The following is a 144,179-nucleotide window of genomic DNA, read 5'->3' as shown; positions in this document are numbered from 1 at the left end:
TTGTAAACATCATAAGTTTCATCAAACTCAATGGATCTTGGGTGTTGATGGGGTGAAAACTCTAATCCACCAAAATGGATGATTGATCTTGATGATAACTTGATCAAAGCTTTGATCTAATATAGGATTTACTTCCTTCATGTTTTGATGTTTACAAATTAATAACTTGAATTCCTTGAAAATCAAATAAATAAAAAAACAAAAAAAACAGCAATTGCATCATTTGCATACATACATCCAGGTTGTCCAGAAAACTTATCCTTGTTTGTCTCCATCTTCAGAGTTGTTGTCTACTGTCAAGCTGATTCCTCGACACATTGAACTAGAAGCATGTATCTGAAAAGTATGGAAGAACTTCAACAAGACCAAGAGTTTCTAAGAGCAGAGGTCAACGAGTTGAAAATTCAGATGAATCAAATTATGGAAATCCAGCAAGTCTTGTTGAAGAAAGAATGCAACATTCCTCCGATTTTCCTAAAGCCAAGTGTTTCAGACAAGATAGCTCATCTTGGTTGCTGATTAGTCACTAGGCCTTGTTTCTGTCCTGTTTGTATTTCCTTTATTGTGCTGTTTACTTTTAGACTTTGTTTGTTTCTGAATGGTGATTTTAATGAAATGAGCAGTGCATATTTTGAATTCATTTTCATCTACTATGTTTATGTTTATACCTTCTTTTACAAAACTTTTTCTTCCATTTTCTTTCTCTATCAAACTTGTGTTTTATGCAAAGATTGGAGGGAGGATGATGACAACGAGATACCCAAGTTGTTGAACTGTATGCTTTCAAATAAAACTCTGCTGATGATGTACAGGCATTGTTTCATTTCCCAAACACTGGAGAAATAAGGAAGTTAATCCCTTGTCAACCCCTCTGAGCCTTCGAAGTTGGTGTTTCTTTCTGTATGAAAAAACCCGCATTTTTAAACCTGGGGCAGGGTAGTTCTCAGTTAATTTGGCCGTGCATTCTATTTTAAGAGAATCATTCAGTACACCTTTCAAAAAAGATTTCAATCACAAGCGTTCCTCCGCATACATCAAGGAAGTGTTGGAGATGCCAATCAAAAGCCAATGATAGTTCATCAATCATTAAGCAAGGCAGTCACTATCATTCAAAAAAAATGTATAAAAAATATATATATATATATATACAAAGAAAAGCCTGCTAAGTCAAAACCATAAAATGACTTAGGCAAAAATTAAGGCATCCCGCTAACTGTAAGTTCAAAAATAAACAGTTCAGGCAAAAGTTAGGGATATATAAAAAGGAAAGATGAAAACGAGAAGTCAACAATTCCTCAAACAACAAAATGTTGTGATATCAAAAGGAAGAAGTGACTGCCATCTCAAAAGTTCTCTTTGCTTGTGAGCTATCATCGTTACAAAGGTGCAATTCCAAAAGCCTCTTGGAACCTGAATGCATAAGCTGAATTAACTGAGTTTTAGGACTGGAGATCATCACGAAGATGGGGTGGGTTACAAAAATTTTGAGCCTTATATCCTTTGTTTCTAAAACCGTGAACCAGGCCACGTTACAACCTTTAAAAGACCTAATTGAGGCAAGGTTTGTTTGAAAGCATACTACAACAAGGTTGCGTAAGCTGACTCCCATGAGATTTGCCAATCATTTGTTTGATACCATATCTTTGCTTTATCTTTCACTTTGAATGTCTTAACCTTTATGTTTTGACCTGTGATTCCATTTTCTTTACATTAATAACATCATTCCAATAATGACTTTGATTTCAAAAATATGCTTTGAGCATTGCATTAAAATTACCATTCTTGAATGAACATTTTATTTGCAAGTAAGCACTCATCTTTCAGGAAGTTCAAACAGTCGAGAAACTTGACCAGTGATCCTATCAGGGGCACGTTATTTCAAGATCCTGTTGTTCAGATGTTCAGTCAAGATTTGCTGATCAGAATATCCTTTCAAGACTAATACTGGGGCAAGCCATCCCAACATGCATTTCAAGAACTGAAGCCATGATCAGTTCATCCCCAATACAGTTCGACTGAAGCCATGATCGGTTAACTTGCAACAATCAGTCAATCAGGGGCAATCTTCTTCAGCAATCCCCAAGCAGTTTTATCAGTCCTTCTTAAAGGATCACTAGTCTGATACAGTTACCAATGTGACAAGAAGTATGTCCAAGCATCTTCTTCCCAAGCAGAATTGGCAAAGTTCCCGTGTTGAGTAATCGAGTTCCTATCGTGCCTCACAAAAGAGTCTCCCTCAGTTATAACAAACAATTGCATTGCATTGATCATATATCATGCATAGAAAAATTCAACATCATGCATTGAAACAAATTTCATACTCATTTGCATTTTTTCGAGGTTTTGTTGCTATCAACATCTTCACCTAGAGATCAAAGTCCAACATACTTGGCACCTATCCAAAACAGATATTTGTTTGTCTTGTCCTTCTATTGTTGTTCCTTGATGTATCCTTTCTTCATTTAGTGCCATTACTGGATGTTACGATTTCTCTCTCTTCTTTCAGTGTCATTCCGGAAAGATTTCAATCATGTTTTATCTTGATTGTCCTTATCATGCTTTATCCTGATCATTTACACCATGTTTTATCTTGTTTCCCTTCAATCATGTTTTATCTTGATTGTCTCTGATCATGCTTTATCCTGATCACTGACACCATGTTTTATCTTGTTTCCCTTCAATCATGTTTTATCTTGAGTGTCTCTGATCATGCTTTACCCTGATCGCTTACAATCATGTTTTATCTTGGTTCCCTTCAATCATGTTTTATCTTGATTGTCTCTAATCATGCTTTATCCTGATCGCTTTCGACCATGTTTTATCTTGGTTATCTAATCATGTTTTACCTTGATTGTCATTTGGTATTTTTCAATCATGTTTTACCTTGATTGTCATTTGATGTTATCCAATCATGTTTTACCTTGATTATCCCTTAATGACATCCAATCATGTTTTACCTTGATGGACTTGTGATGATTATCTAATCATGTTTTACCTTGATGGACCTGTGATGGTTATCTAATCATGTTTTACCTTGATTGTCCGTTGATGATTATCCAATCATGTTTTACCTTGATTATCCATTGACGATATCCAATCATGTTTTACCTTGATTGTCATTCGATGTTGCCCAATCACGTTTTACCTTGGTTGTCATTTGATGTTGTCCAATCATGTTTTACCTTGATATTCATTTCATGTAGCCACATTCATGTAGGCCTCAGATATTCTCTTCTCGAAGTTCAATCATGTTTAATCTTGAAAGCTTCTGTCGAGGGTTTCTTTCTTTTGTGAAATCCAAGTTTTATTCCTGGATGACACATACCTTTTCCCCAGCGGAATCCTTTCTTATCTCCCCAGTGGTGTTATACTTCTCTCTATTCCATAATCATACTTGATGCATCCATTAGCATCACATCATACCTTAGGTTCAAAAATTGTGTGTTTTATATTTAAGTCTCTTCAATTACGTCGAGCTGAGGATTTTAACCCTCACATCTCCAGATAGAAGAAACTTAAATAGGGGCATCTGTCATACCCCAATTTTTGACCCTAAGATCATACATCATTTGCATATCAATCATCAATCAAGAGTTTCATCTTAAAGCTCTGCTCTCGGTGTTATGCTCACTTCATCTGTAAGAGGGATCATCAAACACCAATGTTTTTCTACTTGTATATGTTTTACTAACCAAAATACCAAAAATATTGCCTTGTGCTTTTGTATGTTTGTGTTTTGTAGGTACCAAGTCAAAGTATCCTTCAAAAAGGGCATTTTTCAACATTTTCACTGTGCAAATCGATTTGCATAAGGTGTAAATCGATTTACACAACTGATTTTGCACCAGATTTGCTTCTGCCATCAGTGCAAATCGATTTGCATAAGGGGCAAAGCGATTTACATAACTGTTTTTTCCCCAGATTTTGCCTTTTTCAGCTATGTAAATAGATTTGCATAAAGTGTAAATCGATTGCACCAGCACGAATTTGGAAAAATGAAGGCAAAATTCAGCTTTTGAAAGTGTTGACATCATTTGCAAGCATGGGAAGCATGACTTAGTTCTCACATTGGATTATCTACATCATTTAATCATAAACCCTCATGTGATTGCATCAAGACCATTGGATCTCATTTTTGGCTCCAAATGACTTTTCCAAGCCTAATTCTATTTTCCAATCCTAACTCCAAACCACAAAAACTCCCAAGCCTAAGTGCTATAAATTGAGGCACTCCCCTCCTCATTTTTTAAGCTTTGATAGCCAAGAAACTTATTGCAAATTCTCTCCTCACCTCTTCCAAACCCATCACTCAAAGCTCTTTCTCTTCCACACAAATTAGTGAGTCACATCTTGAACCTCACTAATCTAGAGCTAAACCTCCACATAAACACTAGTTTCTTCATCAATTGTGAGAGATCAAGGCTTGTGGTTGTGTGTTCTTGAAGAAGATTCAAAGTTTGTGAAAGATTTGGTAAAATTCTAGATCCTTTTCATGATCCAAGATGTGATCCTTTGTTGTTTATGCTTGATGCACCTTTGGTGCTACATTGATGAGATTTGCTTGCTTACTTGATACATTTTCATGCACAAATTGATCCAAGATCACAAGGTGTTTGGTTTTATGTTTAAACAAGTTTTCTTCTCTTTATTTGCTGTTTTTTTTGAAAATTGTATTTTGCAAATCGATTTACATCTGGTGCAAATCGATTTACACAACTGAAAACTGCGCAGATTTTGAAAACAGAGTTATGCAAATCGATTTCCACTCTGTGCAAATCGATTTACACTGGGCAGAATGCTTATTTTTGTGGTTTTTGACTTGTTTTTGGTTCTAACTCATCTTCTACTCCTTTCTTTTCATATTTTCTTTGAATCACAAGTTAGAGGCCTAATTTCTCTCTAATTTCAATGGACTTAGGGCGTCGATAGGATGAGAATCCAAATCCGCAATATTAAGTGATTGAAATTATGGATGAAAGGAGCTTTTAATGTGGTTCCATCTTTTACTTCTTTTTATTTTGATCGATGAAAGTCTTAATGCCTTGAGAATTCTTATGGATTCTTGGTGAAGACTAGATCACTCACCATTTTTCTTTTCGTGCGGTATTGCTTTCGGAAAACGATCTACATATCGTTCTTCTCGCATGCATTAGCACATAAAGTTTTGACCGGCCTCGTTGTAGGGTGATTTCTATATAAATCACTTGGCGATCTGCTTAACATAGCGCAATATTTCGTGTCCCGGATAAAAAGATCCAACATGGAAGAGAATTGTATGCGGTTGATTTATGACTTATGGAAATTTATCGTGTAGTCGCTATGATTTTATCAAGCTTCTGATAAGTTTCTATTGAATTTAAATCCGAGACATCCTTCACTCACCATAGATCTTCATACTAACTTTGATAACATACTTGACAAGTTTCAAGATGGTTATCTTTAACATTTAACAACTAACTTTAATTTTCGCACCTTTATTATATTGCTCTTTATATTTCTCGCTTTATCGCTTTATTTTATCATTTCATCATATTTACATTCCGCTATTTTCTCTTTGTCCATTTGGACATATGTTTATGCTTCCACTATTTTTCTTTTGTCCACTTGGACCATACTTTACTTTTATGCTAAAACACTAATAAACAACCTGTAGCAACCTGCCTAAAAATTATAACTTAGAGTCGCCGCCTATTCTGAAGGGCGAATAGGAAACCCTACGCAGATACGAGATTCAGGGTAAGATACTATATTCAGGTCGAGGGAAGGTGTTAGGCACCCTCAACCCTTTCCTATTGGCTTTGAATCTAAGGGTCAAGTTTTATGGCTAAAAGTTAAGGTTTTATAACTAAAGAATTGAATAAGGGGAAAATTGAGATTTTAGGGAAGGGGACTCGCCTTGTTGCCAAATGCCTACGTACCTCCTTATGGAGGATCAGAGTCTACGTAGTTCGGGCACAGGATTGTACGCCTTAGAATTGATTATAGAGATTGTGTGAAGTTGTTTTGAAATTGTTTTGAGGCTCTTCGAATTGCCTATCCCTGTTTGAATTTTATTTGAAAGGGCATTTTGAGTTGCCCAGGATAAAAATCCTGTAGTATCGTGGTTTAGTGTATTTTAGATGTTTCGGGCGTACAACCCTGATTTGGCACAATTAACCGCAATGATCAATAGGTTTGATCACCATAGTTAAAAGATTGGGGTTTTGCACCATTACCAATTCAAATCGATTGATTTGATTATCACTAATAATTAATTAACGTATTTTATTATTTTATGAATTTGTATTTTTATACTGTTACCTCTCATAACCGATTAATACGATTACAAATAATAACAAATTGATATTTTATGAATTTGTATTTTTATACTGTTACCTCTCATAACCGATTAATACGATTACAAATAATAACAAATTGATAAGGTATGCTAATCATCATAACCAATAAGATGGTTAAAACCATTTAGCAAAATAATGTTTATTTTAATTTATAGGATTTGATTAATTAAATTAATCGATTATTAACCATCGCGACCAATAAATTTAGTCGAAACGAATAATAAATTGAATCCTAATATTTTGGCCACGTAGCCACATGGGATTGGGCAAACCCTAATATTTTGGTTACACAACTCCTAGGGTTTTTATAATTTAATACTTAAAACTAATTATATAAATTAAATCGATATAAATCAAAATAATCGGGGAAAAATCCTAAATAATTCTAAACCCTAACCCCTAATTTATATGCTAATCCTAATTAAAACAAATTAATTTAATTAAACATAATTATTTAATACTTAATTCAAATAGTTAAACAAAAAAATAGAATTAAACAAGAAAATAGAAAATATCTAATAAAACATGGGTTGTGATCCCGTGTTGTGGCTATGCAAGGGTCTATGGTGGGTCTTCAGTCCTGGCGCGTTTGATCTGCATTTGTACGCATCTGATGGTCGACAGATGAGGTACACCGAAAGGATGCGCGTGGGAGGAGACACCGGATCCATATATGACTGAAACCACATAATTTGTAAAAAATTCATGTCTGATGCTGGGTTCGAACTGACGCCGTCAACATTACAAGCTCCTTCGCCAAGCCAACTGTACTACCGCGTTTTTGTGATATTGGTACGCCTCGCAACGGTTATATACAAAAATCAGAAGGATGTTCAAAACGAAAAAATGCATTTCGCGCCCAGGTACTGTAGCTTCCTCTTCACCATTTTTCTGAACTTTGGAAACTTTTGGCAACGCTTTTTTGTGTGTTGCTATAGTCCCTGCAAATATGAATCCAACAATAGACGACAAATAAATTAATTCCAAGGCCATAGATCGATTGTAAATCTCCCTCTGAATCCATTGGTGGCCACGGTTTAGGCCAATTTTCCCTAATTAAAGAATCCCCAATTCGAAGCTCCAAAACCTAACAATGGTGAATCCCTCTATCTGCAACCAAACCTCAATTAAAACATCCAGAAAGCTTCAAATAAACGATACAAACTTAACCATATCATTAAAACTCCTTTAAAGTGCGTAATTTAGCATACTCGAATCAATTAAAAATTTGTCAAACCGTGATGAATAATGGCGTGTTCTTGATGCCCCAATCCCGGAAATTGATCTGAATTACTTCACTCTTCCCCAAGGATGACTTTGTGATGCTCTAATGCCTTGGGACGACCCTGCAATTGCCGAATCAATTTTGGATTTTTTTTTTCTTCTTTTCCTTTGAATTCGGCCGTGACCCTTCAAGATGCAGCTTTTTCCGGCCAATCCCCTTCTTACAGCATCGTCTCTCTTTTTTTATATTAATCTATTTTAGTTAGTTTTTTTAACCTAATGGGCCTACCAAGACTAAACCTATTAATCCTAGAGATAATCCTATAATAATAATTAGTGATAATAATATTTACTAATAATACTAACTAATGTTAATTACTAATAATGATAATAATAATAATATAAACTAATGATAATTAATAAAACCTAAAAATAAAAAGCTAATAAAAACAATAATAATATTAATAAAAGCTAATTAAAAAATCCTAATATTAACAACAATTAACAATGTTAACTATAAATAGTTAGTCATGTTAAAATAAATAATAACCAAAATGTTAGTAAAACCCTGAAATACCCCCAAAAATGATAAAACCCTTGTGTTAATTGTGCCCAAGCGCTTGGGTCCCAAAATACCTGTTATCCACACCTCTATTCCAAGTTATAGGAGAATGCTGCTTTGAATAGTCCCTTGAACCTTGAATTATTGAGGATGAAATGCGGAGGGCAAGTTTTGGGGTATGACACAACCAAAATCTAAAAAACACATAAGGCTCTCTTTTGGACTATCGGTTACTATCCCTAGCATTCTGGAGATTCGGACTTATGGACTTAGGAACTCTGGACCCTCATTCTATTATTACTCTGCTGTTATTTTGTCTGTCTGGCATTGGATTGTTGTCTGTTTATGTGTGCAGGTATTTCCTTGAAAGCCCTTGATGGTTAATTCCAAGGCATTGAGATAAGGATTTTACCCGAAAACAGCCGTTACTCTGCCCGATTTTCGTCAGAACCTTAATGTGCTTAATGCAAAGTGGTGCTAAGACAATAAGTTCATCTGGATCCCCAATTGTTAATGTGTTGGTATTGATAATTCCAAAGGATGGGAAATCTACCTTGACTCTTAATGTCAAGTGTTGGCTTCTTATTTGGTTAGACCGTTTCTTTCCTTAGCTTTTATTTTACGCAATAGGGTAGCCTCTTCATCTCCTCCCCTTCTTTAATTTTCAAAATCTTCTCCCTTTTTCCAAAACATTCTTATGTTTGCAACCTTTTCAAAACCTTTTCTTTAAAAATATCTTTTGCCTTAGTGGCTTTTTCTTCAAAAGTTTAGAAACTGTTTATTGTCGAAACGAGTGGTTATACCCCACGATTTTGAAATTGATTGAAAATAACGAGATCTTTTCCGCGTGAGAAAGCTAGTGGCATACTCGTTGATTTTATCCGAGTTGGAGCCCTTCTTTCATTTGCAATGCAAAGAACTTGTTTGTTCTCATGCTCAAGATCAATGGCTGAGTATTTCTCTCCGACGACGATGAAGTGTTTATTCGTTATAAAAACTGTTTTCCCAAAAGCGAAACTACATTAGCTCTGACTTCTCCATTGCACCGAGGAGGTATGTAGGCACAAAGCTTAACGCTTTGCCGAGCTTATTTTAAAAATAAAACAAACCGTTTTTTAGCACACGCGACACAGATTTTCAAAAAGGTTCCTGTGGAGTACCACAGATATGAGGGGTGCTTAAAACCTTCCCCTTGTATAAGCAACACCCGTACCTAAGATCTCTTCTTTTTGTTTTAAAAACAAACTTTGGGTTTTTTTTCGTTCTTTTCCCTTTTCCTTTGGAAATAATAAAGCGCGGTGGCGACTTTCACTGAAATATTGATTCGAGTCAATCCTATGGCTTCGATATCAGATTTTCCCCGCTACAGAAAATTGGCGACTTCACTTGGGATCCAGTTTTAAGTGTGTTAAGCCTATTTTTGTTTATCTGTGTGTTTTATCTGTATATATTATTGTGTGATTTGTTTGTTTATTTTCTTTTTCTTTTTTGTGCTCGATGGTTCCTCTATGATGAGATAAAGTTCTAACCCGGACTTTTGTGAGTAACTTGAGATAGGAGGCGGTAAGACCAATAGTCGCATGTCAGGAGCAATCCTTAGCATGAGCGTCATATGGTGGAACCCCAATCAGTGGAGGCCTCATGGAAGGTAGTAGATGTTGTTAGGAACCATCGTGATAACGCTATTACTTTCAATAGTGAGTGTCCGTAGAAGCTGAATGACCTAGAACCTTTTAACCCATCTAAGCCTTTTAGGATGTAGTGCAGAAACAAGGTCAAGTACCAATTTAAGCTTGTTGTCATGCGATGCTACACTCAGACGAGGTCTTTTTAGGCATATTATTGGCGCCCATGAGCAATTGTGCGAGCCGGTAGTATCCGATAGAAGATTGAAAACTCTGGGAACCTTTGTAGAACCTGACTGGCAGGTACAAAATTCCCTAGTACATACCTTTGTGGGTGGTTCTTAACTTTGACTCCATGCTCGTGACGTCGAACCTTTGAACCCTGTTTGTGCGACCATGTGTGATCTTGATTGTGATTGATGCATAAACCATGCATCCATGCATTCATTTGATTTCCAAGGAACTCATAGGTCTTTCTTTGTAAACATCATAAGTTTCATCAAACTCAATGGATCTTGGGTGTTGATGGGGTGAAAACTCTAATCCACCAAAATGGATGATTGATCTTGATGATAACATGATCAAAGCTTTGATCTAATATAGGATTTACTTCCTTCATGTTTTGATGTTTACAAATTAATAACTTGAATTCCTTGAAAATCAAATAAATAAAAAAACAAAAAAAAACAGCAATTGCATCATTTGCATACATACATCCAGGTTGTCCAGAAAACTTATCCTTGTTTGTCTCCATCTTCAGAGTTGTTGTCTACTGTCAAGCTGATTCCTCGACACATTGAACTAGAAGCATGTATCTGGAAAGTATGGAAGAACTTCAACAAGACCAAGAGTTTCTAAGAGCAGAGGTCAACGAGTTGAAAATTCAGATGAATCAAATTATGGAAATCCAGCAAGTCTTGTTGAAGAAAGAATGCAACATTCCTCCGATTTTCCTAAAGCCAAGTGTTTCAGACAAGATAGCTCATCTTGGTTGCTGATTAGTCACTAGGCCTTGTTTTTGTACTGTTTGTATTTCCTTTATTGTGATGTTTACTTTTAGACTTTGTTTGTTTCTGAATGGTGATTTTAATGAAATGAGCATTGCATATTTTGAATTCATTTTCATCTACTATGTTTATGTTTATACCTTCTTTTACAAAACTTTTTCTTCCATTTTCTTTCTCTATCAAACTTGTGTTTTATGCAAAGATTGGAGGGAGGCTGATGACAACGAGATACCCAAGTTGTTGAACTGTATGCTTTCAAATAAAACTCTGCTGATGATGTACAGGCATTGTTTCAATTCCCAAACAGTGGAGAAATAAGGAATTTAATCCCTTGTCAACCCCTCTGAGCCTTCGAAGTTGGTGTTTCTTTCTGTATGAAAAAACCCGCATTTTTAAACCTGGGGCAGGGTAGTTCTCAGTTAATTTGGCCGTGCATTCTATTTTAAGAGAATCATTCAGTACACCTTTCAAAAAAGATTTCAATCACAAGCGTTCCTCCGCATACATCAAGGAAGTGTTGGAGATGCCAATCAAAAGCCAATGATAGTTCATCAATCATTAAGCAATGCAGTCACTATCTTTCAAAAAAAAATGTATAAAAAAAAATATATATACAAAGAAAAGCCTGCTAAGTCAAAACCATAAAATGACTTAGGCAAAAATTAAGGCATCCCGCTAACTGTAACTTCAAAAATAAACAGTTCAGGCAAAAGTTAGGGATATATAAAAAGGAAAGATGAAAAAGAGAAGTCAACAATTCCTCAAACAACAAAATGTTGTGATATCAAAAGGAAGAAGTGACTGCCATCTCAAAAGTTCTCTTTGCTTGTGAGCTATCATCGTTACAAAGGTGCAATTCCAGAAGCCTCTTGGAACCTGAATGCATAAGCTGAATTAACTGAGTTTTAGGACTGGAGATCATCACGAAGATGGGGTGGGTTACAAAAATTTTGAGCCTTATATCCTTTGTTTCTAAAACCGTGAACCAGGCCACGTTACAACCTTTAAAAGACCTAATTGAGGCAAGGTTTGTTTGAAAGCATACTACAACAAGGTTGCGTAAGCTGACTCCCATGAGATTTGCCAATCATTTGTTTGATACCATATCTTTGCTTTATCTTTCACTTTGAATGTCTTAACCTTTATGTTTTGACCTGTGATTCCATTTTCTTTACATTAATAACATCATTCCAATAATGACTTTGATTTCAAAAATATGCTTTGAGCATTGCATTAAAATTACCATTCTTGAATGAACATTTTATTTGCAAGTAAGCACTCATCTTTCAGGAAGTTCAAACAGTCGAGAAACTTGACCAGTGATCCTATCAGGGGCACGTTATTTCAAGATCCTGTTGTTCAGATGTTCAGGCAAGATTTGCTGATCAGAATATCCTTTCAAGACTAATACTGGGGCAAGCCATCCCAACATGCATTTCAAGAACTGAAGCCATGATCAGTTCATCCCCAATACAGTTCGACTGAAGCCATGATCGGTTAACTTGCAACAATCGGTCAATCAGGGGCAATCTTCTTCAGCAATCCCCAAGCAGTTTTATCAGTCCTTCTTAAAGGATCACTAGTCTGATACAGTTACCAATGTGACAAGAAGTATGTCCAAGCATCTTCTTCCCAAGCAGAATTGGCAGAGTTCCCGTGTTGAGGAATCGAGTTCCTATCGTGCCTCACAAAAGAGTCTCCCTCAGTTATAACAAACAATTGCATTGCATTGATCATATATCATGCATAGAAAAATTCAACATCATGCATTGAAACAAATTTCATACTCATTTGCATTTTTCGAGGTTTTGTTGCTATCAACATCTTCACCTTGAGATCAAAGTCCAACTTACTTGGCACCTATCCAAAACAGATATTTGTTTGTCTTGTCCTTCTATTGTTGTTCCTTGATGTATCCTTTCTTCATTTAGTGCCATTACTGGATGTTACGATTTCTCTCTCTTCTTTCAGTGTCATTCCGGAAAGATTTCAATCATGTTTTATCTTGATTGTCTCTGATCATGCTTTATCCTGATCATTTACACCATGTTTTATCTTGTTTCCCTTCAATCATGTTTTATCTTGATTGTCTCTGATCATGCTTTATCCTGATCACTGACACCATGTTTTATCTTGTTTCCCTTCAATCATGTTTTATCTTTATTGTCTCTGATCATGCTTTACCCTGATCGCTTACAATCATGTTTTATCTTGGTTCCCTTCAATCATGTTTTATCTTGATTGTCTCTAATCATGCTTTATCCTGATCGCTTTCGACCATGTTTTATCTTGGTTATCTAATCATGTTTTACCTTGATTGTCATTTGGTATTTTTCAATCATGTTTTACCTTGATTGTCATTTGATGTTATCCAATCATGTTTTACCTTGATTATCCCTTAATGACATCCAATCATGTTCTACCTTGATGGACTTGTGATGATTATCTAATCATGTTTTACCTTGATGGACCTGTGATGGTTATCTAATCATGTTTTACCTTGATTGTCCGTTGATGATTATCCAATCATGTTTTACCTTGATTATCCTTTGACGATATCCAATCATGTTTTACCTTGATTGTCATTCGATGTTGCCCAATCACGTTTTACCTTGGTTGTCATTTGATGTTGTCCAATCATGTTTTACCTTGATATTCATTTGATGTAGCCACATTCATGTAGGCCTCAGATATTCTCTTCTCGAAGTTCAATCATGTTTAATCTTGAAAGCTTCTGTCGAGAGTTTCTTTCTTTTGTGAAATCCAAGTTTTATTCCTGGATGACACATACCTTTTCCCCAGCGGAATCCTTTCTTATCTCCCCAGTGGTGTTATACTTCTCTCTATTCCATAATAAGACTTGATGCATCCATTAGCATCACATCATACCTTAGGTTCAAAAATTGTGTGTTTTATATTTAAGTCTCTTCAATTACGTCGAGCTGAGGATTTTAACCCTCACATCTCCGGATAGAAGAAACTTAAATAGGGGCATCTGTCATACCCCAATTTTTGACCCTAAGATCATACATCATTTGCATATCAATCATCAATCAAGAGTTTCATCTTAAAGCTCTGCTCTCGGTGTTATGCTCACTTCATCTGTAAGAGGGATCATCAAACACCAATGTTTTTCTACTTGTATATGTTTTACTAACCAAAATACCAAAAATATTGCCTTGTGCTTTTGTATGTTTGTGTTTTGTAGGTACCAAATCAAAGTATCCTTCAAAAAGGGCATTTTTCAACATTTTCACTGTGCAAATCGATTTGCATAAGGTGTAAATCGATTTACACAACTGATTTTGCACCAGATTTGCTTCTGCCATCAGTGCAAATCGATTTGCATAAGGGGCAAATCGATTTACATAAATGTTTTTTCCCCAGATTTTGCCTTTTTCAGCTATGTAAATAGATTTGCATAAAGTGTAAATCGATTGCACCAGCACGAATTTGGAAAAATGAAGGCAAAATTCAGCTTTTGAAAATGTTGACATCATTTGCAAGCATGGGAAGCATGACTTAGTTCTCACATTGGATTATCTACATCATTTAATCATAAACCCTCATGTGATTGCATCAAGACCATTGGATCTCATTTTTGGCTCCAAATCACTTTTCCAAGCCTAATTCTATTTTCCAATCCTAACTCCAAACCACAAAAATTCCCAAGCCTAAGTGCTATAAATTGAGGCACTCCCCTCCTCATTTTTCAAGCTTTGATAGCCAAGAAACTTATTGCAAATTCTCTCCTCACCTCTTCCAAACCCATCACTCAAAGCTCTTTCTCTTCCACACAAATTAGTGAGTCACATCTTGAACCTCACTAATCTAGAACTAAACCTCCACATAAACACTAGTTTCTTCATCAATTGTGAGAGATCAAGGCTTGTGGTTGTGTGTTCTTGAAGAAGATTCAAAGTTTGTGAAAGATTTGGTAAAATTCTAGATCCTTTTCATGATCCAAGATGTGATCCTTTGTTGTTTATGCTTGATGCACCTTTGGTGCTACATTGATGAGATTTGCTTGCTTACTTGATACATTTTCATGCACAAATTGATCCAAGATCACAAGGTGTTTGGTTTTATGTTTAAACAAGTTTTCTTCTCTTTATTTGCTGTTTTTTTTGAAAATTCTGTTGTGCAAATCGATTTACATCTGGTGCAAATCGATTTACACAACTGAAAACTGCGCAGATTTTGAAAACAGAGTTATGCAAATCGATTTACACTCTGTGCAAATCGATTTACACTCGGCAGAATGCTTATTTTTGTGGTTTTTGACTTGTTTTTGGTTCTAACTCATCCTCTACTCCTTTCTTTTGATATTTTCTTTGAATCACAAGTTAGAGGCCTAATTTCTCTCTAATTTCAATGGACTTAGGGCGTCGATAGGATGAGAATCCAAATCCGCAATATTAAGTGATTGAAATTATGGATGAAAGGAGCTTTTAATGTGGTTCCATCTTTTACTTCTTTTTATTTTAATCGATGAAAGTATTAATGCCTTGAGAATTCTTATGGATTCTTGGTGAAGACTAGATCACTCACCATTTTTCTTTTCGTGCGGTATTGCTTTCGGAAAACGATCTACATATCGTTCTTCTCGCATGCATTAGCACATAAAGTTTTGACCGGCCTCGTTGTAGGATGATTTCTATATAAATCACTTGGCGATCTGCTTAACATAGCGCAATATTTCGTGTCCCGGATAAAAAGATCCAACATGGAAGAGAATTGTATGCGGTTGATTTATGACTTATGGAAATTTATCGTGTAGTCGCTATGATTTTATCAAGCTTCTGATAAGTTTCTATTGAATTTAAATCCGAGACATCCTTCACTCACCATAGATCTTCCTACTAACTTTGATAACATACTTGACAAGTTTCAAGATGGTTATCTTTAACATTTAACAACTAACTTTAATTTTCGCACCTTTATTATATTGCTCTTTATATTTCTCGCTTTATCGCTTTATTTTTTCATTTCATCATATTTACATTCCGCTATTTTCTCTTTGTCCATTTGGACATATGTTTATGCTTCCGCTATTTTTCTTTTGTCCACTTGGACCATACTTTACTTTTATGCTAAAACACTAATAAACAACCAAAATCTAATAAACACATAAGGCTCTCTTTTGGACTATCGGTTACTATCCCTAGCATTCTGGAGATTCGGACTTATGGACTTAGGAACTCTGGACCCTCATTCTATTATTACTCTGTTGTTATTCTGTCTGTCTGGCATTGGATTGTTGTCTGTTTATGTGTGCAGGTATTTCCTTGAAGTTCTTGGTCTTGTTGAAGTTCTTGGCATTGGATTGTTGTCTGTTTATGTGGTGCTAAGACTATAAGTTCATCTGGATCCCCAATTGTTAATGTGTTGGTATTGATAATTCCAAAGGATGGGAAATCTACCTTGACTCTTAATGTCAAGTGTTGGCTTCTTATTTGGTTAGACCGTTTCTTTCCTTAGCTTTTATTTTACGCAATAGGGTAGCCTCTTCATCTCCTCCCCTTCTTTAATTTTCAAAATCTTCTCCCTTTTTCCAAAACATTCTTATGTTTGCAACCTTTTCAAAACCTTTTCTTTAAAAATATCTTTTGCCTTAGTGGCTTTTTCTTCAAAAGTTTAGACACTGTTTATTGTCGAAACGAGTGGTTATACCCCACGATTTTGAAATTGATTGATAATAACGAGATCTTTTCCGCGTGAGAGAGCTAGTGGCATACTCGTTGATTTTATCCGAGTTGGAGCCCTTCTTTCATTTGCAATGCAAAGAACTTGTTTGTTCTCATGCTCAAGATCAATGGCTGAGTATTTCTCTCCGACGACGATGAAGTGTTTATTCGTTTTAAAAACCGTTTTCCCAAAAGCGGAACTACATTAGCTCTGACTTCTCCATTGCACCGAGGAGGTATGTAGGCACAAAGCTTAACGCTTTGTCGAGCTTATTTTAAAAATAAAACAAACCGTTTTTTAGCACACACGACACAGATTTTCAAAAAGGTTCCTGTGGAGTACCACAGATATGAGGGGTGCTTAAAACCTTCCCCTTGTATAAGCAACACCCGTATCTAAGATCTCTTCTTTTTGTTTTAAAAAATAACTTTGGGTTTTTTCGTTCTTTTCCCTTTTCCTTTGGAAATAATAAAGCGCGGTGGCGACTTTCACTGAAATATTGATTCGATTCAATTCTATGGCTTCGATATCAGATTTTCCCCGCTACACCACCCTTCAAGAAAAGTTGGAAAGTCTCACTACTCTGGTTGACTCCTTAATGGCCGCACAGAACCAGCCGCCGCCACCCAACAGTCAAGCAACGGTAACATCTGAAGTCACTACTCCAGTTCCTACAGTTGCGTTCAGCATTCCATCTTTCTCCATGCCAGAAGGTTAGGGCACGCCTTTCAGCTTTGGTGAAGGTTTCTGCCATAATTTCTCTGGGGTTCAAACAACTACAACGGAAGCGCCTGTTACTCAAGGTTCAGCATTTATTCCACATTCAGGGGTAACTTTTTCCCAAATCACTATGGCACTTTCTCAACCCACTATGATAGTTCCGACCCCTACGGTTCACACAGTTCCTTATGGTGGCAATGAGATTTATCATGATCAAGGTGATAGCACAAATCAGCGTAATCTTGTGGAAGATCTCCAAGAACAGTTTAACAAGATGCAGCTGGAAGTCAAGGCTATTCGTGGGAAAGATTTGTTTGGAAAGAATGCCCAGGAGCTATGTTTGGTTCCCAGTGTACAAATACCAGCTAAATTCAAGGTCCCTGACTTTGAGAAGTACAAAGGTAGTTCTTGTCCACAAAGTCATCTCGTGATGTATGCCAGAAAGATGTCTACTTATGCAGATAATCATCAGTTGCTTATCCATTACTTTCAAGACAGTTTGACTGGTGCCGCACTGAAGTGGTACACAGGTTTGGATAGCACCAATATTTGGACTTTCAACGACCTAGGTGAGGCCTTTGTCCGACAATACAAATACAACTCGGATATGGCTCCAGACAGAGATCAGCTCCGATCCATGGCTCAGAAAGATCATGAAGCTTTCAAAGAATATGCCCAACGATGGAGAGAAACTGCTGCTCAGATTAATCCACCGTTAAAAGAGAAAGAGATGACAAAGATCTTCTTGAATACTCTTGGCCCGTTTTATTATGAACGCATGATTGCTAGTGCTCCAAGTGATTTCACCGAAATGGTAAACATGGGGATGCGTCTAGAAGAAGGAGTCCGAACCGGACGTCTAACTAAAGAAGGTGGATCTTCAAGCGGAACCAAAGAGTTCGGAAGTGGTTTCCCAAAGAAGAAGGAACAAAGTGTTGACATGGTATCCCAAGGGAGGCCAAGAGGAAACGTCAATCGTCAACAACAGATTGCTGCTATCGCGCCAGTCGTTAATACAGCACCAAATCCGGGGTTTACCCCGTAGTTTCTGTTAGAACAAGATTTGTTCTGATCAATTATCTTAGTTTTGATGATAACAATAATATGAATTTTGCTTAAGATAATATGATACTCTAATCCAATGCAATTTCCTTTTCAGGAAATATATAAAGAGTATGCATAATTCAGCGCTCAGAAGATGTGTCTCAAAGGGTTCAGCATACAACATCAGAACATGGTCTGGCAAGACATCAGAAGATGGTCGAAGCAGAATCAGAACATGGGTCTATGGAAGCATCAGAAGAACATGAGATCAGAAGCACTGAAGCTCAGAAGATGGTATCACGCAACAGAAGCACTTCAAGGTCAGAAGATCAGAAGATGCTATGCACCAAGCTGTTTGACTCTGATGATATTCAAACGTTGTATTCACAAACATCAGATCAGAAGGAAGTACAAGTGGCAGGCTACGCTGACTGACAAAAGGAACGTTAAAGCTATTAAAGGCAACGTCAGTAGACACAGCGTGAACAAGGCTCGAGGTAGTTGACAAAAGCGTATAACATTAAATGCAAAGCTGTACGGAACACGCAAAGCATTAAATGCACTCAACGGTCATCTTCTCAACGCCTATAAATATGAAGTTCTGATGAGAAGCAAGGTTAACGATTCTGCACCAAAAACAACTCATATCAACTTGCTGAAACTCTGTTCAAATCTAAACTCAGAATCTTCATCTTCATCAAAGCTCACTACATTGCTGTTGTAATATCTTAGTGAGATTAAGCTTAAACGATAAGAGAAATATCACAGTTTGTGATTATAGCTTTTAAGAAGCATTTGTAAACTCTTGAATTGAATACATTAAGTTGTAAGGAACTAGAGTGATCGTGTGATCTGTATACTCTAGGAACTCTTAGAAGTTTTCTAAGCAGGTTGTAACTAGAGTGATCGTGTTGATCTGTATACTTTAGAAAGTCTTAGAGGGTATCTAAGCAGTTGTTCCTGGAGTGATCAAGTTGTGATCTGTAGACTCTGGAAGACTTAGTTGCTGACTAAGTGGAGAACCATTGTAATCCGTGCGATTAGTGGATTAAATCCTCAGTTGAGGTAAATCATCTCTGCGGGGGTGGATTGGAGTAGCTTAGTTAACAGCGAACCAGGATAAAAATAACTGTGCAATTTATTTTTATCTGCTAAGTTTTAAAGCTACACTTATTCAAACCCCCCCTTTCTAAGTGTTTTTCTATCCTTCAATTGGCATCAGAGCGCCGGTTCTAAGGTGCAAGCACTTAACCGTGTTTAGAAAAGATTCAGGAAGAGAAAAACGCTTCATTTAAAAGATGGTTGATGAAAGTGAAAAGTCTACACCTGCATCTACATCTGGCTCTGCTGAGCAATACAACGGTAACAATGGTTATACTAGACCGCCGGTATTTGATGGTGAAAACTTTGAATACTGGAAAGATAAACTGGAAAGTTACTTTCTTGGTCTAGATGGTGATCTATGGGATCTTCTGATGGATGGTTACAAACATCCTGTAAATGCCAGTGGCGTAAAGCTGACAAGGCAAGAAATGAGTGATGATCAAAAGAAGCTTTTCAGGAATCACCATAAATGCAGAACTGTTTTGCTGAATGCTATTTCTCATGCTGAGTATGAGAAAATATCTAACAGGGAAACAGCCTATGATATATATGAGTCCTTGAAAATGACTCATGAAGGAAATGCTCAAGTCAAGGAGACCAAAGCTCTTGCCTTAATTCAGAAGTATGAAGCCTTCAAGATGGAGGATGATGAAGACATTGAAAAGATGTTTTCAAGATTTCAAACTCTTACTGCTGGATTGAGAGTTCTTGACAAGGGATACACCAAGGCTGATCATGTAAAGAAGATCATCAGAAGCTTACCCAGAAGATGGGTTCCTATGGTGACTGCATTCAAGATTGCAAAGAATCTGAATGAAGTATCTCTGGAAGAGCTGATCAGCGCCCTGAGAAGTCATGAAATAGAGCTGGATGCAAATGAGCCTCAAAAGAAAGGTAAGTCTATTGCATTAAAATCTAATATCAAGAAATGCACTAACGCTTTTCAGGCTAGAGAAGAAGATCCTGAAGAATCAGAATCTGAAGAAGAAGATGAACTATCCATGATCTCCAGAAGAGTAAACCAACTCTGGAAGAGCAAGCAAAGGAAGTTCAGAGGCTTCAGAAGTTCAAAGAAATTTGAACATGGAGAATCTTCTGATGACAGAAGATCTGACAAGAAGAAGGTCATGTGCTATGAATGCAATGAGCCAGGACACTTCAGGAATGAATGTCCAAAACTTCAGAAGGAAAATCCCAAGAAGAAGTTTCATAAGAAGAAAGGTCTTATGGCAACCTGGGATGAGTCAGAAGATGATTCAGACTCTGAAGATGAGCAGGCTAACTGTGCGCTGATGGCGACAGAAGATGATGGATCAGAATCTACATCAGAATCAGATTCTGAAGAGGTATTTTCTGAACTTACTAGAGATGAGTTAGTTTCCGGATTAACTGAACTTCTGGAATCCAAGTCTCAGATTTGTATCAAATACAAAAAGCTGAAAAAGCTATTTGAATTTGAAACAAAGAAGCTTGAGTTGGAGAATTCTGAATTAAAAGAAAAACTTTTAAAATTATCCAATAATGTTGGATCTCCTTGTGATTCAGAAAAATCCACTCCTAGTCTAAACCATATTCTGAAAGAATATGATTTAAGTTTCAGGAAGTTCTTATCTAGAAGTATTGGCAGAAGTCAGCTAGCTTCTATGATATATGCCGTGTCTGGAAACAAAAGAGTTGGCATTGGTTATGAGGGTGAAACCCCATACAAACTTGAACCTGTTGATAAAATGAAATTCACATACAAACCATTGTATGATCAGTTCAAGTATGGCCACTCCCATGATATTAGGCACACTTCACATGCTCAAAGTTTTCACACAACACACACCAAAAAGCATGTGACACAACCTAGGAAATATCATGAAACTCACATTAAAAATTATCATGATGTTCCTCCTATTGCTTATAATGTCAAACCCAAGTTCAATCAGAACTTGAGGAGAACTAACAAGAAAGGACCCAAGAAGATGTGGGTACCTAAGGATAAGATTATTCCTATTGCAGATATCCTTGGCTGCAAAAAGGACAAAGCACAACATGTCATGGTACCTGGACTCTGGATGCTCTCGACACATGACGGGAAGAAGGTCTATGTTCCTAGACCTGGTGCTTAAGTCTGGAGGAGAAGTCAAGTTTGGAGGAGATCAGAAGGGCAAGATAATTGGCTCTGGAACTATAAAGTCTGGTAACTCTCCTTCCATTTCTAATGTACTTCTTGTAGAAGGATTAACTCATAACCTGATATCTATCAGTCAATTAAGTGACAATGGTTATGATATAATCTTTAATCAAAAGTCTTGCAAGGCTGTAAATCAGAAGGATGGCTCAATCCTATTTACAGGCAAGAGGAAGAATAACATTTATAAGACAGATCTGCAAGATCTTATGAGTCAGAAGGTGACTTGTCTTATGTCTGTTTCTGAAGAGCAGTGGGTCTGGCACAGGAGATTAGGTCATGCTAGTTTGAGAAAGATTTCTCAGATTAACAAACTGAATCTTGTCAGAGGACTCCCTAATCTGAAATTCAAATCAGATGCTCTTTGTGAAGCATGTCAGAAGGGCAAGTTCTCCAAACCTGCATTCAAGTCCAAGAATGTTGTTTCTACCTCAAGGCCACTAGAACTCTTGCACATTGATCTGTTTGGCCCAGTCAAAACAGCATCTGTCAGAGGAAAGAAATATGGATTAGTCATCGTAGATGATTATAGTCGCTGGACGTGGGTAAAATTCTTGAAACACAAGGATGAGACTCATTCAGTGTTCTTTGATTTCTGCATTCAGATCCAATCTGAAAAAGAGTGCAAAATCATAAAGGTCAGAAGTGATCATGGTGGTGAATTTGAGAACAGATCCTTTGAAGAATTCTTCAAAGAGAATGGTATTGCCCATGATTTCTCTTGTCCTAGAACTCCACAGCAAAATGGAGTTGTAGAGCGAAAGAATAGGACTCTGCAAGAAATGGCCAGAACCATGATCAATGAAACCAATATGGCTAAGCATTTCTGGGCAGAAGCAATAAACACTGCATGCTATATTCTGAATAGAATCTCTATCAGACCTATTCTAAATAAGACTCCCTATGAATTGTGGAAGAATAAAAAGCCCAACATTTCATATTTCCATCCTTTTGGGTGTGTATGTTTTATTCTGAACACTAAAGATCATCTTGGTAAGTTTGATTCCAAAGCTCAAAAATGTTTCCTTCTTGGATATTCTGAACGCTCAAAAGGCTACAGAGTATACAATACTGAAACATTGATTGTGGAAGAATCAATCAATATCAGGTTTGATGATAAGCTTGGTTCTGAAAAACCAAAGCAGTTTGATAATTTTGCAGATTATGATATTGACATATCAGAAGTTGTTGAGCCAAGAAGCAACGCATCAGAAGCAGAGCTTCTCAGAAGCAAAGAATCTGAAGATCAAGTATCAGCTTCTCTGGACAATCTAAGCATTTCTGAAGAACCACCTGTCAGAAGATCATCCAGACTCACTTCTGGTCATTCAGAAGATGTTATTCTTGGAAAGAAGGATGATCCAATCAGAACAAGAGCATTCCTTAAGAACAACGCAGACTGTCAATTAGGTCTTGTATCTTTGATCGAGCCAACTTCTGTTGATCATGCTCTAGAAGATCCAGACTGGATAATTGCTATGCAAGAAGAACTGAATCAGTTTACAAGGAATGATGTTTGGGATCTTGTTCCTAGACCAGATGGATTTAATATAATCGGTACAAAATGGGTCTTCAGAAACAAGCTCAGTGAGAAAGGTGAAGTGATAAGAAACAAAGCCAGACTGGTGGCTCAGGGTTATAGTCAGCAAGAAGGGATTGACTATACAGAAACCTTTGCACCAGTGGCCAGGTTAGAATCTATTCGTCTATTAATTTCTTTTGCTACTCAACATAACATCACTCTCTATCAGATGGATGTTAAGAGTGCCTTCTTAAATGGTTATATAGATGAAGAAGTTTATGTCCATCAACCTCCTGGTTTTGAAGACTCTATGTCTCCGAATCATGTTTTTAAACTAAAGAAATCATTGTATGGATTGAAACAAGCTCCCAGAGCTTGGTATGAACGCTTAAGTTCTTTCCTTCTGGATAATGGTTTCACTAGAGGAAAAGTGGACACTACTCTCTTTTGTAAAACCTTTAAAAGGGATATTTTAATTTGTCAAATATATGTAGATGATATTATTTTTGGAACATCTAATGCTACACTTGGAAAGGAGTTTGCTGAGTCTATGCAGGCTGAGTTTGAAATGAGCATGATGGGAGAACTCAAGTACTTCCTTGGAATACAAATAAATCAAACATCAGAAGGAACGTATGTTCACCAAACCAAGTATGTGAAGGAACTTCTGAAGAAGTTTAATCTTCTGGACTGCAAAGAAGCCAAAACTCCTATGCATCCAACATGCATCCTAGGTAAGGATGAGGTAAGTAAGAAGGTAGATCAGAAGTTATACAGAGGTATGATTGGATCTCTTCTATATTTGACTGCTTCTAGACCTGACATTCTGTTCAGTGTTTGTTTGTGTGCTAGATTCCAATCAGATCCTAGAGAATCTCATTTAACTGCTGTTAAGAGAATTCTAAGGTATCTGAAAGGTACTACTAATGTTGGCTTAGTTTACAGAAAATCTAAAGAATACAACTTAGTAGGATTCTGTGATGCTGACTATGCTGGAGACAGAATTGAAAGAAAAAGTACTTCAGGAAGTTGCCAATTTCTTGGAAGTCATTTGATCTCCTAGTACAGCAAGAAGCAAGCAACTATTGCTCTATCAACAACAGAAGCAGAATATGTCGCTGCTGCTGGTTGTAGTACACAGATGCTCTGGATGAAGAGTCAGTTAGAAGATTATCAGATATATGAGAGTAACATTCCTATCTTCTGTGATAATACTTCAGCTATATGTTTATCTAAGAATCCCATTCTTCATTCAAAAGCTAAACATATTGAGATTAAACATCATTTCATAAGGGACTATGTTCAGAAGGGTGTTATTTCTTTAAACTTTGTGGATACAGACCATCAATGGGCTGATATCTTTACAAAACCCCTGGCTGAAGATAGGTTTAAATTCATTCTGAAGAACATCAGTATGGATCTATGCCCAGAATGAGAAGATGAGAAGTTCTTACGTATGAGTATCTTCTGAAATGAATGTGATTTTCTAATCAGAAGTTCTGATTGAAATCTTTTAGAAATTATGATTCGGTTATTACTAACGTTTCATTGTCTAAGTTGATTCAGAACCTCTTTTAAAGCAAAACAGCTGTAATGCTTTATCTCGGGATGGTAAACCTGTTGTTACTGTTTATGGATAAGCGCGCGTGCAGTTGAAGGGACGCCGACCATAGGTAACTGTGCTAGTCACCTCATTTGTCTTTATTATCTCTCCTCTTTTCACGCAACATTAAATGTTTTTCATCAATTGCTTCATTTTATTTTTTTTTAAATACTCTTCAAGCTCTTCTCTTTCCCTCTCATATTTTTTTTCTATTCACTCTAGCTGTTCATTATCTGCAAATCCATCATGAACTCTTCATCAAGCCCAGGAAATCATGAAAATGATCAAAACAACAAAAGAAAAACTGTTGAAACATCACCTTCCAAACCCAAAAAGATAAAAATCACCTATGATCCTCTCAAGGTGAATCCTTTTGAAGCAATGTTATCTGGAAACTATTCTAGACGTGTGTTTCAACCCCCTGGTGAAAGCCCTCCATCATCTCCATCTTCTTCCTCATCTTGTTTCCTTCTAGACTCAACCTCCTCTTCATCTAATCTTTCCTCTCCCTTAATCCATTCCGAAGAAATCTCTTCATCTTCACCCGCCGAGAATGTTGTCTCTGATAAAGATTGTGGAAAATCTGCATCAGAACCAAGTCTCCCTGACCCCTCGCCTGGAAGCCCAAGAAGCAGTCAATGAGGCGTTTCACTTCTTCATGGCATGCTGGCACAGTTTTTGTCTTAGCTAGGGTTCTAGGTTTTGGTCTTTGTAGTTTTCTTTTCCTTGTTGCATTTGCTTGTTAAACATCTTCATGTAATATCTTTTGATTATCAATGAAAAGTTTCTTTGCTTTTACATTCCAGTAAATCTTATTTGTCGTTTTTTACATCTGAATCTTTTGAAATATTCTTTTTGATGTTATGACAAAAAGGGGGAGAAGATAAATGATAAATGATTTGATAAATCTATCAGTTGCTGGGTAAAGCTCCCACACATTTACTAACAAGAACTGCAAGTTCTATATGGTTTAAGTGTTTTGCAGGTATAAAGAATTGAAGAGAATCTTCAGAAGCAAACACAAGGAGCAAAACCATAAAAAGAGTTATTCTGTAAAAAGAATAAGCTCTTGGAATCTGAAGCAAGCTGAGTGCTGTCAAGCTTCAGAAGAAAGAAGAGTGAATCAGAAGCACGGATAATAGAATTTGATCCATATTTGTCCATTTTCTTTGACAAAATTCTATTTGCTCTGATATATTATTTTAGCCTATATAGCTCTGATATATATATGGCTCTGATACATATCATGTGTTTTAATATACATTTTATGTTCTGACTCGTTCATGCTGACTTTTGTCGTTTAGTTTTTGTTATGTAACATTTCAGGATGTAGAGATGCGCTGATGATGCTCTAGTACATTCGACAATGTTCTGATACAAATCTAGCATGAAGTGATGTTAGTAGACATTCAAAGTTCTGAAGCTATCCGAGGGAAGCAGAAAATCAGAAGATGTGAATGTTCTAAAAGATCCAGAAAACTCAAGTTCTGAAGCTGTCCTGAATGGAAGCAGAAATCAGAAGCTGTGAATGTTCTGAGGATCGAAGAAATTCAAGTTCTGAAGCTGTCCTGAATGGAAGCAGAAATCAGAAGCTGTGAATGTTCTGAAGATCAAAGAAATTCAAGTTCTGAAGCTGTCCTAGATGGAAGCAGGAATCAAAAGCTGTGAGTGTTCTAAGGATCTAAAGAAGTTCTAGTTCTGAAGCTGTCCAATGGAAGCAGAAGTCAGAAGCTATGAATTCTCTGAAGGCAGAAGCTTATATGATCGTCTCTACCGAAATAATCAGGGAAGTCTTTTATTAAAGTTCTTCGAGTATTTATTTCAGGGGGAGATTATTTATCTCAGGGGGAGATTGTTAATCTCAGGGGGAGACATATTCATATGCTTATGCTATAGCTGTGTAATTTGTCTTTTGCCGTATGCTCTTTCTGATCGCAAATTCATATCATTTATATATGTTTTTGTCATCATCAAAAAGGGGGAGATTGTTAGAACAAGATTTGTTCTGATCAATTATCTTAGTTTTGATGATAACAATAATATGAATTTTGCTTAAGATAATATGATACTCTAATCCAATGCAATTTCCTTTTCAGGAAATATATAAAGAGTATGCATAATTCAGCGCTCAGAAGATGTGTCTCAAAGGGTTCAGCATGCAACATCAGAACATGGTCTGGCAAGACATCAGAAGATGGTCGAAGCAGAATCAGAACATGGGTCTATGGAAGCATCAGAAGAACATGAGATCAGAAGCACTGAAGCTCAGAAGATGGTATCACGCAACAGAAGCACTTCAAGGTCAGAAGATCAGAAGATGCTATGCACCAAGCTGTTTGACTCTGATGATATTCAAACGTTGTATTCACAAACATCATATCAGAAGGAAGTACAAGTGGCAGGCTACGCTGACTGACAAAAGGAACGTTAAAGCTATTAAAGGCAACGTCAGTAGACACAGCGTGAACAAGGCTCGAGGTAGTTGACAAAAGCGTATAACATTAAATGCAAAGCTGTACGGAACACGCAAAGCATTAAATGCACTCAACGGTCATCTTCTCAACGCCTATAAATATGAAGTTCTGATGAGAAGCAAGGTTAACGATTCTGCACCAAAAACAACTCATATCAACTTGCTGAAACTCTGTTCAAATCTAAACTCAGAATCTTCATCTTCATCAAAGCTCACTACATTGCTGTTGTAATATCTTAGTGAGATTAAGCTTAAACGATAAGAGAAATATCACAGTTTGTGATTATAGCTTTTAAGAAGCATTTGTAAACTCTTGAATTGATTACAGTAAGTTGTAAGGAACTAGAGTGATCGTGTGATCTGTATACTCTAGGAAGTCTTAGAAGTTTTCTAAGCAGGTTGTAACTAGAGTGATCGTGTTGATCTGTATACTCTAGAAAGTCTTAGAGGGTATCTAAACTGTTGTTCCTGGAGTGATCAAGTTGTGATCTGTAGACTCTGGAAGACTTAGTTGCTGACTAAGTGGAGAACCATTGTAATCCGTGCGATTAGTGGATTAAATCCTCAGTTGAGGTAAATCATCTCTGCGGGGGTGGACTGGAGTAGCTTAGTTAACAGCGAACCAGGATAAAAATAACTGTGCAATTTATTTTTATCTGCTAAGTTTTAAAGCTACACTTATTCAAACCCCCCCTTTCTAAGTGTTTTTCTATCCTTCAGTTTCAACAACAACAGCCTCGACAACAGGCTCAACAGTTTAACAACAATCAGAATTGTGTGCAAAGAGCTCCGCAGTTTGATCCGATTCCAATGACCTACACAGAATTGTACCCTGCTTTGATTGAAAAAGGTCTTGTTCAAACTAGAGCACCACCACCAGTACCTGAGAAACTCCCATGGTGGTACAAAGCTGAGGTCTCATGCCCTTATCATCAAGGAGCACCTGGCCATGATCTTGAGCATTGCATAGCTTTGAAATATGAAGTTCAGAGGTTGGTTAGATCTAGTCTCCTCTCTTTCAGAAATTTGAATCCGAATGTGCAAGCAAATCCGCTGCCCAATCATGGAGGGCATGTTGTAAACATGGTGTACGGATGTCCTGGTCCATACCGAGTCTATAATATCAATTTCTCAAGAGCAGATTTGGTACAAATGCACGCCACTCTCTGTCAAGGGCAGAATTTTTGCCAACATCACTACGGTTCCTGTAGCATATGTTGTGTAGATCCTCACGGATGTTCAATTGTGAGAAGAGATCTCCAAGTTCTGTTGGATAATGGTACCATTCAGATCTACAGAAATAGGAATGAAGATGAAGTTAACATGATAGGATGTTATCCGCACGAGCTTTTAGTCTCAGATATCAACTCGGAAATGCCTAAAGTTAACGTCATCGTTCCTCATTTCAACATGCCTGAGCGCATAGAAGTTACCTACAACAAGCCGAAGGTTCCTATTGCTCCTTTGATCATTTGTCTACCTGGGCCTGTTCCTTATGACTCTGACAAGGCAGTTCCCTACAACTACAATGCAACAATGATAAAGAATGGACAAGAAGTTCCTTTACCTACTCTTTCATCTGTCGTAAACATCGCTGATGTGAGTCGCGTAACAAGAAGTGGACGTGTGTATACTCCACTACCTCCAAAGCAGCCTGTTGCTCCTGCAACCGGACAAAATCCTATCAATACACCAATGGAGAATCCTGTGGAAACTCCTATCAGTAATACAAACACCGATGTTGGTCAATCCAGTGGAACCAATGTCAATCCTGACTTTGATGAAATTTTGAAGCTTATCAAAAGAAGCGAATACAAGATTGTGGATCAGCTTATGCAGACTCCTTCAAAGATCTCAATACTTTCATTGCTTTTAAACTCAGAAGCCCATAGGGAAGCCCTGATGAGAGTCTTGGATCAAGCTTTTGTAGATCATGATGTGACTGTTGACCACTTTGATGGGATAATAGCCAACATAACAGCTTGCATCAATTTAAGATTTTGTGATGAAGAACTCCCCGAGGAGGGTAAAAATCACAATCTTGCCCTGCACATTTCTATGAACTGTCAATCAGATTCTTTGTCCAACGTGCTGATAGACACTGGATCTTCCTTGAATGTGATGCCAAATACGACTCTTGCTCGCTTGTCTTACCAAGGAATGCCTATGAAGTTCAGTGGTGTAGTAGTCAAAGCATTTGATGGATCGCGAAAATCTGTTATCGGCGAAGTCAACCTTCCCATGACAATTGGTCCATATACATTTCAAATCACCTTCCAGGTCATGGACATTCAAGCTGCTTATAGCTGTCTGTTAGGACGACCATGGATCCATGAAGCAGGGGCAGTAACTTCTACGCTCCATCAAAAGTTAAAATTTGTAACAAATGTAAAATTGGTAACAATAAGTGGAGAACAAGCCTTGATGGTGAGCCATTTATCCAATCTCTCTTTCATTGGTGCTGATGATGTGGAAGGAACTCAGTTCCAAGGTATCTCTTTAGAAGACGAATTTTCCAAAAAGAAAGCATCAATCTCTTCTTACAAAGAGGCGGTGAAAGTGGTAAAAAATGGAACTACCACTGGCTGGGGGCAAGTTGTGATCCCTACCAAGAATGAAACCAGAGCAGGACTCGGATGTTCACCAACATTCTCAAACTGCACCAAGAAGGATGAAACCCTTCGTCCGATCAAAGAAACATTCATTAGTGGAGGGCGCCTTAACCCGATTCCTCAAGAGGTTAATGTCCTTATCGAAGAATGCATCGAAGAAGGTTTACCTGATCCTGAAGAAGAGTGGAAATGTTATCTCAATGACTCGGGATACATATCTCAGGAAGAACCACATGCACCGTTCCATCGTCCTCCAGAGAAATCTAAAGGCAAAGAAATTGAGTCTGTTCCTGCAGAAATCTGGGACACCTTGGGACAACCAAGTGGAAAATATGATTATATGGTGAAATACATTGCACCTGAAAGTTCAAAGATTACGATTGAAGATATCCAACCAACTGGATGGGGAGATTCCTTTGAATATAATAGTCAACCAGAAGAGGCTTATCAGCCCTGTCAATTTTCTCAACAGCCTGAAATTACTGAAGATTTCGGCTTCAATGCATCTGCCAAGGTTTATAATCCTGAAGATGGTTATTATCACATAAATGCCATTTTTGAAGATGAAGGGGAAGATGGCCCCGCAGTTGACTCAGAAAGTGTCTCTGACAATGAGTTTCTTCATCCTGAAGACTGGGAAGAACATCCTGAAAATTCTGAAGATTGTGACTCGTCTTATGCTCTTCAAGAAGTAGAAGAAGACTGTTTCAACTCCACAAAGAACAAGGGTGACAAACCAGGGTCTTCAAATCCTGCTCGACCAGCGGTCAATGTCAATACTGAAGATAATTCTGAGGAGAATTTTCCTGAATACATAATACACAGAGGAGTTCGTTGCTACTGGAAAGCTGTCGACGTTCCGAATGTTGTTCGCCGCTCAAAGTAATCACTTCGCTGTTATTTTGACCTCCTGCCTTGCCCAAAGCAGAGAGATGTTTTATAGGGCTTTGCTTTTAAATGTTCCGCCCAAATAACTTTGTGTATAGGGCTTTGTTTTAAAAGTTTCCCTCTTTGTCCTGCCCAAGACAAATGAGTTTGTGTTTAGGGCTTTGTTTCAAAATTGAATCATAAATAAAGTGTCATTTTGAATTTCCTACATTATATGTTTTATTTTTGCTTTTTTCTGGAAATGGTAATCCTAAACAACCAAAAAAAAACTTTTTCAAAAAAAATCTGCATACACTCCTGCATTCATAAATTTTCTGAAATAAATATAAATCACATGTGCAGATTTACTATTGATAAACCCATTGAATGCAATAACCCTATGCCCTCTCCCAACTTTGAGTTTCCTGTGTTCGAAGCCGAAGAAGAGGAAGAAGAGGAGATCCCGGACGAGATCTCTCGATTACTTAAGCATGAGGAAAGAGCCATTTTGCCTCACAAAGAGCCTTTAGAAAAGATTAACTTGGGTTCTGAAGAAGACAAAAAAGAAGTGACCATTGGATCGCTGCTTAATACTGATATCAAGAGTAAGTTGACAGACCTTATCAGAGAATATTTTGACGTGTTTGCCTGGTCCTACCAAGACATGCCTGGGTTGGATACCAATATTGTTCAGCATTTCCTACCATTGAAGCCAGAATGTCCGCCGGTTAAGCAGAAATTGCGAAGGACTCACCCTGATATGGCTAACAAGATCAAAGTGGAAGTTCAAAAACAGCTCGACGCAGGTTTTCTAATCACCTCTGAGTATCCTCAATGGTTGGCCAACATAGTGCCAGTTCTGAAGAAAGATAGCAAAGTCAGAATGTGTGTTGACTACCGTGACTTGAACAAGGCCAGTCCAAAAGATGACTTTCCATTACCACATATCGACATGCTGGTTGATAACACCGCTAAGTTCAACATCTTTTCCTTCATGGACGGGTTCTCCGGTTATAATCAGATTAAGATGGCTCCTGAAGACATGGAGAAGACATCTTTCATCACCCCATGGGGTACCTTTTGCTACAAAGTAATGCCATTTGGATTAAAGAATGCAGGCGCAACTTACCAAAGGGCAATGACTACTCTCTTTCATGATATGATGCATAAAGAAATTGAAGTTTATGTGGACGACATGATAGCCAAGTCCAGCACAGAAGAAGAACATATTGAATAGCTTTTGAAGTTGTTTCAACGACTAAGGAAATATCAGCTTCGCTTGAATCCTAACAAATGTACTTTTGGGGTTAGATCTGGAAAACTCTTGGGTTTCATTGTTAGCCAAAGAGGTATTGAAGTAGATCCCGACAAAGTCAGAGCTATTCAAGAGATGCCTGCACCAAAAACTGAAAAGCAAGTAAGAGGATTTCTCGGACGATTGAACTATATCTCCAGATTTATCTCTCAAATGACTGCTACTTGTGGGCCAATTTTCAAGCTTCTCCGCAAAGATCAAGGGGTTGTATGGACTGAAGATTGTTAGAAAGCGTTCGACAGTATCAAAGAGTACCTGTTAGAGCCACCAATATTGATTCCTCCAGTTGAAGGAAGACCATTAATCATGTACCTTACCGTGTTGGAAGAATCCATGGGTTGTATGCTTGGACAGCAAGATGAAACCGGTAAGAAGGAGCATGCCATCTATTACTTGAGTAAGAAATTCACAGACTGTGAGTCTCGTTACTCCGTGCTCGAAAAAACATGTTGTGCTTTGGCCTGGGCTGCAAAACGTCTCCGCCAATACATGATCAACAATACTACTTGGTTAATCTCCAAAATGGATCCGATCAAGTATGTCTTTGAAAAGCCCGCCTTAACAGGAAGGATCGCCCGATGGAAAATGTTGTTATCTGAGTATGACATCGAGTACCGTGCTCTAAAAGCGGTCAAAGGAAGCATTCTCGCCGATCACTTGGCGCATCAACCAATTAATGAATATCAATCTCTCAAGTTTGACTTTCCTGATGAAGATGTCTTATACTTGAAGATGAAAGATTGTGACGAACCATTACCTGAAGAAGGTCCTGATCCTGGATAAAGATGGGGCCTAATTTTCGATGGAGCAGTAAACGCTTTTGGTAATGGAATTGGGGCAATCATCATCACTCCCAAGGGTACTCATATCCCGTTCTCCGCTAGATTGCTATTTGATTGCACCAACAATATCGCAGAATATGAAACTTGTATCATGGGTCTCAAAGAAGCCATTGACTTAAGGATCAAGATCCTCGACATATATGGAGATTCAACCCTTGTGATCAACCAGATCAAAGATAAATGGGAAACTTACCACCCTGGCTTGATTCTTACAGAGATTATGCAAGACGTCTGTTGACTTTCTTCAACAAGGTTGAATTGCATCATATACCTCGAGATCAGAATCGAATGGCAGACGCCTTTGCTACTCTATCTTCCATGTTCAAAGTCAGTCATTGGAACGATATGCCCAAAGTCAGGATTACACGCCTTGAAAGGCCCGCCTATGTGTTTGCAACTGAAGCAGTCATCGATGATAAACCGTGGTTCCACGACATCAAACGCTTCCTCCAAACTCAAGAGTACCCGCTTGGGGCATCAAACAAAGATAAGAAAACTCTAAGGAGACTTTCTGGCAGATTCTTCCTAAACGGAGATGTGCTATACAAAAGAAACTTCGACATGGTTTTGCTCAGATGCGTGGGTAGACACAAAGCAGACATGTTAAGGCATGAAGTGCATGAAGGGTCCTTTGGAACTCATTCGAATGGACATGCAATGTCCAAGAAGATCTTAAGAGCAGGATACTATTGGTTGACAATGGAATCTGACTGTTACAAACACGTGAGGAGATGTCACAAGTGCCAGATCTACGCAGATAAAATCCATGTGCCACCAACTCTACTCAACATTCTCTCATCTCCATGGCCTTTCTCCATGTGGGGTATCGACATGATTGGAATGATCGAACCGAAAGCTTCAAACGGTCATCGTTTCATCTTGGTAGCTATTGATTACTTCACCAAATGGGTCGAAGCAGCATCTTACGCCAATGTTTCAAGACAAGTGGTTGTAAGGTTCATCAAGAATAACATCATTTGCCAATATGGTGTTCCCAGCAAGATCATTACTGACAATGGTTCAAACTTGAACAACAAAATGATGAAAGAACTGTGTGAGGAATTCAAGATTGAGCATCATAACTCTTCTCCTTACAGACCAAAAATGAATGGCGTCGTCGAAGCTGCTAACAAGAATATTAAGAAGATCGTCCAGAAGATGGTCGTCACTTGCAAAGGCTGGCACGAAATGCTGCCATTTGCTTTACATGGGTACCGTACTTCAGTGCGTACTTCAACAGGGGCAACTCCCTTTTCTCTAGTATACGGCATGGAAGTTGTGCTCCCCGTGGAAGTTGAAATCCCATCAATGAGAGTCCTCATGGAGACTAAGTTATCAGAGGCTGAATGGTGTCAAAGCAGATACGATCAGTTGAATTTAATCGAAGAAAAACGTATGACTGCTCTATGCCATGGACAGTTATACCAAGCAAGGATGAAACAAGCTTTCAACAAAAAGGTTCGACCTCGTGAATTTAAAGAAGGCGACCTCGTGCTTAAAAAGATCTTGTCTTTTCAACCAGATTCTAGGGGAAAATGGTCTCCCAATTACGAAGGCCCGTATGTTGTCAAAAGAACATTTTCTGGCGGCGCCATGACTCTTGCAACTATGGATGGTGATGAACTCCCACATCCTGTGAATGCTGATGCAGTCAAGAAATACTTTGTCTAAAAAAGAACAAAAGAACAGCTCGGTAAGTTGAAAACCCGCAAAGGGCGACTTAGGCAAAAATGAGCGTCTCGGTGGACTGAAAACCCGAAAGGGCGGTCCAGGCAAAAATTAGAGACAATAAACAGAAAAATTCATCCTGGTAGATTGAAAACCTAAAAGGGCAATCTAGGCAAAAATTAGGGATTTATGACAAAGTAACTGCATCAGTCCATACTTCGTCACCTGAGGAGTCTTTTTCATCAAAGGATCTTCAATCAAATCATCGCCAATCTGAAACGACATGCACAGTTGGAACTCAAAGTTGTTAGGGGGAATAGTGGTTATTGCTTTCAATGTAGCCTTTTCCGCATAATTACCATTTCCAACTTTTGTAAATACTCCATGGAGTCACGCCTTTAGTTGATTTCCATCCTGTTAAATAAATTTGAGCCTTGTGCCCATTTGTTTGCAATCTCTAATTTCTTTTAGCTTGCAAAATGACGCTTTAATTGTGTTATTCACTTTTGAAAGAAAAAAGAAAAAAAAAAGTTTTAAATGAATTTACTTTCCTTTTTTAAAATAAAAGCGAAATTTTCCTTTGAGTTGTGAATAACAGAAGGAACATCAACAACTATCTCCATAGGACGAATCAAAGATTATGATAGGAAAAGCTCTTCTATCCCCAGCGAAGAAGGTCTTTTATCCCCAGTGAAAAAGCTCTTTTATCCAGTGACGAAGATTTTTCATCTCCAGTGAAGAAGTTTTTCCATCTCAATAAGAAAGGATGCTTATCTTCCCCAGAGAAGTTTAAAACATGCAGCACCATTCATCGCCTGTGTTATCTACACCGTGCTAAATAACATTTTCCAAGTATCTGGTTGAATTGCAACGTCAGTCCGTCTCCAGTATATACTTCCCTGTCTGTCAGTATCGTTAGCATGCATGCGACATTCATGACATTCATCATTCATACATATTTGCATCATTTATGCATTCTTGCATTTTTCAATGTTTGCTTCGAAATCACTTGTTCAGGATATATCTATCCCAAAAAAAAAAAGAGAAAAAGAAAAAAAAGAGAAAAAAGAAGAAAAAAAGAAAAAGAAACAGGTATGGGCGTGTCATCTCTCCAGTAGGTTGTCACCCATAAGCAGAAAGAACATCTTCTTTCTCCAGTTCCCCACTGAGATCATTCCTCGTGGAAGAAGGTTGCTTCAGTTTCTCCTCTCCAAAACAAAGGAGAAAATCCCCAGTTGAGTTCATTCCTCATGGGTACAAAGTCTTGTTTGACTATTTCTTTCCAATTCATTCATGGATAGAACCTTGTCTTTACCAGAGATTCAAATTCCGATTCCTCAAATAGATTCAAGAAAAGTTGAACCATAAACAATAGCCTCATCATCTGAGCAGTTTATGTTTCTTTCAAAAGATTTTTCCTCTCAAGGAAATCAATCATGAAGACCATTTGACAATCAGGGCCTTATTACTGTTCACAAGGCTGAATAACCAGTAATTTCCCTAACAAAGTCTCCAGGATCATTTTATCACTCGACTGATAATTGATCATGTCTTCAAAACCACTATCACGAGGCTGGTAGTCGGTAACCTTTTGTTCTGGTTATATTATTTAACATGTCTATCACCGTGCTGATAGTCGGTAATATTAACCGAACCTTTGAAACTATTTTTACCTTGTCAAGTCTATCACCATGCTGATAGTCGGTAATACAGTTTCATACCTTTCACCTTCGCATTATTAAATAAGTCTATCCCCATGCTGATAGTCGATAATGTCGATAGGTAAGCTTTTCTTACAAAGCTATCATTCCCCGGTGAAGCATACACTTGCTTTCCCGAAAAGAAAAAACGGATTCTCTTCCTAAAGCGGATTGAGACATCCTTCGTGGTCTCTTATCCCCAGTGGAGTTAGTTCTTGATATCCCCTCGGTAAAGATATCCTTGACTGTATTTGAATGATGCTAATGTATATAAACATACTTTGATGTTGATGATGATGTTGACGATGATGATGAAATGAGTATTTGACGATGTTACTCATTAGACTTGACAATGGTATAAGTATGTTGTATATGTTGCATTCATTCATGTGCATTGATGATACTGTATCCATAAGGGTGTGTTGGATCAATGAAGGGCATGATTCCCATTGTGTGGAATCTGTGCTGGCAGGGCCGTATCTGGATGATGTTGGATCGGTCATGGGTTATTCCCATTTGATGATGTTGGTACCACATGCATAGTGTCAGTTCTTACATATGCATACTTTTATAACATGATTGGAAGTATTCCAGTGTTATAAATATTGATGATGTGTTGGTTGTGTGTTTTGTTGAATCAATGTTGAGTATGATTGTCTGTGTGAAAGATGTGTTGTGTTAATGTTTGTGTAAACGATGGATGTTCCTGATAATCTGAATATGATGTAATTGGGTGAACGATAAACTATGATGTGTTGTTATTTAAGATGCAATAACATTTGTTAACTGTGATGAGACTCACCCTTACTGTTGATATTTTCAGATTGAGGATAGCTGCTTTCGACTTGGTGAGGATTAGGTCATAAGTCGGTTTAGTTGTTGTGTCGGTGTCATGCTCTGATAGATGTAACATTGGGAACGCGATGCTTTGAGTTTTGATTATAACTCTATTGTTTATTTTATTTGAAGTCTGATACATTAACGATGTAATGTTGACTTGATGATTTGATTCCGCTGTGTAAACATGATTTTTATCTAATGAGTTATAATTCAGATGTTTCAGTGAATGCATGACATATGTCGAACGTGTGTTTTCTTTTATTTTTGAATTGTGACACCCTTTGCATCTTTACTCTGATTTAATTTTGTTAATTGCCGCGGGGTATTAGAGAGGTGTTACAATAGTGGTATCAGAGCAGGTCGGTCCGTCCGGCCAATTGTCGAGTCAGTTGAGTTGCACGACAGTTGTATACTGTCGGTGTTTTATCCCTTTGTACACGACATGTGAGTCAATCACTGTCGATACTTGTTTGTTTTGTTGTAGGTGTTGGATTGAAACAAGAGGGGGAGAAGCTTGGATTCTCGGTTATGTTTCAGTTGTGAGATGATTGATTCTGTAGGCCGTGGTTGGCAGTAGTGCAAGTGTTGTTAGAATTGTTGTTTTCCGCATCGAAGGTGACTTGGAATTAAGATTTGACTGGTAATTGAGTTGGAACATCTTGAAGGAAGATGATTAGAGGTATTTGGTGATCATTTGTAGGAGAGGAAAATTGGAAATTTGCGATGTGTCAGCTCTGCTGGTGTGCTGCGAAGTTGTCAGTTGAGTAGCCTTGGGTCTTGGAAGAGATTCAGTTGCAAGTTTGCGAAGAGGATTACTGTCGTAATGTTCCAGAAATCGCACTTCGGCGATAGGATGTGTTGCTCAAGTTGTAAGAATGTTTGGAAGTGAAGAGATATGATAAGGAGCTGTTTAGAATGTGATCGAGTTGAAGAAAATGAGTTTTGGAGTGAAATTTTCGTAAGCAAAACGCAAGAAAATTGCTGAATAGCTGCAGAACTTCGAAAATTCATAACTGTAGTTCCGGGCATCCGATTTGAGTTCCGTTTGAAGCGTTGGAAAGCTAACGAGATGAACTTTGTTATAAAAATAGTTGCAGCAGCTATAACATAATTAATCGTGACAGGATTGTCATACCCCAATTTTTGACCTAAGATACCACCTCATATCATTTGCATATGCATCATTTGCATCTCTAACAAATTGCATAGCTTGTGTTTGCTACTTGTGCTCAGCAGGGTTTAATCAAGAAATCACTCATAAGTTCAAGTAACAATCAATCAGGGTTTTGTTCTCCCTTCATCTCAAAGGAACTATCTTCATCAACAATCAACATTTGGTCCTCAGAGATTCATTTCAACAGGATCAAAGGCTCTGAATCAACCAAATTAGGGTTTTGACTGAAGATAGCATACTCCTGACTTTTGCTCAGGATTTGACTTAATGACTACGGACATGACCTCAAGACCCCAAGTGCATCATTTTGACCTAATCCATTGGCTCATAACATCTCCTACACAAGGATTGATCAACAGTGAAATTGCAAATCATCAGATTAGGGTTTTGAACTATCAGGGACTAAAAATCAGGGATCACATTTGGGAAACCCTAAAACTCCCCAGGAAGTAAATCAAAGGTTTCAATCATCTTCAAATAATCCCTATGACAACATCCAATGGAAATTGCATCTCAATTCAAGATCCATAGTCATCAATTTCATCAGGTCGACAATTAGGGTTTTTTGACCTAATTCACTGAACAACTGACTTTTTAATCAGAACATGGTGCCACAACTTAAACTATGGCTCAAGATCCTCCAATAGCTCAATGTGATCCATTCATACCACTCATTTAGTGAGGATAGCCTGGTTCATTTGAAATCTCCATAAACGCGATTCGTCTGAAAAAGTCAACTGTACAAGATCACCATTGACTTTTGGGGAATTTTGGTCAACCTTGACTTTTGAAGTTTTGAATCATCAATATATGATATATGAAGTCATTTGATCAAGAAAAATCAAGAAAATCAATCAAGAATCAAAAAGTCAAAAGTTGACTTTTATACTTAGAAAAATTTTCTAAGTGTTTTTCAATGATTTTTTCCAAACTTTGGAAGGGAATAACTCAAAATTTCACCTACAAACTGAAAAAACCTTCCAACATGAAAGTTGTAGATTTTGATCCAATAAACAACTTTGTCACATAAAATGATTTTCCAAAAGATCAACCATTTAAGAGATATGGAGCTTCAAAGATGGTATCTTTTGAAAATTTCACTAAAAATCTCACTTTCTTCTAAGTTCATAGAACTTTTTCACCCATTTCCTTAAAGGTCTTGAAGAAACTTTCAACTAGGGTTTTGAAGTGTGTAATATGAGCTTTCCAAAATGACCAAGAGCATGAAAAAATATGGAGTGTAGCCATGGTTTTGAATTTTGACATTAGTGAACCTTATGCTTGAATTTTCACCATTTTTTCACTAAGTTTCAATACTATATGACCTATAATGCAAGTAATGATGCATCAAGGCAATAATTGATAGATATTTTTTGATTTGAAGATCAGAATGTAAGAGGATAAGAAGCTTGAGATTTAACCATGGTTTAGTCACTTTTAACCATTTGCATTTAATGTGAAAGATTCCATTTTATCTCTTAAGCCAAATCATCATTCTTGGATCAACTTGCAAGAGCTTTGAGTTCAGAATCCTTGGCCTATAAATAGAGGTTCAAATCATCTTCAAATCACACCAAAACCTCATGATCTTAGGTTTTCTCTCTTCTTTCTTAAGTTGCAAGTTTCATGAGTTTCAAAGAGGGAGAATTGCAATTTCCATCTCTTGCAATTTCTAAGCAAAGTGAGGGTTCTAACATCCCATAAACATCAAATGTGATGTGTTTGATCCATCCACACACCCCAAAACACCCTAAAACTCAAAATCACACTTCAACCTCCATATGAACATAGAATGAGCCTTATCATGCCAAAATCCATTCAAGCTCAATTCTGTCCAAACTAACACTTCTAACACCTCATATATGTCACATATGAACTATTCAAACACTCACATATAGCCAATAACCTCAGAATCATCAAGCTCGATTCATATTTGGCCCTGCTGCAAATCGGGTTCCACCAACTGATCCAGACGAATTCAATCCATGCAAAGTGTTCAAACACCTTCCCTAAGGTCCTTTGAAGCTATCCAGATCATCCAACAACTTCTGTAACACCTCTATTGCAGAATTCGATTCCCAGTTTGGCCGTTTTTGAAGGTAAGTGCTATGAACTTCAAACTCATACATACATGCATCATAAATTAAATATTGATATACCATCTTGTTTCTGCACCTATGAGGATCATTAACCCTCAATCAATTGCATCATAACTTGCACATACACGATTTCACATTGAATTTCAGTTTTAGGGTTCTTCGTGTTCATCACAGAATTGATCACCTTAGAGCAAAAATAAATGAATTGTGAGGGTACCATCATGTTCCTCGTGAAAAACCGAGTGAGGTAGACCCTTTACTTGATCCAAACAACACAGTTTTGAAGATTTTTGAATTTCAGTTGAAGGTGTGTTCTTGGCGCCATTTTTGATTCAGAAAATTCAAAGTTTCATTTTTTAAATATAATCAATTGAATGCGTGTGTATTACAAGCTCCGCGCGCAGCTCAGTTGGTCATTGTTTTGGTTGGCAAGCATGGGTGCGTGAGTTCAAGTCCGTGTGGAGACAAAACCTCTTTTTTAACACTATTTTCCTATTTTTCTTCACAATTTCATCAATTAATTTAACCAATCAAATCAATTCATTTTTTATTCATTTTTTACACAATTCTTATTTTATATATGTATTTTATGAATATCAAAAAAAATCACAAAAAAATATTTATTTAATACATTTTTAATTAAGTTTAAAATGACATATTTTTAAGTGTTTTTAAATACTTTAAATATTGTTTTTCATTTGATTTTTCAAACCTAATCATTTGTAAATATTTTGTGATCAAACCCTAATCATTTAGGTGTTAATTAAGTATAATCTTTGTGTTTATCTTAATTAATTTTGATTTCTTTCCAAATTTCAAACTGTTTTAAAACAAACGATCACAGTTTTTTCAAAACGATAAATCATTTCTTTTCAAAAACTCTTGATTAAATCTTTTTGGATTAATCAATCGATTTTCAAAACCTCCTGGGCATCCCTTATGGTATAAGCCCCATTCCTTTGTATAAATTTAGGTTTTTCATTGTATATATACCTATCCTTTTATACTTCAATCGAATTGATTTAAACCCTCGAATAACAAGATCAAAATTAGGGTTTTTCTCCAAAAAAATACCTGGGCCTCCATGTAGGTATAAGTCCCATTCCCGTACATGAAATTACGTATTTCATTGTACACCTTTTTGTACATACCTCGATCAATTTGATTTTAACCTTGAATAACAAATCAAAAATGAAGGTTTTCTTTAAATCTTCCCAAAAATACCATGGGCCTCCATGTAGGTATAAGTCCCAAGCCCTCTTGTAAATATTTGTTTACATAGCTTTTGAATGAACTCAATGGGCCTCTCCCCGAGTATGAGTCCCGAGCCCCATGTGTACAAATGGATCATGCTTACAGGTATATTTCCTTCATAAACTCCATTATATACACACACTTTGTCATATATATATAACTGTTCATATTTGTTCATGTACTTGTTCATGTTTGTTCATACTTGTTCATACTTGTGTTTGTGTTATATATACTTGTTTAACTTAGTACAACACTAGGTTCCCCATAGCCTCCTATTGGGCTTCGTGCAAAGAATCTCCCTAGTTTAGGTTAGGACATAGAGTATGGTTTCCCGGTGAAATCGCTCTAAGAGCTCAAACCAACTATACCATGCCTCCTCTTGGGCTTTGTACAAACGACTTGTCCCTCCCATAGCCTCCTCTTGGGCTTACAATGCAAGGACCCTGGATTTTACCTCCCATAGCCTCCTATTGGGCTTACAATGCAAGGACCCTCGGATAGCCTCCTCTTGGGCTTCGTACAAGGACCCACGGGCTTCTTATAAGCACCCCCCAATATCCAAAACAAATACCCTAGGAGATTAGACATTTTTCATCTCTATGATAGGAGTATCTCTTCTATATCATCACAAACAATCAATCAATCAAACAACTTTTTTTGCCACAAGGCTGGCTAATCAATCAAACCGTTTTGCCACCATACTGGCTGATTAATCAAATTTTTTGTCACAAGGCTGACTTCATTGAAACTTTTGCCACAAGGCTGGCTGATTAATCAAAACTTTTTGTCACAAGGCTGACTTCATTGAAAGTTTTTGCCACAAGGCTGGTTAAACAACAAAAACATCTTTATCATTCTAAGCGCCATAAGTGGCACAGCCCAAGGGTTATAATGAAAATATTTTCAAACAAAAATCAAACAGATGTATGTGATGATATAGATTAGATACATAGAACATTAAGATGACATTTGTCTCTTATCCTTTGCTTCCACTAGCATAAGTGGGAACTACGATTGCTCTGACTTTCTCAACATCCCTTTGAGAATACGTAGGCACAAGGTCGTATCCTTGGCGAGCAAAACTTCTCTCTCAAACCACTCAAACCTTAGCACCCGTAGACCTCGAGCTACAGATGCTCTGATTCCCTCTAAGGGATATGTATGCAGAGGATCGCGATGATCTTTGCGAGCATAATCAAACAAACACCTTAGGTCCCACCTATTTCACAAGAACCTCCACCATAACATAGAATGAAAAACAAAACAAAGAAACCTATAGAGTACTATAGATACGTTGGGTGCTAATACCTTCCCTTCGTATAACCAACCCTCTTACCCGGAATCTCTCCCCACTTTTGCATTGCTTTTAGTTTTGGGCTTTGCATCTGTTTTTTAGGTTATTGCAACTTTTTTTCCTTTTCCTACTTTGGAAACAATAAAAAGTTTGGTCGAAACAAAAGAAAAATCATTTTTTTTAGCACTCGAGCCCAAAGAAGGCATCAGGTGTCTCATCCTGAAAAAGATAACGATTTTTCCCCGCGACAAGGATGACGTTGGAAAGAAGTGAAGTTACGGTTACTCTTGTTCTTATAACTAGACTTGCTTATTGGTACTGCACGGGATGTCAGTGTCAGTGTTGAACGGATTGAAGGAATAATTAGAAGGCTTGTTGAGAAGTAATTTTAAGAATTGAATTTACCAATTGAGGAGTTTTGGATATATCGTATAGAGTGTCGCTGCATGATGTCAGTGTTGCATTTTTTGGGCAATGATTGGAAAATTCATATCTTGAGTTTCGAGTGTCGGATTAATGTGCCGTTTGAACCTACGAAGAGGTGGAATTATGTTCTACCTTATGGGAGAGTTATGAATACAGTAGATTGATCCTATAAGGGGATATTGTGAAGTTGGTTAAGGAAGCGTGAAAATTGTTGAATAAGAATGCCTACTACCGCGATTGTTTGAAACAGAATTGAGTAGAATATGTTGTCGATGAATTAATTGACGAGATGTTCCGTGATAAAGATGAATTGAGTATCGATGGATTTTAGTGAGAAGTGAATTAGTAGTAAAGATGGAATAAACTTTAGAACTCTTGGAATCGTATTTGTGATGGAAAAGTAACGATAAGTATAAAAGAAGAATTTTAGAGGATTTCTGAGACCTATTGAATGTGAGGGAGACTTTGTTGAGACTCCGAGTGGAATGATATATGGACGCGAAAGATGTCGTAGAATTTGAAGTAAAACCACGAGTTATGAATGTTGTGTTACTGTGTTGCGTAGGAAGTCTTTAAAAATGTCGGTGCTAATGGTGAATGAGTTGGATCTAGTTGGACAATTTTGAGACTTTAGTTGGTATGTGAAGGCACTCCTAATAGTGTTAGATTGAGTATGCTAGAAGATGACTAGTGATATTCTTGACGAGATTAGAGAAGGTCAGAAAGATGATGTTGAGTTGATCGATAGGTTGACTTTGAATTACCAAGGTAAAGGCGGTGAATTCAGAATCGACGAGAACGGTGTAATGAGGTTGAGTGATTGGATTTGTGTAACTGATGTGTTGAGCTTTGGAAGAATATTCTATAAGAAGGACACCGTAGTGAATTATTGAACTATGACGATGTTAATGAGTTTCGGTGTAAACTCGGAAATGGACACTATTATGTAGTAACGACGGTTTATGCTTAAATATGATTTTTCAACTAATATTGACAACTTTAGGACTTGATCACCCTAAATCTCTTGTTGGTAGTAGACGGAAATCATATAGGTGGGATGAACTTGTTTTGTTACCTCAATGGTTTAAGATGTGATGAATACTAAGCCGTGAGAATAATCACTCACTATGTGGTGTGAACTTATGAAGAAGTGAATATGAAAGAGTGCAACATGATGGGAAAATGACTTAAGACGGGTAATCAGAGTCACGCAGCGAAAGTGCGATGTGGAGTAGTGTTATGAGTACTACTTGTGGGAAGTGAGGAATTAATATGTCAGGAGCCTACATAGAGAATATGTATTGATCTATATGTTGGACATAGAATCCAGTGGATGTAAGGATGTCGTGTCGGAGAATTATAACTCTTTTGAATAATTGCCGAGATGATGAATATGTTATTACGGTTATACGTAGTTAACGAGTATGTATTCGGCGAAATTAAAATGAAGAGTTGATGATATATGATATTGTAATGATTTTGTGTTGTTATTGAGGTGATATTGTAAATTCCAGACATAATGAGGAATTATAATATATGAAGGGAGAAATTGATTTAATTCTTAAAAGAGAATGGGACTCAGTTGAGCTATTTTGTAAACGATGGTATATTGAGGCTGATGAGTGTAATTATAATTACTTGTGTGCACTCGTCCCGATGGCCGGAATGTTTAATAGAGGAAGTAAATCAGGAATTGGTTTTTGTTGGATGCGAGTAAGGATTGCTAAGTGGTAGATTAATACCATGAACGATGAAGAATGATTCTTGAACGAATGAGTAAAGAGAGTCGGAATCGGGTAAAGCTCGGAAATCTATTTGGTATAGATGATTGTGATGAGTAATCAGAGTATTGCGGAAAAAGCGGAATGTAAAGTGCTGGATAATTGATGGTGTGACTTAAGAGGAGTCAGATAATTAGAATTCAGTGGTATGGGAATATGAGTATTGAGTTTCTTGAAGGAAGCAGTTGGTGAAAAGTGTAAGTATTACTTTATCGCTCAGATGGAAGAGTGTGTCTAAGGTTGGTATGCTTGGTAGATGGAATTCATTACTGCATTGTTGATCAAGTATGATCATACTATGGATTGTGTAATTGTATTACTCAGTGGATGAGCGTATTGTATAGGTTGTACCTATGTTCTATTGTTGCTAATCTTTTTGGAGATATAGCGAGTGGTATACTTTTGGATAGTCAAATGCGACGTAAGAACTGGGATTTGAATGTATGAAACATGTTTCCTGTTGGTTATGTCAGATGGATTTTGAGGATTGACTGATGGTAATGTTAATTGGGAGCTGGAGAGTCAGGTGAAGGACTCTTATACGAGCTGGTTACTTGAGGTATGTTTTCGAGGACGAAAACTCTTTTAGTGGGGGAGAGTTGTAACACCCGTATATTTTAATTTTTAATTTAAATGAAAATTTAATTAATAATTAGAATTATTGGTGATTTGTAGAATTTAATTGGAAAAGGATGGTTTATGGTGTTGGGCCATGTGTGATGTTAAGGAATGAGGGGGTGTTATGTTAGTAAAGGTCTTATTCCAATTAAAGTTTATTTTTATAAAATAATAAGAATTGGGAATAAGGGAAAGGAACGTGAAAAGCAGAGCAGAGGAGATGAGAGATTGGGAAGCTGGTACGTGAAGAGGAACAAAGAGGAAAAGAACCAATCAAGAATCTTTGGCTAAGGTAAGGGGGGACTCTCCGGTTATCATCTATTATTGTGTTCTTGGATAATGATGTTGATTAGGGATGTTGTTGAGTCAATTGGATTATATGTTAGGTTTAGGGAGGTTATGAATTGATGAAAATTGCATGGATTATTGATAGATTACGTGTTGTTTTGATGTGTGATGATGAATAATGATGCAATTGATGATTAACTGCATGTATATGATGTTTAGAGTCAGTTTTGGACTCAGATTGAGTGAGATCGCAGGATCTGACGCAGACCCGAAAGTCTGTGAAATCGCCAGTTCGCGCCGCGTCCCTGTGTTGGCGCCGCAAAGGCGTACTTGTTTTCTCTCATCGCGCCGCGTGCATAGGTTGGCGTCGCGAACGCGTTTGTGTAGTTCAGGTCGCGCCGCGAGTCTTGGTTGCGCCGCGTGCTGTAGCGTTAGTTGTTTTCCTGGAAGAGTTAAATGATGTGTAACTTTCGAACCGTAGGTCCGTTTTTAGTGCCGTTTCGAGCACGATGAATCTTATGAGATAGCCTACGTGTTTAAATGATGAAATGAGGTGTGAATCCAATTATTTTTAAATATGATTTTATTTCTTGATGAATTATGTATTGTACATATATGTGATGAGATATGTTAAATACATGCTATGTTGAAATATTAATCATGTGACGATTTGTTTAATTGGATGGTGTATTGTTGACATATATGATGAAATGTGACAATATAAGATGTTGTTTTGAAAAACATTATGATGTGATGAACTGTTGAGAATTATATGATGTTGATTGAGTTGTGTTGGAATGATGTGGATACATGTGTGTTCTTCTTGTTAATGATGATAATTAATGTGGACACATGTATGTTATTTAATGATGATGATGATGATTGACTGTATTTGAATGATGCTAATGTATATAAACATACTTTGATGTTGATGATGATGTTGATGATGATGATGAAATGAGTATTTGACGATGTTACTCATTAGACTTGACGATGGTATAAGTATGTTGTATATGTTGCATTCATTCATGTGCATTGATGATACAGTATCCATAAGGGTGTGTTGGATCAGTGAAGGGCATGATTCCCATTATGAGGAATTTGTGCTGGCAGGGCCGTATCTGGATGATGTTGGATCGGTCATGGGTTATTCCCATTTGATGATGTTGGTACCACATGCATAGTGTCAGTTCTTACATATGCATACTTTTATAACATGATTGGAAGTATTCCAGTGTAATAAATATTGATGATGTGTTGGTTGTGTGTTTTGTTGAATCAATGTTGAGTATGATTGTTTGTGTGAAAGATGTGTTGTGTTGATGTTTGTGTAAACGATGGATGTTCCTGATAATCTGAATATGATGTAGTTAGGTGAACGATAAACTATGATGTGTTGTTATTTAAGATGCAATAACATTTGTTAACTGTGATGAGACTCACCCTTACTGTTGATATTTTCAGATTGAGGATAGCTGCTTTCGACTTGGTGAGGATTAGGTCATAAGTCGGTTTAGTTGATGTGTCGGTGTCATGCTCTGATAGATGTAACACTGGGAACGCGATGTTTTGAGTTTTGATTATAAGTCTATTGTTTATTTTATTTGAAGTCTGATACATTAACGATGTAATGTTGACTTGATGATTTGATTCCGCTGTGTAAACATGATTTTTATCTAATGAGTTATAATTCAGATGTTTCAGTGAATGCATGACATATGCCGAACGTGTGTTTTCTTTTATTTTTGAATTGTGACACCCTTTGCATCTTTACTCTGATTTAATTTTGTTAATTGCCGAGGGGTATTAGAGGGGTGTTACAGAATTCAACCACACCATCATGTGAATACTCCCTACTTTCTAAGGCAAGGTAAAAATTCATAACAAAAATCATCGTTGAGGGTTCAAGAAAACAAAGAATCAATCATCCATGAAAAAATGAGAACTAAACACTCAAAGATAAGCATTTAGAAAAAACAACATGGACATTGACAAAAAGGCTCAAAAGGGTTAACAAATGATCACACACACTCACTAGGTGAATTGACTATTTGGTTATGGTGGTTGTGCTCAAAATGAAACAAAATGCCTTAATCCTTTTCATGCTTTCATAAAATAAACATAAACAAAAGATTAAGCATAATAAAATCCAGTTAAAACAAAGATTGTGGCCTCCAACATATATGAACAATGGAAAGCTTCCTCACATTTATGGTTTGGGAACTAAAGTGATTCAATCAACAAGCAAGTAATGCAAAAGAATGAATGGTATGGTAATTGTACAAATGAAAAGTTTCCTAAACATGATATGCTATAGAAAACGATAAATGAGTACCTTGAATGATACACTTCAAAAACAATATCCTACCATACATCCGCAAGTTGAAACACTCAAGCTTTGGAAAATCACCTAAAAATCTTCGAATCACCAACAAAATTCGAGTACAAACAACCAATAAAAGAATTAGAAAAATAAAACTAGTATCTACTACTAAATAGCCTTGGTGAAAGTTGGAAAAATGAGTGAACCAAGTGGAATGGGAAACCCACTGGTACCGACCAGAAAAACAAAATTTTATTGTCATCGCTTAGCGGAGCTAAGCTCGCTTAGCGGATGACAGAAAAACCAGAAAAATCAGAACAGAAACAGCTGTTCCAATTTTCCTCCACTTCACCTAAATACCTCATAAATAGAAATATAAACAATATTTACAACCGTTGGGGTGCCTCCCAACAAGCGCTTGTTTTACGTTGTTAGCTCGACGCCTTTATTGTTTCGGTGTTTGGAAAGTAGCCTCCTCTCGTCATACCATGGTGACGTCTCACCGCATAAGCCTAAAGAAAGTGTCCTAACCAAAGCACTCAACAAACGTTACGGGTACAAATTTATACAATAATTATACAAACATAAAAGAAAACGCAAGTATACAATTATGTACACAAACCAACACATATGCACAAGTATGGAACACAAACAACTATTATCATGCAAAAAGGAAAAATTGGTGAATGTTGGATTCACAAGTTGAAAAGTGGAGATTTTGAATAACGAACTGGTCCGATCTCAACACGTTTCACCAACATTCACCAACAAAAGTATACTTGTATGCAAACATATACAAGTAAACCTATATGGTGAACATAAACTAGTAAACATGTATAAGTAAATATATACACAAGTGAAACTATACAATATATACGTTATATACAAAGCTCAAAACCAAAGAAACTATTGCGATGCAATTCAAGCAACCATCCCCGGCAACGACGCCATTTTGTTGAATGCAGTATAGGGCAAGCAACAAAAAAGATTTGGAAATATTGATCCGGGAATTATCGTCCTCAGAGATGGAGAGATGCCATTCAACAGTTTCTATAGTTTCCAGCTTGGGTTTGAATGAACAAAAAGTAAACAAAGATATAGACAATAAAAGAATAAACACATTCTTAGAAGAGAAATAACTTATCAGGAATGTAAATATATTCACTCTTCACTAACATACACTTACCAACCCATTATACTCAACCTACGATACTCATCTATGTTATCACATATCTCTCACATAAGCGTCCTTCTCTGGAGCACAAACGAGATAATCTCACAACTAAGGTTTTCTCTAACGCGAAGACGCGAGAACATCTGTATTCTCGTGTCAGCGATCTCTCGCGCGCCGCTCAAACACGAAAGCATTAAGAACAGATACAAACAGTGAATGTTAGCCCTAAATCTATCTCTAGAGTTCAGAACCAACAAATTATCATCCTAGATAAAGATTCAAGCAGTTTATCTCTAAAGCAACCTAAATCCCCAGCATAGAGCAAAAATCCAGGATAACATCAACACAGATTTGTAAAGCAAGTTAAACATAACATTATAATCGGTAAATATACATAAGATTCGAGTAACTATACAAACAAACCCAACACAAAGAAATACACAGAGAATAGAAGAGATAAACCAAACATCTCGCGGGTTGTCAGCTCCGGTTGATGAGAAATCCACCTCCGATCTTCCAAGTGCATGACCCGGTGTTGTTTTCTAAGCTAATCCTAATCTAAGAATGAAAATGATGGAGTTGGAACCAAAAAATCTCCAAAACCATACCCTAGTAATGTTACAAATGAAGAAAGATAAACACAATTTCTGCTACGGTTGCTTAGCGGGCAAGCCTCGCTGAGCGGACTACACTTATTACAAAAATATCTAGAACAGTAAACAGGGCTCCGCTTAGCGGCCAGAACATCCGCTTAGCGGCCAGGAAAATTGGTTCGCCACTGGAAAGCGCGATGGACGGGCGCTCAGCGGAGCTTATTGAACAAAACTTCTCCAAAATGGCTCCAAAATTGCTCCAAAGTGTTCCAAACTTGCCTGCTTCATTCCAAGCTTCCCAAAATATAAAATACCTACAAAAACATAAAGAAAAGCTAGTAAATGATACATAAAACAAATGAAAACTAAAGTATGCGAATATATACACAAAAGCGAGGATTTTATTACAAAATCAGAATGAATAGAATCGATAAGTGCCACAATTATATACTCAAAATAACAACATTTTGGCACTTATCAGATACATAGAGCAAATGCTGTGACTTCGACTCTGCATCAAAAACTGAAATACCCGGTGAAAGGTAAGATTGCCACTATGTATAGTGAAGAAGAATACGTGGTAAGCTTTATAGACGAGACCAAGTATGTTGAGTTTAATGGGGAAGCCTTTGAAACTCCCCGGCAGGTGTTTGAATTGATCCCCCAAGTAGCTCCTGAGGCAAAGCCTGCCTACACTGCTCCTAAAGTCACCAGAATTCCTCCTTCAATGGCTTCTCTAAAAGATGCTAAGGTTGTGGTTGAAGAAGGTGGTTGTACTATCTGGGGGTAACTCCCTAATATTCCTTACAAATCCAACAAATGGGGTCTAGGCTGCACTGCTAAAGATCAGAACGGAGAATGAAATTCTCGTCTAGAAGGTTTGAAGTATCATTTCATCAACAAAGGGGTCAATGCCATAGGAGAAGATGAAAATGATTGCAACCTGGACAAGTGGATCTTTCCTACACCTGAAAAAGGGTTGGACAACTGGAAGATTGAAGACATTGTCTCTATCTCCTATAGTCAGGAGTAATCGCCGTTCTTAGTTTTGTTTTGCTTTCCTTTATGTTTTCCAATTTTACTTTCTGTATTTAAATAAACAATAAACTTTAAAGCCGTGTGTCTTGCCTGGGGCACAACGGTCCATTGTTAGGGCTTGTCATTTCATAAGCATATTTTCATTCAATAAAGCATTGGACGTTTCATATTTGAAATTGTGTGTTCGCTTTTATTTTCTTTACTTTTCTATAGCTATGTGTTCTTACACACACCCACATAATACACTGCAGATCTATATCCACTCTGAATCCTATTGATAACGAATCTGCTATTGCTAAATATGACTTTGAAAATCCGATCTACCAAGCTGAGGATGAAGGCGAGGAAGATTGTGAAGTGCCTAGAGAACTTGCCAAATTACTAGAGCAAGAATAAAAGACTATACAGTCGCACGAAGAGCTAATTTAGGTCGTGAATATAGGTACTGACGAAGAAAAGAAAGAAATCAAGATAGGGGCCGAACTAGAGGATGTTGTCAAGCAGAGGTCAATTCAGATGTTATGAGACAATGTTGGGATATTTGCTTGGTCCTACGAAGATATGCCTGGGCTCGATACTGATATTGTGGTTCACCATCTACCTATCAAAGAAAACAGTCCTCCAGTTAAACAGAAGTTACGAAGAAGCAGACCTGACATGGCTCAGAAGATCAAAGAAGAGGTTGAGAAACAGTTCAATGCCGGTTTCCTGAAGGTTGTGAGTTATCCACCATGGATCGCCAATATAGTACCAGTACCTAAGAAGGACGGAGAGGTCAGAATGTGTGTAGACTATAGAGATTTGAATCGAGAAAGTCCTAAAGATGATTTTCCCCTACCACATATTGATATCCTAGTTGACAGTACTGCGCAATGCAAAGTGTTTTCCTTCATGAACGGTTTCTCGGGTTACAACCAGATTAAGATGGCACCCGAAGACATGGAAAATACGTCTTTCCCGACTCCTTGGGGCACCATCCGTTACAAATTCATGCCAATATCCATATGACAATATCCATAAGACATTACACTTCAATTCAAGGTCTACAGTCATCAATTTCATCTGGTCGACAATTAGGGTTTTTACCCTAATTCACCTGGATAGTTGACTTTTAATCAGGACATGGATCCAAACTCAAAACATGGTTCAATAACTTCCATTACCTCAATATAATCAATTCACATCACTCATTTGATTAAGAGAACTTGACTCATGATAAAAGTCCAAGATTTCACTTCATCAGGAAAAAGTCAATTGTACAAGATTACCTTTGACTTTTAGGATCTTTGGCCAAACCATGACTTTTTAAGATCAATATCATCAATATATGATTATTAGAGTCATTTGGAAAAAGAAACTCAAGAAAATTCATCATGTATCAAAAAGTCAGGGATTAGGGTTTTTAAGGGCATTATGGGAACTCAAAATTTCACCTACACAACTCAAATAACTTCCAACATGAAAGTTGTAGATCTTGCAAAATAAAATAACATCTTACATAGAAACTTTTTTCAAAAGATCAATCATTTGAGAGATTTAGGATTTGGAAGCTATAGGCCTTAAAAACTTATAAATTTTTCTAAGTGTTTTTGACCTAGTGTTCTTCCAACTTTGGGCTCATTTTTCACAATTTTCCCAAATGATTCTGAAGAAACCCCAAACTAATGAGTTGAAGTAGATGTTTAGGGATTTCCAAATTATGCTCAACCTCCTCCAAATTCATTTTGAGCTAGGAGTTATGCTTGTTCAAAGTTGGCCTCATGGAGTAAAATTATAGGTCATGTACAATTTGAAACTTTGCAATTTTGTGCAAATAGCTTCACTAAGTGATGTTTTACGACCCATAATACATCTGCAAGCATACCATACATCCATTTTCATCATTGCATAAGGATTGAAGAATATTCCCAAAAACAAAGGCATGTGATTATGTAATGATTACATTTGGGAATTTATGGAAAATTGATGAATCACCAAACGAATCTCTTCCCAACCAATTGGAGCTCACTTCTACATCAGAATTTTCCCCTAAGATCAAGCAAAAACGATGGCTAGGGAGTGGTATCAAAGAGCTCATCATTGCACTTGGAATATTCTTTGAATTCCTTCATGGCCAAGAAACCAAACCCACTTCACTAAGCAAGCTTACTATCTCCAATTGCTCTGAACATTTTGCCTATAAATACAAGTGCATACCTCAGTATCAAACACACCAAAGCAACTCAATTCCTTGCTTTCTCCTTCTCTCTCTCATGCTTATGGGTTTTCAAAGTTCTTTTGCAAGAAGAATCGTTTTCTTCAAACCATAACTCTTCTTTGAGAAGTAAGCATTCTAACATCTCAAAGAGGTTCATTGGAGTTGATCCAAACATCTGGATCACTCCTGTAGGTGGGTGAACACCATTGTTGCTTTCATTTTGGAGCCTGTGCAGTTGGAGGTCCATAGAGCAATTCAGAAGGTGTCAAGCTAGCCAAAGCATCCACGCACGTCCCTTAGGTGATAATGAAGCTATCCAGATGCCTGCAGCACATCTGTAATCACAGAATCACCAACCTCCATGTTCATTTGAATCTCAAATAGAAGGTGTCGAGTAGAGCAATCCTGGAGTATTCAAGGAGCAATAAGTATCAAGTTAGCATCACTGAGTTCCAAGGAAGCTTTTAGGATCATTCATACAAGCCCAAGTGTTCTCCATCTTCAGAGGTATTTTTTCAAACCCCAACTCACTTATTAAAGTACTCTTTCTTATAAAGCTCGATACCAGATCATTCAGTGTCCTTAGAGGATCAAAAGCCCTCTACTCTCATGCATTTATTCATCAGCATCATCATTTAATTTTGTTTTTGAATTTTAGGGTTCTTCACGTATTTTGTTTAGTTATATAAATTTAAATTAGTTAAATATCTGGAATCGTGAGTGAATTTAGAGCAAGTTTGACCTTTACATCTTTGCAAATGGTTGAGAATTGAGAGAGTTCGGAATTTCAAAAATATGAGAGCTTGGGGTTGAAGATTACAATGGTGGTGGCGCACAAAATTCAAATCCAGGGTTAGATTTTATTTTATTTTGAGTGATAGGTGTTTCATAAACGACTAAATCGTTATAGCCCAGTGGTAAAGAGAGTTTGTGTGTTGCGCGTGCTCAAGGTCTAGGGTTCGAATCCCCCTCGCCCCAGACCTTTTGATTTTATTTCTTTTTTTTGTTCTATGCACTTGAATAACATATGTATTGCAATGGAGTAACTCCTTTGACACCAAGCGCGCATTGGCCCAGTGGTGTTGTTTTGAGTAGTTGATTGGAAGGGCGTGGGTTCAAGCCATTGTGAGACCAAAACATCTTTTTTATCACTATTTTCTTCAACTAATTAACTCACCTATCAAATTAAATCATTTTCACTTCATTTTTCACACACTTTTCATTTAATATATCTATTTTATGAATAACCCACAAAGTCACAAAAATATTATTTATTTGATATATATTTTTTAGGTTTAAAATAACATATTTTTAAATACTTTAAGTATAATTTTCATTTGATTTCCAAAACATAATCACTTGCACATATTTTTGTGATAAAACCCTAATTACCCAGGCCTCAATTAGGTGTAGACTTTGTCTTTATTCTAATTAAGTTGATTATTGTCAATATTTAAAATTATTTTCAAACTTCGATAAACGGACGGTTAAGGTTCTCATTCAACAAAACCTTACGTCTTCTGTTTACTGTTTCTTATAAACGGTAAATCTTCTGGACCTCTAATAGAGTGTAAGTCCCAACCCCTTTCCATTTTACTTTTTTTTTAATAAAATTGTTTTAAAACAACAGTATTTCAATCATTTTCAAACAACTGTTTTCATCACAGTCAACCAGTACTATAAAGTACTGGGCCTCTAATAGACTGTAAGTCCCAGCACCTTTTTCTTTTCTTAGTTTGTTTTCAAAAAACTGTATTTACAAAATCTTCTTTCTGTTTTCAAAACATTCTTCTGGTATTTGAAGGGCATTATTCCCGGTGAAACTCGTCAGATACCTATGTGACCTTTGTCCATCTTCACTTCTTCTGTTTTCAAAAACCTTTAACTGTTTATAATAAATATTCAACTGTTACAAAAATTGCTGGTAAGGCTTTGTACATACTCCTTCAAAGGCCTCCACTCCATCCAGGTTAGGCTTTACAAGCTTTCAATTTACAGTCTTTATTTAAATTACTGTTGTAGCAACCAGCCCTAAAAATAAGATTTAGAGTCGCCACCTATTCTACCAAGGCGAATAGGAAACCTTACGCAGTTAAGAGATTCGGGTAAGTTATTATAATCAGGTCGAGGCAAGGTGTTACGCACCCTCAACCCTTTACTATGGGTTTGAATCTAAGGTTAAGGCTTATGGTTAAAATATTTAGGATAATAGCTAAAGAAGTGAAAAGGGCAAAATTGAGATTTTAAGTGAATTGAGATTTTAGGGAGGGGGGCTCGCCTTGGTTATCCAAGTGCCTACGTATCTCCTTAGGGAGAATCAGAGTCAACGTAGTTCGAGCACAGAGTTGTACGCCATTGAATTTGATATGAAATGGTTTGAATGCTTTTTGAATGGCCTATTGTTGTTTTGAATTTGATTTGAAAGGCATTTTGAGTCGCCTGATTGAAAAGGATGAAAATCCATAGTTTTTGAGGAGTGTGGTGAATGTTTTAAGTTTTGGGCGTACAACCCTGATTTAATATGTCACCGTTAGTTGCGATGATCAATAGGTTTGATCATTATAGTTAACGGATTAAATAATGTAGGGTTAATAGACATTTTTCCCCCTGCCATATAGGCGAGATTCGATTTACCCCCCCTATTAATTATTTTTTTTGGATTACCCCCCTGTATTTTTAGGGTACCCCCTAAGCGTGTAAAAAATAGTGAAAAACCAGGGGGGTAAATCAAAAAAACAAGGTTACAGGGGGGTCCTAGGGGGGTAAATCATAGAGCTTTTCATATTTAAAGGGCCATATCCAAAAAAAAAAATTAATAGGGGGTAAACCGAATATCGCCTATATGGCAGGGGGGCAAATGTCTATTAACCCTTATTATATCTATTCCTTATATCTTATATAATATTTATGAAATATTCACCCTTTTTGTTTGAATGTTGCCTCTATATGGGTAACACACGGGTAATCAGGAATAGTCCGTTGAAGTTAGATGATAGCTTCATGGCGTCCTTTTATCGCTTGTTTAGATTGAAGGGAGTCTCACTCTGATACGTAACATCAGGGACGGTTTTGTTATATTTTAGAACTATTATGTTCTCTTTGACAATTTTGGATTTGATTGCATTTTGATGAGTTACCTTTCAAAAGATTTTGATGTTTGAGTTATAACTCATGAGCCATGAGGTTTAATTGAGGTTTTATGGTGATTATTCTAAAGATGTTTTTAGATTATGAATTTCACTGCAAAATAACATGCTTTTCTTTATGGTGATAAATAAGATATAGTTTTAAATAACTTTAGAGAATGCGTGTTACAGAGCATGACTATTGATTTTTTGAAGTTTTATGACGATGTGACACCCTTGTAGGTGATTTTTATTTGATGTAATTCGTATTATATTCGAATATTCCTTGTGGGTTAGAAGCGTGTTACAATGTCCACCTCTGATCCATATCTACATATAAATCTTGTTTTCCTTCCATATTAACTTTCTCCAATGGATATGAATAGCCTCAATTGGTATCCGATCACCACTCAATGTGTATCTCCCTAACTCACAAGCACAAGGTAACCCATATACTTTTATATCTGTACCCCCGCACTTTTGAGTGTTTGTACCCACAATGTCAACCCTTAACCACTCTTCAGCAATCTTCCTCAAAGCATCTCTTGATACCGATCTACGCAAATTCCCATAAAATGGACTAGTGTGTGCATGCTTAACTTCATAAAATTTCGAAAATAAAGCTCTAATGTTGCCCAATTGTATTTTCAGATTGTCATTCATAGCCTCCAAACATTTGCACATATCACCTATATTGTTCTCTAACATCTGCTTTAGTTTCCAATGTGTTGACTCAATCCTTAAAAAAAGTAAGGACCCGTAATATTAAGTTAAACAAACTATGGCTAAAATTAAACATACCTCTTATTCGTGGTGTTGCCCATATGTAACATTTGATTGATCCATACTTCGACAAAGTTATGCTTATGTGGAGTCAACCTTGTGTCTTTCACATAACAAAAAAATGCTCTAAAGTCAACACATGCGTGCTCAAGATATTGCAACCGGTGATGGTACTCCACGACATCACTAGCCCTTACAAGTCCATACTACATTTTCTCTATCAGGTCTCATATATCATTCACAACATATTCCTTATACTTTAATTTCACATTTTTGTTGATGTGAAATCGACAAAGTAAATTAATTGTCTTTGGAAATACTGTTTCAATTACTTTCATTATAGCAAGATCTCTATCAGTCAAAATCACTTGTGGCCATAACCCCCACTTAGTAAACAACTGATTCAACTTATCCAATACCCAACAAAAGTTCTTTGTCTGCTCAGATTCAATATAGGAAAATGCAACAACAAATGTTAACTCAGTTGATGCCATACCAACTAATTCAAACATAAGTTGCCTATACTTGTTTGTCTTGTACATGTTGTTCATAATCAACACAATAGGAAACATATTCAACAACTTCACTGACTCCGGATGGGCCCAGAAAATATATCTCACAACTTTTGACTCATCAATTTTCCTACTCCAGTAAACATAATCTGAATCCTCTATTAGCTTTAAAAAATGTTGCATTTTTGTTCTAAGACCACTTATGTCTTTCTATAACTTACTCTTATGTTTATATATTTACATGATCCGAGTGATATTCTCCGAATCTCGCTCTTGCAATGACAAAAGTATGTGTCTTGGTGGAACATGATACTTTGTCAAATCAACAATACGCTGTTGTTCATCTACATTTAGTCGACCTACAAACGAATGACCTTCAAATCTATCATGTAAGTCATGGTTGTGAAGTCCACATTTTGCATCAATCTTCTATTTAGAACCATCTTTTGACGGTGTTGACCTAATTTTGAAAGGACAACCACATTTCTTACTATCACTTTGTGTTTTACTATCTCCTTCTTTTCATTTTTTCACCTCTATAACAACAAAATATTAATTTGTCACTTCTTCCTCTCTTACCTATTTTAGTATCTGAATAAGTTATTATAACTGTAACTTTATTTGTGATTCGAACCTCTCTAATCCGCCTTGTCAAATTTTCTCGTGTAGCAAATATTTGTGTCAAAAATATTTCAGTGATATTTACGCATGTCTAGTTTTTATCACATATCATCAAAGGAATATCCATACCTGTTAAATATAAATAAAAAAATTTATAAATATAAAATATAAAAATTACGTACCAGAAACATAGATATGTTTTTCGATTAATATTACCTGTCTAAATTGCTTATTTATAATTATTTAAATAAAATAGATTATGTAATTTAAACAATTAAAATAGGCTGTTAAATTACATAAAAGCCTAATAAATTTAAATTTCATAAAAACCTTATTTATAATTGTTAAATTGCTTATTGATAATTGTTTAAATTACAAAGCCTATTAACCGAAAAACATTCATCCATGTTTTTGGTAATAGTAATTGGATATTATAACTGAAAATATTCATCTATGTTTCCGGTTATAATTGCTTATTTATAATTGTTTAAATAAAATAGATTTTTACGTAGACTTATTGGTCAAATAGATCTTAAAAAAATTAAATTTGTGCCTAAATATAAATTTGTATCAGGCCACAAATCAAATTTAAGCTTTGTAATTTTTAGTAAATCAGTCTTAGACTTGATATAAGCTAACTCGATCTAACCTATTCTAACTTAATACACCGTAATTTTTTTTAATTAAATAGAGCGACTTAATAAACTTAAAATAATTTTTTATGGCCTGAACCTTTTTAAGTAAATGATATGCTAGGCCGCAACAGCTATTTCCACCTATATTAGTAGGTTAATTACCCGATCTATGATGCAGAGTTTCAGACATTTTTTCTTTCTAATATTGCTACTTGATCTTCTCATACATTTATTTTTTCTATTGTAACTAACTAATGAATTAATGTTAACGTTAATTTGTGTATTATATGTTACAGTCGGTTATAAGTTACATTTGTATTTATGTTTGACAATTATATTAAACAATTGCATTATTAACGGTCTGTCCATCCAATGCAACTGATTTTAATTGATATTATGATATTTTCGGATAAAGTTAGTAATTATAATTGGCATTCTCAAAATTTAAGGTATCTTTACCCTAAAGTTAATGGTTATTATTAATTAATGGGTGCTGTTAATTTTACTTGAAATGTTTAAATTCCCAAGTTTGTTTAAGCGTTTTTTTATTTAATTATTTAATCAGACTCTATGTTTTCATTTATATTTTTTTAGTAGCGATAGTTAAGTTAAAAAATTTTAAAATATAATAAAATATAAAATATAAAAATACAAAGTTAAAAAATTAGGAAGTTATCAAATAATTCCTTTTATAGTCACACTAAATCAAGGGGGAAAGACCTGAGATTAACCATAAAATTAAATAAATATCTTAAATTTAGATAGAAAAATATCTTCATTTGGCTCTACAATATAAATAAACAAGTCACATATTTTAATATCATTGTACTAAGTAATCTATTAAAAACACAATATGGTTACAATCTCTAAAGTTGTGTTGTTAGTTTATCTCTTGATAACAATTCCTGCTACTTTGCAGTTCAATGAAAGGAAACTCTCTCCACTCTCTTTTTTTGATCAAAGAAATGTGTATATTTCATCCCACATTGCCAAACCTACGCTCGGTGTTCACTGTAAAGATAAAAATAATGATTTAGGCCTTAAATTCATAAAATATAAAAAAGTATATGGTTTTTCTTTTCTCACTTTTCCATTTCTCAAATCCTTGTATTTTTGTAGATTTTCATGGGGTAAAGTATCTCACAACTTTAACATTTATGATAAAAAGCGAGATAAAGATTGCGGTGAATTTTGTAGTTGGGTAATAAAAAAATCAGGACCATGTAAGATGTTAAATTCACTTGAAGGGGATGTTGAGTGCTATCATTGGAAACCTGACGTTGAGGTAGCATTTAATACGGGTCACATATAGAGGATTGATCTTGGTCTAGTATATTTTCTAAACGTTGATATAATAATAAATATATTATGGTATTTTGATTTATTATTTGTTATAGTATGAGAAGAATGAACTTTGTAGACAAATATTAGAAAGTTACTATACGTATATTTAATTGTAGGGTTAATAGTCATTTGTCCCCTGCAATAGTAGCGATATTCGGTTTATCCCCTTTTAAAAAAAAAATTTGTTTTACCCCCTATAATATTAAAATTGTAAGTCTTTTGCCCCTTAAGAGGGAAATTTATCCCCCTGTAAAATATATTTTTTTGATTTTACTCCCTGATTTTTACACGTTTAGGGGGTACCCAAATATTACAGGGGGGTAAAACAAATTTTTTTTTAAAAGGAGGGTAAACCGAATATCGCTACTATTGCAAGGGGGACAAATGACTATTAACCCTTAATTGTATTATAAAATATATATATCGCTACTAAAAATAGATTGAATATTAAATAAATTTTCAGAAATTGATCAAGTTAAACATACAGTTTATTAGTTTGAATATATCGTTTATAAAATAAATTTAAAAAAAAACACACACACACATATATATATATATATATATATATATATATATATATATATATATATATATATATATATATATATATATATATATATATATGACGTATCATATGAGAATGACATTTTTATATGAGAACATGAGAATGAATCTGAACCATTAGATTTTAAAATCAATGGTGGAGATTATGAGAAAATCTATTTTTATCTCGTAATATATATATATATATATATATATATATATATATATATATATATATATATATATATATATATGGGATTCGAATATATCTATCGCTACCCTCAGAGATAGATTTACGAATAAATAACTTGGTGCTGCACATGGCCCCGTGTACAAAGTTATATCGCGGATTCATATGTTCATCACTACTTCGGAGGATAAACAATACGGGATTCGAATCTATCGCTACCCTCGGGGATAGATTGACGAATAAATAACTTGGTGTTGCACATGACCCCATGTACAAAGCTACATCGTGGATTCGTATGCTCATCATTACTTCGGAGGATAAACAATACGGGATTCTAATCTATCACTACCCTCAGGGATAGATTTTCGAATAAATAACTTGGTGCTGCACATGGCCCCATGTACAAAGCTATATCGCAGATTCGTATGTTCATCACTACTTCGGAGGATAAACAATACGGGATTCGAATCTATCGCTACCTAAGGGGATAGATTGACGATTAAATAACTTGGTCTTGTACATAGCCCCATATACAAAGTTATATCGCGGATTTGCATTTTCATCACTACTATGGAAGATAAACAATACGGGATTTGAATCTATCGCTACCTCAAGGGATAGATTGACAAATAAATAACTTGTATCATACATAACCACATGTAAAAAGTTATATCGTGGATTCGCAGTATAACAGGAGTATGAAGTTTGATCATCGGAATGTTTTGAATTTACTAATTGAAATTCAGTATCCAAAGGATCTGAACAACGTACCCTGTGAATTGAAGATGAGTAGATTTTGAAGTTTGATATAGGTTGGTTGTGTCGGTTATTCAACCAAAACTAGAATTTGAATGGTGTCAGTTGTGTCTGTTCTCAACTAGGATTTCCATAGTGTGAAAATGTGGGTTTTATCCCATGTACATGCTTTGATATGCTTTAATGATTATGTTTATGCGAATTGATAGTGCTTATGTATTTGCGCGGAATGTTATGAGTGAAACTTTGAAGTTTCTACCTCCCTTTAAACCATTGAGTCTTTGAATTGATTAACTCCCCAATACCCTTTATTTGCTAATATTGAGTTGTATTTGTATTTTGATGTATGGAATGATTAACTTGGGCGTGGATGTCAAATTGCTGATGAAAATTTGGGCTTTACGAAGTTAGGTTTATGCTATGTCATATGAATGAAATGATATGTATGACTCGATGCAAGGGCGAGAAGTGCTTTGATGAATGCATGATTTAAGTGTGTTTGAATGATGCCCCAATGATGGGTCGTAGATAACTAAGGCGTAGAGAGATTGCTAATGTAACAAGGTTGTTTGTCACACGATGGTAGGGTGTTATGCTAACATGATTTCCTGATACTCGTTTTGAAATCAAAGATCGCAGACGTAGGAGAGAGATTCACTAGGGATTGTGAAGATATGAGGATAATTTTCCCTTTGTGGTATGTCTTGCCCCAATTTGTTGGTTACTCGCAGAGATTTGTCTTAATATGAGATTGGACGTAGTTTTATCATAGTATGCACTTGAGATGGCTAGCCCCATTATTTTGATTTTTGAAATACTCCACGACTTTGACTTAGAATGACTTACCATACGAATTTGATATGCACTGCCCCAACATTTGATAGTTGAAAGGTCTGCCCTCGATCTCCTGGATATGGAGGGCTAACCATGGTGTGATATTAATTCCATACGGATTGCCCCGAGTCTTTGAGTCTTTGTACTTGAAATGATTTGAAAAAGACCTGGATCCTACACACTGTAAGATGAAGTTGATCTGGAATGCCCCCAATGTAACACCCCTTTTCTAACCCCAAATTATATCAATTATTCACAAAGTATTCATATGCATAGAGTAAAAAGGGCATCACATGTTATTTTCATCGCAATGAAAACCTAGAACAAAAGATGCACTAATCATATCATAACACAATTTGACACTTCATATTTTCATATATAATGCATATCGCGCGCGGAAGAATAAATACAACTCAAACAATTTTAATGAATATATTCCATACTACATTCATCTACCAATTCAAAATAACATAATCATTATGCTATATGAAATCTAATATCTAGGCAACATAGCATTTAACAACATATCCAAATATCATCCGCACTCTGTATTGGATATATATTCTAGAAGCATGACCCTCAGACATTCCGAAAAGCATTTCCCTCATATATACATTCTGGAAGCATATACCCCAGATATTCTGAAAAGCCTCTCCTCCAGATATTCTGAAACCCTCCTTCAGATATACATTCTGGTAAGCTCCTCCTCTGGATGTTTTGAAACTCTCCTTCAGATATACATTCTTGTCAGCATCTCCCTTGGATGGCATCTATAAGCCCACCTCCTACAATACTCTATCAACTTACTGGATGACATCTTTAAGCCCATTCAAGCAACCAAAAACGCTACTTCTTGCACCGGCGAGTGCAAATTTCAGGGCACTTAAAGTGTTCAATCACCTTCTACCTTCAGATCACGATAGGCAAACGAGTCAATCTACCTTTTCAGGTTTAAGAAAATTGAACAAGGGCAGCTGTTGTACCCCAAAATTTGCCTTCATATATTTGCAAATGTCGTTTTGTTTCGAATAAGTGACATATCACAGTTGGTAAGGATTTTGAGGATAAAATGTACAAGAGCGAGAAGCCCCAAGCTCGAATCTCACTTCTAACATTTTCCCTTTTATTTGTTTCTAATTTTAATCTTAATTTTATTTTCATTTTATATTAAAAAATCACAAAAAAATTGTAATCATTTAATTTTATTTTTCATATTATTTAATTAAGCATTTTAAAAAATATTTACACCCTAAAAAGCCTTATCGTGTTTTTTCCGCCTCCAACTTCTGTGTGGTCACGGCGTTTTCTCCCCAGTGTTCTGGTTTTTTCACCCATCTTTGGATTGGGTTTTCTACTGTTTTTTCAGTGGAGGTGCTGGCTGGTTGCGGTCTCATGGCAGGTGGTCTAGAGAAATGGAAAGCTTTTGCTATGTCAAAGGAAGAAGAAGAGGGGGTGGTGGCAGATGAGGAGGAGATTGTTGAAGACGAATCCCTACAAAGAACTGTGGCCGGAAAGTTATGGACAGAAAGTAGTTTTAACTCTCGGGCGTTCAAAACCACAATGTTGAATGCTTGGAAGCTTAAACATGCAGTGGAGGTACAAGATCTAAGCAAGAACTTGTTCCTCTTCAAGTTCGGATCTAAGAGAGACATGGAATATGTTTTGAAGACAGGTCCGTGGAGTTTCGACCGGGCTTTATTGGTGCTAAAACGGATCTCGGGAGAGGAACAACCTTCTGAGTTAAACATGCACTTCAGTTCCTTCTGGGTCAGAGTTTATGATCTCCCACTCATACTCAGATCTGAAACAATGGCAAAAAAGTTGGGCAATATCATGGGTTCATTCGAAGAAATGGACTCTAAGGAAGCACACAGAACTGGAAGATTCCTCCGAATCAAAGTATTAATTAACCTGAAGGAGCCCCTTAAGCGAGGAACGGTGGTGACATTCAAAGATAAGAAAATCCGGGTGCAGTTCAAATATGAGAGACTTCCTCTTTTCTGCTTCGTCTGCGGCAGAATGGGACACCAAATGAAAGACTGTGAAGTGGTGGAGGATTTAAACTAGGAAGGATTTGAAGAACTTGAGGAGCAAGACCTGGCTTTTGGGCAATGGTTGCGTGCTTCCCCGTTGCCAAAAATCACAGATGAAGGAAGGAAGAAAGAATCCAGCTCCAGCATGTGCAGCCGCGAGTTGTTCAATGTCTCTTCAAGCCAAAGCCGCTGCGGAGCTAAAGGGAAGGAAAAAGGTGCAGAAAATGAAGTTATGCAGAATGCCGAGGCTATTCAGTCAGCAAACAAGGAAAAGGACCGAGGCAAAGAGTCACAGTTCAAATCGGTTGATGTCGAATCGGTTGCTGAATCCCTTGGAGCGGTGGCTCTATCAAATGGAACTGGGCAGGAACATGGTAAGAAGGAGGCGGGGGGAACACAGAAGAAGAAGTGGACGAGGCGGAAAAATACCAAGAACCTCAAGGGAGCAGATGGCGGTGTGGAAGCGACAAAAAGGGGCAAAAGACAATTGGTAGATGTCATGATTGTGGAAGGAAATCTGGATGAACGTGGTTTGGAGGAGAAGAAGAGGAAGCAGGGGGAGAACACAACTGTTGACAACAACAATAGACCAGAGGTGGTGTTGGAAAACCAACACCGCCTATCCCAATGAAAATGATAAGCTGGAACTGCAGAGGCTTGGGGAACCCTCGAGCAGTTCGAAGCCTTACCAGGCTTCTCAATACAGAAAAACCCCACCTTGTGTTCCTCATGGAAACAAGGCTCAAAGCTGATGAGTTAGAGAAACTGAGACGGAAGTACCGGTTTTGTGATATGGTTTCGGTGGATTGTGTTGGTAGCGGGAGGGAGAGGGCTGGCGGTGTCTGCCTTTGGTGGCAGGATGGTGTTGATGTTCAAATAAAATCCTTTTCGCTGAATCATGTTGCTGGTCTTTGCACCCAAGCTGATGAAGATAGGCCCTGGTCTCTTGCGTGCATCTATGGATTCCCGATTAAGGCAAGAAAGAAAGATACATGGAATCTCATTCATAACCTGTGGGAGGAAGGCGGTAGCGAGTTGATTGTGTGTGGTGACTTCAATGATATACTGGCTGATTCAGATAAGATTGGGGGAAATGGAAGGTCATCATCACAACTTAATTATGGAAGAGACGTAATGACAGTGTGTGGACTTCAGGAAGTGGATTTTGAGGGGTATCCATTTACATGGTCCAATGGGAGAGTTGGGGATCACAACATCCAATGTAGACTGGATAGGAGCATCTGTTCTTATGCTTTTGCCCAGCGGTTTCCACAAACTAAGGTGTCCCATTTGGAGCGGTTTGGCTCTGACCATGCGGCAATTCGGATCAGCATCCTTTCTGACAGTGAGGATTGTCGCTCTCCCTATGTTTTTCGGTTTGAGGAGGTGTGGGCTAAGGAAGCCATTTGCAGCGAAACTGTGAAGAATATCTGGAGACAGGCTGCAGGAGATGTTTCTTTAAAGACGGCGGCTATGCAGGCAATTCAACACCAATTCAGGGACATCCGGACTAGTAGCATCAGATTGGAAATTGGTCGTCTTGATAGAAAGCTTCAGGAGGATATTAGATGGTCGAGTGAGGAGTCAGAATTGCGACAATTTAAAGCACTTGAAAAGCAAAGGGACCGGCTTCTAAAAACTGAAGAAATTTTATGGAGGCAAAGAAGCCGAGCTGTGTGGTTGGAGAGTGGTGATAGAAATACAAAGTTCTTCCATAGTAAGGCCGACCAACGGAGGCGTACGAATGCGATTAAAAGACTGAAAGATCCTGAGGGTAATTGGCAGCGAGGTAGATCTAAATGTGAAAAAATTCTGCTGGAATACTTTGGGGAAATCTTTAAATCTTCCAACCCCACAAATCTGGCCGAAGTCTGTAGAGCGATTCCTAGGAAACTTTCTGAGAGCCATATCAATTTCTGCGCCAGTCCTTTTTCTGCTGAGGAGGTGAAGGAGGCGTTTTTCCAAATGCACCCTTCTAAGGCGCCTGGCCCGGATGGGCTACCTGCTTTCTTTTTTCAGAAATTTTGGGCAATCACCGGTACTGATGTGACCAATTTCGTGCTGGACATCCTCAACAATAACCGAAATCCTACTGATATCAACAACACCTTCATTACCTTGATCCCCAAGAAAAAGAAACCTGCCACTCCGATGGATTTTCGACAGATTAGCCTTTGTAATGTTGTTATGAAAGCGGCGACCAAAGCGATAGCAAATAGATTGAAGAGTATTCTGCCGGAAGTGATTAGTGAGGATTAAAGTGCTTTTATCCGTGGAAGATTGATCACGGATAATGCGCTCATTGCCATGGAATGCTTCCATTGGATGAAGAATAAGAAAAAGGGGAAGAAGGGAACCATGGCACTCAAGCTGGATATGTCCAAGGCTTATGATAGACTTGAATGGAGTTTTGTTGTGGAAACCTTAACAAATATGAACTTCCCTCCGTCTCTTGTCTCATTGATCCATCGGTGCATCTCAACTGTCTCCTATCAAGTGATGATCAATGGCCAACCTAGCAGCAGATTCATTCCTTATAGGGGTCTCCGGCAAGGAGATCCCCTCTCACCTTATTTGTTTGTTATCTATGCAGATGTTCTTTCTGGCTTACTGAGGCGGGGAGTCGAGGATGGCAGCATTCACGGTATCCGGGTTGCTCGCAAGTCTCCAACCATCTCTCATCTATTCTTTGCCGATGACAGTCTTCTTTTTGCTCGCGCTAACGAAGAAGAAGCAGATCGCATTTGGCACATCCTAGAGAGCTATCAACAAGCATCCGGCCAGCTAGTCAACGCCGAGAAATCTGAAATTTCCTTCAGTGGGAATGTTACCGAGGAGCAAAAAGTCCGAATTAAAAACAAGTTAGGTTTTCGAGGGGTCCAGCACCATTCTCGGTATTTGGGCCTTCCGGTGATATTTGGGAGGTCCAAAAAAGAGGTGTTTAAGATGGTTATTGAAAGGGTGTGGAAAAAAGTTAAGGGTTGGAAGGAAAACTTTCTTTCAAGGGCTGGGAAAGAGATCTTAATCAAAGCTGTAGCACAAGCAATTCCAACCTACATCATGAGTTGCTATAGACTGCCGGAGAGTTGCTGTAGAGAAATTGAGGTGCTGTTATGTAAGTTCTGGTGGGGATCCAAAGATGGGGAGCGAAAAATCCATTGGGTGAGCTGGCAAAATATGGCGAAAGCTAAGTGCAATGGAGGGATGGGGTTCCGTGGGATTCAAGACTTCAATACTAGTCTCCTTGGGAAGCAATACTGGCGGTTACTGCAGGCAGAGGGATCCCTAGTGGAGCGGGTCTTTAAGGGTCGTTATTACCCAAACTGCTCCATTTCAAAAGCCCAAAAGCCCTTTAAACCTAGTTATGCGTGGAGGAGCATTACAAGTGCGAAGGTTCTCATACTAAACGGCACTCGATGGAGAATAGGCAATGGAGCTAAGGTAAGTATCATGGGAGATAGGTGGATTCCAACGCTCCCAGGTTTCTGCATTCCTCAATCGTCGGTCAGCCCCCAAATTCCTGATTCGGTGAGTTCACTAATTGACACTGATATATCTTGCTGGAAAATTGATACAATCAAGGAGCTTTTCAATCCTGAGGTGACAAAGCATATCTGCAGCATTCCTTTATCTTCAACCTTGTCTGTCGATAAGCTTCTGTGGCATCACGCACCGGATGGGGAGTATTCAGTCAAATCAGCATACCGATGGCTCAGTGCAATGCAAAGTCAATCCGGCCCCAGCTCCTCCTCAACGAATAGGCAGGTTTTGTGGAAGCACCTGTGGAAATTAAAGGTTAGCCCTAGGGTTCGCAATTTCATTTGGCGCCTGATCAAGGATATCCTGCCAACTAAAAGGAATCTCCGGAAAAAAAGTATTATCAATGATGGGATCTGCCCGTTATGTGAATCTGAGCCAAAAAATAGTCTTCATCTTTTTCTCAGGTGCGATTTTGTGAGACGAGTCTGTTTTTCTAGTCCCTTAGGCCTTCGCCTACCTGCTGCCGGTGACATTGAAGACTGGTTGTTTAGTTTGGTATCTTCAAAAGACATTACTACTGCCCAAATTGCTGTTGTGTGTTTCTGGAAGATTTGGAATATGAGGAATAATGTGGTTTTCAAGGGTGTCAAACCCATGGTCCCAGCTGCGGCCCAAGAGATATGGCATGCTGTTATGGAAGAGGTTAAGACCGAACTTGATACGACTGAAGATGGGCAGCAGGAGTGGTCCAAACTTAAAACTGGCTGGCTGGTACAGACAGATGCGGGATGCTTTGACAATGATATGGTTTCGTTAAGTTGCGTGATCAAAGATCCCACGTCTAATATTTTTCTGGCGGCCACAAAACGCATGGAGAGTGTGGTGAATCCAACTACAGCGGAGGCCTTGGCAATCCGGTGGGGTATTCAAACCGCGAAAGAGATTGGCATCCACGACTTTACCCTTCAGTCGGACGCCCTCACTGTTGTAGATTGCATTAATGGTTCTGGCTACATAGCTGATATAGAACCTATTTCCCTGGACTGCAGAAACTTAATTTCTAATTCTTGTAATATTTCCATAATGTTTATTAGGAGGGAATTCAACACTGATGCTCATAATTTGGTTCAATTGGGCAAGTGTTTAGGATCTAGATGCTGGACTGGCTGCATTCCAAGCATCAATGCTGACCCTTGTAATTTGTTTGTTTCCTCTGATTAATGAAACAGGGTCTTTTCATCAAAAAAAAAAAATAGCTTTTTATTAATTCAAGATAGCCATTTTTCTAACATGACTATAAACTTTGTTTTCATAATCAAAACACAAACCTTCAGCTTCTCTAACACAACAGCCATAACAATATCTCCATTTTAATAATAACATAAATGTCAAATTTGTTTTGTAGGGAAAAAAGAAAAGACGAAAAGAAACTAGAGTAAATTGGAATTTTAAGAAACTCAGATTCGTGCAGAGATCGTAAAAGCCACAGCGACCGCCGCCAACCACCGAACCCATATTTAGATCGTAACCGACCAACACAACCCATCTCATGCGTCACTCACCGGATCTGCACCCACTTCAGAAACGACGACTACCGACCGGCAGCTCTCCGATGACCTCATCGTCCACCCTCCCTTCCAATTGATTTCCGCCACCGTCCAAGTCACCCCTTCGAACGTCGAGCACGAGTATTTCGCCGGTGAGCCTTTATGGGAAGTGTTTAGTACTCCCTCCGTCTCACAATAGGTTGTATCTTTGAGATTTTCACTCACTTTTTAAGAAAATGATTAATTATGTTAATTTCAATGATAAAATTAATTTTATTTACTAAAATAATCTTATTAATAATAGGTACTGGGTACTTAAATAAATTAAAATATAATAAATAAGAGTAAGTTAGTAGAAAGAAATAATAAATATTACATTAATATTCTAAATAAATAATTTTATGACAAATAAAAATTAAAAAGAAAACACGTGAGACAGAGGGAGTAACCGTTATCAAATGTTGTGGTTGTTGTGTTTTTTTTGTTTTTGTTTTTGGCAGCTTTAAGTATTAGGAGATGGAAGAAGAGAGATGGAGATGGGGTATCGTGAGAAAGCTGATGGCATGTTGGTTCTCTTCATTTTCTAATAATTTTTATTTTTTTTTTAATTTTTTATTGTTTTATTACTTGTCATGTGTCTAATTATTATTGGGCATTTGTTTCTACTTTGAAAAGTCAAATTTCTACATCCTTATCATTAGGATTCAAAGAAAAATGAAAAGAAGAATAATAATATAACGTGAGAAAATGGGGGTGGATCCCCACTTTTATTGGTCATTTTTTAATTTTATTTCACTTTGTTGTGATTTAATCAAGTGTGTTTATTTTATTTTATTAGGGTTTAGAAGTTTAATTGGACTTTTAGGCTTGTTAAGTCATTGCTTTCACACCCCTATATTAAGTCCATGATACACTATGCCAAAGTTGTCTTTTAGCAGCACCTCTACGAAAGCGCTTTTAGGAAAAAGCGCTGGTATAGATTTCGCTAAAAACAAAATAAAAAAAACACGCAAAAAAAGCGTTCTTATAGGGGGGTTACGAAAACGCTTTCAAAAAACGCTCATATAGGGGGGGTTACAAAAGCGCTTTCAAAAAGCTCTGGTAAAGGCATGGGTATGAAAGCGCTTCTCAAAAGCGCTCTTATAGGGGGGTTATGAAAGCGCTTTCAAAAGCGCTGCTATAGGGGGTGGGGTACAAGAGCGCTTTTACCCTAAAAAGCGCTTGTATAGCCATGGGTACTAAGGCGCTTTTCAAAAGAGCTTTCATAGTTGTTTCATAATTAAAATTTTTAAAATCAAAATTATTCTAATGCGTTTTAATCCCTAATCCTCTTTCTTTGCCATCGCTGCCCAGAAACTGCAAACTCAACCTCAAAACCTCAAAACTCCATCGCTGAAGAAGACGAAGACGAAGAACTTAACCTCAAAACCTTACCTCATCCTCAAAACCGCAACACTTAACCTCCATAAAAATACCCTCCACAACCCACGCCCAGAAGACGAAGACGAAGAAGAATTCGAGAATGCTGAGGAAGTTACGTTGGAGAAGAATCGCTGAAGAAGAGAAGACGAAGGAGGTACACGATTTAAAGGTTCGTCCATTTTCATGCTGTCTTCATTTACGATTGTATCACTGTGTAACCTGTATGTTCTGATTTTGATTTAATGAAACTTTGGGTTATTTAGGGATTGACTGGGATTAGGGCTTATAGTTCTTGAATGATTGTTGCGGTATTTCTGTTTTTGACATTTGAAAGATTGAACATTGTTGAGAGAAATCGCGAGTGAGAGTCCATGATGAGAGAAAGCAATCGAGAGAGATGGTCTTTGCAAATTGTTGTTATTCATATTGATGTTCATATTGATGTTGAACACTAATTGTTGTTCATATTGATGTTCATATTGATGTTGAACACTAATTGTTGTTGTTCATATTGATGTTCATATCAAGAATCCATGATGAGAGAAAGAAATCGAGAGAAATCGAGTGAGAATCCATTTGAAAGATTTGAAAGATTGAACATTGTAGAATTGCGTTGATATTCATATTGATGTTGAACACTAATTGTGTTTTTGTTTAGCTTACTTAACAAAAAACGATGATTTACTATTGTTGTTGTGGCTGCCCGGATACTAATAGCATGATAAAACCATGAGTTAATTCTTGTTTTGCCCACTTTTGAACTTAATTGGAATATACCATGAACTTGTTGGTTTTTAAGCTATGGAGTATGACCTCATTTTTATGTATACTCACATTAATGCACTACTTATGCTCAATAAATACACGTGTAAAAATGCTCGTCTATCCATGTCATTTTATACTCTTCAATTAAGTTTTTTATTGTATATTTTTCAGGAATATCTTTACTAGATAGGGGTTACTTGTGAAGAGTGAAAGTTTGATCGTTTTCAAGAATCTTACATTGTGTGGGTCTAGAAGTTGCTTACTACTATACAGGTAATTAATTGTTCTCTCTCGCCAAAGTAATATGTTGCGTTTTATTGCTTCGGATTCATTTCGTGTATCCTTTGCATTTTGACAGAAACGCATTATATACCGTTCTGTGCCTTAATAATTAGTTGTTTTTGTTTAGCTTAATTAAGACATGAGTGATAGATTCTAAATTGTGTTAATGTTTTAATGTATTGAAGTTTTAACATGAGTGATAGATTCTAAACTGTTTTAATATTGTTTTAATAGATAGATATAAGAGAGGTTTATGTTATAATATATTTGTGGTAGACTAGAGAGGTTGCATGTTAAATCTAATAGTTCTGTAACATAATTTTTCCCTACCAGTCTGTGGCTTATTTTCTCTGATTCCAGACTAAAAACAGAACAAAACACTAACAATTGAACTGCCATGTCCCTTTGTGTCATTCTCATTGGTGTAGTGTAATACTCATTATTCCGACATGGGGAATATTCTCTGATTTTTAAGTGATGAACTTACTAACTTTGTAACTTTTAGATTATATTAAGAAATACTCATTATTCCGACATGTGGAATATTCTTGATGTCAATTTCGTTAATCGTTAAGTGATGAACTTACTAACTTTGTGAATTGAATTCGCTATAGGGGTTACTTGTGAAGAGTGAAAGTTTGATCGTTTTTGTTTAGATTAATTAAGACATGGATAATACATGGATGAATTCAAACCGATTGTAAAAAGAGTAAGAGAAAGGGGTAGGGGAATTCGTTGAGTTTGCGGTTGTGCACTCCAAAGACCCGATTCGAATGGAGTGTCCTTGCATGGGTTGCTATTATGGGGATAAGGTTGACGGGAATCAGTTGGCATCGCGTTTACTACGGTTTGGAATTGAAAGAAGTTATACAGTTTGGAGTTTGCATGGTGAGAAAAGTAATGGGAATGTTGAGTCGAGATGTAATACGAAGTATGCTTCAAGCGACGATTGCACAGACACATATGATTGTGATCGAGTCGAAGAGATTGCAGAAGCGCTTGAAGAAGATCTTGAGGATTGTCCCAAAATGTTCGAGAGGTTGGTAAGCGATGCAGATAAACCGTTGTATGATGGTTGTTCAAAATTTACAAGATTGTTTGCGGTGTTAAAGTTGTACAACTTAAAATCGGACAATGGATGGTTGGATAAAAGTATCACAGAGTTATTAGCCCTTATGAAAGATATGCTACCAGAGGATAATGTTCTTCCCAATCGAACGTATGAAGCCAAAAAGATGTTGTCCTCTATTGACATGAGCTATGATAAGATACATGCATGTCCAAACGATTCCGTTTTGTTTCGAAACGAGTATGCAGCGTTGAATGAGTGTCCTAAATGTGGTGCCCCTCGATATAAGAAAAAGTTGTCTCCTGCTAAAGTCTTATGGTATTTTCCTATAATTCCGAGATTTAGACGCATGTATCGTAGTGAGACCGATTCAAGACACCTGACTTGGCATGCAGATGAAAGAATTATTGATGGAAAGTTGCGACATCCGACAGACTCACCACAGTGGATGAAAGTTAATAGTGAATATCCTGAATTTGGAAAAGAAGCAAGAAACCTTCGCTTGTCATTGTCTACTGATGGAATGAACCCGCATGATATTCAAAGTATCTCGCATAGCACATGGCCTGTGATTCTTATGATTTATAACCTACCTCCGTGGCTATGTATGAAGCGTAAGTACATGATGTTATCTATGCTAATTTTTGGGCCTAAACAACCAGGGAATGACATAGACATATACTTGGCACCCTTAATCGAAGATTTAAAGTTTTTATGGGAGAACGGTGTGGAGGTTTACGATGGGTATAGGATAGAAAGTTTCAACTTTAGGGCGATGTTGTTTGGAATAATTAATGATTTTCCAGCATACGGAAATCTATCCGGGTACAACAATAAAGGTCAAAAAGCGTGTCCTATTTGTGAAGATGAAACCGATACGACACGATTGGATCTTTGTCAGAAGAATGTCTTTCACGCCCATCGTAGATTCTTAAATTCTAATCATCACTACCATGGGTGGAGAAATGCATTCAATGGAAAGGCCGAACAACGTACAACCCCGCCTTTTTTGACAGGTGATCCAATTTTTGAAAAGGTGAAAGATGTGAGCACTCAGTTTGGCAAGCCTTTTGCACATTCACTTGTCAAGGGTGGGTGGAAGAAGAAGTCAATTTTTTTTGAACTTCCATATTGGAATTCGTTGTACGTAAGCCATTTCCTCGATGTTATGCATATTGAAAAAATGTATTTGACAGCGTTATAGGTACGTTACTCAATATACAAGGAAAGTCTAAGGATGGCCTTAACATAAGGAAGAACATGGTAAACATGGGAATGAGAACTGAATTGGGACCCGTGACGAAAGGAAGACGAACATATCTTCCACCTGCTATTTACACTCTATCTAGAAAGGAGAAGAAAACATTGTGTAAGTTCCTCAGTGAAGTTAAAGTTCCAGAAGGCTACTCTTCAGATATTAGAAGACTTGTGTCCATGAAAGACCTCAAGTTAAAGACTTTGAAGATGCATGATTGCCATGTTATAATGGAACATTTTTTACCAATAGGTATACGTTCTATTCTGCCATAAAAATTAAGAAGCGCAATAACTAAACTGTGTTTTTTCTTCAGGTCAATTTGCAGTAAGGTGATCGATCCCGCGATCTTACCAATATTGCAAAAAGAGATAGTTGTTACATTATGTGATCTTGAAATGTATTTTCCTCCCTCGTTTTTTTGACATAATGGTTCATCTAGTCGTTTATCTTGTGAAAGAGACACAATTGTGCGGACCAGCTTATAAGAGATGGATGTACCCTGCTGAACGTTATATGAAAATATTAAAAGGGTACGTGAAAAACAGAAGTCGACCGGATGGGTGTATTGCCGAACGATACATTGTTGAAGAAGCGGTTGAGTTTTGTACTGATTTTCTGTCAAATGTTCAATCAATTGGACTCCCCAAATCTCATATTGTTGAAAAAAAAGAAGGAAAAAGGCTAATTGGAAATAAAGTTGTGACAATATCAATGGTCGAGCGGGATCAAGCGCACTTGTATGTTCTGCACAATGAGATTGAGTTTGAGCTGTATGTTGAAATGCACAAGGTTGTTCTCCGATATTTAAATCCGAATAAAAATGAGAATTGGATAGTAAGAGAGCACAATCGAAGTTTCATTCCGTGGTTTAGGGAACATATTTATTCAAAGTATCGTTCAGATCCTGCTTCAGTAACAGAAAGGTTGAGATGTTTAGCATAGGTCCAAGTATAATTGTGTTTTCTTATAGTGCATACGCAATTAATGGATACACATTTTATACCAAAGAACAGGATGATAAAAGTACTATGCAAAATAGTGGTGTTACCTTGGTAGCTGAAGCAATGCACATATCAAGTGCGAATGACTTAAATCCGAAATTTGCAAATTTGTCATATTTTGGGGTTATTGAGCGCATTTTGGTGTTTGGTTACGCGAAGTTTTAGATTCCTGTATTTGGTTGCAAGTGGGTTGAAAATAATAATGGCATACGAATGGATAAGTCGGGATTTTTGCAAGTGGATCTCAATAGGGTGGGGTACAAAGACGAGCCTTTCATTCTAGCCTCTCAAGCTAAACAAGTGTTCTATGTCAATGATCCGACAAGTACAAAATGGTCTATAGTGCTTTTATCTAACAAAATAGTTGATGAAAACATTGGAGTTCAAGGTGATATTGGTGTTGGCATTGAATCTTGTACAAGAAACAATCAAATTGAGAATGAATCTTGTACTAGAAATGATCATAATGAGAGTATTTGGATCAATCCAACCGTTCGCGTTGTTAAGAGACGCGTAGAACACAATCCTACCAAGAAAAGAAAGAGATGTTAGTGAAAAAGGTAATAGTATGCATATTCTGACTAATGTGTTTTATTCAATTTGTACCGATTGTTATATATTCAATTTGTATAGTTTTTTTCAATTTGTACTTCGATTGTTACAATACTTATTCAATTTTGGTGCATATTTTCGTTTTGTACATAACTTTTGAACCATGTTTCCGTTTGTTGACTTCTTTACATGTAACTATACTATTTTGATGATTCCGGAGCTGCTCATGCACTTATCTTTACATTTCGGGACTGTTTTTTTATCGGTTTTGCTTCTGCCCGTAATCAAAAGTCGGGCTTAGGGTCTGAATTTTGGAAAACCGACTTCATTTTTGAGTCCGTGAGGTCGTTTTACCATAGCCATGTAAATTTCGTTCAATACCGCCAACTTTCTTTTTTTGACGCTTATTCTGATTTCACCAATTTCGATCCAGATTTACTTGTACATGCATGGTTTGACTTCCATTTGACTTGTATAATTTGTTAACTTATTAATAGAGTACTAATGTTCTTTAGTTTGTTTGATACAGGTTCAATGGCTAGTAATCAAGAAAACTCACAAGATAGAGATGCTCCGGATACAAATTCTCCACCTGATACATCATCAAAAGAAGTTGCATGAGGCATCACCATTATGAAGGGAATCATTCGACATAGAGACCAAGGATTAATATATAATTTGGAATGGAATTATGATAACCAACCAATTGGTCCTAATTCTGCAAAGTTGACAAGCTATATTGGTACACTTGTTCGTTTGCATATTCCAGTTTCCATAGCTAAATGGAATCTGAAAAAGCAAAGAGTTGGACGATAAAAAAAACATAATTTGGGACGAGCTTAAGGTATCATGTATGGTTGTTGTTATTATCTTGACGAAGAAGATTGGGTTGAGTTTGTAAATCAAAGAGATGAAGTTTTTCGGAAAAGGAGTGCCACAAATAGTGCGAGAGCATCAAAACCCACGTATCCATACAAAAAAGGGCGTTTGGGATATGCACGCTTAGAGGAAAAAATTGTAAGTAAATAGAAATGCGTTTTAATTAATTGTCTAAATGTGTTTTATTTGACAATTTTATCATTTGTGTCAATGCATAGTTAGAGGAGTCGAAAAGTGAGGAAACCTCACTTCCAGTACATGTGTTGTGGAAGGAAGCTCGTGTGGGCAAGAATCAAGTTGTCGATCCCGATGTTCAAAGAGTTTATGCTGAATGTGTAAGTATAACATTGTGTCTTTAATTAAATCAAATGTTTTTTAATATATAATTAATTTTTTATATCCACTAATAATTATTGAAATGTAAATGAATTACAGGAGACCATGTCGCAATCGGTATCCACCGGTGAGGACCAGGATGATAGGAGCGTACTTAGTAGAGCACTAGATGCTCCTGAGTATCCTACTCGGGTGAGGGGTAAAGGTCATGGTGTGACTCCAACCTCTTTTTACAAGCATTCTAGGAGAATAAATCCTACTAATGAAGAAGTGTTGCAAAAATTGCAGGAATTACAAGCACAAGTCTCTGAATTGCAAAGAGATAAAGATATGTATATGAGAGAAAAGTGCAATACTTCATCGGTGAAAGAAACTAGTGATAAAGCTAGTATCAACTGTCAAAGAAAATTTCCCGAGGTAATTATAAATTTTTTCCTTACAAATTGTTCTATTTTATTAATGATAATGACTCTATATTTACTATTGGTTTATGGCATTTCATCTTGCCAACTATACTTATCGTCACCGACTTATCGCCTAGTTGGAAAGGGAAAATTGCACAACACTTTGGGAGATTTGCTTCACCATAGACCGCTCCCGGATGGACACCTGAAAGTATCAGTTGATGTTGTATTAGATCATGATGCGGTGCTACCGGTACCTGACATGGTCTTAGAGACAACATTGATGCGAGATGCAATAGGGTCATCTGTTGCATGGCCCTCGGAGATCATTATTGTGGTGTCGTTTTCTTTACCTCCCCGTTTCACTTGGGAGGACGGCACGCTAGACCCTTCACGCGAAATTTGGAAGGAGAATGCGCCCGTGGTGGGATGAATTTTGTTTCAGTTCTTCCTACGATATCACACGAACTTTCTTATTTGTCCTACGAGTAGGAAAGGGGAAAAAAGATCTCAACTAAACCCTGGGAGTTTGCTAAGTGTGGGGATTTCACCTAGACTAGAAATTCTGGAGTCCAGGGGGTCGGTTATACATAGGGAAGTGTTTAAACACCCTACGTATCTGTAGTACTCTACAGGAACCTTCTCTATGTCATTGTGATTGTGTTTATTGCTAATGATTGGGAAAGTTTCTCCTTTGTGTTAGGAGAAGGAATTGAATTTGATTAAAGAAAGACAGACAGACAGACAAACTGACTATTTTTGGTATTTTATTAGCTCGCTGAGATTCCTTGTGAACCTCATGCCTACATATCCCTAGTGGAAGTCAGAGCTTAATGTAGTTCGGGGAACTAACTAGGGAAATTAATTATTTTTTGGTGCCTTGCTTGAAGCTCAAGGTTGAAGCTTGGAATTAAATCTCTGTTTACAGTAAAGAGACATGAAATCATCTCTACAGAGAGGTATTTGTACTATTCTACCACAAAAATTTAAAGGAGTGACAGAATAACTGAATTCATTTCATTCAAGAGGGGGACCTTACTTGTGTATGTGCAAGTATACCAGTCAAATGCCTCTTAAATGAAAGAAAGATGCTCATCCAAATTAGGGAAAGTTACCACATGTCTGGGTTTTACTGCCAGCTCATGCCTTTCAAAATCCTAAATGGGAGACTTGATTAAAATTGAAATTGAAATTGTAATGTTTGTTTGTTTGAATGTGGTAGAGTAGTAAAAATATCTCTCTATAGAGATAAAATATGTCTATCTACTGTATAAAAGATTTGACTTTAGCTGGCTTGTATGAGGCCCAAGCTTGAGGCTTTTTGATTGATTAATTATTATTAATATTATTGACTCTGGGAGATGACTCCACTGGGGATTAATTACAGGGTATTTTTATGTTCTGTACAAAGCCCATAATTGAGGCTGACTCTACTTAGGGAGACTCTATTTGTGTGCCTTGTACAAAGCCCAAGGTTGTGGTTAACTGCTGAGGATAATTGAATGAATGACTCTATTTTATGTGCCTTGTACAAAGCCCAAGGTTGTGGCTGACTCTAGCTAGGGAAAACATTATTTTCTGCCTTGTACAAAGCCCAAGGTTGTGGCAGACTCTTTTTTAAACTGAGTATGGATGACTCTATGGGGAAAAGATCCTAGGTGTTAGGAATCTTTGACACATGAAAATATGGTTTATCTGCCTTGTACAAAGCCCAAGGTTGTGGCTACTGAATGATGAAGAACTCACTGGGGAGACTCTATTATCTGCCTTGTACAATGCCCAAGGTTGAGGCTGACTCTTGACAGGGGAGTTTTATTGTTTGGTGCCTTGTATGAAGCCCAAGGTTGAGGCTAACTGTTTTTGTTGGTTTCGACTCTACTGGAGAGATTTTATTAAAAGACTGTTTTTCTTTGGAAGCTAACCCTTTCCAGGGATTTTGACTCAGCTGGAGAATTTATTTGGTAAAAGACTGACTTTATCATGTTTTTTGGAGGCTGACCCTTTCCAGGGGTTTTGACTCTTTTGGGAAATTATCTCCTAAGAGAGATGAATCTTTATTTTTTGACATTTTTATTAATTGACTTTGGAGGCTAACCCTTTCCAGGGGTTTTTGTTGAAATGGAGGTTGATTTTAATTGACTTTGGAGGCTAACCCTTTCCAGGGGTTTTATTAACATGAAAGAATGTGTGGAAGCTAACCCTTTCCAGGGATTTTATTGAAATGGAGGTTGATTTTAATTGACTTTGGAGGCTAACCCTTTCCAGGGGTTTTATTAACATGAAAGAATGTGTGGAAGCTAACCCTTTCCAGGGATTTTATTGAAATGGAGGTTGATTTTAATTGACTTTGGAGGCTAACCCTTTCCAGGGGTTTTATTAACATGAAAGAATGTGTGGAAGCTAACCCTTTCCAGGAATTTTATTGAAATGATTGGCAGAAAGATTATCTAGTGGAGACTTCTTGTTTAAAGCCCAAGATGAAGGCTGACTCATGCTGAGGAGAAAATAAACATAGATCCTAGACTCTGCTAAGGAAGATTGATGAAGATAAGGGTGACAGAGACTGTCCATGTCTCTCATTCCAAAAATGTACTCAATGTAAAATTGAGACAAACTTAGCTTGTTTAAAGTCTGGTTTAAATTGGAAGAAACTCACCAGGGTAGGCTAAAAGGTGACTAAAGACCTGTTCCTATGTTTATAAGAAACCTATTGGGTCCTTGTATACAAGCTCAAGAGGAAGCTGGAAATGCTTTTAAGAAGCCTGTGGGTCCTTGTACAAAGCCCAAGAGGAGGCTAATCGAGGGTCCTTGTTATAGCACAATAGAAAGCTATGTAGTTATGAACTTATTTTGGCTCTAAGCAAATGGGTAAGAGGTTTCACCGGGAATAATTCCTCTTTGGGTGGGTGTGTCCTATATTTTGGATTCTAAGGTTTTTACCAAGATGTTTCACCGGGAATAATTCATCTTGGGGGGTTTGAACTACAGATCTCTAATTAGGAAAGAGCCTTCACCGGGAAGACATTCTCAATCCTAGGTCATATTCCTATAATATATATATAGTTTAACTGTCCTAGGGTTTATACTCAAACGTAGTTCTAAACTAATATATGCACAGTTTATATTTGACAGTAATTTAAAGGGTTAATGAACTTTTTGATCCTTTTAAATATTGCAGATTTCGTTTTTAGTCCCTCCAAAATTTTCCTTTAAGAAATCGTCCCTTCAAAATTATTCGTCTAAACTATTGGTCCCTAGCGTCAAATTTGCTAGAGATTAGCTACGACTTTAGCCACCAATTAGCTACGAAATTTGACGTTAGGGACCAATAGTTCGGAAGAAAAATTTTGAAGGGACGATTTCTTGAATGAAAATTTTGGAGGAACTAAAAATGAAATTTGAAATATTTAAAGGGACGAAAAAGTTCATTAACCCTAATTTAAATAAAGACTGTAAATTGAAAGCTTGTAAAGCCTAACCTGGATGGAGTGGAGGCCATTGAAGAAGTATGTACAGAGCCTCAACAGTAATTTTGTTGTTTTGTTGATAACAGTTGAGTATATATAATAAACAGTTAATGGTTTTTGAAAACAGAAGAAGTGAAGATGGACAAAGGTCACATAGGTATCTGAAGAGTTTCACCGGGAATAATGCCCTTCAAATACCAGAAGAATGTTTTGAAAACAGAAAGAAGATTTTGAAAATACAGTTTTGAAAACAAGCTAAGAAGAGAAGGTTTTTGGGACTTACACTCTATTAGAGGCCCAGTACTTTACAGTACTGGTGTAAAAGCAATTTGAAAAATGATTTGGAATGATACAAGGTTTTGTTGTTTGAAAACCTTAATCGTTTGATTTATTCGGAGATTGAAAACCGTTTTGAGAATTTGACAAAAGTCAACTTAACTAAGATAAAAATAAAGATTTTTTACTTAATTAAGACTTAAACAATTAGGGTTTTATCATAAACTTTATTTACAAAATGATTAGGTTAAAACAAAGTGAATATATATTTAAAGTATTTAAGAAAAACACTTAAAACATACTATTTTAAACCTAATAAAAATATATGAAATAAATAATATTTTTATGATTTTTTTTATTATTCATAAAATAGATATATTAAATGACAAGTGTGTGAAAAATGAAGTGAAAATAAATTAATTTGATAGGTTAAATAATTGGTTAAAGTTGTGAAGAAATTAAATGGGAAAAAGTGGTAAAAAATAGGGTTTTGTCACCAACCAGGTTTGAACCCACGCCCTTTGTATTACCAGCCCAAAACAACACCACTGAGCCAACGCGCGCTTGGTGTCATATGCATGGTTCCATTGCAATTCATATATTACTCAAATGCATAGAAGCGAAAAAAGAAATAAAATCAAAAGGTCTGGGGCGAGGGGGATTCGAACCCCAGACCTTGGGCACGCGCAACACACAAACACTCTTTACCACTGGGCTATCACGTTTTAGTCGTTAATGAAACAAGTATCAATCAAAATAAAATAAACTTAGACCTGAGTTTGAAAATTGCGCGCCATCACCATCTTCGTCTTCAACCTCAAGCTCTCAAATTTCAAATTTATGAACTTGCTCATCTCTCAACCATTTGCAAAGATGTAAAGACCGAACTTGCTCTAAATTCACTCACGATTCTAAATATGTAACTATCATAAATTTATATCAACTATATCTAACTAATTTACCAGAAATCGTGAAGAGCCCTAGAATTTCAAAATCAAATTAAATGACTATACTGAAAGATAAATGAATGGTGATAGAGGGTTTTCAATCCTCTGATGATGCTGAACAAGATAGAATCGAGCTATTTCACAAAGAGTGCTTAAATTAGAGAGGTGAGGTTCAGAAACTTACCTCTGAAAATGGAGGTCGTGAGGATGATAGAGAGCACCTGGGATTGAATGAATGATCTCAATAGCTTCCCTGAGACTCAATGATGCTAACTGGATGCTTATTGGAGCTTGAATCCTCCTGAATTGCTCTATGGACCTCCCTCGATTTCAGCTTCAAGTGAACATGGAGGTTGTTGAATTTGGAGTTACAGATGAGCTGCAGCCATCTGGTTAGCTTCACTATGACCTGAGGAGTGTGCCTGGATGATTGGCTTGGCTCGGAACCTCCTGAATTACTCCATGGACCTCCAACTGCAAATGCTCCAAAGTGAGAGCAACAATGGTGTTCCTCCACTTACAGAAGTGATCCAGGTGCTTGGATCACCTTAAATGACCTCCCTTGAGATGTTAGAATGTTCACTTCTCAAAGATGAGCTCTGGTTTGAAGAAATCGATTCTTCTTGCCAAAGAACTTTGAAAAACAATGAACATGAGAAGAGAAAGAGAAAGCAAGGAATATGGTTGCTTTGGTGTGTTTTTGAATGAGGAATGCCTCTGTATTTATAGGCAAATGGATGCAGATCAATTGGCTGTGGTGAGCTTGCTTAGTGTAGTGAGTTTGGTTTCTTAGCCATGAAGAAATTCAAAGAATCTCCAAAATGCAATGATGCATTTTCGAGCCAGCTCTCCCAACCATTGATCTTGCAGGATCTTAGGGAACATTTCTGATATGTAGCAAGTTTCTATTGGCTTAGGAGAAGATTCCAATTGGTGAATCATTGCTTATCATAAATTCTCAAAAGTAATGATTACATAATCACATGTTCTTGCTTTTGGGAATCTTCTTCAATCTTCATGCCATGGTGAAAATGAATGCATGGTATTGTTTCAGACATGTGATGGGTCGTGTAGCATCCATTAGTGAAGCAAAATGCACAAAATTGCAAAGTTCCAATTTGCACATGACCTATAATTTTACTTCATGAGGCCAACTTTGAACAAGCATAACTCCTAGCTCAAATTGAATTTGGAGAAGGTTGAACACAATTTGGAAAGCCCTAAACATCTACTTTAAATCATTAGTTTATGTCTTCTTCAGAATCATTTGGGAAATTTGTGAAAAATGAGCCCAAAGTTGGATGAAAACTAGGTTAAAACACTTAGAAAAATTTCTAAGTGTTTATGACCTAAACTTCAAAATTTCCAAAACTTCATAAATGATTGATCTTTTGAAAAAAGTTCCTTTGTAAGATGTTGTTTTATTTTGCAAGATCTACAACTTTCATGTTGGAAGTTTTTTGAGTTGTGTAGGTGAAATTTTGAGTTCTCACCATGCCTTCAAAAACCCTAATTCCCGACTTTTTGCTCCTTGATGAATTTCTTTGAATTTCTTTGGTCAAATGACTTTAATATCCATATATTGATGATATTGATCTTTGAAAGTCATTTTTTGACCAAAAACCTTAAAAGTCAATGATGATCCCACACAGTTGACTTTTCCTGACAAAGTGAATTTTTGGACTTTTGTGTAGAAACAAGATCTTATACTCAAATGAATGATGTAAATGGATTATATTGAGGTAGTAGAGATTCTTGAATCATGTCTTGAGTTTTGGATCCATGCCCTGATTAAAAGTCAACTATCTTGGTGAATTAGGTCAAAAACCCTAATTGTCGACCAGAGGACAATGATGAGTGTAGACTTTGAATTGAGGTGTAATGTCCAGTGGATCTTGTCATAAGAGTTATTTGAAGATGATTAATGTCTTTGAATGGTTTCCTGGGGCTTTTTAGGGTTTCCCAAAGGTGATCCCTGATTTTAGTCCTTGATAGGCTCCAAACCCTAGTCTGTTGATCTGAGTAATCCTGTACTTAGATGACTGGGTGTCTTAATCAATCATAGGTGTAATAATGAGGCTTTTGAGTCTCATGATTGTGTTAGAGACTAATCCCTCTATTGATTGATCCTTTGCCTGAGTTTTCTTGTCTTTGAACACCCTCGATTGAATGTCAGGCTGTTCTGGGTACTTGCTTTGACTTGATGAAAAATCCTGAAGATATGTCATCTCAGGGGGGTCAAAAATTAGGGTATGACAGATGCCCCTATTTAAGTTTCTTTTATCTGGAGGGAGAGAGATTGAGATCTCGATTTCTCCTGCGTAAAAGAGACTTAAATATCAAAGAATGCCCGAATTTTGAGCGCTCCTGAGATGATAAAATCTTTGCATGATTTAACCCCGTTGTCGCACTTGGCGGGGGATGAGGAGACAAACTCCTGCAGAAATACTTGATGTGGATTCTGGTGAATGGATGGCAATGTAGGATGCGCAATCCATCTTTTTTAACTAAGTGTTGACACTTAGAAAAAGGTAAACAACCTACCCCTTGTTTCGGATGTCCATATCTCGAAACTGGTCCCAGTTGCGTTTGGACAATATCTCAGATAAAGAGAAAATCTCCAAAGGTTTGTTTCCTCATCAAACTTCTCATCAGCACTTGGAGACGAGACGCCATTTGATGGTAGTAAAGAAACTTCAAAGGTTTGTTTCCTCGTCAAACTTCTTATCAACGCTTGGAGATAAGATGCCATTTGACGGCTGTAAAGAAACTTCAAAGGTTTGTTTCCTCGTCAAACTTCTTATCAGCGCTTGGAGATAAGATGCCATTTGACGGCTGTAAAGAAACTTCACCATCTTCCCTTTTGACTTGACGTCTTTGAAAGAATGTCATATGGCCTCATGATCTTTTGAGGGGCTAATGACTTTGTTTGAAGGCGGACGAACTGTTTTCGGGGTGAAAACTGCCATTCGTCAACTGATGCCTGGGGAATCAATGAACTGTTTTCCTAAGAGAAAAACTGCCATTCATCGACTCTGTGGGGAGTTAAACATCCCAGAAACAGACAAACTGTTTGAAGAAACTGCCATTTGTCGATCTCTTGAGTATTTAGCAGACAAACTGTCTTTTCTTGGGAAAAGACTGCCATTTGCCAATTGCTAGGGGAGCAAACTGTCTTCTGCTGAAAGAGACCGCCATTTGTCGACCCTGTCATGAAAGAAAGTGAGCAAACTGTCTTCTGCTGAAAGAGACTGCCATTTGCTGACGTTGTTATGATAGAAAGTGAGCAAACTATCTTCTGCTGAAAGAGACTGCCATTTGCTGACTTTGTTATGATAGAAAGTGAGCAAACTGTCTTCTGCTGAAAGAGACTGCCATTTGCTGACTTTGTTATGATAGAAAGTGAGCAAACTGTCTTCTGCTGAAAGAGACTGCCATTTGCTGACTTTGTTATGATAGAAAGTGAGCAAACTGTCTTCTGCTGAAAGAGACTGCCATTTGCTGACTTTGTTAGGGAATCTGAACTATCTTCTGGACGAAGACTACCATTCGCTGACTCTGCTGGGGAATCATTTGTCGATCTGCTGGGAGATTCTGAATTTTTCTTTGACAAAAAAGTGGCATCTCTCGACTTTGCTGGGGAAATACCAAACCTCTAGGGAATTCCAAAATGTGAAGCAGACTATCTTATCTGAAGAAGACTGTCGAATGTCGCTCTACAGGAGAATCTCGGCTAAGGAATTCCAAAAGTGAACAAACTATCTCTTTGAGGGAGACTACCATCTGTTGACTTGCTTGGGGAGATCCTTGTGTATGAACTGTTGTCTCGAAGGAAAAAGTTTCTCCGGAACTTGCAGGGGAAACTTGAGTTCATGCCTTAATGACTTAGGCATTCACAGGATCAAAGCCTGATTCGGCTATGCAATTATGATGTAATGTATGTTAGAACAAGATTTGTTCTGATCAATTATCTTAGTTTTGATGATAACAATAATATGAATTTTGCTTAAGATAATATGATACTCTAATCCAATGCAATTTCCTTTTCAGGAAATATATAAAGAGTATGCATAATTCAGCGCTCAGAAGATGTGTCTCAAAGGGTTCAGCATGCAACATCAGAACATGGTCTGGCAAGACATCAGAAGATGGTCGAAGCAGAATCAGAACATGGGTCTATGGAAGCATCAGAAGAACATGAGATCAGAAGCACTGAAGCTCAGAAGATGGTATCACGCAACAGAAGCACTTCACGGTCAGAAGATCAGAAGATGCTATGCACCAAGCTGTTTGACTCTGATGATATTCAAACGTTGTATTCACAAACATCAGATCAGAAGGAAGTACAAGTGGCAGGCTACGCTGACTGACAAAAGGAACGTTAAAGCTATTAAAGGCAACGTCAGTAGACACAGCGTGAACAAGGCTCGAGGTAGTTGACAAAAGCGTATAACATTAAATGCGATGCTGTACGGAACACGCAAAGCATTAAATGCACTCAACGGTCATCTTCTCAACGCCTATAAATATGAAGTTCTGATGAGAAGCAAGGTTAACGACTCTGAACAAGATTATTCAAATTAACTTGCTGAAACGCTGAAAAACTCAAAGCTCAGAATCTTCATCTTCATCAAAGCTCACTACATTGCTGTTGTAATATCTTAGTGAGATTAAGCTTAAATGATAAGAGAAATATCACAGTTTGTGATTATAGCTTTTAAGAAGCATTTGTAAACTCTTGAATTGATTACATTAAGTTGTAAGGAACTAGAGTGATCGTGTTGATCTGTATACTCTAGGAAGTCTTAGAAGTTTTCTAAGCAGGTTGTAACTAGAGTGATCGTGTTGATCTGTATACTCTAGAAAGTCTTAGAGGGTATCTAAGCAGTTGTTCCTGGAGTGATCAGTGTGTGATCAGTAGACTCTGGAAGACTTAGTTGCTGACTAAGTGGAAAACCATTGTAATCCGTGCGATTAGTGGATTAAATCCTCAGTTGAGGTAAATCATCTCTGCGGGGGTGGACTGGAGTAGTTTAGTTAACAACGAACCAGGATAAAAATAATTGTGCATTTTATCTTTATCGTTCAAGTTTTTAAAGCTACACTTATTCAAACCCCCCCTTTCTAAGTGTTTTTCTATCCTTCAATTGGCATCAGAGCGCCGGTTCTAAGGTGCAAGCACTTAACCGTGTTTAGAAAAGATTCAGGAAGAGAAAAACGCTTCATTTAAAAGATGGCTGGTGAAACTCCAACAAATCCACCTGCATCTACATCTGGCTCTGCTGAGCAATACAATGGTAACAATGGTTATACTAGACCGCCGGTATTTGATGGTGAAAACTTTGAATACTGGAAAGATAAACTGGAAAGTTACTTTCTTGGTCTAGAAGGTGATCTATGGGATCTTCTGATGGATGGTTACAAACATCCAGTAAATGCCAATGGCGTAAAGCTAACAAGGCAAGAAATGAGTGATGATCAAAAGAAGCTTTTCAGGAATCATCACAAATGCAGAACTGTTTTGCTGAATGCTATTTCTCATGCTGAGTATGAGAAAATATCAAATAGGGAAACGGCCTATGATATATATGAGTCCTTGAAAATGACTCATGAAGGAAATGCTCAAGTCAAGGAGACTAAAGCTCTTGCTTTAATCCAGAAGTATGAAGCCTTCAAGATGGAGGATGATGAAGACATTGAAAGGATGTTTTCAAGATTTCAAACTCTTACTGCTGGATTGAGAGTTCTTGACAAGGGATACACAAAGGCTGATCACGTAAAGAAGATCATCAGAAGCTTACCCAGAAGATGGGATCCTATGGTGACTGCATTCAAGATTGCAAAGAATCTGAATGAAGTTTCTCTGGAAGAGCTGATCAGTGCCCTGAGAAGTCATGAAATAGAGCTGGACGCAAATGAGCCTCAAAAGAAAGGTAAGTCTATTGCATTAAAATCTAATATCAAGAAATGCACTAACGCTTTTCAGGCTAGAGAAGAAGATCCTGAAGAATCAGAATCTGAAGAAGAAGATGAACTATCCATGATCTCCAGAAGGGTAAACCAACTCTGGAAGAGCAAGCAAAGGAAGTTCAGAGGCTTCAGAAGTTCAAAAAGATTTGAACATGGAGAATCTTCTGATGACAGAAGATTTGACAAAAAGAAGGTCATGTGCTATGAATGCAATGAGCCTGGACACTACAAGAATGAATGTCCAAATCTTCAGAAGGAAAATCCCAAGAAGAAGTTTCATAAGAAGAAAGGTCTTATGGCAACCTGGGATGAGTCAGAAGATGATTCAGACTCTGAAGATGAGCAGGCTAACTGTGCGCTGATGGCGACAGAAGATGACGGATCAGAATCTACATCAGAATCAGATTCTGAAGAGGCATTTTCTGAACTTACTAGAGATGAGTTAGTTTCCAGTTTAACTGAACTTCTGGAACTCAAGTCTCAGATTAGTCTCAAATACAAAAAGCTGAAAAAGCTATTTGAATTTGAAACAAAGAAGCTTGAGTTGGAGAATTCTGAATTAAAAGGAAAACTTTTAAAATTATCCAATGATGTTGGATCTCCTTCTGATTCAGAAAAATCCACTCCTAGTCTAAACCATATTCTGAAAGAATATGATTTAAGTTTCAGGAAGTTCTTATCTAGAAGTATTGGCAGAAGTCAGCTAGCTTCTATGATATATGCCGTGTCTGGAAACAAAAGAGTTGGCATTGGTTATGAGGGTGAAACCCCATACAAACTTGAACCTGTTGATGAAATGAAACTCACATACAAGCCATTGTATGATCAGTTCAAGTATGGCCACTCCCATGATATTAGGCACACTTCACATGCTCAAAGCTTTCACATAACACACACAAAAAAGCATGTGACACAATCTAGGAAATATCATGAAACTCACATTAAGAATTATCATGCTGTTTCTCCTATTGCTTACAATGTTAAACCCAAGTTCAATCAGAACTTGAGGAGAACTAACAAGAAAGGACCCAAGAAAATGTGGGTACCTAAGGATAAGATTATTCCTATTGCAGATATCCTTGGCTGCAAAAAGGACAAAGCACAACATGTCATGGTACCTGGACTCTGGATGCTCACGACACATGACAGGAAGAAGGTCTATGTTCCAAGACCTGGTGCTTAAGTCTGGAGGAGAAGTCAAGTTTGGAGGAGATCAGAAGGGCAAGATAATTGGCTCTGGAACCATAAAGTCTGGTAACTCTCCTTCCATTTCTAATGTACTTCTTGTAGAAGGATTAACACATAACCTCTTATCTATCAGTCAATTAAGTGACAATGGTTATGATATAATCTTTAATCAAAAGTCTTGCAAGGCTGTAAATCAGAAGGATGGCTCAATCCTATTTACAGGCAAGAGGAAGAATAACATTTATAAGACAGATCTGCAAGATCTTATGAGTCAGAAGGTGACTTGTCTTATGTCTGTTTCTGAAGAGCAGTGGGTTTGGCACAGAAGATTAGGTCATGCTAGTTTGAGAAAGATTTCTCAGATTAACAAACTGGATCTTGTCAGAGGACTCCCTAATCTGAAATTCAAATCAGATGCTCTTTGTGAAGCATGTCAGAAGGGCAAGTTTCTCCAAACCTGCATTCAAGTCCAAAAATGTTGTTTCTACCTCAAGGCCATTAGAACTCCTGCACATTGATCTGTTTGGCCCAGTCAAAACAGCATCTGTCAGAGGAAAGAAATATGGATTAGTCATCGTAGATGATTATAGTCGCTGGACGTGGGTAAAATTCTTGAAACACAAGGATGAGACTCATTCAGTGTTCTTTGATTTCTGCATTCAGATCCAATCTGAAAAAGAATGTAAAATCATAAAGGTCAGAAGTGATCATGGTGGTGAATTTGAGAACAGATCCTTTGAAGAATTCTTCAAAGAGAATGGTATTGCCCATGATTTCTCTTGTCCTAGAACTCCACAGCAAAATGGAGTTGTAGAACGAAAGAATAGGACTCTGCAAGAAATGGCCAGAACCATGATCAATGAAACCAATATGGCTAAGCATTTCTGGGCAGAAGCAATAAACACTGCATGCTATATTCAGAATAGAATCTCTATCAGACCTATTCTAAATAAGACTCCCTATGAATTGTGGAAGAATAAAAAGCCCAACATTTCATATTTCCATCCTTTTGGATGTGTATGCTTTATTCTGAACACTAAAGATCATCTTGGTAAGTTTGATTCCAAAGCTCAAAAATGTTTCCTTCTTGGATATTCTGAACGCTCAAAAGGCTACAGAGTATACAATACTGAAACATTGATTGTGGAAGAATCAATCAATATCAGGTTTGATGATAAGCTTGGTTCTGAAAAACCAAAGCAGTTTGATAATTTTGCAGATTATGATATTGACATATCAGAAGTTGTTGAGCCAAGAAGCAACGCATCAGAAGCAGAGCTTCTCAGAAGCAAAGAATCTGAAGACCAAGTATCAGCCTCTCTGGACAATCTAAGCATTTATGAAGAACCATCTGCCAGAAGATCATCCAGACTCATTTCTGGTCATTCAGAAGATGTCATTCTTGGAAAGAAGGATGATCCAATCAGAACAAGAGCATTCCTTAAGAACAACGCAGATTGTCAGTTAGGTCTTGTGTCTTTGATCGAGCCAACTTCTGTTGATCATGCTCTAGAAGATCCAGACTGGATAATTGCTATGCAAGAAGAACTGAATCAGTCTACAAGGAATGATGTTAGGGATCTTGTTCCTAGACCAGATGGATTCAATATAGTCAGTACAAAATGGGTCGTCAGAAACAAGTCCAGAATGAGAAGATGAGAAGTTCTTATGTATAAGTATCTTCTGAAATGAAACTACTTTTATAAGAAGTTCTGATTGAAATCAATTAGAAATTGTGATTCAGTTATTACTAACGTTTTATTGTCTAAGTTGATTCAGAATCTCTTTAAAAGCAAAACAGCTGTAACTGGCTATCCAGATGGTAAACACGTGTTCACTATTCCTGGACGAGCGTGCGTGCAGTTGAGGGGACGTCCACTTAGGTAACTGTGCAAATCATGTCTTTTGTCATTATTATCTCTCCTCACGTCACGTAACATTAAATGCTTTTCATCATTTACTTTCTTTCAGTTTTCTTTTTATATTCTTCAAAACGGTTCTTTTCCCTCTTATATTTCTCTCACTTTGCATTCAGTTTTGTTTTAGTTCTCTCTCTTTGCATTCATACCATAAACCCTAGCAGTTTCCAATATCCGCTACTTCATCATGAATCCATCGTCAAACTCTGGGAATCAAAATGATGATCGGAAACAAAAGAGAAAGGCAACTGATGAACCAGAAACCAAACCCAAAAAGATAAAGATCACCTATGACCCTCTCAAGGTGAACTCAATCGAAGCTAAGTTATCTGGAAACTATTCTAGACGTGTGTTTCAACCCCCTGGTGAAAGCCCTCCATCATCTCCATCGTCTTCCTCATCTTTTTACCTTCTAGACTCAACTTCCTCCTCATCCAACCCTTCCTCACCCTTAACCCATACATCAGAGATTTCTTCACCTCTCTCACACCCTTTTCCCACCAGAACACCTAATCCCTATAGTGTTGTTCTTCCCGACTCCAGGTTCACTGTCATCCCTCCAACCCCTACCACTCAATCATCTCTGGAGCTTTTACATTCTGATGTAAATGGCTGGTTGGAGATCCTGGGTGCTGCTTACCTTAACCATCTGGATGAGTATGCTACGAGCAACCTTTGGGATACCTTTCTTCAGGACTTCCTGGCTAAGGCTACAGACACTCAGAGAAGGATCCTGTCTGAAGCTCCTGGTCCTCGAGGTTTTTGGTTGGAAGTTGGTGAAAGCAGCCATCACCACCTCATCAGGAACAGAAGCGTTCTTGAGAAGAAGATACTTGCAGAAGAGATGGAAGAAGAAAATCTCTGCAGAGACATCGTGGTGTGGAAACCATGGTTTCCTGTGCTGACTGGAGATTTTCAGTGGCTATTTAACTGGTTCAGAATGAACCCTTCTAAAAAGGCACCTCACATGGTCTTTCCAGTAGTGGTCTATCGTGCTGGAGTTGCTGGTCCTACTCCTCCAACAAACCTAGCAGCCATTCTTCAAGCGTTGGAAGTTGGAACTTCTGAGCTGCCTGAACCAGAATATGCTAAGGCTACTTCTGAGTCAGACTCAGATGAGGAAATGGAAGATGTTCAAGCTGACGATCTTCCACAAGATCACCCTGCTGAGATTGCTGTCCCTTTTGGCAGAAATTCGGGTGCCTCTTCTTCTGGTGGAACCTCAGCTCGGTTGGAGACCTTGGAAGCTCTTCATCTGAATCAAGCTATGCTGGCTTCGCGTTTGGACGCGCAAGAAGCAGCCAATGCTGAGTTTCGCTCCTTCATGGCAAGGCAAACTACAAGCACTGAAGGGATTCATGATGTTCTGGCACGGATTTTGCGTAGGCTAGGATCTTAGTCCTTTTGTCTTAGTAGTTTTCTTTCCTTGTTGCATCTGTTCCTTCCTGCATTCCAGTTTGTAATCTTTGTTTTTGATTATTAATGAAAAAGTTTTCTTTGCTTTTACATTCTAGTGATTTTATTTGTCGTTTTATACATCTGAATCTTTTAAAAATATTCTTTTTGATGTTATGACAAAAAGGGGGAGAAGATAAATGATAAATGATTTGATTAATCTATCAGTTGCTGGGTAAAGCTCCCACACATTTACTAACAAGAACTGCAAGTTCTATATGGTTTTTAAGTGTTGTGCAGATATAAAGAAGAAGAGAATCTTCAGAAGCAAACACTAGAAGCAAAACCATAAGAAGAGTTATTCTGTAAAAAGAATAAGCTCATGGAAACTAAAGCAAGCTGAGTGCTATCAAGCTTCAGATATCAGAAGCACGGATAATAGAATTTGATCCATATTTGTCTACTTGTCTTGACAAAATTCTATTTGCTCTGATACATTATTTTAGCCTATATAGCTCTGATATATATATGGCTCTGATACATATCATGTATTTTAATATACATTTTATGTTCTGACTCGTTCATGCTGACTTTTGTCGTTTAGTTTTTGTTCTGTAACATTTCAGGATGTAGAGATGCTCTGATGATGCTCTGGTACATTCAACAATGTTCTGATACAAATCTAGCATGAAGTGATGTTGGTAGACATTCAAAGTTCTGAAGCTATCCGAGGGAAGCAGAAATCAGAAGATGTGAATGTTCTAAAAGATCCAGAAAACTCAAGTTCTGAAGCTGTCCTGAATGGAAGCAGAAATCAGAAGCTGTGAATGTTCTGAGGATCGAAGAAATTCAAGTTCTGAAGCTGTCCTGAATGGAAGCAGAAATCAGAAGCTGTGAATGTTCTGAAGATCAAAGAAATTCAAGTTCTGAAGCTGTCCTAGATGGAAGCAGGAATCAGAAGCTGTGAGTGTTCTAAGGATCTAAAGAAATTCTAGTTCTGAAGCTGTCCAATGGAAGCAGAAGTCAGAAGCTATGAATTCTCTGAAGGCAGAAGCTTATGTGATCGTCTCTACCGAAATAATCAGGGAAGTCTTTTATTAAAGTTCTTCGAGTATTTATTTCAGGGGGAGATTGTTAATCTCAGGGGGAGACATATTCACATGCTTATGCTATAGCTGTGTAATTTGTCTTTTGCCGACTGCTCTTTCTGATCGCAAATTCATATCATTTATATATGTTTTTGTCATCATCAAAAAGGGGGAGATTGTTAGAACAAGATTTGTTCTGATCAATTATCTTAGTTTTGATGATAACAATAATATGAATTTTGCTTAAGATAATATGATACTCTAATCCAATGCAATTTCCTTTTCAGGAAATATATAAAGAGTATGCATAATTCAGCGCTCAGAAGATGTGTCTCAAAGGGTTCAGCATGCAACATCAGAACATGGTCTGGCAAGACATCAGAAGATGGTCGAAGCAGAATCAGAACATGGGTCTATGGAAGCATCAGAAGAACATGAGATCAGAAGCACTGAAGCTCAGAAGATGGTATCACGCAACAGAAGCACTTCACGGTCAGAAGATCAGAAGATGCTATGCACCAAGCTGTTTGACTCTGATGATATTCAAACGTTGTATTCACAAACATCAGATCAGAAGGAAGTACAAGTGGCAGGCTACGCTGACTGACAAAAGGAACGTTAAAGCTATTAAAGGCAACGTCAGTAGACACAGCGTGAACAAGGCTCGAGGTAGTTGACAAAAGCGTATAACATTAAATGCGATGTTGTACGGAACACGCAAAGCATTAAATGCACTCAACGGTCATCTTCTCAACGCCTATAAATATGAAGTTCTGATGAGAAGCAAGGTTAACGACTCTGAACAAGATTATTCAAATTAACTTGCTGAAACGCTGAAAAACTCAAAGCTCAGAATCTTCATCTTCATCAAAGCTCACTACATTGCTGTTGTAATATCTTAGTGAGATTAAGCTTAAACGATAAGAGAAATATCACAGTTTGTGATTATAGCTTTTAAGAAGCATTTGTAAACTCTTGAATTGATTACATTAAGTTGTAAGGAACTAGAGTGATCGTGTTGATCTGTATACTCTAGGAAGTCTTAGAAGTTTTCTAAGCAGGTTGTAACTAGAGTGATCGTGTTGATCTGTATACTCTAGAAAGTCTTAGAGGGTATCTAAGCAGTTGTTCCTCGAGTGATCAGTGTGTGATCAGTAGACTCTGGAAGACTTAGTTGCTGACTAAGTGGAAAACCATTGTAATCCGTGCGATTAGTGGATTAAATCCTCAGTTGAGGTAAATCATCTCTGCGGGGGTGGACTGGAGTAGTTTAGTTAACAACGAACCAGGATAAAAATAATTGTGCATTTTATCTTTATCGTACAAGTTTTTAAAGCTACACTTATTCAAACCCCCCCTTTCTAAGTGTTTTTCTATCCTTCAATGTATGCATGAATATTATGATAAAATGTAAAGTGAATGTGAATGGAATTGTCGCGGATGTAAAATCCTAAGATACGACTTGAATTCTTGTGGATCAGAAGATGTCCTCTTCTTGGAGTTCGAACTCTATTGGGAATATCTGGTTATCAGTTGTCCGCTGTCCGAAATGAGTAATATGAATTGAAGTAAAGATCCGTCATCGGGAGATGTTCGCAAAGCGACCTCATGGGGAAATCTTGGTTCCCGGAGTCTCAACCGTTCTCGGAGCAACTGTTTGCATCCTTCCTATTGTTTGTAAACCTTAGAAAGAAATTTCACCTTTATTTTTGCAAGTAAATTCATTTTATTTTATGAAAACATTTGTTTCAAGAAATTGACTGTTTAAACTTAAAATGCATTCCAAGAAACTGAATAAGACTAGATTGTAAAGGAAAAGCACAAGGCTCAAATTATCATATATGGAATGGTAATCAGCCAAATGCTTGATTCCATGGAGTATTTACAAAGTTGGAAATTGGTAATTTTCGGGAAAATGGCTACGATGAAACGTGACGACCGTTATCTTTCCCTTCCACTCTGAGCTGTGCTGTATTCGTGCTTCGTAGAAGATGACCTACTGCTGATGAACACTCCGCTATGGATTTTTGAATGATCAAGTTTGTCCTGAAAACAGTTACTTGCCATATATCCCTAACTTTTGCGTAAACTACCCCTTTCGGGTTTTAAGTCTACCGGGATTGATTAATAATAATTTTTTTTATGTCTCTAATTTTTGCCTGAATCGCCCTTTCGGGTTTTCGATTCACCGAGACGCTCTTTTTTGCCTAAGCCGCTCTTTACGAGTTTTCAACTTAGCGAGCTGTTCTTTTGTTTATTTAGGCGAAGTATTTCTTGACTGCGTCGACGTTCACAGGACGGGTGATTTCTTCTCCATCCATAGTCGTGAGTATTAAGGCTCCTCCTGAGAAAGCTCTCTTGACCACGTAGGGGCCATCATAATTAGGAGTCCATTTCCCTCTCGAATCTGTGAGAAAAGATTGAATCTTTTTGAGTACAAGGTCGCCTTCTTTGATCGTGCGAGGTCGAACCTTTTTGTCGAAAGCTTTCTTCATTCTTTGTTGATATAGCTGTCCGTGGCATAAAGCTGTCATGCGCTTTTCTTCGATAAAGTTCAATTCATCGAATCTGCTTTGACACCACTCGGCTTCTGTTAATTTTGCCTCCATCAAAACTCTCATTGATGGAATCTCAACCTCTATAGGTAGGACTGCCTCCATGCCATATACAAGGGAGAAAGGAGTTGCTCCAGTCGAAGTACGTACTGATGTACGGTAATCATGAAGAGCATACGGGAGCATTTCATGCCAATCTTTGTAAGTGATGATCATTTTCTGAATGATTTTCTTGATGTTTTTGTTAGCTGCTTCTACAGCTCCATTCATCTTTGGTCTGTAAGGAGATGAGTTGTGATGCTCAATCTTGAATTCTTCACAAAGCTCCTTCATCATTTTGTTATTCAAATTTGACCCATTGTCAGTGATTATCTTGCTAGGAATGCCGTAGCGACAGATGATGTGATTCTTGATAAACCTGACGACAACTTGTCTTGTAACGTTTGCATATGAAGTTGCTTCAACCCATTTGGTGAAATAGTCTATTGCCACCAAGATGAAGCGATGTCCGTTGGACGCTTTTGGTTCGATCATTCCAATCATGTTGATTCCCCACATGGAGAAAGGCCAAGGGGAAGAGAGTATGTTGAGAAGAGATGGCGGCACATGAATTCTATCGGCGTAGATCTGGCATTTGTGACACATCTTTGCGTACTGGTAGCAATCTGACTCCATTGTAAGCCAATAATATCCTGCTCTCAGTATTTTCCTTGTCATGGTATGTCCATTGGTGTGAGTACCAAAGGAACCTTCATGTATTTCTCTCATGAGTATTTCTGCTTCTTTTCTGTCAACGCATCTGAGCAGAACCATGTCGAAGTTTCTCTTGTACAGAACATCTTCATTCAGGAAGAATCTACAAGCTAACTTTCTCAAAGTCTTTCTATCTTTCTTTGACGCCCCGAGAGGGTACTCTTGCTTTTGAAGAAAGTTCTTGATGTCGTGATACCACGGTTTGTCGTCGATGATTGCTTCTACTGTGAACACATGAGCGGGCCTATCCAGGCGCATAACATCGATCTGAGGAATGTCATTCCAATGATTTATCCTAATCATGGAAGAGAGTGTGGCTAATGCATCAGCCAAGTTATTTTCTTCACGAGGAATGTGATGAAAATCTACCCTGTCGAAGAATGGTAACAATCTTCTCGCGTAGTCTTTGTAAGGAATTAGCCCTGGTTGGCGTGTTTCCCATTCTCCTTTGATTTGATTAATGACCAAAGCAGAATCTCCATATACATCCAAGTGTTTGATTCTTAGATCCATGGCTTCTTCGAGACCCATGATGCACGCTTCATATTCGGCCTCATTGTTTGTGCATTTGAAAGTTAATCTGGCAGTAAATGGAATATGGGTACCCTGAGGTGTAACAATGATTGCCCCAATTCCTCGTCCATAAGCATTGACAGCTCCGTCAAAGATTAAGCCCCACTGGGATCCTATCTCAGGTCCTTCGTCTGGTAGTGGCTCGTCGTAATCTTTCATCTTCAGGTACATGACGTCCTCGTCCGGAAAGTCGAAACTGGTTGATTCATGACCATTGAGTGGGTGGTGAGCCAGGTGCTCAGCTAGAATGCTTCCTTTCACGGCTTTCTGTGCGTGATACTCAATGTCATATTCTGATAACAACATCTGCCAACGGGAAATTCTCCCGGTTAAGGCAGGCTTCTCAAAGATGTACTTGATTGGATCCATATGAGAGATCAAACAAGTAGTATGTCGAATCATGTACTGGCGGAGACGCTTGGCAGCCCAGGCCAAAGCACAACACGTCTTCTCGAGCATGGAGTAGCGGGATTCACAGTCAGTGAATTTTTGCTCAGGTAGTAAATGGCATGCTCTTTTCTCTTTGTCTCGTCTTGTTGTCCAAGGACACAACCCATGGAATCTTCTAAGATGGTTAAGTACATTATCAAAGGTCTTCCTTCCACTGGAGGAGATAAGATGGGTGGTTCGAGCAGATATTCCTTAATGCTGTCGAACGCTTTCTGACAATCGTCTGTCCAGACGCAACTTTGATTTTTCCGTAGAAGTTTGAAAATAGGAGCACAAGTTGCAGTCATGAGATATATGAATCTCGAGATGTAATTCAGACGTCCAAGAAATCCTCTAACTTGTTTCTCGGTTCTGGGCGAAGGCATTTCTTGAATTGCCTTGACTTTGTCTGGATCTACTTCAATTCCTCGTTTGCTGACAATGAAACCAAGGAGTTTTCCTGAGTAGACACCAAAGGTGCACTTGTTGGGGTTCAGGCGAAGCTGAAACTTCCGTAAGCGTTGAAATAACTTTGTCAGATCCTGTATGTGATCTTCTTCATTTTCTGATTTGGCAATCATGTCGTCCACATAGACTTCCACTTCTTTATGCATCATGTCGTGGAAAAGCGTAGTCATGGCTCTTTGATAAGTTGCCCCTGCGTTCTTTAGTCCAAAAGGCAAAACATGATAGCAGAACGTGCCCCAGGGGGTGATGAAAGCTGTTTTTTCCATGTCTTCAGGCGCCATTTTGATTTGGTTGTATCCTGAAAATCCATCCATGAATGAGAAAACTTTGGATTTTGCTGTACTGTCTACCAACATATCAATATGTGGTAAAGGAAAATCATCCTTAGGGCTAGCTTTGTTCAAATCTCTGTAGTCGACGCACATGCGGACTTTTCCGTCTTTCTTAGGAACGGGAACAATGTTAGCTAACCACTGAGGGTATTCTGAAGTGACGAGGAAACCTGCGTTGATCTGCTTTTGAACTTCCTCTTTGATTTTCATGGCCATCTCCGGATGAGTTCTTCTCAATTTTTGCTTGACCGGAGGGCATTCTGCTTTTAATGGCAAGTGATGCTCCACTATACTGGTATCCAACCCTGGCATATCTTGATAAGACCAAGCGAAGACATCTGAGAATTCTTTGAGCAGCTGTATCAAACTCTCTCTGATCTCTGAACTGAGCGAAGCTCCAATCTTAACCTCTTTTCTGTTTCCATCGGAACCAAGGTTAATGATCTCTAGAGGCTCATTGTATGGCTGAATGGCCTCTTCCTTTTGTTGAAGTAATCGTGAAATTTCTTTGATATTTCTTCGTCTTCTTCTTCCTCTGCCTCGAATACAGGAAACTCAAAGCTTGGTGAAGTCATACGGTCGTACGTTTCAACGGGGTATTTTATGATTAATCTGCATATGTGTGATAAGTTTTATTTAGACAACGAGGGAAGACTCGGTGTATGCAGTTAATGGAATATTTGATGTTTTTTAAGGGTGTTTTTTTTTAGGATTACCAATTTCCGAAAAAAGAAAAGGGAAAACTAAACGAAGGAACAGAATGACATTTTTATTTATGGACAGTCATTTCTTGAAACAAAGACCCTATAAAACAAAACTCTATTGCTTTGGGCGAAGCAAAGAGGGACATTTTCCTAAGAAATAGTAAAATGCAAAGCCCTGTGAAACATCTCTTCACCCTGGGCTATGGTGAGAGGACAAAATAACGGTGAAAGTTCCTACTTAGGAGTGCGAACAACAGTTGAAACTTCAACAGCTGTCCAGTAGTGGCGAACCCCATTGTGCACTGAGTAATCTGGAACCTTAGGCTTAAGCTGGCCTGTGGTAGGTCTTGATTTACCAACCACTGTCTTTGCAACACTCAGACGATCTTCTTCTACTTCAGCAGACTGAGCGGTGTGAGCATACCCATTTCCAAGTGGAGTATGTCGAACTTTCTTTTGAGGAAACTTCCAATCTTCTGAATGGAGAGACTCGTTGTCGGAGACACTTTCGAGATCATCCTCTTCTGTATTTTGGTCTTGCTCTTCTCCCAAGATGGCATTGACTAGATATGTGAACCCTAGATCCGTAGCCTCGGAAGGTGACTTGGGGATATAATCCTCAATGATGATTTCACCAGTCGATGATGATGAATAGCAAGGGTTATACATCTCTTTTGGCTGAGAGAGGTACTCATAATCAATGTTCCATCCAATTGGAACAATGTCTTCAAGAGAGATTCTTGAACTTTCAGGAGCGGAGTATTTCACCATGTAGTCGAATTTTCCGCTTGGTTCTCCTAATGTATCCCAAGTCTCTTCGGGGATAGGAGGAACTTCTTCTGATGAACCATGACTTCTGGTGGTGAAGCTGTCTGTAACACCCGGTATTTAATTAATTATTTAATTAAATATTATTGAATTATTTCGAATTTAATTGTTGAATTTGTGGAGTGTTGAGAATTGTTGACATGGGTTTTTATGATTAATTAGTTGATTAATTAATTGATTAAGTTGTAGAAATAGTATTGAAGAAATACTAGATTTATTATATGGACTTAATTATGTGATGGTGGTAGTAAAAGGTGGGGTGTGAATGTTAGGCCCAACGGGTTTAATGAAATTAGGTTAAGATAAGGATTAGGCTAATTAGAAGAGAAAAAGTCTTGGGGAATTGGTCATGGGAAGTTATAGAGAAGAGAGAAAATAGGAGAGAAATTCATTCCCGTTTTTCTTGCAGCAGTCTCACTAAATCGAAGATCCCCGATTCGTTAACCGTTGGATCGTTGCCAAATTTTGTGGGTAGGTTCGCAACACCTATATCTAACTTTTGACCGTTGGGATCTTCAAAATAAGGTCTGAGTTGTGAGATATCATCATCGCACTGTAGCTGCATATTTGGGAAAATTTTCAGCTTTTGATTTTGATTAAAAGAGTCAATGGTTGGGAGCTAAGGCTAGATGGCTTTGATCGGTAGAATTGTAGAACGGACTCCGAATACAAGGTAAGGGGTGGGGTTCTAACTCTATAACCGAACTCATGATGAATGATATGTGGGGGTTAAATTTGTAGGAAATTATTCCTGATTATTTGTTGTGATTCTGTCATGTTGATTCGATGAAACTAGTTGTTGTTGTGGTGATAATTGTTGTTGTTTTATGCGAAGTTGAAGGATGTTTCAGTGACGATGTATATCTCTATTTATTAGTATAGCGACGATATAGGCTTATGCCTTGTGACGATGATGTTGTTTGTTGTGTGTGTTTGTTGCATTCATATACATATGCATTTTTGGCGACGGCCTGGATTGGCAAATTAGTGACGAAGGCTTATGCCTTGATGCCTCTGTTTAACTGGCAATTGGCGATGGGGGCTGAAGCCCTGGGTACCACATGCATGTGCAGTTGTAGAGTCTCATTGTATGTTGCATGAGTGTGATATAATTGTGATGTGATGTGACTTGAGTTGTTGTTAAATTGTGATAATATGGAGTTGTAATTATAAATTGTTATACTAATGACGTGTTGTGACAGGTATTGTCTGGAAGATGAGAAATAGTTGTTATAACTATTAATATGTTGTTGTTATTTATTTTTGTTAATTATAACTGTTCAGGTTAATTGTTATTATAAATGTAGTCTGAAAGCTGTAACGTGATAATTTCGTATGATTAAATTCTAATATATTGTTTATCATGCGTTTGTTTATATTGGTAGATATCTCACCCTTTCTGAATGATGTTTCCCTACCATGGGAAATTGACAGGTACTCAAGATAGCGGTGGAAGTTTGAAGTGATTTTATGAAGTCTTTAGTTGCTGTTATTCGAGTTGGTGTCTTGCTCTGATACGTAGCACTCGGGGGGATAAAGAGATTGTTTTATTTATTATGTTGTTTGCTGAATTTTTAAGTGAACTATGTTTTAAATTGTAACTTAAAGTTACCGTGCAATGATGCTACGACTTGAATTGAATATTTACGAAGTTTGTTGATTCCGCTGCAAGTTAATTATTGAATTTAAACAAAGTGATTTTTAGTAATGATTTGATTATCGTTTTAAATTTTTGTGCTATGTATCTATGAGGGAAGGCAAATAAGCCGTAACTGTTTTTGAAATGACGAATATGTGATACCTCAAATGAACTTGTTTGAAATTTATACTCTGATTTTATTATATTTTTCGGGTAGAATTTGGGGTGTTACACTGTCAGTAACTTCATTACTGCTTGGTTGAGTCTTACTTTCAGATCCTTTAGTCGGATAACAGCAAAGTGGATCAGACTCTGGTAGGGAGATGTATCCTGCTTTGTTAAGATAGGATAACCATTCCTCTTCATCGGTGATTTCCGTACCGATGGTATTGACTGTTTGTTGAACAGGTTGAAGAAAACCTCCACTGCAGAAAGTTTCTTGAATAGGGAGAACTACCTCAATCCCTGGAACAGTTTTTGATGATGTTGGAAAGAATCCAATTCCTGTTCTGTTCTTGTTGTTGGTAGGAATATTAATGTGCCCCCAACCACTGGTAGTGCTGTTAGACGCTGGCCTGTAGATCTAGAGGGGGGGGGGGGTGAATAGATCTCACTAAGTTTTTACAGATTTTTCTACAGTCTCGAGCGAAAGCGGTTCTGAATCAACTTGCGTCTATTTTGGACCGCTATTGCAAAGGTCGTATGTGTTTCAAAACCAAAAAGTAAGTGGAATTGATGGTGAAGTAATATGATAGCTAACCAATACGTTTAACAACTGAAATCCAATTAACTTCTAGATGAACTTTGATTTGCAATCCAGTAAGATTGGATTAAGCAAAAACACAAACACTTGGTGATAGGTTCAAAATGATAATGATTCAAGTTGTGGTGAATTGTGATGTTTGTGCAGAACTTTAATTCACAATTTTAACACTTGAATCGTTGATCAATTTTGCACTTATAACCAATTATGAACAGAAAGTAAAAGAGAAAGTAAAAGCGACAAGAACACGATATTTGTTTAGGCAGTTCGTCGATCGTCCTCGCTACGACTACGTCTGCCCCCAATTCCAAATTGAAATTGGGTAATCTTTCATTAATGTTGAAAGTAGTATATACAAAGAAGATAACAAAGCGATAAACGATAAACCAATTATGTCGATCCTTTGAATCTTCTTCCCCCTTAATCTTGAGCAAGATCAAGGTTATCCAAGAGCTTCACTTCGATTCCCTTCTGCAGTGCCTTGATTCCTTGAACTCCCCGTTCCTCAATCGTTACACTCAGCCGAATCCTCAATGAACGCTTCTTGATAAAAACCCCCAAGAACCACCCGTCGTGGAGGACAAAACCCGCAGATTTTATTCACCAACAAACCCCACAAACCTTCACCCACTAGGAATCTTCAATTCCGTTCCATGGACGTTATCGAACTCATCACTAACCCGCAACGCAAGAATGATTATGTGTAATTGTGTTGGAGATGATGAAGAACGAAGATGAGAAGCGTTTGTGTATCTTTCAGTCGTTGGTGATTTATGCATAATTACCCTTGAACAATATATATGATTGCCTTACAGTTAGAACCAAGAAAAACTGATTTTTGAGCTTTCTTGATCAGTTAGGTCGACCACTTGTAGTGCTTAGGTCGACCTAACAGAGCTTGCAGAATTTTGCTCCCAGTTAGGTCGACCTGTTGAAGGAGTAGGTCGACCAAAATCCTCTTCTGGTGCGTTCTGGGAACATTTTCTCAGATTAGGTCGACCTAGTTGCCATGTAGGTCGACCTAGCAGACTGATATGAAGATTTCTTCATTTTGAGTCGACCTAAATGGTCTGTGAGTCGACCTAGCAGAGGTATATGTATTTTCCTTCATTTTAGGTCGACCTAGGTTGACAGTAGGTCGACCTAATTGCTGATTTTCTGCATTTTTCATGTCCAGCTTGTGTTGAGTCGACTTATATGCATAGTGGATCACCTTGTGCTTTCATGAGTGATCAAATTCCTCCTTGTTGTTTGAATGCTCATTTGAGTTTGCCATAAATCAAAAACATCTTTGAGTAATCTTGTATTCACAAACTCCCCCTTTTTGATGATGGCAAACCAATACTCAAAAGCTTTGGTAGTAAGTGATGAAGACTCAACAAGGCTCCCCCGTACATCCAGCATCTATCTCTCAACCAAGAAGTCTCTTCACACAGCTCCCCCGTACACTCAGCATCTATTGTATTTATCTCCCCCTTTGACAACATCAAAAAGAGAAACCAAAGAATAGAAGAGAAATAATAGATAATAATGCTAGCATGTATAGGTTAGTTAATGGTAGAATGAGGCACATATGTGAGCAGAAGCAGTTTTTTTATGCATGAGGTCACTATAAGCATGTTAATTGATAGCATATTATAGTATCAATAATATTTTTGGAAGTGAACAACAATTATGTTACCGCTTTTTCAATATGACGCCTGGCTTGATGATGAACTACCTTTATGCTAAAAAATGTTAGTAAGACAAATAGATAGATACATAAAGTAAAGAAATAATATTAAGAGAAAACAAACGTAATTAGCCCAAATTAGAGATATCGAGTATCCCTAATTCCCTACGAATGTTGAAATATTGCTCCGTTGCTAGCGGTTTGGTGAAGATGTCAGCTAGTTGCTTCTTGCTTTCTACATGTTCAAAAGTAACGTCTCCTTTCTCTACATGATCTCGTAGAAAGTGATGCCTTATTTCAATGTGTTTGGTGCGTGAGTGTAAGACAGGATTTTTACTCAAGTTTATGGCGCTTGTGTTGTCGCACATGATAGGTATGTGATCAAGCTTAATACCAAAGTCAAGAAGTTGTTGCTTGAGCCATAATATTTGTGCACAGCAGCTTCCAGCAGCTACATATTCTGCCTCAGCAGTGGATAATGCAACCGATACTTGTTTCTTACTATGCCAACTTATTAATGAGTTTGAGAATAGATGACATGTTCCACTAGTGCTTTTTCTGTCGGATTTGCAGCCAGCAAAATCTGAATCGGAGAATCCTACCAAATGACACTCATTTCCTTTTGGATACCATAGGCCATATGTAGGAGTTCCACGTAAGTATCGCAGAATTCTTTTGACTGCTTTCAAGTGAGATTCTTTTGGACAAGATTGATATCTTGCACACATACACACACTAAACATGATGTCTGGTCTTGAGGCAGTAAGATACAATAGTGAACCTATCATACCTCGGTATAATTTCACGTCAACCTCTTTACCTTTCTCATCTTTGTCTAGATTTGTATTTGTTGCCATAGGTGTGTCAATTTCCTTTGCTTCACTCATTCCAAATCTTTTGAGCAGCTCCGTACAATATTTAGTTTGATTCACAAACGTCCCATGACCGAGTTGCTTGATTTGTAGGCCAAGGAAGAAATTTAGCTCACCCATGAGACTCATCTCAAATTCACTCTGCATAAGCTTAGAAAAGTCTTTGACAAGTTTTGCATTAGTGGACCCAAATATAATATCATCTACATAAATTTGGACTAAGAGAATATCCTTATCTTTTCTTTTAATAAAGAGAGTAGTATCAACTTTGCCTCTAGAGTACCCTTGACTAAGGAGAAATTTGCTCAAACGTTCGTACCAAGCCCGAGGGGCTTGTTTAAGACCGTATAGAGCACGTTTCAGCTTATAAACATGAGTTGGATACATGTAATTCTCAAAGCCGGGTGGCTGAGCAACATAGACTTCTTCATTTATATAGCCATTTAGAAAGGCACTCTTAACATCCATTTGGAATAGTTTGAAGTCTTTAGAACAAGCATAAGCAAGTAAGAGGCGAATAGCTTCAAGACGTGCTACAGGAGCGTATGTCTCTTCGTAATCAATACCTTCCTCTTGATTGTAACCTTGGGCAACTAATCTAGCTTTGTTTCTAGTAATAACACCGTTTTCATCAAGTTTGTTACGAAAAACCCATCTAGTGCCAATTACTTGATGATCTCCCGGATGAGGGACTAAGTCCCAAACATCATTCCGTTTAAATTGGTTTAATTCTTCTTGCATGGCCATTAGCCAATGCTCATCAAGTAATGCATCCTTAGCGTTTTTCGGCTCAACTTGTGAAACAAAAGCAAAATGATGGCAGAAGTTACTTATCTTTGAGCGTGTTGTAACGCCCCTTGAGATGTCTCCTATTATATTATCAATTGGATGGTCTTTCACGTTTGTCCAGGCCTTGGGAAGTTCTTCATTGTTTGAGATGCATTCTTTTTCATTTTCATTGTGAGACTCATCTTTCTCTCTCTCAGCATCTTTCTTTACAATACTTTCATCCTCATCTTCCATATCCTTGACAATGTCTTCAGTGGATGGGCCTGCACCATTAAATGAAAGACCTTTCTCGACATATTTTGCATAAGATTCATCAAAAGAAACGTGTACTGACTCTTCTACTATAAGTAATCTCTTATTATATATTCGATATGCTTTGCTAGATTGTGAGTAACCAAGGAATATGGCCTCATCAGCTTTAGCATCGAATTTGCCAAGATTATCCTTACCATTGTTCAAGACAAAACACTTGCAACCGAATACATGGAGATGAGATACATTTGGTTTTCTACCCTTTAGTAATTCATAGGGAGTTTTGTTCAGTATAGGACGTATTGTTATCCTATTCAAAACATAACATGCTGTACTAATTGCGTCAGCCCAGAAATACTTTGGTAGATTACCCTCATTCAGCATTGTTCTTGCCAGCTCCTCTAGAACACGATTTTTACGTTCAACTACTCCGTTTTGTTGAGGTGTTCTAGGAGCTGAAAAGTTATGCTCAATTCCATGTTTATCACAGTATTTTTCAAAAGAAACGTTTTCAAATTCTCCACCGTGATCACTTCGAATTGCAACTATTTTGTTGTTCATTTTGTTTTGACATAATCTTGCAAATTGTGTAAAGGCTGGAAAAGTTTGATCCTTACTAGGTAAAAAGATTGTTCAACAAAATCTCGAGTAATCATCGACAATGACAAAACCATAGGTGTTTCCACCTATGCTTTTAGTCCTTGAAGGGCCAAAGAGATCCATGTGAAGTAGTTCAAGAGGGCGTGATGTTGAAACCACGTTTTTTGATTTAAAAGAGGTTTTTGTTTGCTTTCCCTTTTGACAAGCATCACATAGATGATCTTTTGAAAACTTCATTTTGGGTAAGCCGATTACTAAATCTTTTGAGACAACTTTATTTAGTAAGTCAAAATTTATGTGGGCGAGACGTCTATGCCAAAGCCATGAGTCATCGCCTAGAGCAACTAGACATGTGGTACTAGACTTAGATACCTCATCCAAGTTTAGCATGTAGATGTTGTTTACTCTTAAGCCCTTAAACACAATGTCTCTTTTCTTAGTATGTTCTATTGTGCAGCCAGAATTTGTAAACATTACTTTAAAATCTTTGTCACACAATTGACTTATACTTAAAAGATTATGCTTAAGACCTTCTACTAGCAGCACATCAGTTATAGTAGTGGTAGAAGGGTTACCTACACTTCCTTTACCAAGTATGGCTCCCTGATTGTTATCTCCATAGGTGACATACCCCTTTTTCTTTGCTTGAAACTCAACGAAAAGAGATAGGTCTCCAGTCATGTGTCTTGAACATCCGCTATCAAGGAACCACAACCTTTCGGCAATGTCAAGACACTTTTCCTGCAAGATTAATTTAAAGAGGGAGGTCCCCAATTTTCATTGGGTCCTTGGTAGTGAGTACACAATTTGTTGCACTTAGGCAACCATTGAAATACTCCTTTAGGAACTAAAATTCTCCTAAATTTGCATTTTTCAATGGTATGTCCCTTTTTGCAACAATAATGACAGGTAATATGATGAGAATATGGAGTTTTGCTAGTTGATACTTTTGGTACAAAAGTGTATTTACTATATAAAGGAGTATACGATCTTTTGAACTTGTTTGGATCAACCGCAAAAGTCACTTTTGGTTGTAGAGCCTTGTCTAACTTGGCTTTTAGATCTCTCACTTCTTTTTGCCAAATGTGACATGTCTCACAACCAAACCATGATGTAGGATCTAATTCAACTTTGTCCTTTTGAATGTCTAGCATAGATTGTTTTAAAGCTTCCATATCCCTTTCGGTTTTCTCAACTTTTGATTCAAGATATGAAAAAATTTTCTTATTTGAGGCCAAAAGTTTGAAAGCTTTAATTGCATCTCTATGTAATTCTTCAAAAGCAAGTTTTAGTTGAGAATGAGATACCTTATCTACGAGTTCAGGTTTAAGATGACTTACAGCTTTCTTTTTCTTGTTTTGATGAGCCATGAAACATAGATTTGCTGATTCTTCTTCATCGCTTGACGAGCTTTCACTAGATGAATCACTTTCCCATGCTATGTAAGCTCTTTTAGATTTGTTATGACCTTTGCTTTGGTTCTTTTCCCTTTCTTTCTTAAGGTATGGACAATCCGGTTTGTAGTGACCGGCTTTCCCACAATTGAAGCAAAGACCTTTGATCTTTCCTTTGTTGTCGTCATCTTGTTTTAACATGTTTGATTGCTTTCTATAGTTGACCAATCCTTTGTCGGAATGTTTTGCTCCATTTTTCTTTAGATATTTGTTGTATCTTCGCACAAACAGTCCCATTTCCTCATCATCGGAGTCTTCGTCATCACTTGTGTCACTATCCTTTGGCTCACGTTTTGAGGTCTTGGAGCTCGAAGCTTTTAGAGCTATTGACTTCTTCTCTACCTCTTTCTCCATGTTCTTTTCTTTCTTTGTCCTCTTCTCATGCATGTCAAGGCATTTAAGATGCTGTTCATGTTCCTCTAGTTTACCAAAAAGAGTGGTAATGTCTAAAGTGTTGAGATCATTTGCTTCCTTAATTGCTGTAACTTTGGGCTGCCATTCCCTGTTCAAACACCTTAAGATTTTGTTAGTAGCAACTGCATTGGAAACAGGTCTATCAAGAGAATTTAATCGATTTTTCAGGTGAACGAATCTTTTCTGCATGCTTTCGATGGTTTCACCATCTTCCATGTGGAAAAGTTCGAACTCTTGAGTTAACGTATTGATCCTAGCTAGTTTGACATCATCCGTTCCCTCATGGGAAACTTGCAATGTGTCCCACATAGCTTTAGCTGATCTACAATGGGAAACGCGATAGTATTCATCAACTCCTAGAGCTGAGATTAGAATGTTTCTCGCTTTCCAATCGTATGCATATTTCTTTTCATCTTCAGCATTCCAAGTATCTTCTGGTTTTGGAACAACTGCACCAGCTGCATTTGTCATAGTGATCTGAAATGGACCATTGACAATAGCTGTCCAGATGTTCCTATCAATTGCATTGATATGGACACACATACAATCCTTCCAATAGCCGTAGTTTTCTCCGTTGAAAACTGGAGCTCTATTATGAGCCCCTTTAGGTCCAGAAGCCATCTTTCCAATAAGTGTTTCACGTAGCACGGAATAAACCAGAGCTCTTGATGCCACTTGTTAGACGCTGGCCTGTAGATCTAGAGGGGGGGGGGGTGAATAGATCTCACTAAGTTTTTACAGATTTTTCTACAGTCTCGAGCGAAAGCGGTTCTGAATCAACTTGCGTCTATTCTGGACCGCTATTGCAAAGGTCGTATGTGTTTCAAAACCAAAAAGTAAGTGGAATTGATGGTGAAGTAATATGATAGCTAACCAATACGTTTAACAACTGAAATCCAATTAACTTCTAGATGAACTTTGATTTGCAATGCAGTAAGATTGGATTAAGCAAAAACACAAACACTTGGTGATAGGTTCAAAATGATAATGATTCAAGTTGTGGTGAATTGTGATGTTTGTGCAGAACTTTAATTCACAATTTTAACACTTGAATCGTTGATCAATTTTGCACTTATAACCAATTATGAACAGAAAGTAAAAGAGAAAGTAAAAGCGACAAGAACACGATATTTGTTTAGGCAGTTCGTCGATCGTCCTCGCTACGACTACGTCTGCCCCCAATTCCAAATTGAAATTGGGTAATCTTTCATTAATGTTGAAAGTAGTATATACAAAGAAGATAACAAAGCGATAAACGATAAACCAATTATGTCGATCCTTTGAATCTTCTTCCCCCTTAATCTTGAGCAAGATCAAGGTTATCCAAGAGCTTCACTTCGATTCCCTTCTGCAGTGCCTTGATTCCTTGAACTCCCCGTTCCTCAATCGTTACACTCAGCCGAATCCTCAATGAACGCTTCTTGATAAAAACCCCCAAGAACCACCCGTCGTGGAGGACAAAACCCGTAGATTTTATTCACCAACAAACCCCACAAACCTTCACCCACTAGGAATCTTCAATTCCGTTCCATGGACGTTATCGAACTCATCACTAACCCGCAACGCAAGAATGATTATGTGTAATTGTGTTGGAGATGATGAAGAACGAAGATGAGAAGCGTTTGTGTATCTTTCAGTCGTTGGTGATTTATGCATAATTACCCTTGAACAATATATATGATTTCCTTACAGTTAGAACCAAGAAAAACTGATTTTTGAGCTTTCTTGATCAGTTAGGTCGACCACTTGTAGTGCTTAGGTCGACCTAACAGAGCTTGCAGAATTTTGCTCCCAGTTAGGTCGACCTGTTGAAGGAGTAGGTCGACCAAAATCCTCTTCTGGTGCGTTCTGGGAACATTTTCTCAGATTAGGTCGACCTAGTTGCCATGTAGGTCGACCTAGCAGACTGATATGAAGATTTCTTCATTTTGAGTCGACCTAAATGGTCTGTGAGTCGACCTAGCAGAGGTATATGTATTTTCCTTCATTTTAGGTCGACCTAGGTTGACAGTAGGTCGACCTAATTGCTGATTTTCTGCATTTTTCATGTCCAGCTTGTGTTGAGTCGACTTATATGCATAGTGGATCACCTTGTGCTTTCATGAGTGATCAAATTCCTCCTTGTTGTTTGAATGCTCATTTGAGTTTGCCATAAATCAAAAACATCTTTGAGTAATCTTGTATTCACAAGTGCCATCCTTTACAACTTGGATTGCATCTTTGTATGAAGAGATAGACGCTGCTTTCTCCTTTCCTTTGTCTAAGGAAAGTGCTTGGGATTTAGTTCCAACAACTTCTTTTGGTTCTATGTCGGAGAATGATGACAGGTTGCTGACGATCAGAGCTGGTTCTCCACATACAGTTACCAATTTGTCATCTCTTATGAACTTCAGTTTCTGATGAAGTGTTGAAGTAATTGCCCCAGCCTCATGAATCCATGGGCAACCTAGCAAACAACTGTATTGTGCTGGAATGTCCATAACTTGGAAAGTGATTTTGAACGTCTGAGGTCCAATAGTTATGGGAAGATCTACTTCTCCGAAAACTGACTTTCTTGATCCATCAAATGCTTTGACGATGACGTGACTTTTTCTTAAAGGGTAATCTTCGAAAGATAATCTTGATAATGTTGATTTAGGCATGACGTTGAGAGAGGATCCATTGTCTATTAGGACTCCTGTGAGTGTATTACCCATGCAGCCAACTGAGATGTGAAGTGGCAGATTGTGGTCCATTCCTTCTTCAGGAAGATCTTCGTCACAGAAACTTAGGTTAGTTCCGGCGGAGATGTTGGCAACGATGTTGTTGAATTGGCTTATAGTAACACTTGGTTCTACGAAAGCTTGTTCCAAAACTTTCTGTAGAGCTTCCCTATGAGCTTCAGAACTCAATAGCAGGGAAAGAACAGAAATCCTAGACGGAGTATGTAGTAATTGATCTACAATGTGGTATTCACTCCTCTGGATTAACTTCAAGATCTCATCATTTTCTTTTGCTTGAACAGCATTGGTCGGATGATTGTCTTGTCTATGTTGTACTTCTTCCGAAGGTTTCTCCACATTTTTTGTTGTTCTGTTGAAGACTCGTCCACTTCTGGTGACTCGACTAACATCAGCAATGTTGACAATAGACGGTAATGGTATTTCCTTACCATTTTCAATGAATGTAGCGTTGTTCTTGTATGGTACAACCTTGCTGGACTCATACGGTACAGGACCTGGTAAGTAGATGACTAGTGGCGCAATTGCTGTCTTCCGGCTGTCATACTTAACTTGCATTGGTTCAACTTGATTAATTTGAGGAGATACGGTAAAGACTTCATCATCTTCTCTGTTGGCAAGAACAGTAATGGTATTGTCATCCATCAGCTTTTGAATGTCGTTGCGAACACGCAAACATCCTCGTGAATTTCATCGACAGATTTCGCATCTACTGTAAGGATGGAAATCCGTTCCAAAGTAGGCAAGTCCATTTAAAGTTTTGTGGAACCTGACTACCGATCCTTCAAGATCTTCAACTTTGTAGATTTTGTATTCTCCTGGACATCCTTGAACCATGTTGATGTCATGTTCAGTTTTGACTTGGATATGTTGAATCCATCCTAAGTCCATTTGTTCTTGTAATGCAGCTTGAACTATGGCACATCCTTGATTACTCTTTGGACAAATTTCACATGTGAAGTAGTTGTGAGGTGGTACATGACCGTACCCAGCTTGTTTAGCGTGCATCTTGACAAGATTTTCCCCTATCTGACGAATGTCGTAGATTTGAATGACATTGGGGTGTTGATCTATCAGATTTACTGAAGCTTCTTTATGCTGCGGCAAAGGATTTGCTTGGACGTTTGGATTAGTATCTTTGAAGGATAGCATTCCGCTGTTCACTAATCGTTGGACGTCAATCTTGAAAGAGAAACAGTTCTCGATATTGTGACCTGGTGCCCCCTGATGATAGGGACAAGATTGGTCAGCCTTATACCATGGTGAGGAACTGTTTGTAGGATTTGGAGGACTTCTCGTCTGAATGAGTCCTTTTACCAGTAATGTTGGAAACAACTCTGCATACGGCATTGGTATGGGGTCAAAGGCAGGATACCTTGGAGCCCAATTGTTGTAATTTGGAGGTCGAACCTGCTGTTGAGGTTGCTGCGACCTTTGTTGAGTTTGTTGTTGCGAAACATGAGGTTGATGAGCTGGCGCTGAGTTAACAACCGGAGTTATTGTTGCAATCTGAGGTTGGAATTTCTTCTTGATTTTGTGCAAGACATTGCTGACATCTTGATCCTTTTTCTTCTGGAAAGAACTTCCATACTTCCTTGGACCAATAGAAGATTCTGGTTCTTTGTTCAAGTGACCTTCTCGAACTGCTTCTTCTAAACGTACACCCATGTTTACCATCTCGGTAAAGTCACTTGGTGCACTTGCAACCATTCGTCCGTAGTAAAATGGACTCAAAGTTTTGAGATAGATTTTTGTCATTTCTTTCTCTTCAAGTGGTGGACAAATTTGGGCAGCAACTTCACGCCATCTCTGAGCGTATTCCTTGAAGCTTTCTCTATCCTTTTGAGTCATGGCCCGGAGTTGATCTCTGTCGGGAGCCATATCCAGATTGTACTTATACTGTTTGACGAAGGCCTCTTCGAGGTCTCGAAAAGTACGAATCTCTGAACTGTCCAAGTTCATGTACCATTTGAGTGCAACACCAGTCAGGTTGTCTTGAAAATAATGAATGAGCAATTGTTGATTATCAGTCTGAGTTGACATTCTTCGAGCGTACATCACAAGATGACTTTGTGGGCATGAATTCCCTTTGTACTTCTCGAATTCTGGTACTTTGAATTTGTGAGGAATCTTAACATTTGGAACCAGACAGAGGTCTGCAGCATTCTTTCCAAATATATCTTGTCCTCGGAGAGTCTTGAGTTCCTTCTGCATTTGCAGAAACTGTTCCTGGAACTCGTCCAATCTTTCATACACGCCAACATCCTCACTTGGAGCGTGATGATATACTTGTCCACCCTGCGGGGGAAAAGTATGCATAATGGGCTGTGGAGAAGCCATGACAGCAGATCTTGGAATCTCAGCATTCTGTTGTGAAAAACCCATTGCCGTTGCTCTTGGAACTTCAATTTCCATAGGTTTGTAACCCTCTGGTGGACGCATATCCATGGTGACTTTTGGAGCTTCAGAAGCTGGAGGTATGTACCCTTCTGAAGTAAAGTTATACGGCATGCCCCAAGGTCGATCAGGCGGCATGGTATACTGAGGAATAGGAGTAGAAACAATCTCGGAAACCACAGTCCTTTGCGGTTCTTCTGGCGTTGGTCGATTCTGCGCAACTACCAGGGCTTCTACCATACTATTGAGTCTTTTAACAGTACCTTTGAGAGTATTAATCTCTTCTCTGAGTTCTTCATTCTCTTGCTCAAAGTCTTCCATTCTTTTCTTGCGACTTGAACGAGTGTTGTATGGATGAGACAGCTTGAAAGTCTTGGTTCACCTCCTTCTCCTCCTCTCTTTCTGGAGAAAGGAAAGTGACTATTAGATCCGCGACAATTCTCGTGTCAGTGCGTACGACTAAAGCGATGTATGATATGCAATTAAGTTAATATTTTTCAAGGAAACACCATAATTACATTATGAAACATCAAACTTTTATTAATTAAGCGAAAACGCCGTTTTTACACACTTTGAAAAAGGGAAATACAGAGAAACTGAGAGAAAGGACTCTAAAACTTTGATGATGAGCCGACTTCACGTTCTAACATCTTCTTTTGTTTCTTGAGCTGAGCGTTCTCTGACGTGAGCTGATCGATGATCCAGGAAGCAGGAGGGATATGAAGAGAAAGTGACGATTGTGTCACTTGTCGATCGAGTACTTCAAGTAACTCATCCTTCCTTCTTAGGATGTTTTGAATCTCAACATTTTCCGTGTTGACGATTCGATACTTGTTCCTCCAAGCATTCCTTTCTTGGCATACCTTGTTTAGTGCCGCTTGCAGTTTTTCAACATCGGTGGAGAAAAGGTAAATTGGTTCCCTTAGGGGAATAGGTTCTTGATGTTGATATGGCATCCTGAGCTTGAATGCTCTGACGCGTACCCATTGAAGGTAAGGATCCAGGGAGATGCAAAGATGTTTTCCTACCAATCTTCTCCCTTTGCTGTGTACAAGACGCCAGGCTTGGACAATTTCCTTCTTCAGCATGTTGCCATGATCGTCGATGTTCTTGAAGAACAGACCCTCCAATTGGATATTACTTGGAATGTTTTTCATGGGATAGCCGTATTGACGACGGGCTAAAGCTGGGTTGTAACTGATTCCTCCCTTAGTTCCAATAAGGGGTACGTTGGGAAAACTTCCGCAACTGAAGATGATCTTGGTTTCGTCGTTGTCAGGACTACACCACTCAATGTCCGTATGAGTGAGAGACATGATTTTCTGTGACCAGTAAAGGCCATCCCTCATATTCCAGAAAGTGCTAGACTTTGGCAGGTGCGAAACGAACCATTCGTATAACAACGGTACGCAGCATGTGATTAATCCTCCTCGCTGCAGGTTTCTTGAATGCACAGAGTAATAAGCATCCACAAGCAAGGTTGGAACTGGATTTCCAATTAAGAAGATCTTAATTGCGTTGATGTCGACGAAATCGTTAATGTTAGGGAACAAAAACAATCCGTAGATAAGCAAAGCCAAGATTTCCTCAAAAGCGCTCATATCTTGGATGCTGGCGAAGTACCGAGCTTGATCAAACAGGAATTTGGAGGGCAATCCTTGAATTCCTCCTCTACTCACCATATGAGTTCTGATGTCGACTACGTTCAAAGGAGTAGTTGCAGCAATGATAATGTCGTCAGGGTTCTTTTCCAAACCGGAGTACGGATCCTGCGCGTACACGGGTATTCCAATCAGACGAGAGTACTCCTCCAACGTAGGCATGAGCTGATAATCTGGAAAGGTGAAGCAGTGATACGTTGGATCGTAAAACTGTACCAAGGTGGGAAGGATTCCATCCACAATGTTGGTATTGAGCAAAGGCAGAAGTTTTCCATACTTCTCCTTGAAAGCCTGGGGGTTGACCACCAGTTTTCCGAGCTTTCCCAGTTCCTCGACCTGGGGAATCTTGAAGGTGTATTTCCTAGCTCTCTTTCTTCCGTAATCCATGGTATAGATCCTTAAGTCCTTTCTCCGTTTCTCTCTTTCTATGAAGTTCAAAACGTTCGTTATTTAGTTTCCTTGAAAAACGACTCGAAAAAGACTCTTTTTGTTTTGTTTTTAGTTGTTATTAATGAATGATGCATGAATGCATGAATGCACACACAAGAGTTTTAAACAAACATGGCGTTGAAGGGTATAGTGGCCATGAAGTCAAAACGCAAACCCCGCCCCAATGGTAAACTAAGGTTAAGGATTTTTGTACCTGTAGAACGGGTTCTAGGGGTCTCAGAGTTTTTGCTCAACCTTAAAGATACGTTGATTGGTATCTATAAGAGAGTTTTCTCTGAGTGTAGTATCTGCGTGACAATTACTTCCGTAATCACCGCTCTACGTCCTAAAAAAGGCTTTAAGTGGGGTTAATGTGTTACTAGGTCCTCCTGGTACAAATCAGTCTCGGAATGCATTGGCGCAGTTAATCACAACCAGCCAGGCAAATCCCAAGAGTAGACTTGGAACCAAGATTAGAGGGTCTTCACCGAGAAGACATCCTCCATCCTATCTTATGTTGCACTCAAATTCGGGTATAGGATTTCTCACCACAAGGGGGAATCAAGCCCTTTCCCGATACAGAATAAACAAAATAAACAAATATAATATGCAGCAAACACATGATATGACACAGAGGTTAGGCAGGACCTCTCTTGTTTGAGGGGGAATTTGGCATCCCTAATTCCTCATTGGGGCTGGACCAGCAACAGGTCAACCATTGGTTTGGATGAAAAACCAAGGTTTTTAACACTTATATCCCCAGCAGAGTTGCCATTTTTTCTGTGGTGTCGTTTTCTTTACCTCCCCGTTTCACTTGGGAGGACGGCACGCTAGACCCTTCACGCGAAATTTGGAAGGAGAATGCGCCCGTGGTGGGATGAATTTTGTTTCAGTTCTTCCTACGATATCACACGAACTTTCTTATTTGTCCTACGAGTAGGAAAGGGGAAAAAAGATATCAACTAAACCCTAGGAGTTTGCTAAGTGTGGGGATTTCACCTAGACTAGAAATTCTGGAGTCCGGGGGGTCGGTTATACATAGGGAAGTGTTTAAACACCCTACATATCTGTAGTACTCTACAGGAACCTTCTCTGTGTCATTGTGATTGTGTTTATTGCTAATGATTGGGAAAGTTTCTCCTTTGTGTTAGGAGAAGGAATTGAATTTGATTAAAGAAAGACAGACAGACAGACAAACTGACTATTTTTGGTATTTTATTAGCTCGCTGAGATTCCTTGTGAACCTCATGCCTACATATCCCTAGTGGAAGTCAGAGCTTAATGTAGTTCGGGGAACTAACTAGGGAAATTAATTATTTTTTGGTGCCTTGCTTGAAGCTCAAGGTTGAAGCTTGGAATTAAATCTCTGTTTACAGTAAAGAGACATGAAATCATCTCTACAGAGAGGTATTTGTACTATTCTACCACAAACATTTAAAGGAGTGATAGAATAACTGAATTCATTTCATTCAAGAGGGGGACCTTACTTGTGTATGTGCAAGTATACCAGTCAAATGCCTCTTAAATGAAAGAAAGATGCTCATCCAAATTAGGGAAAGTTACCACATGTCTGGGTTTTACTGCCAGCTCATGCCTTTCAAAATCCTAAATGGGAGACTTGATTAAAATTGAAATTGAAATTGTAATGTTTGTTTGTTTGAATGTGGTAGAGTAGTAAAAATATCTCTCTATAGAGATAAACTATGTCTATCTACTGTATAAAAGATTTGACTTTAGCTGGCTTGTATGAGGCCCAAGCTTGAGGCTTTTTGATTGATTAATTATTATTAATATTATTGACTCTGGGAGATGACTCCACTGGGGATTAATTACAGGGTATTTTTATGTTCTGTACAAAGCCCAGAATTGAGGCTGACTCTACTTAGGGAGACTCTATTTGTGTGCCTTGTACAAAGCCCAAGGTTGTGGTTAACTGCTGAGGATAATTGGATGAATGACTCTATTTTATGTGCCTTGTACAAAGCCCAAGGTTGTGGCTGACTCTAGCTAGGGAAAACATTATTTTCTGCCTTGTACAAAGCCCAAGGTTGTGGCAGACTCTTTTTTAAACTGAGTATGGATGACTCTATGGGGAAAAGATCCTAGGTGTTAGGAATCTTTGACACATGAAAATATGGTTTATCTGCCTTGTACAAAGCCCAAGGTTGTGGCTACTGAATGATGAAGAACTCACTGGGGAGACTCTATTATCTGCCTTGTACAATGCCCAAGGTTGAGGCTGACTCTTGACAGGGGAGTTTTATTGTTTGGTGCCTTGTATGAAGTCCAAGGTTGAGGCTAACTGTTTTTGTTGGTTTCGACTCTACTGGAGAGATTTTATTAAAAGACTGTTTTTCTTTGGAAGCTAACCCTTTCCAGGGATTTTGACTCAGCTGGAGAATTTATTTGGTAAAAGACTGACTTTATCATGTTTTTTGGAGGCTGACCCTTTCCAGGGGTTTTAACTCTTTTGGGAAATTATCTCCTAAGAGAGATGAATCTTTATTTTTTGACATTTTTATTAATTGACTTTGGAGGCTAACCCTTTCCAGGGGTTTTTGTTGAAATGGAGGTTGATTTTAATTGACTTTGGAGGCTAACTCTTTCCAGGGGTTTTATTAACATGAAAGAATGTGTGGAAGCTAACCCTTTCCAGGGATTTTATTGAAATGGAGGTTGATTTTAAATGACTTTGGAGGCTAACCCTTTCCAGGGGTTTTATTAACATGAAAGAATGTGTGGAAGCTAACCCTTTCCAGGGATTTTATTGAAATGGAGGTTGATTTTAATTGACTTTGGAGGCTAACCCTTTCCAGGGGTTTTATTAACATGAAAGAATGTGTGGAAGCTAACCCTTTCCAGGGATTTTATTGAAATGATTGGCAGAAAGATTATCTAGTGGAGACTTCTTGTTTAAAGCCCAAGATGAAGGCTGACTCATGCTGAGGAGAAAATAAACATAGATCCTAGACTCTGCTAAGGAAGATTGATGAAGATAAGGGTGACAGAGACTGTCCACGTCTCTCATTCCAAAAATGTACTCAATGTAAAATTGAGACAAACTTAGCTTGTTTAAAGTCTGGTTTAAATTGGAAGAAACTCACCAGGGTAGGCTAAAAGGTGACTAAAGACCTGTTCCTATGTTTATAAGAAACCTGATGGGTCCTTGTATACAAGCTCAAGAGGAAGCTGGAAATGCTTTTAAGAAGCCTGTGGGTCCTTGTACAAAGCCCAAGAGGAGGCTAATCGAGGGTCCTTGTTATAGCACAAGAGAAAGCTATGTAGTTTTGAACTTATTTTGGCTCTAAGCAAATAGGTAAGAGGTTTCACCGGGAATAATTCCTCTTTGGGTGGGTGTGTCCTATATTTTGGATTCTAAGGTTTTTACCAAGATGTTTCACCGGGAATAATTCATCTTGGGGGTTTGAACTACAGATCTCTAATTAGGAAAGAGCCTTCACCGGGAAGACATTCTCAATCCTAGGTCATATTCCTATAATATATATATAGTTTAACTGTCCTAGGGTTTATACTCAAACGTAGTTCTAAACTAATATATGCACAGTTTATATTTGACAGTAATTTAAATAAAGACTGTAAATTGAAAGCTTGTAAAGCCTAACCTGGATGGAGTGGAGGCCATTGAAGAAGTATGTACAGAGCCTCAACAGTAATTTTGTTGTTTTGTTGATAACAGTTGAGTATATATAATAAACAGTTAATGGTTTTTGAAAACAGAAGAAGTGAAGATGGACAAAGGTCACATAGGTATCTGAAGAGTTTCACCGGGAATAATGCCCTTCAAATACCAGAAGAATGTTTTGAAAACAGAAAGAAGATTTTGAAAATACAGTTTTGAAAACAAGCTAAGAAGAGAAGGTTTTTGGGACTTACACTCTATTAGAGGCCCAGTACTTTACAGTACTGGTGTAAAAGCAATTTGAAAAATGATTTGGAATGATACAAGGTTTTGTTGTTTGAAAACCTTAATCGTTTGATTTATTCGGAGATTGAAAACCGTTTTGAGAATTTGACAAAAGTCAACTTAACTAAGATAAAAATAAAGATTTTTTACTTAATTAAGACTTAAACAATTAGGGTTTTATCATAAACTTTATTTACAAAATGATTAGGTTAAAACAAAGTGAATATATATTTAAAGTATTTAAGAAAAACACTTAAAACATACTATTTTAAACCTAATAAAAATATATGAAATAAATAATATTTTTATGATTTTTTTTATTATTCATAAAATAGATATATTAAATGACAAGTGTGTGAAAAATGAAGTGAAAATAAATTAATTTGATAGGTTAAATAATTGGTTAAAGTTGTGAAGAAATTAAATGGGAAAAAGTGGTAAAAAATAGGGTTTTGTCACCAACCAGGTTTGAACCCACGCCCTTTGTATTACCAGCCCAAAACAACACCACTGAGCCAACGCGCGCTTGGTGTCATATGCATGGTTCCATTGCAATTCATATATTACTCAAATGCATAGAAGCGAAAAAAGAAATAAAATCAAAAGGTCTGGGGCGAGGGGGATTCGAACCCCAGACCTTGGGCACGCGCAACACACAAACACTCTTTACCACTGGGCTATCACGTTTTAGTCGTTAATGAAACAGGTATCAATCAAAATAAAATAAACTTAGACTTGAGTTTGAAAATTGCGCGCCATCACCATCTTCGTCTTCAACCTCAAGCTCTCAAATTTCAAATTTATGAACTTGCTTATCTCTCAACCATTTGCAAAGATGTAAAGACCAAACTTGCTCTAAATTCACTCACGATTCTAAATATGTAACTATCATAAATTTATATCAACTATATCTAACTAATTTACCAGAAATCGTGAAGAACCCTAGAATTTCAAAATCAAATTAAATGACTATACTGAAAGATAAATGAATGGTGATAGAGGGTTTTCAATCCTCTGATGATGCTGAACAAGATAGAATCGAGCTATTTCACAAAGAGTTCTTAAATTAGAGAGGTGAGGTTCAGAAACTTACCTCTGAAAATGGAGGTCGTGAGGATGATAGAGAGCACCTGGGCTTGAATGAATGATCTCAATAGCTTCCCTGAGACTCAATGATGCTAACTGGATGCTTATTGGAGCTTGAATCCTCCTGAATTGCTCTATGGACCTCCCTCGATTTCAGCTTCAAGTGAACATGGAGGTTGTTGAATTTGGAGTTACAGATGAGCTGCAGCCATCTGGTTAGCTTCACTATGACCTGAGGAGTGTGCCTGGATGATTGGCTTGGCTCGGAACCTCCTGAATTACTCCATGGACCTCCAACTGCAAATGCTCCAAAGTGAGAGCAACAATGGTGTTCCTCCACTTACAGAAGTGATCCAGGTGCTTGGATCACCTTAAATGACCTCCCTTGAGATGTTAGAATGTTCACTACTCAAAGATGAGCTCTGGTTTGAAGAAATCGATTCTTCTTGCCAAAGAACTTTGAAAAACAATGAACATGAGAAGAGAAAGAGAAAGCAAGGAATATGGTTGCTTTGGTGTGTTTTTGAATGACGAATGCCTCTGTATTTATAGGCAAATGGATGCAGATCAATTGGCTGTGGTGAGCTTGCTTAGTGTAGTGAGTTTGGTTTCTTAGCCATGAAGAAATTCAAAGAATCTCCAAAATGCAATGATGCATTTTCGAGCCAGCTCTCCCAACCATTGATCTTGCAGGATCTTAGGGAACATTTCTGATATGTAGCAAGTTTCTATTGGCTTAGGAGAAGATTCCAATTGGTGAATCATTGCTTATCATAAATTCTCAAAAGTAATGATTACATAATCACATGTTCTTGCTTTTGGGAATCTTCTTCAATCTTCATGCCATGGTGAAAATGAATGCATGGTATTGTTTCAGACATGTGATGGGTCGTGTAGCATCCATTAGTGAAGCAAAATGCACAAAATTGCAAAGTTCCAATTTGCACATGACCTATAATTTTACTTCATGAGGCCAACTTTGAACAAGCATAACTCCTAGCTCAAATTGAATTTGGAGAAGGTTGAACACAATTTGGAAAGCCCTAAACATCTAATTTAAATCATTAGTTTATGTCTTCTTCATAATCATTTGGGAAATTTGTGAAAAATGAGCCCAAAGTTGGATGAAAACTAGGTTAAAACACTTAGAAAAATTTCTAAGTGTTTATGACCTAAACTTCAAAATTTCCAAAACTTCATAAATGATTGATCTTTTGAAAAAAGTTCCTTTGTAAGATGTTGTTTTATTTTGCAAGATCTACAACTTTCATGTTGGAAGTTTTTTGAGCTGTGTAGGTGAAATTTTGAGTTCTCACCATGCCTTCAAAAACCCTAATTCCCGACTTTTTGCTCCTTGATGAATTTCTTTGAATTTCTTTGGTCAAATGACTTTAATATCCATATATTGATGATATTGATCTTTGAAAGTCATTTTTTGACCAAAAACCTTAAAAGTCAATGATGATCCCACACAGTTGACTTTTCTTGACAAAGTGAATTTTTGGACTTTTTGTGTAGAAACAAGATCTTATCCTCAAATGAATGATGTAAATGGATTATATTGAGGTAGTAGAGATTCTTGAATCATGTCTTGAGTTTTGGATCCATGCCCTGATTAAAAGTCAACTATCTTGGTGAATTAGGTCAAAAACCCTAATTGTCGACCAGAGGACAATGATGAGTGTAGACTTTGAATTGAGGTGTAATGTCCAGTGGATCTTGTCATAAGAGTTATTTGAAGATGATTAATGTCTTTGAATGGTTTCTGGGGCTTTTTAGGGTTTCCCAAAGGTGATCCCTGATTTTAGTCCTTGATAGGCTCCAAACCCTAGTCTGTTGATCTGAGTAATCCTGTACTTAGATGACTGGGTGTCTTAATCAATCATAGGTGTAATAATGAGGCTTTTGAGTCTCATGATTGTGTTAGAGACTAATCCCTCTATTGATTGATCCTTTGCCTGAGTTTTCTTGTCTTTGAACACCCTCGATTGAATGTCAGGCTGTTCTGGGTACTTGCTTTGACTTGATGAAAAATCCTGAAGATATGTCCTCTCAGGGGGGTCAAAAATTAGGGTATGACAATTATCATTGGTGATGAGGTATATAAAAAACCATTAATTATGAATCATTTAGTTTTCGAATGTCAATTCTGCACCGTTACGTTAATTATTTTTTACATTTTAATTTTAGACTGCTCCTACAAAACCCGCAATTAAGGGTAAAGGGATTTTACAGGAGGAGGAGTCTGTTGCATCACTAAAAGAGGTACATTTAAAGTGTTAATATATAATCTGAATCTAAAACTGCATGATTTTATATTTTACCTAACTTATATGATTTTTAGGCATCTGCTCGGGGGTCACAACAAGTGACGCAGCAAGTTCGTAGCGTACCACCCAAGGGTCCTCCGAAGCCAGCGGCAAGAAAAGGTGGTGCTTTTGTGCCTCGATACCGGACGACGCTCGGAACACTTGTTGATATGTCCGATTTGAAGGGTGGTGCTTTCCGTGAAATCAATATGGATGAAGGTATCTTCGATATTGAATTCATGTCAAATATTGCACTAGATGACTTGGAAGAGATTTTTACACATGAACAACTAGGCGTCGGTAATATGCACTTATACATCTGGTAATATTCACTCATCCGATATATTATTTAATTAGTCGAACAATTTATTTACACATTTCAATGAAAATAATCTAATGTTTATTATGTTTTTATTTAAGGTTGCTGTATGACAAAGTGTTGCGCGGGACTGCATTGTCAAACAGATTTTGTTTCGTGTCTTCCGCCCATTGCAGCGGAATGACAATTGCTACGGAACCGGAATCAGTTAGACAACGCTTAGTCGATAGATTCCTGTCCACCGGCAATACAGAAAGTCTGATTCTTTGGGCTTATAATACCCGACCAGTAGGGCTAGTTTCTCATTATTGGTTCATCTAATCTTTGTTTCTTTTGCGTAGCAAAATTTTCATATAAACTATTGTTTTAATTTATAGAGCACACTGGTTGTTGCTTGCTATCAATCCTATAAGAGAAGTGGTATATTTTCTGAAATCGGTAGATGGTGAGTGGACCAATTATCCGGCTATGAAGTCAATGGTCGATACGTAAGTGAGATTGTTCTAAATATTCGTGTATATTTATATATTTAATTATTTGTGAGATTGATCTAAACATATGCTTTTATATTTTTGTTAGATCAATACAAGTGTTCCGAAGTCAAAGAGACGCACAGGTATCCCGGACTAAATCAAACAACATTACTTGGATCAAAGTGGAGGTACATTAATTTTCACAATTTTGCTTATAATATTTATGCTACTTGATAAAACAAGACAATTATAAAATCTTATTTGTTTTTCTATGTAGTGTCCGATATAGCAAAACAGTTCAGATTGCGGATACTATGTTTTGAGGTTTATGAAAGAAATCCTTCAAACGAATCAATTAGAGATTCCAATCATGGTATGGATTTATAACTTAATTAGATAATTTCTTATAATTTATTCTATTTAACTAAATCATTCATATTATGTTTTTGTTATATAGTACTTTGATGACTTCTATGCTGCTTCTTAAACGAGACTTAAGTTGGAAGAAATCAAAGAGGAATTGTGTCAATTTTATATTCATCAACTATTCATGTAAGTATGAATACATTATTGTGTGAACAGTTTTATGACTACATGTAATACGGTGAACTGACTTTATTTGAAATGTGCGAATAGAAAGAGTCGCCACCGACTTTTATTTTATCCAATATAGAAAGGCTAAAAGAACAGGAAAAGACCTTTTGAAAGATTTTGAGTTCGGGGGGTAAGTTATACAAAGGGAAGGTGTAAGGCACCCTTTGCATCCATGGTTTTCCATGGGCTCTTAATTGCTTAGCTCACTTTGAAAATGTTTGAATTGTTTGAAAAGTAGGGTGTGAATAGAAATTTTGAATTTTTAGAGCAAGCAATTAATAGCAACTACCCTAAGTTTGAAAAATCGTTCTTTTAGCTTTTCGGGCGAAAGGATCTATCCATACCATGAGAAGGCAGGAAGTCTTTCAATTGGATGTTTAACGGTCATTGAAATTATCGTTCGCCATAACTGTCCCATGCCATAAAGAGGGCAGGTAGTCTAAGGGAGGGTATAGTAGTCATTAATTTTTTAGGCATCATGCGAGGATACCTGAGCAATAGGACAATCATCTTATTTTTTCGAGGCATCATCGAGGGACTAGATGATTTTTATTCTTTAAGGCAACCTTGCTTTAGGTATCCTCGGAATCGAGGGACTTGACTATTTAGTACAATTAGAGGCAACAGACAACAGATAAATAAGGCAACAAGGTAACGAGAGGGATTACCCTAAATGTGTGTGTGTGGCACAATCAGGTGGTTAATTCAGATATTGTTATCTTGTAATTAGTGGTCTAATTCAGTTTAAGGCTTGCACTCCCTAAGATTATTAACCACGCAGTTTAAAATTGCAGAAATTAAAGGCAGAAAAATAAAAGTCCTACGCTATTACAATAAACACCTGTGGGGATGGGGATATTAAAAAGCGAAAACCCTTATAGGGTAACAGAAAAATAAATGCACAACTTCAAACGCCCTGATCCTCCTCAAACCTTGATTGACTCTGAACATCTGAGAATTTAAACGACAAATAAATAAGGGTGGGCGTATGGGGAATTCATTAACAGATGAAGTAAAACCTAATTGAACCTACAAGACAAAAGTAAAAAGTAAATTTAAATATGAAAAAGGATCGGAACTTAGCTTTTTGATTGGCATGGCACGTAATCGGAGGATCTTGATTAATCCTGAAAATTTGAACAAAGAAAGAAAAAGGTTAGTGCATTGACTGATCTAAACCCTAATTGATTATAAACCCTAAAGGTTTACAAACCCTAATCCTAAACCTAGGTTTATTATTTAAGAAAATTTATTGTGACCTAAAGGGTTTATAGGACTAAGAAATGCGTTAGTGGATAACACCTACCAGTAACAGTGATTAGTGATCATGATGAGATCAAGATTTAAGGCATAAAATAATTTTAATTAGTTCAAAACCTTAAATTGTAACCCTAAATATTATTAGCAAAAAAAACAATTATGTTTAATATGATAAGAAAAATCGAATTTTCGATTAAATATTAATGATTAAAATTTTAGTATAAAACTAATTTATTAAAATAAAAAATAAATAAAAAGAGTTATAATAAAAAAAAGAAAGAAAAGAGACAAAAATAAAATGGCTTATAATTAAAATTAAAAAAACAATTAAAATGCTTAGCTTTGGATCCTGTGTGTTAGCACTTTGATGACCTACGGTAGACCTGCGTGCATGGAAGCGTCAGATCTGTCTTCAGGTGAATCCTATGGCACCAGAAGGAGGGTGTATGGTAGGCGCATACGTGAAGGCCACATGGAATCTGCGAACAGATAATTTGAAAAGAAAAAAAAGTGGTGCTCTGATAAGAATTATGCAGAGTTCGCTACGCGAAGCCCTGCTTCGCTGCAGCGAACGCCGCAAATTCAGCAAAAATCTTTGCCAATCATGCCATCTTCTTCATTTGATTTCTGTGTGTTTTCATTTTTGAGCTATAGATGACTTATGACCAATTCATGATGCTTGTTGTCCTCTAACAATGAATTGAAAGAAGAAGCATAGAGTGGAAGATCAATTTCACATAAACCAAAAGAACAAGGTAAAGGACATGAGTTGAAAGGATTGCACTATCCAAGGTACATGTTTAATGCTTTCTTAGAATTTAGCATATACATGACATGAGTAGGCTGCATAAAACCAGCTCATTCAATCCTATGCCATGACATGTTTTCATATGAATCACTAAGTTCTAAAAACAAGAAAGTGAGGTAACTTTCCATTGTTCACTATATGCTAAGGAGACTGACAAATTCTTGTTTTAACCCGTTTGATTCATGCTTAATCTTGCATTTATGTTTGTAATTGCAAAGACATAGAAGGGATCAAGGCAATTCTTTGAAATTGAGCATAACTACTAAACCAAATATAGCCTCATTGTCCCTTGTGAGTGAGTGATCTTTTGCAACCCCCTTTGAGCCATATGACAATGAATCTATCATTGATGAACTGAACAATACATTAAGTAAACCACTTAGTGGATATTGTTCTATATCTTTGAAAATCATGAAAAATTCATATATGATAGATTCCATATTTTCCTTGAAAAAAACCTTGAAACCATGATATCTTTTGCCAAATCATAATGAGCAAATAAGGTGTTGTTCTAGTTAGGGAGAAAAGAGAAAAAGACTTTCTTCAAAAGAAAAGAAAAATATTTAAGAATCAAAAGAAGAAATAGAAAGTAAGAAAAGAAAATGAGAAATGAACAACAAGAAAGAATGTGTTCAAAAAGAAAGAAACAAATGAAGGTAGGATGAGTGATATGTGTAGAAGAATCACAATTTATGAATGCTCTTCTAAAAAGAAAAGTCAACAACCCTTTTTGTTTCCATTATCCCTAGAAATGACACTTCCTTGGTACCTTAGCCACATTACAACCATGAAAGACCTTAGTGATCTTTGTTCTTGCTTATCAACATATCTTGCTTGGATAAAAGTATGAATTGATCTAGATGTTAGCAAATTTTTCATGTGAGAGATCAACATACCTCATCATTTTCACTTATACAAAGAAATGTGGTAAGTGTGATTCATGATTAGACATTTTTAGTGCTTTGGATTGATTGACATGGCTTTTATGTGGAAAACTTGTTTCATGAATATTTATAAATGCTAAAGGAAGTCATAAAGCATCAACCTTTGGATGTTCAATTTCAAATACCATGTGCCTTGATTACTTCATTGAAATATTTGGTTGAGCATGTGAAAGGTGATATAGAAACTCTTGCTCTTGTTTACTTTGATTGAGGACAAACAAAGATTCAAGTTGGGGAGTGTTTGATAAGTGCTTGATTCATGCTAAAATAACTTATTATAACATAGCACTTATCTTACTTATTTAACATATTTCTCACATAAAAACCCCCAATTATTGAATAAAATATTATTGTGCAAGATTACTTGGCTTGGTTTATTTTTATGCAGGATTTAGCCTTAAAGCAAAAACCAGAAAACAGAGCATTCGCTGCAGCGAACTATATTTCACTGTAGCGAACTCCAGGCACTCAAAGGCAAAGATCCTGAAAACAGGTCATTCGCTGCAGCGAAAGGTAGCGAAGGCCCGATTCGCTGCAGCGAACCTTATTTCCCTGTAACAAACGAAGTCAGAATCAAACTTTCCAGTTTTGCTAGCAGCGAGCAGAAGCGAAGTACATTCGCTGCAGCGAACCATATTTCGCTGTAGCGAACTTTGGCGGTTTGTAGAAGATTTAAATTTCTTAAAGCTGAAGAAAACATTCGCTGCAGCGAACTTCTGTTCGCGTAGCGAACTCAGGCGGCCAGAACAGCTAAAAAAGGAGCCGAACTCATTTCAGAAAGAGAGAATTCATTTTCTACCATTGTAATACTCTTGTAATTGTAGTAGAATAGAATTATAAGAGGTTTTTAGGGAGAGGGAGCTGGATATACATCAAGAGTCGGGAAATCGTCATTGATGTCGTTCCAACTCAATTCTTCCATTGTTCATCAAGCTACCATGAGTAGCTAAATCCCTCTCTTATTGGGATTGGTCGTAGTTCACCGAAACAGTATGTATTCTCTTTAATCTTGGCGTTATATATAATTTATGTTTGAATCTTTATTGTTGTTATCTTCATTTTATCGTTTATTTCATGGATTGAATTGATATTGACAAATACGATTCTAATCTCGATCCAAGATAACAACTATTAAACTCTAAATGCTAGACATAGATTTAGGTTTAATATTCACTTTAAGTATTGAATCTTAATGCTACCATATTGTTTAATAGGCTGAGAAATCGTCGATTAAATCATAAGGTAAGAAATCTCAACAAACGTTTAGACATGAACTTTATTGTGAGCAATACGTGATGATAATGAAACAAGCATAGATTGTGTATAACTGATCAAAACTTTGCATATTGAATCAATGGATGAAATCCAATTCCCAACAAGTCTATTCCTCTGAAACTTATCTTTCGTTATTTATGCACTTTTACATTCCGTAACTTCACACCAAACAATCTTGAAACTTTATGCTAAGGACTATAGAAATTGTTGAACGGTTTTGACATCGCTCCAATCCCTGTGGATACGATAATATAAAATACTTACATTTGACTTGTACTTTCTACAACATCAAATTGGCGCCGTTGCCGGGGATTGAAGTTTAAGATATTAAAACATCGCAATCATTTCTATACTTTTAAGCTTTGTGCATTTGTTTATATATTGTATATATCTTTCTGTTTGTTGCAACGTTTGCTCAAGTGTTTTGATAGGTGAAGAAAATTCTGTTTATGCTTCGAGGAAAAAGTTTGAAGGAGCAACTTCTTTTTGATCCCAAGTCGAAAGAACAATCCAAAAGAATAAGAAGCAATCGAAGAAACAAAAATCCAAACAGAAAAGAAAAGAAGCATATACATCAACTTCCTCATCAAATTCATCAAAAGAAACAATGGCTGAAGTTGTTAATGGTCCTTGTGAAAGTAGCCCAAGGCGGTTCGCCCATCTCACCAACAATCCAGCCGCAAGACGAGATGAGATGAAAACAGGACTGTTGCAAATTATTTATGCTAATCCTTTTGCAGGTTTGGATCATGAATATCCATACATTCACCTCACCTGATTCTACGAAATAGCTGGTACATCAGGTGCACTAGAAGCTGAAGAGGAAGCCGTTTTCATGAGATTATTCCCGCACTCTTTGATCGGCAAAGCAAAGGATTGGTACCTCGATCAATCAACGGAAACCATGACCAGTTGGAATGTGTTAGAGAGAAACTTCCTTAGCATATTCTTTTCTCACAACCGATTCATGGATGCAAAGACAGCTATTGCCACATTCACCCAATTTTCAAATGAAACTTTGTGTGAAGCCTGGGAACGCTATAAATCCATGCTACGGAAGTGTCCAAACCACGGTTTCGATGACATGTCACAAATCCACTTTTTCCGTAATGGATTATTACCTCAACCGAAGCTTTTACTTGACGCAACAGCTGGAGGTTCCTTGATAGAAAAAAGTGCAGCAGAAGCAATTTCAATCATTGATAGGATGACTCTCACAAATCACCAAGTTCAACACAATCGAGGTACCGTCCAAAAGAAGCCTGGAGTTTTGGAATTGGGTACAAATGATGCAATCCTAGCACAAAACAAACTGCTCACTCAAACTGTACAGGAATTGACAAAACAGCTGTCCAAGCTTCCTCAACAACTCAAAGATGTGCACGGTTCGTCAAACGCATCACAACAAGTAGCTTTTTGTGAACTTTGTACGGGTGATCATCCAACTGGTTTCTGTCCCCCTATCAACGAAGAGGTAAAATATATGGGAAATCAACAAAGGCAAGTTCCGTACAATCAAGGTTATCCACACAACAACAACGCAAGCTATGGCCAAAACTGACCAAATCAGTACCAAAGTTACACGCAGCCAGATAAGCTTTCAAAGATCGAGGATACCTTGAATCAATTCATGCAATTGTCCATGGCAAACCAAAAAAACATTGATGCGTCAATTAGAAATCTTGAAACGCAAGTTGGGCAAATTGCGAAGCAACTAAGTGAGCAACAAAGAGGTACGTTTTCTGCCACCACTCAAGTTAATCCCAAAGAAACTTGTAACGCAATCACGACAAAAGGTAGTGACATTGTTCAAGACAAAGTTGGGGAGAATTCAAAAGGTATAGTTGTGGAGAAAAATCAAGAAAAAGGAAAACATATGGAGGAGGAAGAAAAAAATGTTGATCCTGGAAGCGTAACAGTTCCAGTCACCATTAAAAATCTCAAGTTTAAAGCTTTGATTGACCTTGGTTCAAGCACAAATCTTCTTCCGTTATCCGTTTTTCAAAAGATTGACACTCTTGATATGGAACCTACAAAAATGATGTTGCAACTTGCTGACAAGTCTATCACAAAACCAATTGGCATAGTGAAAGACGTTATGGTGGAAATTGAGAACTTCCTATTCCAGACAGATTTTATGGTGATGGATATTGACAAAATAGACGAAACACCTCTGATCTTGGGCCGTCCTTTCGTAAAGGCAGCCTGAATGATGGTTGACGTGGATGAAGGGAAGATGAAAGTAAGGTACACAGATGAAGAAGTGAACTTCACATTGTTTCAACACAAGGAGGATGATTATTCCAAAGATAAAGCTCCTTATGAATTAGGCCTGGAAGCATTAAAATAAATGGACAAAAAGAAAGGCCAAAGGATGGTGGCAAGAACATTTTGACGAATTCAAACAAACCACCAAAAAGCATACTCAAAACAGGCGTCGAGCTAATGACGTTAAACAAGCACTTGTTGGGAGGTAACCCAAATTTTCATTGATTTTATTTCCTTTATGCATAATTAATAGATTAGTAGGAAGAAAATGGCGTGATATAGCATAAAGAAAATTCTGCGGAAAACAGAATTATGCCGAGTACGCTACGCGAAGCCCTGCTTCGCTGCAGCGAACGCAGCAAATTCAGCAAAAATCTTTGCCAATCATGCCATCTTCTTCATTTTGATTTCTGTGTGTTTTTATTTTTGAGCTATAGATGACTTATGACCAATTCATGATGCTTGTTGTCCTCTAACAATGAATTGAAAGAAGAAGCATAGAGTGGAAGATCAATTTCACATAAACCAAAAGAACAAGGTAAAGGACATGAGTTGAAAGGATTGCACTATCCAAGGTACATGTTTAATGGTTTCTTAGAATTTAGCATATACATGACATGAGTAGGCTGCATAAAACCAGTTCATTCAATCCTATGCCATGACATGTTTTCATATGAATCACTTAGTTCTAAAAACAAGAAAGTGAGGTAACTTTCCATTGTTCACTATATGCTAAGGAGACTGACAAATTCTTGTTTTAACTCGTTTGATTCATGCTTAATCTTGCATTTATGTTGGTAATTGCAAAGAAATAGAAAGGATCAAGGAAATTCTTTGAAATTGAGCATAACTACTAAACCAAATATAGTCTCAGTGTCCCTTGTGAGTGAGTGATCTTTTGCAACCCCCTTTGAGCCATATGATAGTGAATCTATCATTGATGAACTGAACAATACATTAAGTAAACCACTAAGTGGATATTGTTCTATATCTTTGAAAATCATGAAAAATTCATATTTGATACATTCCATATTTTCCTTGAAAAAAACCTTGAAACTATGATATCTTTTGCCAAATCATAATGAGCAAATAAGGTGTTGTTCAAGTTGGGGAGAAAAGAGAAAAAGACTTTCTTCAAAAGAAAAGAAAAAGATTTGAGAATCAAAAGAAGAAATAGAAAGTAAGAAAAGAAAAAGAGAAATGAATAACAAGGAAGAATGTATTAAAAAAGAAAGAAACAAATGAAGGTAGGATGAGTGATATGTGTAGAAGAATCACAATTTATGAATGCTCTTCTAAAAAGAAAAATCAACAACCTTTTTTGTTTCTATTATCCCTAGAAATTACATTTCCTTGGTACCTTAGCCACATTACAACCATGAAAGACCTTAGTGATATTTGTTCTTCCTTATCAACATATCTTGATTGGATAAAAGTATGAATTGATCTAGATGTTAGCAAATTTGTCATGTGAGAGATCAACATACCTCATCATTTTCACTTATACAAAGAAATGTGGTAAGTGTGATTCATGATTAGACATGTTTAGTGCTTTGGATTGATTGACATGGCTTTTATGTGGAAAACTTGTTTCATGAATTTTCTAAATGCTAAAGGAAGTCATAAAGCATCAACCCTTGGATGTTCAATTTCAAATACCATGTGCCTTGATTACTTCATTGAAATATTTGGTTGATCATTTGAAAGGTGATATAGAAACTCTTGCTCTTGTTTACTTTGATTGACGACAAACAAAGATTCAAGTTGGGGAGAGTTTGTAAGTGCTTGATTCATGCTAAAATAACTTATTATAGCATAGCACTTATCTTACATATTTAACATATTTCTCACATAAAAACCCCCAATTATTGAATAAACTATTATTGTGCAAGATTACTTGGCTTGGTTGGTTTTTATGCAGGATTTAGCCTTAAAGCAAAAACCAGAAAACCGAGCATTCGCTGCAGCGAACTATATTTCGCTGTAGTGAACTCCAGGCACTCAAAGGAAAAGATCCAGAAAACAGGTCATTCGCTGCAGCGAAAGGTAGCAAATGGTAGCGAAGGCCCGATTCACTGCAGCGAACCTTATTTTGCTGTAGCGAACGAAGTCAGAATCAAACTTGCCAGTTTTGCTAGCAGCGAGCAGAAGCGAAGTACATTCGCTGCAGCGAACCATATTTTGCTGTAGAGAACTTTGGGGGTTTCTAGAAGATTTAAATTTCTTAAAGCTGAAGAAAACATTCGCTGCAGCGAAATACCCTTCGCGTAGCGAACTCTGGCGGTTCAACAAAGACTTAATAATGAAGCAAGGCATTCGCTGCAGCGAACTTCTGTTCGCGTAGCGAACTCAGGTGGCCAGAACAGCTATAAAAGGAGCATAACTCATTTCAGAAAGGGAGAATTCAGTTTCTATCATTGTAATACTCTTGTAATAGCAGTAGAATAGAATTATAAGAGGTTTTTAGGGAGAGGGAGCTGGATATACATCAAGAGTCGGGATATCGTCATTGATGTCGTTCCAACTCAATTCTTCCATTGTTCATGAAGCTACCATGAGTAGCTAAATCCCTCTCTTGTTGGGATTGGTCGTAGTTCACCGAAACAATATGTATTCTCTTTAATCGTGGCGTTATATATAATTTATGTTTGAATCTTTATTATTTTTATCTTCGTTTTACCGTTTACTTCATGGATTGAATTGATATTGACAAATACGATTCTAATCTCGATCCAAGATAACAACTATTAAACTCTAAATGCTAGACATAGATTTAGGTTTAATATTCACTTTAAGTATTGAATCTTAATGCTACCATATTGTTTAATAGGCTGAGAAATCGTCGATTAAACCATAAGGTAAGAAATCTCAACAAACGTTTAGACATGAACTTTGTTGTGAGCAATACATGATGATAATGAAACAAGCATAGATTGTGTATAACTAATCAAAGCTTTGCTTATTGAATCAGTGGATGAAAACCAATTCCTAACAAGTCTATTCCTCTGAAACTTATCTTTCGTTATTTATGCACTTTTACTTTCCGTAACTTCACACCAAACAATCTTGAAACTTTATGCTTAGAACTATAGAAATTGTTGAACGGTTTTGATATCTCTCCAATCCTTCTGGATACGATAATATAAAATACTTACATTTGACTTGTACTTTCTACAACATCACGCTCCTGGGTATCGACCCCAGGACCTTGTGGTACAACATCGTTATTCTTTACCAAATATACTACACATGGTTAGCTGATAATAAAAGGAAACAAAACATAATAATAGAAACATTATTGCAGTAATGGAGAATTCAAAAAAAACCAGTCAATGCGTGTCCCATTAGCTGTGCGTTGTAACCAATGAAGAGGGGAGAGAGTGCGTCTAACTCGTTGACCATCCAATGGACGAAAGCCACGCGTGGAGAGAGTCTTAGCAACGCTGACCAACCAATAAAGCCATGCCGCGTGGATTCCACCAACTCCATCTTCTTCTTCAACTCCCAGCCCCTTGATTTGCTACAAAATAGCTACAGAATAGCTGCGGTATTTTATACCAGTCTCGTAGCTAATTCTGGAGAAATCGAAACTCATGAAAAAACACGTTAGTGAAAAACAAAGAATGCCCAGATCCATCAAATCAATTGCTAAGAACTCGATGGTGAGGTCGGTTTGGACGGATACGACCTCTACACGTGAAAATGAAGGGTGCATCCTCCCTTGCCCTAATAATGGCAACGCTCGTTTTGCACGTTAGAACTCTCTTCCATTGATTCGATTGCTCCCTAAATGATCTCAGGAACTTAAAGACACCATTAGTTTAAACCAAAACACGTAAAAATGCAGAATACGACAATCATACATGTATGGTAAAGATGAACATGATATATGCATTTCAAGTATTCTACCACCGATATAATGATTCAAACTTACTCTTTTACACCTTAATGGTGGAATGGAATGATCAAGAGGCGTTGAAACTTGTTATAGAAGAAAAACTCGATTACCCTAGTTTATGGAAAGTTTGAAGATTTTTTTTCCCTTTTTTGCTGTTCTTGAAGCTCTGAGTTCGTGAATCCTTATGCTGCACTCCTAGTAGTATATAGAGAGTGATTTAGGTCAAGGATGGGTTTAGGTATCAAGTCTTATAAAGAAAAGGAATTTTTCTTCAAACATATATAAAAACTCTTTCTATTTTAAGCCAATCTCCCCCCATATTACTTATCACGTTTTGGACCCTCATGGGGAATTATTTGGGCCTTCCATATGGTTAGAATATGAACTCATAATTTATTTCATTTATTTTGTGATTTTATTGAATTTATTTTTCATTTAAATGAATAAGAATTCAAATAAATCAAATAAATGGCACAAAAATGTGAAAACAAATTTATGGGCCCTTAATGCACTCATGATCATGTGTCAAAACTCAAACTTAGGCCCATTAGTCAAAAAACTTAAAATTCATCACTTTGGCTTTCATGCATTTTCTCAAAATCGCTCAACTTTAGCAAACCATAACTCCTTCAATATTTGTCAAATGAGAGTGTTCTAGGACTTTTTGGAAACCTCAAAATGTCCTCTACAAGCCACTTTGGAAACCTTTTTCCATTTGAGGATTTTATCTTGATGATATGGCTCCTGGAAGAAAACAGCTTTTAGCGATCTTCTAGAAGGACCTGTAATGGTTTGGCTCATATCTCTTATGCGGAAGCATTTCTTGTCCTTCGGCCCAACATCAAAGTTATAGAGAATCAAATTTCCTTGAGAATGAGCTTCGGTTGAGGAATTTTTGAGAAAGTATGAGAAAGATACGGCTGTCAAAGTTCGGTTGACTTTTACCTAGAAAACCCTAATTTAGAAACTTTTAATTTTGTTGATTTCTGATCTTTTCTTGATGAATCATGATCAACCCTTGATCAAATGATGAATGATACTTCATAATGAGGATTTTTACGAAAAATCAGAAGTTTTGACTGTGGTTTGACCATATTTTGACTTTTAGGTCAACCAGTCGATTATCGATCGTTTGGGCCATTGAGTGAGCAATTTTTTGAATCAGGACTTGAAACTTGGCATGAAGGCACTTTTAATCATAGGGGAGATCATGGAATCCACCTGAGGTATCAGGAGTTCAAATTCCTTGATCAAATCAGAAACCCTAATTTATAGGTTGTTGTTTAGGAGAGAGACTGCATGCTTTCTTCTTGTATATCTTTGAGCATTTGAAAGTCAGATGGATTAAAATATGAGAAAATATGATGGGCAAATTTTGGGGTATGACAGCTGCCCCTGTTCAATCTTCTTATACCTAAAGATGTAGATTGGCCTGTGTGCCTGTCGGAATCTGAAGGTAGAAGTGGATTAAACACTAGAATACCTAGGAATTTGGCCTTGCTGATGAAGGGACTTTTTCAGAGATGGGCTTTGAGATGCCATCCATATGTTGAGAGACTTGTTTAAGATGCCATCTGGTTTTAATAATATGAGATTCGGAATGAATCGTACATTAGACTGTATCTGAGCTCGAAGTACTGAGAGGTGATTGTTGGAGATGGGCTTACAGATGCCATCTGGATGTTGGGAGTGTGAAGTGAATTAATTGTAGTGACTCTATTGTCACGATTGTTTCTGAATTAAATACCGGGATTAGATATGTGAGTTATTTGTCGTGACTCCATTGTCGTGACTTCCTTGTCGCGACTCTATTGTCGTGATTCCATTATGGCGACTCTATCGTCGCGATTCCATTATCGTGACTCAGTTGTCGTGATTCCGTTATCGTGACTCAGTTGTCGTGATTCTTTTATCATGACTCAGTTGTCGTGATTCTTTTATCGTTACTCAGTTGTCGTGATTCCATTATCGTGACTCAGTTGTCGTGATTCTTTTATCGTGACTCAGTTGTCGTGATTCCATTATCGTGACTCAGTTGTCGTGATTCCATTGTCGTGACTCAATCGTCATGGTCTTTTCTGAATTGAATGTTATGGTTAAGTATGTCTCTTTCTTTGATTGTGTCTACACTGTTCGTGATGATAGAATTAGATCTTCGAGAGATGATCGTGTCTATATCATTCGTGATGATAGAATTAGATCTTTGGGAGTTGACCGTGTCAGCACCGTTCGTAGTAACTGAATTAGATCAGAGATATTGTTCATTTTCTTGTTCCTGTATCCTGAAAAAGGTAAAGTTAGTCTTTATGCAATGTCATGATGCATGTATTATGCGACAAGTTCCTCAAAGTAAATGTGAAACTTGCATGTTATGTAAGAATTTATTATGCAATGTATGAAATATGTTTATGACATATGATATGTGAATATGATTTATGTTGTCTTGATTGAGAAAATAAATATCCATGTGTTTGTGATTTTGTTGTCTGATCTTGTCTTGAAGATGCTCAGCTGGAGATTTATGATTTTTTTGCTTGGGGATGAAAGAGATTTGAATGATTGATCCTGATGTAACCTAACCGGGGATAAGAGAGATGAATAACCCTGTTTGGAGAAGAGAAAAAGTATCGGGGAACCGGCAGTGTCGAAGATGTAAACTCAGTTGAGGAACTAAGTCTTTGTTGGGACGAGGGCATTTGAAGATATCTTCTTAATGATTACTTTGTGGGGATATGATCTTGTGGAATCAGCTTTGTGGGGAGACGTGGATGCCTTGACCATTGCCCCCAGCGATCATAATACTTGCCGTTCCTGGACTCGTATTAATTGGAAAACACCAATGAATATTGATCGAAGTGTCGAACATGCCTTGCATAGCGTTGCCCCATCTAGTAGGGAATTTGAAGAGATTCGCCTTGTGAGGACCTTCGGACATGTACTATGGGTGATGCCCCTGGTACTCATGAACTTAGGATTATACCCCTGACTGATCGGGAAATAGCTTCAGATCCACTCGGGTGCACAACCCTGATTGTTTGGCATTCTTGAGATTCTCGGAATCCTGACTTGATTGCCCTAGATTGATTGGACAAAGCATGTCATGCCCCTTGTATTCATTGACTTCTAGTTAACTGAGTCAGTTATAAGGGATGCTGCTGCTGAAATAGTTTCGTCTGTCGGGATGACTTTTAGTCATTAGTCGTACCCTGTGCATATTCTTTCTGATGCTAACATTTGAAATTATGTAGCAGAATATGTTTAATAATGGATTCATGAGATGCAATGCATATGTTTGTCTTGAGTTTGTTGAAAAACATTAAAACTGGGGATGTAAAAGCGTGATGTTTATAAAAACGTGATATTTGTAAAAACGAAATATCGACTTAGCATTTGTGATAAACCTTAATGAGTCAGGATACCCTTTTGGTGACAGTATGCTTTTGAACTAACCATGCTTCAGTTAGGACTTTCGAGGGTTGTAACGTGGCTTGGTTCACGGTTTAAGAAACAAAGGATAATGGCTCAAAAATTTATTTATACCCATCCCAATCTTCGTGATGTTCTTCAATCCTATGCTCAGTTGACTTTGCGTTTCAATTTTAGCAGAGCTTTGAAGTCGTAACATTAACATTTGATGATGGCTTCAACACCGACAGTTTATTTAGACAGGCAATCGTCCTTTTTTGTTTTTGTAATTCTTTTCCTTTTTATCGAGGATTTTTAATGACCTCTTTTTTTACTTTGTTATCCCTAACTTTTGCCTGAACTGTTTATTTTGAGGTTACAGTCAGCGGGATGTTTCAATTTTTGATAAGTCTCCTTCATAGGTTCTGACTTAATAGCTTTTTCTTTTTGATAGACGTTGACTGCCTGACTTAATGGTTGCGGGAGACCATCATTATTTGTGTAAAATCATATTGGCATGACTGAGTTAACTGAGTAACTACCCTGCCCAGGGTTATGATCAAAGGTTTCAAATTGTGCAAGAAAGAAAACTTCTACTCCTTAGGCTCAAAGGGGTTGACGAGGGATTAACATCCTTATATCTCCACTGTTTAGGAATTGAAACAATGTCTGTACATCGTTAGCATGGTCTGTTCAAAAAGCATACTGTATGAGGTTGCGGTATCATTTTCTTCATCCTCCATCAAAAGGCTTACAGCATAGAAGGAGTTGAATAAACAAAAAACATATGCAAAGTAAATACGCAATTTTAAACGAGTGATAGTGAAATAATTTATTCAAGACAAACATATGCAATGTACTGATGATGATTATTAAAACAGATAATGTCTATCATAAGTCGAATGTTTAAACAAACAGAATAGAAATTTGCAAATGAAAGTAAAACTAATAATCTGAAAGTCCTTCCTTCTAGCCATCCACATCATTAGCAAATACATTAGGAGTCTCAGGAGGATCAAACTCAATTTCCCCAGCATCGATCATATCTTGGATCTTATTCCTCAATGTCCAACAGCTATTCGTATCGTGACCAGGACTATTAGAGTGATATGCGCACCTCATATTGGGATTATAGCTACGAGCAGAAGTGCTAGGATTCTTGGGGGGATCCTTTAAAGTGATCAACTATGACTTCAATAGGTGCTGTAATGCTTGAGCCAGTGACATATTGATCTTTGTGAATTGTCTTTTAGGCATATCTTTCTTGTTTTGACGACCTTTTTGAGGCGCCTGTGTGGAGATTAGGACTGCCCCAACAGATTGGTCATGGTTACTCCTTTTCTGACCATACACAGCATTGAAATCTGACTTCTCATTGAAATGCTTTTTTGTAGCACCTGAGGATGTAGCAGCTTGAATCTTACCACTTCGGATGCCATTCTCGACACGTTCCCCAGTAAGTATTGTTAGAACAAGATTTGTTCTTATCAATTATCTTAGTTTTGATGATAACAATAATATGAATTTTGCTTAAGATAATATGGTACTCTAATCCAATGCAATTTCCCTTTCAGGAAATATATAAAGAGTACGCATAATTCAGCGCTCAGAAGATGTGTCTCAAATGGTTCAGCATGCAACATCAGAACATGGTCTGGCAAGACATCAGAAGATGGTCGAAGCAGAATCAGACATGGGTCTATGGAAGCATCAGAAGAACATGAGATCAGAAGCACTGAAGATCAGAAGATGGTATCACGCTCAGAAGCACTTCAGGATCAGAAGATCAGAAGATGCTATGCACCAAGCTGTTTTGACTCTGATGATATTCAAACGTCTTAATCACAAACATCAGATCAGAAGGAAGTACAGGTGGCAGACTACGCTGACTGACAAAAGGAACGTTAAAGCTACTAAAGGCTACGTCAGTAGACACAGCGTGAACAAGGCTCGAGGTAGTTGACAAAAGCGTATAACATTAAATGCAAAGCTGTACGGAACACGCAAAGCATTAAATGCATTCAACGGTCATCTTCTCAACGCCTATAAATATGAAGTTCTGATGAGAAGCAAGGTTACCAATCTTTATCAACTCTGAACGAAAATAAACTTGCTGAAACGCTATTCAATCAAAGCTCAGAATCTTCATCAAAGCTCACTACATTGCTGTTGTAATATCTTAGTGAGATTAAGCTTAAACTGTAAGAGAAATATCACAGTTGTGATTATCGCTTTTTAGAAGCATTTGTAAACTCTTGAATTGATTACATTAAGTTGTAAGGAACTAGAGTGATCGTGTTGATCAGTATACTCTAGGAAGTCTTGGCAGTTGGCTGAGCAGTTTGTAACTAGAGTGATCAGGTTGATCAGAATACTCTAGAGGAAGTCTTGGCAGTTGGCTGAGCAGAAAGTCTTAGGAGTGAACTAAGCCTAGAGTGATCGTGTTGATCAGTAGACTCTAGAAAAGTCTTAGGAGTGAACTAAGCAGTTGTTCCTGGAGTGATCAGGTTGTGATCAGAAGACTCTGGAAGACTTAGTTGCGGCTAAGTGGAAAACCATTGTAATCCGTGCGATTAGTGGATTAAATCCTCAGTTGAGGTAAATCATCTCTGCGGGGGTGGACTGGAGTAGCTTCGTTAACAGCGAACCAGGATAAAAATATTTGTGCATTTATTTTTATCGTCCAAGATTTAAAGTCACACTTATTCAATCCCCCCCTTTCTAAGTGTTTTTCTATCCTTCAATTGGCATCAGAGCGCCGGTTCTAAGGTGCAAGCACTTAACCGTGTTTAGAAAAGATTCAGGAAGAGAAAAACGCTTCATTTAAAAGATGGCTGATGAAAGTGAAAGGACTACACCTACACCTGCATCTACATCTGGCTCTGCTGAGCAATACAACGGTAACAATGGTTATACTAGACCGCCGGTATTTGATGGTGAAAACTTTGAATACTGGAAAGATAAACTGGAAAGTTACTTTCTGGGTCTAGATGGTGATCTATGGGATCTTCTGATGGATGGTTACAAACATCCGGTAAATGCCAGTGGCGTAAAGCTGACAAGGCAAGAGATGAATGATGATCAGAAAAAGCTATTCAGGAATCATCATAAATGCAGAACTGTTTTGCTGAATGCTATCTCTCATGCTGAGTATGAAAAGATATCTAACAGGGAAACGGCCTATGATATATATGAGTCCTTGAAAATGACTCATGAAGGAAATGCTCAAGTCAAGGAGACCAAAGCTCTAGCCTTAATCCAGAAGTATGAAGCCTTCAGGATGGAGGATGATGAAGACATTGAAAAGATGTTTTCAAGATTTCAAACTCTTACTGCTGGATTGAGAGTTCTTGACAAGGGATACACCAAGGCGGATCACGTAAAGAAGATCATCAGAAGCTTACCCAGAAGATGGGGTCCTATGGTGACTGCATTCAAGATTGCAAAGAATCTGAATGAAGTTTCTCTGGAAGAGCTGATTAGTGCCTTGAGAAGCCATGAGATTGAGCTGGACGCAAATGAGCCTCAAAAGAAAGGTAAGTCTATTGCATTAAAATCCAATATCAAGAAATGCACTAACGCTTTTCAGGCTAAAGAAGAAGATCCTGAAGAATCAGAATCTGAAGAAGAAGATGAACTGTCCCTGATCTCCAGAAGACTAAATCAACTCTGGAAGACCAAGCAAAGGAAGTTCAGAGGCTTCAGAAGTTCAAGGAAATTTGAACGTGGAGAATCTTCTGATGAAAGAAGATTTGACAAAAAGAAGGTCATGTGCTATGAATGCAATGAGCCTGGACACTACAAGAATGAATGTCCAAATCTTCAGAAGGAAAGTCCCAAGAAAAAGTTTCATAAGAAGAAAGGTCTTATGGCAACCTGGGATGAGTCAGAAGATGATTCAGAAGATGAGCAGGCCAACTGTGCGCTGATGGCAACAGAAGATGACGGATCAGAATCTACATCAGAATCAGATTCTGAAGAGGTATTTTCTGAACTTACTAGAGATGAGTTAGTTTCCGGTCTAACTGAACTTCTGGAACTCAAGTCTCAGATTAGTCTCAAATACAAAAAGCTGAAAAAGCAATTTGAATTTGAAACAAAGAAGCTTGAGTTGGAAAATTCTGAATTAAAAGAAAAACTTTTAAAACTATCCAATAATGTTGGATCTCCTTCTGATTCAGAAAAATCCACTCCCAGTCTGAACCATATTCTGGAAGAATATGATTTAAGTTTCAGAAAGTTCTTATCTAGAAGTATTGGCAGAAGTCAGCTAGCTTCTATGATATATGCTGTGTCTGGAAACAAAAGAGTTGGCATTGGTTATGAGGGTGAAACCCCATACAAACTTGAACCTGTTGATGAAATGAAAATTACATACAAGCCATTGTATGATCAGTTCAAGTATGGCCACTCTCATGATATTAGGCACACCTCACATGCACAAAGTTTTCACATAACACACACTAAGAAGCATGTGACACAACCTAGGAAATATCATGAAACTCACATTAAGAATTATCATGCTGTTCCTTCTATTGCTTATAATGTTAAACCCAAGTTCAATCAGAACTTGAGAAAATCTAACAAGGAAGGACCCAAGAAAATGTGGGTACCTAAGGATAAGATTATTCCTATTGCAGATATCCTTGGCTGCAAGAAGGACAAAGCACAACATGTCATGGTACCTGGACTCTGGATGCTCGCGACACATGACAGGAAGAAGGTCTATGTTCCAAGACCTGGTGTTTAAGTCTGGAGGAGAAGTCTAGTTCGGAGGAGATCAGAAGGGCAAGATAATTGGCTCTGGAACTATAAAGTCTGGTAACTCTCCTTCCATCTCTAATGTACTTCTTGTAGAAGGATTAACTCATAACCTCTTATCTATCAGTCAATTAAGTGACAATGGTTATGATATAATCTTTAATCAAGAGTCTTGCAAGGCTGTAAATCAGAAGGATGGCTCAATCCTATTTACAGGCAAGAGGAAGAACAATATTTATAAGACAGATCTGCAAGATCTTATGAGTCAGAAGGTGACTTGTCTTATGTCTGTTTCTGAAGAGCAGTGGGTCTGGCACAGGAAATTAGGTCATGCTAGTTTGAGAAAGATCTCTCAGATTAACAAACTGAATCTTGTCAGAGGACTCCCTAATCTGAAATTCCAATCAGATGCTCTTTGTGAAGCATGTCAGAAGGGCAAGTTCTCCAAACCTGCATTCAAGTCTAAGAATGTTGTTTCTACCTCAAGGCCATTAGAACTCTTGCACATTGATCTGTTTGGCCCAGTCAAAACAGCATCTGTCAGAGGAAAGAAATATGGATTAGTCATCGTAGATGATTATAGTCGCTGGACGTGGGTAAAAATCTTGAAACACAAGGATGAGACTCATTCAGTGTTCTTTGATTTCTGCATTCAGATTCAATCTGATAAAGAGTGTAAAATCATAAAGGTCAGAAGTGATCATGGTGGTGAATTTGAGAACAGATCCTTTGAAGAATTC

The 144,179-nt window shown here is 37.5% G+C and overlaps 1 protein-coding gene across 1 annotated transcript; it reads left to right on the top strand.

Moving 5' to 3' along the window:
- Nucleotides 1–76,479: 76,479 nt before the first annotated feature.
- Nucleotides 76,480–128,286, top strand: LOC131598231 (uncharacterized). Its single transcript, XM_058870850.1, has 4 exons — nucleotides 76,480–76,958; nucleotides 77,039–77,155; nucleotides 77,256–77,426; nucleotides 128,221–128,286. Exons 1-4 carry the CDS (start codon nucleotides 76,791–76,793, stop codon nucleotides 128,284–128,286), a joined length of 522 nt encoding a protein of 173 aa, XP_058726833.1. The 5' UTR covers nucleotides 76,480–76,790.
- The last annotated feature ends 15,893 nt before the right edge of the window (nucleotides 128,287–144,179 follow it).

Source organism: Vicia villosa, linkage group LG4 (assembly GCF_029867415.1).
Source record: "Vicia villosa cultivar HV-30 ecotype Madison, WI linkage group LG4, Vvil1.0, whole genome shotgun sequence".
Taxonomy (NCBI): Eukaryota; Viridiplantae; Streptophyta; class Magnoliopsida; order Fabales; family Fabaceae; genus Vicia; species Vicia villosa.
This window is presented reverse-complemented; position numbering and strand designations above follow the sequence as displayed.

Bases quoted from the DNA above. Each gene is read 5' to 3' on its own strand.
- LOC131598231 (XM_058870850.1), top strand. From the start codon at position 76,791: ATGTATGGTTGTTGTTATTATCTTGACGAAGAAGATTGGGTTGAGTTT. The intron at 76,959-77,038 runs GTAAGTAAATAG...GTCAATGCATAG, and splicing joins CACGCTTAGAGGAAAAAATT to TTAGAGGAGTCGAAAAGTGA. The intron at 77,156-77,255 runs GTAAGTATAACA...AATGAATTACAG, and splicing joins AAAGAGTTTATGCTGAATGT to GAGACCATGTCGCAATCGGT.